The 122,640-nt window shown below is 44.2% G+C and overlaps 3 protein-coding genes across 6 annotated transcripts in view; 1 reads left to right on the top strand and 2 right to left on the bottom strand.

The window, feature by feature from the left end:
- The window catches only part of LOC128897706 (transcription cofactor HES-6-like), a 2,248-nt gene extending 575 nt beyond the window's left edge, over positions 1-1,673 (bottom strand). The window contains 4 exon segments of the mRNA XM_054166954.1: positions 1-1,174; positions 1,262-1,348; positions 1,496-1,633; positions 1,635-1,673. The exon segment at positions 1-1,174 is cut by the window's left edge and continues 575 nt beyond it. Of these exon segments, the coding sequence (XP_054022929.1) occupies positions 572-1,174; positions 1,262-1,348; positions 1,496-1,633; positions 1,635-1,673 (867 nt within the window). The 3' untranslated portion in view covers positions 1-571.
- A 32,940-nt stretch (positions 1,674-34,613) lies between these two features.
- LOC104304085 (transcription cofactor HES-6) lies at positions 34,614-36,871 on the bottom strand. The gene is made up of 4 exons (XM_054166548.1): positions 36,644-36,871; positions 36,071-36,166; positions 35,853-35,931; positions 34,614-35,391 (listed from the first exon to the last, which is right to left on the bottom strand). Exons 1-4 carry the CDS (start codon positions 36,704-36,706, stop codon positions 34,952-34,954), a joined length of 678 nt encoding a protein of 225 aa, XP_054022523.1. The 5' UTR covers positions 36,707-36,871; the 3' UTR covers positions 34,614-34,951.
- On the top strand, positions 36,025-94,355 carry CAB39 (calcium binding protein 39). Of its 4 annotated transcripts, none has more exons than XM_054166547.1 (9): positions 36,025-36,047; positions 73,132-73,288; positions 80,295-80,459; positions 84,273-84,391; positions 90,068-90,236; positions 91,191-91,250; positions 91,885-91,950; positions 92,699-92,842; positions 93,689-94,355. In XM_054166547.1, exons 2-9 carry the CDS (start codon positions 73,175-73,177, stop codon positions 93,875-93,877), a joined length of 1,026 nt encoding a protein of 341 aa, XP_054022522.1. In that variant the 5' UTR covers positions 36,025-36,047; positions 73,132-73,174; the 3' UTR covers positions 93,878-94,355. The 4 variants fall into 4 exon arrangements, with proteins under 4 accessions (XP_054022522.1, XP_054022519.1, XP_054022521.1 ...); XM_054166544.1 differs by lacking the exon at positions 36,025-36,047 and adding an exon at positions 51,794-51,963; XM_054166546.1 differs by lacking the exon at positions 36,025-36,047 and adding an exon at positions 52,189-52,374.
- The last annotated feature ends 28,285 nt before the right edge of the window (positions 94,356-122,640 follow it).

The raw sequence follows: 122,640 nt of genomic DNA on the forward strand, positions 1-122,640 counted from the left end.
CTTTTCCTTCACTGAAGGTGCAACTCTAGACTACTGCGTACAGATGCTAACCACACCAACCCCTTTCAGGGATCTTTGCTATCACTAGAACACTTAAAACTGTGCATGCAGACCCAACTCAAGCTTCTCATGGAGTTAACCATTACAATTTAAAATGCACAAGGGCTTTTTCTTAGAAGAAAAAGGTAGTGATATTCAGGCCACTTATAAGGGCCAAAAGAAAGAGACAGGGTTATAAAATAACTGCTGTGTATCCACCAAGGAGCTTTGCTACTAGAAGCCAACCCACTCCTCCCTTCCCCCATCCCCAACCTCTCATAAAAACAACCCCTGGAGTTACAAAATACCACACACGCACGCACATACACACAGATGAAATGTTAAGCCTTAGCTATTAGCCTGTCAGGGTGTGACAGTATAAGAGTGCCATGGACGCAGGCCCGAGCACAGCGCTGCCAGCCGCACAGAGGCCGGTGGTGCCCCACGCTGCTGGCAGGGCTGCCAGGGAGCGGGGGCCGGCTGTCCTCCCGCTAGGTAGGTAGCTCTGCGTTGACTCCCGCGCGCTGCTCCGTTACCAGGGTCTCCACATGGATTTGGGTAAGCTAGGCGAAGGCAGGCTGTGCGTCTGGGAAGAGTCTAGTCCATCGGTGGAGGTCTGGCCCGGCTCGGCCTCCGCCTCTTCCGAGTCGGAGCAGGTCTCTTCGCTGGGGGAAGGCGAGGGTGCTGAGGCTGGGAGAGCCAGGCAGAGGGAGGAGGCCTCGGCCACCGAGGCCAGCGCCTCGCTGCTGGGCCAGGGGCCGAGGGTGGGATCGGCCAAAACGTCCGCGATCAAGTCCGGGAAGCTGCCTTCGTTGAGGGGCATGGACTCCAGCAGGTGGTTGAGCAGCTCAGCGGCCGTGGTGGCGTCGATGCCGGGACAGCTGGAGACGAAGGTGTGCACCTCGTGCATGCACTGGATGTAGCCGGCGGCGAAGCGCTCGCTGGCTTCGCGATGCAGCCGCCCGCCCTCTGCGCCGCAGGAGACAGAGAGGGGAGCGGGGTGAGGCGCGGCTCGGGCCGGCCTTCCCCCGCCGCCGCCCTGCCGGCACTCACCGAGGGAGCGGCGCTCCAGCACGGCCTGCACCCGCCGCACCGTCAGCTCCAGCACCTCCGCGTTCTCCAGCTTCGCCTGAAACTGACCCGGGGCCCCGCGGCCGTCAGCACGACCCGGCCGCCCGCCCGGCCGCCATCGACCCGCCCGGCCCCCGCCCCGCTGTCTCACCTCGCTGTCGGCCAGCAGCAGCCGCAGCTCCTGCAGACTCTCGTTGATCCGCGCCCGGCGCTTCTTCTCCACAAGCGGCTTCCTCGTCTGCGGGGACGACAGCGCCGTCAGCCCGCCGCCCGCCCGCCCTCCCTCCCTCCCTCCCTCCCTCCTGGCCCCCTCTTTCCCTTCTTCTCCTCCTCCACCTCCCTCCCCCCCCGCCCCCCCGGCGCCGCTGCTACGCCCGCCGCTCACCCTCCTGTCGGCCCTGGCCTCCGTGCCGTCCTCGTCCCCCCGGGGCGAGCGGCCCTTGCTGGGCCGGAAGGAGGGCGCCATGGCGCGACCGGGTAGATTCAGCCAGCGCCTCTCACCTCCAACAGCTCCGCGCCACTCCCCGCCCCGTGCCGTCTTACTTATAGCCTCTCATTTGCATGTCAATGAGCCCATTGGCCGCGACGCGCGGGCAGCCGCCGCAGCGTTGGCCGAATGGACCAATGACAGCCGGGCGCTTTGTCTGCGCCGGGGCGGGGTGCGCGCCTCCAGACTGTGGTTGCCGTCGTCGCCGCACTGCCCGCTGGCATCTGTCCGGCATTGTTGGCCCGGCCCGGTGCAGGCTTGGCTTCGCCACCGGCGCTGGACGGCCCTTCGCTCCCCGGGGCTTGTCACGTCCAGGCAGCAGGGAGGAGGCTGACAATGCACTGGGAAGGGGACTTGCCCTTTGACTGCAGCGCTGGGTTAGGTGGATCACCCCAAAAGTCCCCCGGGCCACCGACCTTCCACTGTTTGTGGGTTCAAAGCTTTGTGAAACTCGTGTCGGGCTGCAAACGTGTTTGAACGTTCGTTGGAGCGTGGCCCTGGGGCTGTGGGTGCAGCAACGCGTGGGCCTGGCAGAAGCTAGGTTGAGCCCCTCGCAGGAAGCCAGCAGGTTCTGAGCGTGCACAGCAGCCAGTGGGGCTTGTCTTTGGGTCTTGTCCCTATCCAAATGGGTGGGGAGATTGTTAAAGTCTGTCTCTTTCGGCCAGGTGGGGTTTGGGGATGTGCCTGAGACAACAGGCAGGTTTGGGGCCATGTAGTACTGTGGCCGGTTTCTCACCATATAGTAAGGCTGTACACCATGGCTGGTTTCAGGCCGTTGCAGCAGGGCTGCATCACACACCATGGCTGTTCTCCAGCAGCCGGCCTGGAGGAGGCCATGCAGCCCTTCCCTAGCCCGAGGTGGGGGGGCTGCTTGCCCACCCGGTGGCCGTGGGGACCCGGGTCCTGAATGCTCGTTGCTGTCCCTGGGTGCATCGTAGCCCTCTGCCTGCCTTTGGCTGAAAGAGCTGTGTAGGCCAGCTTTGTGCGGGTAACTTGATGCTGATGACAGTTGGCAGCTGCAGTTCCCCCAGCAGACTGAGGCAAATAAAAGCATTAGGGCTCGTCCCTGAGGAGAGCGACAGGTGTTCGCTCCCGCTCCTTTGTTTCCCTCCTTTTATTCTCCTCGCTAATGCATGTCATATTTTTACCGCCTGAGGAAATGGGAGACACATCCCCTGCTGGAATCAGCATTGCCACCACAGAGCTGCACACTCGTCTCTATACGTGTCCAGCACAGCTTCTCTCATACTTTTGCATTCTCCTGGTTTATTTCACCACTGAAAAGCCCAGGGATCGCCCCCTGGTTTGGTGATGCTGAGGCTTTCCTTGCTGAGAGGTCCATCAAGAACTGGTGCACCCGGCTTTGTTTCTTCTTGTTGATCTGCAGTTACGTTAGAGTTCGTGCTGGTACCTGTGCTGTTTAATATTTTTATCAATGATATAGACAGTTGGATCAAATGTACCATCCGCCAGTCTGCAGATGATACCAAGCTGAGTGGTGCTCTCAATATACAGAAGGGACAGGATCTCATTCAGAGGGACCTCGACAAGCTGGTGAGGTGGGCACAAGTGAACTGCATGAGGTTCAACAAGAGCAAGTGCAGGGCTCTGCACCTGGGCTGGGACAAGTCTCACTATCAGTACAGGCTGGGGAATGAGACGATATAGGAAGCAGCCATGCGGAAAAGGAGTTGGGGGTGCTGGTGGATGAAAAGCGAGCAGGCAGTGTGCACTTGCTGCCCAGAAGGCCAATGGTGAGACCTCACCTGGCATACTGTGTACAGCTCTGGAGCCCTCAATACAGGAAGGACATAGACCTGATGGAGTGGTTCCAGAGGAGGGCCATGAATGTTATTAGGGGGCTGGAGCACCTCTACTGTGAAGACAGGCTGAGGGAGATGGGGTTGTTCAGCCTGCAGAAGAGAAGGCTTCTGCAAGACCTAATAGTGATCTTCCAGGACCTGATGGGGGCCTACAAGAAGGATGGAGAGAGACCGTTTACAAAGGCCTGTAGGGATAAGACAAGAGGCAATGACTTCACACTAGAGAACAGCAGATTTAGATTGGATGTTAGGAACAAGTTCTTAGCATGAGGATAGTGGAACACTGGAGGAGATTGCTCAGGGAGGTAGTTGAGGCCCCATGCCTGGAGATATTCAAGGTGAGGCTGGACAGGGCTCTGGGCAGCCTGATCTAGTTGAGGATGCCCCTGCTTACTGCAGAGGCAGTTGGCCCTGATGGCCTTTAAAGGTCCCTTCAAACCCAGAGTATTCTGTGATTCTATAATTCTATGACTCCATCCTGCCCAGTCCAGTGGGTATAGGCATGTGCTCTGAGAAAGGCCAGGGTAGCTCTTAGCTAGTCCCACTCTTACTTGACTCTGCTTTTCATTTTCAGTGTTCCATACAAACATCCCTGCTTGCAGTGCATTCATCCATGTCTGAGAGCAAACTGGGATACAGATACTCAGCACTGTCTTCACCTGGCCACCACAGAGGTATGCATCAGGGAGAAAGCTAGCACATGGGACCTCTTGGCTGGAAACCTAAGCTCAGACCACTTTCTTTATGGACAGGAGATTTTATTTTCCTAAGGGTGCTTCTGTTATGTTCATTCTATTGTAAAGCAACAATGCTTGGATTTTGGCAGTTTTCTCTGTAGATGATGTTTCCTTGCACCAGGCAGAAGCAAAGTGGGATGTTATGGGACTAGATGACTAAATCTGTCTGTCCATTTATGCACCTAGTGCACCATGTAACACAATGTGGAAGCTGTCTTATCCTTTTCATGGGCAACATTAACACAAACTAAACAGAAATACTGTCTAGGCCAGGCTAAGTACATCACATTTTTGTCTTTAAGCAGGTTAGAGACACCTGTAAATGTATTTCCTGTGTAGCTTATTTGTAGTTAGCCTAAATGGGAAGGAAAAAAGACAACTGTATGGGTGCCAACTACAACTGAGTAATGAGTGTCATGATTTTGAAGGAGCCATCTTTGTTCTGATCCAAAGCTGGGCATGCAAGATCAGCAGACACATGTAAAACCACATGCACACACACACACACTCTTGTAAAATCTGCAGGAGCACAGTGAATGTATGCAATCACTTGGCAAAAGGTGAACTCCCAGAGTTTGTGAGCTCGTTTTGCCTTCAGAGAGAGCCTAGCTTTTCCTAGCATAACAGAGGTGCTCCAAGAGTGGGTTGTTTTGCTGGTGTGACTTCTGATTTACAGAAGCAGCTTTGCACCACTGTGTCCACAGAGGCAGTCCCCAAATCTGTGAGGCCACTTTACTGCGGTTTGCATAGGTCGTGTTTCAGAGCTAGCTTTGGTTAAAGCTGCTGCAGGGTTAATCGAGGAAAATGTCAAATGATGGAGTTCCTGACTTCACCTCAGTCACAATTCAAATGTATCAGGACTTGTGTGATGAAACGCTGGTGGCTGCTGAACAGCAACTGTTTCTTGCAAGCCTCAGAACTACATGGTTGTGAGCAGTGAGGAGCCATAGGCACAGGGTACGGACTTCTGGATCACGAGGACACTCCAGCAGTGGGCTAGCCAATGTTGGCCAAGAATAGCCTGAGAGAGTTGGCCATGGCTATGGCATCCTATTTCTGTTCTGACTTGGTGAACACTGATGTCAAGGTACTTTATACATTGCAGGCTCTTGCTCCACAGTGTCTCCTTCTGTATTTTCATTGAAAAACTGCTAGTCAAATGAGCAGACAAACACTGAAGCTGTTTGTGCCGGGCATTAAAAATGTATGTGCCACAAATACCAGGGTATTGCTAGGGCTGCCGTTCTGGAGGAGGAAGTCACTGCAGGCTATCTGCTCTAGCCCACAGGGATGATATGACATTTTGGTGCCACTTCGAACAAGTTCCATCACATCAGGTGAAGCGATTCATGATAACCTCATGCATTTTAATGGAAATGTCAACTGCAATGTAGTAAGAGAAAATGTTCCTTAGATAGCCTGTCTAATATCTCAGTGCTTGCCCATGCATGGTGGATCCTGAAGGGGATTGCAGTAAACCCATTGACTCATCTCTATCGTTCTTTTCAGGTTAAACCCATCCTGCTGTCTGTTGATAAGGGAGGTGTCTGGACACTGCTTTGTCCTTAATGGAGGGTGGGAATTTGCCCTCTGTTAGAGCAGGGAGGTCTGTCCTGCCAGGGGCTGGTGCTCCTGCACATGATGCAAATTGCTGTCTAGGAAAGAAGCAGCATAATCTTAGGAAAAATAATGGGATCAGTGCCCTGCTGCATGGATTCTCCTGCAAGTTCATGTGTAGAGTAATGCAGCATGTAACAGGTTTTAATTCTTTGTAGATCATATATGGTCACTAATGCAGCTGTGGTGACAGCAGCAAAGGTAACTGTGGGAGACAACCCTGCAGCTTCAGCCACTTGCCATGTGTTTTGAAGGCCCAGATTAATGGCAATTTCTCTTGGGATGTGGGAGCTTGCAATATAATGCCTCACACTTCTGTGTGAGTGACTGGGGGGAATTGAAAGGTCTCTAGGTCTCAGAACATCCACAGAGACATAATGCAGCTCTGGAAAGTTTTAAGGACTTCTACAGTCAAGTGTGCTGCCATCCACGTTTTGAGTCTAGGGCACCCAGGCTCTATGTGGATAATATAATCAGAGCACGGGATAAAGACATGATGAGCATGGACAAGGCCCATTGGAAATGCTTGAGTAGTTTCTTTCATAAATGGTATAACATCTGTTGTCGTCGGAGGCACAAGTTCCTGTCAAAGAGACACGTCATCCTTATAAATATTAATGGGGCATATAAATGGTGGTGGGTGTGAACTGTGGTGGATGTTAGGTTAATGGGTGAATTGCTCCTTAGGCATCAGTTTGCTGTCATCATACTTATTTCTACACTAACAAATACAAACTGTTTAGGTGACAGAACGAGCAAAGAGCTATCTTCCCCCTCCTTCTCTCCCTGGGGTCCCTTCACAAATGAAATGTGTACAGTAATTAGTCTCCTGCCTTATCTCTGATGAAAATTAGTCCCACTCACAGAACCAAGGTGGAGGGGAGCATGCCTGGAGCTGGGAGAGCTGAGGGCTGTATGTGATAGATGAAGTGAATGAGAGAGGCAGTTTGGAGAAGTTCGCGGCATTCCCCATCAGCTTGATCCTAGCAGCCTGTAGTGCTATTGATTTCCCTTGCTGTTAAAAGCAGACGTTTCAGAGAAAAACTGGGCTGAACATCACTGACCCGCTCTTGGACTTGAATGTGTTACTGCAAATCGTATTTGCTTCCTTGAGCACTGTGTTTCTGTATCCCCTTTCGAAAACCGTGAGGCTTTTCCTATTCTTTTTTTACGTATCAGCAGGTTTGGCAGCAGTGCTTGTGCTCATCAGCTGGGGCACAGAGGAACGCTTCATGCCAGCTACAACACTAATGAGCAGCATTCAAAAGAGGCTTATGTCCACTCACAGAAGAGCCCCAAGACTTCATTTGCTGCCTTTGAAGGGTTGGGTTCCCCTTGGACTGAGAGGATGGGCCCTGCTTTCCGCCATTTCAAAGGTACCTCTGGTGAGATTCAAATGCTGTGCTGAGCTAGCAGAGCCTCTCTCCATGGGTGAGTGATGGATGGGTGTCATGCGTTGGCAGCTCCCCCCAGCAAAACCCTGTGTGCCACTTTCATTGCCTTGTCATTCTTTCCCCTCAACCTGTTGGGCTCCAGTAAAGATATGTCTAAACTCATATATCATTGCAAACTGCTTCAACACCTACTGTTCAGCTTATGGTCTGTTGTCACTGACTGTGGCAGGGCCAAGAGTGTTGTGAGGTTAGAGACACCATCGCTTCATCCCGTGGTGTTTGTGGAAGTTATTTCAGGGAGGTGAGAATAACTATCTGAAACAAATACATGTTTGGAGGTTTTTTTTCAGTTGGATTAAAAAAACCAAATCTGCCTGTGCTGCTTCAGGAAGCCATTGATAGTTTTTCCAGGGAAGCCTCTTGCATTTCATTTCTCTAATACTTTTGCTGTTTGAAAGTTACCCTAATTATGGGGCTGACTTCATCGTAGGCTCTGTCCTATCTTTGTAACAGTGATGTGTGTATCACTGGTCCTCCTCTGCAAGATACTTTTATTAGTTCCTAACTGACTTACAGGCATCCTCATTAAAGTGCTTTTTCTTCAGAGAAAGTGCTGAATCCTTTAAGCATGATCCTGACTAAGGCTGAAGGCTTTTTAAAGTGTATGCCCTTTAGAGAGTGTTTCTTCCAACACAGTGCCTGGCCAGGGTAACTCCCAGGCTGTACCTCTGGCAGTGACGCTCCAAGTTTGTTGAAAGGACACAGGTTTTATTTTAATCAGATTAACATGTACATAACCAGGCTCTGAACCTTGCTCCAGTGCATTTGTGAAATGCTGTAGCAAATGCCTGCTTTCATAAGATCTCACATGTTTGCATTCCCATTGCAAACTATGTATCTGTAGGTGGGGGAAAAGCTCCTGTGCAGTCAGGGGCATGCTTGCAAAATCCTTTTGAGCAAGGAGAGAATATATTTGATGGCCAGTCTTGATTAACACTGATCTTTTCTAAATCAGAATGAGAAATATTTTACAGGCAGAGCCAATGTTTGAGCTACTTGTGGGTGTCAAAAATGGGGTGGAAACAAAAGTCTTCAAAGACATTGCAGACTATGGGTTTTGACATCCTCTATGGATAGGGCCAGTGAATATTACTGGTCTGTCTCTCTGGTTCCCAACAGCTGGATGGATTCCCAAGACTTGTGAATATGATGCAGGAGTATGGCTTGCAGAGATGAGTGTAATTCTTCTGCTTGGACAGTCATTTTTCTTCATGGCTTTTGCTAGTGTCACAGACATTTGCAGGAATACACAAAATGTCTTCCTTCTGTGTTTTGAGCATTAACTTTTGATCACATGGGGCTGCTTAGTGCTTCTATGCACCCCTCAGCACTCATGGGGTGGCGATGGAAGAGACCTTCAGAGGGCTGAAGTGAAGGTGCTGTGCCTTCAGGATCTGTACAAAATGATTGCTGTTCCCATGACCATTCCAGTGCCAACAGGCAGAGAGTATCATAGTCAGCTCTGATGGACAGACACAAATCACATAAGCAAAAAAGCTCAGGAAAGAGCAATGGAATCACAGGATGTCAGGAACATCATGAAAGTTCTTATTTAAGCTATTCAGGGTGACCTTAAAAGAGAAAAAAATGCTAGTTCATGTAAAACTTTTTTTTTTTCCCTAGCAAATTAAAAATGCTTTATTCTGTTTTGGGGGTTGGTTTGTTTTCTTAAGCCCTGGAAAGCAGAAAGGGCAGCACTATCCTCTGCAGCATGCCTTGTTTTATGGAGCATGTTAGGAAGCAGTTCACTTACTTGGTGAATTCAGGATCCAGTTTAACAGGACTCTGAAATGGCTAGTTTGCAGGGGGGGGAAGCCATTTTATTGGCTTCTGGGGATTATTTGATGATCTCTACACTCCAGTAAAATTTTCTTAGCACAGCCATAGCTTCTGTGCCCTTGCAGTTATAGACAAAGCAATCACCAAGTTTGCACACGTGCACAAAACAGGACTTCTGAACAAAGTGGTAGGACTAGATCCACTAGAGGCCGTTGCCCATTGCTGTGTCAAATAAAAATCCCAAAGATATGCAGTCTAAAACTGTAATTAGAGGGCAGCTCTGAAAAACGACTTACCAACCAAAAATGCAGGCAACTTTGGTACACCGTCTGAGCTGCTCTTTGTTTCCTTCCCTCCAGCCCCTTTCAGAGGTGCGGTATGTGGTCTGCTAGGGCTGCCTGAGAGCAGGGGTGACTTGTCCCCAGAGCTGCTGAGCTGTCTGAATCCCAGCAAACTCCTTTGACAACTGTACCATCTAAAGTGCCTATGGATAAAAGTAGGGCAATGGAAGGTTATGAGCCCAGGCATTTAAAGAAATACCTGTCCCTAACTGTTTGGTGAGTAACAAGGAATTCAAAGAGCAAGTTCCTGGGGAGTAAGAACTCTGAGGTCGTGGCTAGTGACTTCTAAGTGCATTTGTCTCACAAGAGACATGTGCTGAAGAAGGTGCAGTAGGTGGCCCTTGCTTCAGGTGGTGCATAAAATGCCCTGGCTTTTAAGGGTAAATAGCACAAATTTTGTTAGGTTTCAGGCCATAGTAGGGAAACTATGGAAGCTTGACTTTCTGCTCTGCTGGCTGTCTACTCTGCTGCCTCCCTTAGTTTTGCTTTTGGAAGCTTTCTGACACAGCTTTGCTGGGCTTCAGGATCTGAGAAGAAATCAACTTGCAGTCTCACGCCTCCATGCTGTGTGCCTGAGATCAAACCATTCACCTGCTAGATGCAAGATCAAGCAGTTGGCCAACATCAAACCCACAGCTGCCTCGTCTTGAGCACAGCCCACTTCCTGTCTCTAACACCCATAATTAGAGACAAGCCCAGAAGGAGAAACTAGACTGATTTCTTGAAGAGCTCATCTGGAGGATCAGGAAGGACAGAGCAGATAGCTTTAGTGCAAGCTCTGAGGCAGGCTTAAGCTGGGTGGAGTCAACCCTCAGGCTTGACCCTAGATGTCAATGTAAACAGATCCTCTGGGGACTTTCATTATGGAAAGCATGGGCAAAACTTCAAGTCCCTACCTGTTAGTGCTTGAAATTCAAACAGCCCAAACTGGGCAGGTAGGGCTAAGATGCCTCCTGCAACTGCCTAGGAAGAGCCTTGGCCTCACCTTGACAAGAATGGAGACCTTGCTCATCCCTGGCTATGGCAGAGACCTGCAGCATGGTGGTTGGATTGCAAGATTGCTGCAGAGTGAGGGCATCAGTGACTGCGGGTGGCAGACTAGCAAAGCTGTACCAAGACAGTGCAGGATTGAATATGTCTCTGCTGGGCAGAGGATCAACAGATCACAACATCCTGTGACAGCGTCCCAGCTTTTCCTCAGAGACATTGATGCTACTTCTTATGGAGCAAGAAGGCAGGCCCTTTGGGCCTGGAGCTGGACTCCACAAGATGAACACCCTTCTCTTCAAGCAGTATGTATGCTTGTCCCACTGGCTACCATCTCTTCCTTCTTGTAGAGAGCAATATGCCCAAGAGGACAGGGGATGACAGGTAGTAGTGGTCAAGAAGGCCAACAGTATCCTGGCCTCTATCAAAACCAGTGTGTCCAGCTTGAGTAGGAAAGTGATTGTGCCCCTGTACTTGGGCCTGGTGAGACCACAGCTTGACTACTGTGTTCAGTTCTGGGCACAGCATAAGAAAGACACTGAGGTCCTGAAGTGTGCCCAGAGAAGAGCAATGAGGCTGGGAAGGGGTTTGGAGGGCATGTCATATGTGGAGTGGCTGAGGGAGCTGGGGTTGTTTAGGCTGGAGAAGGCTAAGGGGAGATCTTGTTGCTTTCTACAACTACCTGAAAGGAGATTGGAGTGAGGATGATGTTGGTCTCTTCTCCCAGGCAGCTAGTGATAAAATGCAAGGAAATGGGTTTAAGTTGTACCAGGGGAAGTTTAGATTGGACATTAGGAAAAACTTCTTTACTGAGAGAGTGATGAGGTGTTGGAACAGGCTGCCCTGGGAGGTAGGGGACTAGACATCCCTGAAGGTGTTCAAGAAGTGTGTAGATGTGGCACTTCAAGATATGGTTTAGTGATCATGGTGGTCAGGTTATAGTTGGACTCAATGGTCTTTAAGTTCTTTTACAACCTTAATGATTCTACGATTCTGTGTTTTCATCTGGTGCTGTGGTTACAGCCTCCATTCTGGTCATCTCACATGTTGTGGAATCCCAGGCTCCTTCAGTTGCTTGCCTTTCTTATTCCCATCTCTCCTGGATGGCTTTCTGCCCTCTGGAGCTGGGTCAGATGGGTGCATGAAGGTTCTAGTCATGCTCTTCTGCTGCTTTTCCTTAGGCAACTGATACTCAGCTAGTCCTCAGTATTCTCTGTTCTGCCAAAAGCTTGTAATGTTTGTTTTGGGAACCTCTTCTGGTGATAAATGTAATCTAAAGGGCAGCCAGAAGAAGCTGTCACAAGTTCCTGTTGGCTGTCATGTGGGTTGTGTTTAGCAGGTACTGTGAGTACCAGAGAGTGTGATTTCCTTCAGTGTCTCCTCACAGCTCTGCTGACACAGTCATGTCTCCAAAACCCTTTCCTGTTTTCTGGGTTTTTCTTTCTTCTAGGAAAAGCTCCTTTGTTATGATGACTATTTCAGGTTTACATGTTAATTTATTTATTGTGGCTTTTAATAGAATATAAGAGTTTAAAAGAGAAGAGTTGAGCTCCAAGAAGCAATTTGAACATCTTCTATCTAAACAATGTTGTCTGAGGGTTAGGTCCCTTGAAACGGAGTTCTAATACATCCATGTACTTAGTAAGAGGCTGCCTGGAAATTGTCATTAAGAGATATTGTATGGGTGTATCTGAAACCCACCTGACCTGAGGCTTCAGATGGGTGGTCATGCCTTTTGGGTCTAGATTCATCTTGTAAGGGTAGGCATGTATAATCCTTGTGAGCAGCACAGCTTCCATCAGGATGATGGCAGTCTTTTGGCAATCCCAGTCCTGCATTAAGCAGGAGACTTGCTTTTGACTTTTCCTTTCAGGCCAGCCAAATGCACCTCTTAGGGCAGTGAAAGCAGGGAGGGGAAGGGATGGGGGGTGGGAGGGGGCTGCGGGCTGTGGGCTAAGAGAGGGGACCTATGGTTTCGGGTCCTGACTCCAAGGGCTGCTTTTATTCTTTTTGTGTTGTGTTTCCCAGAAAAAGGCTTTATGATGTTTGTGTTCAGGCCCAGGAGGGGAGAGAATTGACTAGTTTACTCTAGCCCTGTCTGCTTCTTTGTTGTATCAATAAAGTTATTTGCACAGAATTCGTCTCAAGGAGGAAGTGATCTTGAAAGCTTCTGGTCTGAATCAGAGTTTCCTGATCCTCTTCCAAACTGAGCCACTCCTGGAGGTTTCCCAAGGCTGGAGGGGTCCCACAATGGTGTGTAAGTCCCTGAGGAGAACAGGAAAACATCATTCGGTATTTGTAGCAGATCGCTGTCCAATTGCAGCAGCAGGAGAAGGGCTGACATCCTGGACCTTCATACTCTGCATTTGAGCAACTCATCACTAAATGAAGGAGCAATGTTCAATAATCATATTTCTCTTTATTACAAATTTTTAAAAGCTCTATTTCTGCCCTAGACTGCCCAGTTATTTCAGTGCAACATCTCTTCTGTGCTCCTGCTGGATAGAAATTACTTATGTGAGCGTCCCCAGCATCAGGCTGCTGCTGAGCTCCAAAAACTCTTGAGTGGCAGGTGATAGATGGGACTCTGGATTTGTGGCAATGGCAAGTGCAGTGACATCCAATTCTGGGATCCCAAGGTGAGCAGGGTTGTGAAAACATGGAGGAGGTCCAGTAGGGAACTACCAACATGGCCCTGGACCTGGGGAAGGTGGGCTTATTTAGTCTGGTCAGGAGGTAGTTGAAGGGGATCTAGCAACTTCCCACAACTACTGAAAGAGTAGTTACTGAGTTGGTGGAGACAGGCTCCTCTTGTCAGTGGCAGATAGTAACCCAAGGGCCAGTGGCCACACCATGCCATTTGCAAGGTTCAGATCAGATACTGGGAAACCCTCTCTCCCATGAGGATGGTGCAGCACTGGGCACATTGCCTAGAGAGGTCATGGACTCTTCCTCCTAGTGGCTTTTGAGGCTCAGTTAGACAAAGCTATAGTCCATCTGATTTGCTATTGGAAACGGTTGTGCTGCAAGGAGATTTGGCTAGAGACCTCCATAGGTCCCTTCCAATGAGCTTTTTGCTCATTCTGGTAAGACTGCCAGCACACTATCAGAGTTTTCAAAGACAATTTCTGGTTCTAAATATCTAGTGGTTTTAGTCTGACACAGTAATGCAGATCTAGATGGAAGCTGTCCACTCCAGCTTACTAGGATAAGTAGAATCTCCATATGAAAAATGTACATTCAGGGAGCAGGGTGGATGTGGGAAAGAGTCACTTTTGTTCCCTGACCTGAAGATGAGTTCTTCTAGCAGCCCAAAATGGTTGGAATCCATTTGAACCCACTCTGAACTCAGGAATAGAAGCAAGGCAGTTTTCTGTAGCAGCAGAATGCCTTGTGTGTGTGCAGGAGATCATGGAGTGGTAACGGGCTGCCTCTTTATCACCTGTGTAATACAAGTAGCCAGTGAGAGAGGGGTGGCATGGAGCTGTCTTTAATATATTTTGTAATGAACTATAAGCCTTTAGGAGAAAGCTTTCTTCCATGTTTGTCACCTAGCAATCTTTTCTGGGAGTGATGAAGCTTGATGTCCCACAGTCTCTTTCATGTCCATACTTTGTTCCTCTGCATCCCAGTAATAGGTGAGCTTCTCTTACAGGACCTCTCACCTTGGCCCAGCTGCCCACATTCACAGAATATACAGGATCTTAATTTCCTCATATTTTTTTTTCTTTCTCGGTGTCGTGAAGGGGTAAGTCCCAAAACATGTCCTAACCCAGACAATGGGTTAAGTACCTGTGAATCTGCAAACCTGGACACTTCCCAGGGTCCAGATGGTCCAGGTAAATGTGTAGCATGTGTAATTAACCTTATAACACAGCTGTGAACCATGTGTGCCCCTGGCCATGTTTGGATATGCCCCATCCTATAGGTTCAGCTATCAGGTTTCTCTGTTACCAAAGGGCATTAATTGTCTTTGGACAGTATTTAAAACAGCCAAGATGCTAGGCAATTTACCTTGCTCTCACCCAGAAAGCAACAAGAGCCAAATGCTGTCAGAGCTGCAGCTGAAGAGCCTGCCCTAGCAGGCAAACCACACCTGGGCCTCGTTCTCACTGAGAAAGCAACAAGAGCCAAATGCTGTCAGAGTTGCAGATGAAGAGCCTGCCCTAGCAGGCAAACTACACCTGGGCCTTGCACCTGGACCAAGGCAACCAATACTCTGAGAGCCCTGCACCAAAGGGGGAAGGCCCCTTAGCCCTCTCTGAGCCAAGGAAAGGCTACAGCCTGGTGATGGAGCACATCAGAGAGAAGTCACTTAACCATCTCCAAGCCAAGAAAAGCTCCAACCTGTGAACTGGGCATGAGAGGAGAGAGGCCCCTAAGCCCTTTCTGAGCCAAGAGCTGCTTGAATTATGGTTACAGCATGTGGGAAGATACCGGCCAGAGGAGCAAGCCGTGAGTAGCCAGCTAATTTGCTCCAGAATGCCCCTTGTGGGAAGCCGCAGAGCATGGCACCTTTATTTCCATGTGAAATCGCTGCCTCGGACATTCTCAGATTTGTGCTTAAATCATTCAGCTGCCTTCATATGTGGAATGTAATACCCACAACTGAATAACAGAACCTGTAAATATACTTTGTACGTAAGTTATGGCGGTGTCTTGTCTGAAGATACCACTGCCAGAGATATTAAATATAATATATCTATATCTATTATTACACTTGCTCCTTTGTTAAATTTGGCTCCTAGAAGAGCCAAATGTTTCTAGGGGAGGACAGGCAGGCTGAGGAAGAGAATGAGGCTTGAGGAGAGAAGGAAAGAAGAAAAAAAAGGGAGTCCAGGGAACCCAGCACTTTACCCATGTCCTCTTATCTGCAGATCTTGAACTCAATCATAACAAATACGTCATCATTGCTGAAGTAATAATTAAGTTTGGCATTTTACTGTCAGCATAACTGCATGAACCATCCTCCTTTCTTGCTATGTCTTCAAATACAGCCCATTTTAGAGAGGCTCTGCCAAGTTATTCCCTTTGAGTGCATCTGGAATCAGGTTTTTATAAAGCACCTCAAAGAGAGTAAATACAGAATTCCCAGGGCCTGCCTTGGGGTTTGTATGAATGAGATCAACTGAACAAGCCGAGCGTGAAGCTGTGCATTTGAGCCCTCCTGAGCGGTTGTGTACTTGCTGGCACTGAGCTGGACCCGTGTCCCCTGGCTGCGCTGCAATAGCTGGTGACACTCCAGCTTTTCCAGGAAGGCCTGTAAAATTTTCACATTTCTTTCTGCAAATCCAGGGTGCCAGAAGAGGCTTGTCCTCGCATTCCTTCAGCCTCAGTATGTTTTCACAGCATGACCTTGTCTTCAGGGAGTTGAAAAGAAAGGGCCCCTGGCCCTGCAGGGTGCTGCTGAGGGTGTCTCAGGAGGTGGCATGAGAGGCACCCCCCAGGAGAGCCCTCTTGCCCCTCTGCTGCTTGGAGGCTATTCTGGGATGTAATTTGTCTGGACAGACAGACAATTCCCCTTGCCAGGAGAAGCTGTAGCTCAGTGGGGGGCCTTTTTGGCAAATGTTGCACAGCTCTAATTAGCCTTTGGTTGGCCTCCAGCCCTTGTTTGTTTGTTTGTTTTTCCTGCATTGAGTCATCTTATTTGTAAGATACAGCAATATGTCCCAAGCTGCCTGTTTCAGATGTTACCCATGTTGTTGCTGATATAACCATCTCATAGAGAAGGATCATTCTCATCTTCCTCATGAATGCCTCTCCCCTTTTGAAATCCTTAAGGAAAAAAAGCTGTGTTTGCAATACAGATTTCTCTGCTCCCCCTTTTGCCTCAGGCATTGGTATTTGAAACACATGGAGGAGCTGGGGTCCAAAGAGAACATCAGCTGCTCTGTCTTCCTGCCCTACATGCTGGGATTATGAAGAAGGGGGACATTCTGCTCTTCTTTCTTCTGGGCCTCAGACACCTATGAATGATTGCTTGACAGCCAGCCAAGGAAAGTGACAGTGTCTGGAAGGAAGTCATGCATACCACCAGGTCTTTGGGGTAGAGGCAAGAGCAATCTCTTCCAGGTTACATCCTCTAGAGACTCAAGGGCATCTGTGCATGGTGTTTCCAAAAGGTCTGGTGGTCTAAACCTGTTCTCACTGCAGCAGCAGGGAGGTGAGGCTTAGAAGAGCATGCAGTGCTCTCCTGCTGCTGGCTGCCCTGGTTTGCTCTAGTCAGTACTCCAGCACACTAGCTTGCTTTGTGTGACGCAGAAGCCTAGAATACCAGGTTGGAAGGGATCTCAAGGATCATCTACTCCAACCTTTCTTGGGAAAAGCCTGGTCTAGATAAGATGGTCCAAGACTCTGTCCATCTGAATCTTAAAAGGCATCCAAGACACAGGACCTGGAGGGATTTGTCTTGTTTGCTACAAGCTCTCAAAAATGTTTGTACCAGCCACATCTTGCATCTTATGGGAACTCTCTGGGGATCACACCAAATAGGTGAACTTTAGAAGTGTGATGTGAGTTCATTGCTACCCTGATGATCTGATTGTCTGACCCTTTGCTTGCAAGTGTACCAGTGATACTTGTGAAACCATATGCTCTGTGCAGGCTCCATTACTGCTGGATTGTTTTGTTAGAGCACTAAAATTGGATGTCTCGTCTTCTGTCTCACAGCAGCCGTCTCTTTTGTTGGGTGGTTTGTCAGCTGCTGTCTGACGTCTATCCTGCCCTTCCTTCCCCTCTACAGTGGCAGTCACACCTCTGTGTATACGATGCCATTGATAAATTCCAGTCTGTCTCAAGCAGGAGGCATGGTCCCGTAACAGCCCTTTTGAAGGTCTGCCGTGAACGCTCCCTGCCAGCTGGTTTGGGGATATGTTCTGTATTAATGCTCCTTGATCTATCTGCTGGTTTTGACACTGCTGACCAGCATGTCCTTGTGGAACCCTCTGCGCAGATGGTGCGTCTGGCTGGGGTGCTTCAGGTTGATTCAGATTGTATCTTGGGGAGAGCTGCTCATTTGCACATTCCATTCCTTCCAGCAGGTTTCTGCTGTGTGGCTCTCTGAGGGGACCCTCCCATTTTAGTGCCTATTGATCCATTTTGGCTAAGCTGATTAAGCATGCACTTGCTTCTGGCTGCCTTCAGGCTCTCCCCACACTCCCTGTTCCTTTCCCCAGCCTGTCACTCTAGCAGGGCAGGGGCATATTTGCAGATTTTTTTGAGGATATGTCACAATGCAAGTAATGTTGGTCTTGGTGGATCTGTGCCCTAAGAAATCTAAGCAATACCTGTCTTAGGAAGGGAGGGATCTGAGTGTCTCCCCTGTGTAAGTTGCTCCAGATCTGTACACCTGGCTGCTAATATCTCTGCTACTATCTCCACCACAGTGCCAAACCTGAGTGGTGCTGTGAGCTGGTGACTGATTTGCTATGCCAGACCCTGCCTCTGCTGTTGAAAATCCTCAAGGGATGTTAGATTTGAGGGTCACTGTCTGATAGAGTCCCAAATACTCAGGATGTATGGTTGCTCATTTATCATCTGCTTGTTGGCACAGTGTGGAGGAAATTTAGCTCTCTGAGGTATTTGGATGCCATTGTCTGATTTGCTGTGCACTTCAGTGGTGTAACTTCACAAGGACTGACGGACTAGCATACACCTTTGATCTTCAGATACGTGTAAGAGCTGTGGCCAGAGAAAACAGCCCTTTTCTGAATGCAGCAAACAGAAGTTACTTGTCTCTGAGTAAGCCTGCTTTACTTATGGGACTTTTCTCCTTCAGTTTGTAAATACTGTCTTGTAAATACTTCCATAGACTGGAAAAACAAAGTGGGGAAAGACACAGAGCAGACAGCTGGCACATGAAGGAATGACCCAGCCCTTTGGTTGCCCTACCCACTGGAGTGCCCATTGCTGCTGGACTTTTCCTTCTTGAGTGACAGCCCACAATATTCTGTTATATATGTCCTCTTCCCTTGTTCTTTCTTTCTTCCAGAGTCGGGGATGAGGTGGAGAGGGCTTGTGTTCAGAAAGGCTGGGTTGCTGAACTCCATCTGGAAGACAGAGCTCCACAACTTGCCCTATTTGCAGCCAGCACCTCACTTGGATTTCGGCAGAGGAGCCAGCCGCTAACAGGACTTAGCCAGGTTGGTATATTCTTACCATCTCCAGCACTCACCTACAAATCCACCTGCTCCCCAAAGGTGACAAAAGCTGCCAGTTGTCCCACCTTGCGCTATGCAAACCCTCGTGACTCAGGGCTGCAATGTCAGGATGAAACGCCAGAGGTTTCACCGTTATGGGTTACACATTGTACCTGAACTTTATCACGAGCGAGGTGATCCTAGCCCCATCTGTTGTTACAGTCCCCACCCGGAACTCACCACACAAGAGACGACAGTGTAATAAAAAAAACAACCAGTGAGCTGGTTACTGGGCTTGGCTTTGGCGTAGGAGTGTTTGGCCTGTTGCCACACTCTCACTGGGGCTCTGCTGTGAATCCAGCTGGGCCATGGAGTGAGCAGGTGGGTCTGGGTGCTGTGCGGCCTTTGCTCTCCAGGGATGAAGGAATAGGTGGCCAGGTGGAAACAAAGAGAGTCTGTTTGGGTGCCCATTGCAGGAGATGCTGCAGCAGGAGTTCAGCCCCTCAAACAGCAGAAAATCCTACACTGTAATGGTTCCATTTCCATGGATGCTTGGTGGTTTCTCCTTTTTGAGATCATAAACCAGAATGGCATCTGCACAGAATCCACCCAGCCAGCCCATGGCAGCCAGCTCCCGCTCTGTATGGAGATACCAGCCAGGCCATGTATGCTTATACTGCCTCAGAGCAGCTCACCTGGGCTGAAATTTGGCTTTGCAGCAAAGCTGGAAGCTGTGGGTTTGTTTCCTAGAGCTCATTTAGGGGGGATTTCAGGGTTCACAAGGCTTTGGCAAATAACACAATGACTTGAAGGTGAGAAGGAAGAGCTGTAGCATTCAGAGAAGAAAATACTTGTGGACATCAGTGTTTTGGTAGCTCCTTCCCAGACAATCTGGTAAAAACCACTCTTTGTCCACCCTTCTTTTTCAGAGCCCAGCAATCACTTCAAGTGTTCGCCCAGGCTGCCAAGAAATTTTGGGTTATTCTACACTGGGTACATTTTGCCTTGCAAGCTATCTGGGATGCAGAGGGCAGGCAGCAGCTGCTGTGCTGTGGTGTTGCACAAACACAAGGCAGGTGCTCACTGGCATCTTGTCTCTCATATGCCGACTGTAACTGCAGGAGCTGCCACATTTCCACCAGCTGGGCGAGTCGCCAGTGTATTCTTGTGGAGATCGTGTTCCCGTAAATATAAGTTGTCACACTGCTCTGAAACACCTTCCCTCTCAGGATGTTCCCCACCAGTTACCTCTGTGGGTGTGCCCATTGCTGCTGATTTCAGGTACTAGCAGGGAGGTGTTGTGAATCCTGCCCAGCCCATGCCAAGGCTTTCATGTGAACACAGGGAGCTGTCCTTCAGGGCTTTGCAGCTGGTTTACCCCTCTGATCTCAGTTTGGAAAGGGTTGCCAATGGTCAGTACTCTGGCAGGCTCTGGCTGCCTCTGAAATTTCTGACTCTTATGCTTTGGGCTTGGGATGTGAGGTCCCTCAGAGCGGGCGGTTCCCAGGTGGAGCACAACCCATACAAGGAATTCTTTGCTGGTGGCCACCAAGTTTTTCTCACAAGTGTGATGTGCACTTATTATTTTTGATCTCCCCAAGCAGATTTGGTGATCAGCCATGACAAAATTACATGCAAAAGGAAGAGACCAGTGCAGAGTTTTTCCTCCTCTGGCCTGCCTGTGTTATGTCTTCTCCAGAAGATGCTTCACATTCTTTTTTTTGCAAATCTGTGTTTTTATAACACAAAGAAACCACCCAGAAGGCAAGTAAGGGCTCCCCATAGACTGAGTACTTGTAGGCAGATGGGGAATCATGGATATGGTGAAGGGGTTGGTTGTGCAGACCTTGGACCCAATGAGAATCCCAAATCCCTCTGAGGAGGAGTGAGGTGCCAAAACTCAACTCTGAAAACTGCTTTTCTTCCTATGAATGGGCACTGCTGATGAGAACTGAGAGGAGCTTGCAGGCTCTGGGCAGATGAGGCGAGATATGCTTCTGTTTGGGTGCAGATCTGAAAAGGAGGATAACATGGTGAGAGCATAAGGCGTGATAAAATTGCTGGAGGAAATGGTCCCCAGGAGTCAAAATGAGAGTTCCTGCATGCTGCAGGCATCGAAGCAGCCCTGGGTGAAGGTGGGAGCCTGATCCAGCCCCTATGCTGTGGCCAGAATCCACATGCCTCTGGTTTTCTTATTCATGCCTTAATCTTCTCATTCCCTTGGGGAAGCTCCTAAAAGTAATTGTAGAAGCTTTGGCAAAGTGATGGGAGCACAAGGCAAGCATGGGGGAGATACCTGCATTGTCTGCCCTGTCAATACTGCAGCTGCCCCAGGCAGAGCTGTCCCCTTCCCAGGGGTACCTGTGCAGTGACCTTGTGTCTGTACTCATCCATCTCCTCCCTCTTAGCTATGTTGACTGATCAGGAAACCTCCTCTGCAGAGAGTAGAGACCATGGAAATCCAATACAGGCCCTCACCACATCAAATGTCCTCACTGATGGGCTGCTAGAGGTGGAGGGGCACCTCTGAAGAGATGCTGCTGCAGAGACCAATGCTGTGGCTGAGTCACCCTGAGATGGTGAAGCACCCCAGAGGTAGGCTCTTCTGGAGAATGTCTCCTTTGGTTTGAGGCTGCATCATCACTTGGAAAATGAGATTAGGGCAAATACTTTTTTATATCCCCTGACAAGAGCACCAAGCTGCTGGGTATTTGATAGGTCAGAGTGAATGGTCTCACAGCTCTCTGCCTGGCACAGCAATGGGCAGCTAAGCCAGGGCTTAGTATCCGGAAATGCCTCGCAGCATAGCAGTCTTTGAAGGCAAATGTGACCCTTCGATTGACAGCCCTAAATCTATCTGGACTTAAAATAGGAACCTCAGCATTAGCTCTTTGAAATTCAAGTCTTTGTCGTCTTAATTTTTTGCCCCTGCTTAATTCACAAATGGAAACCATAAAAAAAATTAATTTGAAGGGGATGGGGGGAGGGCTTATGGGGATCGTGATGATGTACTGTGGGATAATAGCTCTGTGCTCTCCTCTTTGCTCATTCCACAGGCCATCAGAGACAGGATGCTGTGTTTGTTGGCCTCCTGCTCTCATAGAATGATCTGGATAGAAATGGACCTTTAAAGCTTTTCTAGTTTGGTCCCTCTGGAGTGAGCAAGAACATCTTCAACTAAATCAGGTTCCTCAGAGCCCCTTCCAACCTCACCTTGAATATTTCCAGGGATGGGGCAACTGCCACCTCTCTGGGCAAACTGTGCCAGTGTCTCACCTATGTTATTGTAAAAATATTTTCCTTCTATCTAGTCTAAATCCCTCCTCTTCTAGTTTAAAACCATCACCCCTTGTTCTGTTGCAACAGGCCCTGCTTTCCCCATCTTTCTTACAGGCCCCTTTAACTACTGAAAGGTTGCCGTAGGTTCTTCTTGGAGCCTTCTCTTCTCCAGGCTGAACGTCTCCAACTCTCTCAGCCTGTACTCACAGCAGAGGGGCTCCAGCTCTCTGATATTTTTTATGACCTCCTTTGTACCTGCTCCAGCAGGTCCATGTCCTTCTTATACCAAGGACTCCAGATCTGAACCCAGCACTGCAGATGGGGTCTCAGCAGAGTAGAGGAGCGGAGTCCCCTCCCTGAGCCGCTACCCACACTGCTGGGCATCAGCCCAGGATACAGTGGGCTTCTAGAATGCTAGCACACATTGGCAGCTCATGTCCAGTGATTCTTCTGCTCTTGTATCCTAACAGGTATTTCAGGCATTGGTGCAAAGAGGGGAAATTCCTGTCTCTAACCTGACTGTTAGACACCAAATGTACCTGCACACATACATCCCACAACTCAGAGAGTCTCCAGGCCAGAGGCCAAATACATCGGTCCCAGAGCTCTCCTCTGATTCTGTCTTCCTCCATTTCCAGCTCCATACAGTATTTTTGATTGCTTACATCAGACAAAACTGAGGTAATACATCTGCACGTCACCTCAGAGATGGGAGTTTTTCAGTGGCCATTGGAATAGTCCCTTGGACCTGCTTTGCAGAGGACCCGTGCATCAAACAGCCTCACACTGTCAAGTCTGATCAGTGCAGGATGTTGCTCACAAAGGTTCGTTTGTTTGATTTTAATTACACCGCTTCACTGCAAAATCCTTACCAGTTATACCAGCATAAAACCACTGGGTAAACAAAGCTGATTTTGCTTGTCTGATGTGTTGATTCCACTGGTGGATTTTGCTGTGGTGGGGAGTTTTGTCAGTGTAGCTGTACCGGCAAGACTGGTTAAGTGCAGGTGAGAGGAACTGGATGTATATCAATTGATTGGCAGCCAATACTGCATATCTCCCTATTCAGTCACTGCTGGCTCAGTGATAGAGTGAGGGTGTTTGCTTCCTAAGCCAGCATTTAATGTGTTGTGGGTAAAACATGGCCAATCCATGCTCATATCTGGAAGCAGGAATGTGTGATGGGCTTCCCATCATTGGGAGCAGAGTATTCATCAGACATCTCTCTGTACATTTGTGTGGACCCACACTCATACTATCATACTTTGAGGTCAAGGGTTTCCCTTGAGAGTACCCCAGAGCCAGACATTTCAGCACCCAAAGTCTGAGCTCTCTATAAAACCTGGGTGCCTGTGCATGCAGGGAGCTCTCAGACAGCATTGTGCCAGGGCCTCTTGCCGTGTCCTGGAGTTCCACAAGGGCTGTCTGCAGGTGAGCCTTTTAGCTAACCATTTTTGTACCTTGACTTGTATTCAAGCTCTTTGAGATTCTGGGGAGCCCCAGGGAATGCAACATCTCCTTTTAATCTACACACACCATGATCTGTCACTAGGAATGGTTGAGGCAAAACAACCTTTTGAAAAGAATTTTTTGGAGTTGGGGAGAGGGAGATGCTAAAGAGGAGCTGATTGGTTTGGGAGTGCTGGAGGAGGAGTGGAGCATGGCAATAATTAGCACTTCAATCCTTTTTTCTGAGAATGGTGGTTCTCCTGCTCTCACACCTGTGAAGTGTTCCTTCAGAAAAGGCAAGGCCCCTTCTTCACAGCAAACCAGCTGCTTCATCCTGCCTGTGCATGTAGTAGATCTTTGGAAGCCTGAAATGAAATCTGCCCTGTCTTCCCACCTATACCAGCTGTCTATGCTGTGCTTGAGGGACACACCAGGTGCTCGTCTCTGACTCCTTCAGAATACCTGGGAAGCCAGAATGCACCAAAAAATGCAATGGCAGGCACATGGCAGTGTGTGCAGAGTGATTTGCTGCTCACCTCATGCTCCATTTGTTTCTCTCTGTTCACTCTGCTCTGCTGCTGTGGCTTTCACCGCTGCTTTGGGCTGGTGGTTCTGCCCTTGGTTTTCTTGACTTTATTGTGAAAAAATATAGGGAGGCTCTTGGAAAGGCAATTGTTTTGTGTACTATCTTTAGTCTCCTCATCTTTTTCTGTCTCCTGATCTTTCTGTTTCACAAGTAGTCTGACGGGTATGTGGTTTTGTGTGAGTACCTGCGTAGGCACCAACATGCATGCCAATAGATACACACAAACATAGGGACATACATGGTGGGCCAAAAAAGTTGTGTTAGTTGTTCATTTTAAGGGACATTGCAGGAACTCAACATGTGTTACCTTCATGTATTTATTGAGAGGGACTTTTCAATGTATTTGAAGCAATTGTAATAGGTGGCAGGAGCATAGCAGTGGTGAGCCCAGAGCCCTGGCATAGCTGACCACCCACCAGGTCAGCCGTGCACCACGCAGCAGTGCAGACACCCCAGGACTTGATTTGGTAATGGATATTTCTTGGCTCTGAGACAACCAGAATCCACTTGTCCTCATCCCTTTGCCTCTTTGTGAAGAGGCAACAAGGCTGAAAAGGATATTGTCAGCACTATGAAAGCACAGCTGGGACAAGAACATCTTGCCTTTGAGGAGGCAGATGTTGTCCGTCCTGCTGTGGTTCATGTCCCAGCTGTGGAATGACTCAGAACCTCTGGCAGGGGATGGCAGAGACATGCAGGCACTCTAGTGACCCTGCTATTTCTCTAAAACATACAGCTTGTTCCTGCTCTCCTGGTTGGTGCTTTTTCTCTGGTGAAGCATTGGACCAGGCTGCCTAGGGAGGTGGTAGAGTTGTCATCCCTGGTGGTGTTCAAGAAGCTGTAGAAGTGGCACTTCAGGACATGGTTTAGTGGTCATGGTAGTTGGGTTATGGTTGGGCTCAATGGTCGTATACGTCTTTTCCAGCCTTAGTGATTCTGTGATTTCCTCTGCCTGATGAAAGCCACTAAATCCAGTATTTCCCATTTCAGGCAGAATCACTTGTAAATGGAGAATTCTCTTCTCCAAAGCTGGTCTTTCTGAGGAGGACCTCACAGCCCGCATTTGCTTGCTGCTTTTCCAATGTTGGCTTAAGTTTCCTGTCTTCTCTCAGCCATGTGAGTGGTTGCAGAGGTGCATGGTATGGAGCTTGAACCCCTGTTAGCAATGGGATCTTGCCTGACTGAGGACAGGCAGGTGCAACCCAAAAGCATCTCAAGACTGTTAGGCCAGTGGCCCTTTAGGTGGAAGGGTGTGCCCTTGGCAGGCAGATCCCTTCCCACTTAGACTTGCTCCCTGGTCCCCAGCAGTACTGCAGGCAGCTGGAGCAGCGCCTACCCCATGTTTAGGGAAGGAGAACTGTCTGCATGCTGGGCGAGGCCTCTCTGATCTGCGTGCCAGGAGATGGATATAGACAGAGAGAGCTGGATGAAAGGTGAAAGGGTGTGTAAAATCCCCCCTGAGGGGCTGTGATTAAAGCTGTGAAACCAAACGTTTATGGAAACGGTTTAGGCTCCATCTAGTGCAGTCATATTTCCCTCCAAAACCAGTGGGAGTTGAGTGATCGTAGGCTCCAACTCTACTGACGTTGCATTTTGGAGCAGTTGTGTGGTTTTGAGGCAAGCTTCCTACTTATTCTCACTCTCTGTTCACCATATCAGTTGTCAGCACAGTTTTTGTGCATACAAACTGGGTTCATTTTGGTGGAAACTAGATCAGAAGTTCTGTTCTAAGCTTGCACCAGATGTTCTTCAGCAGTGGAGGAGGATGTGGTGGTGAGAAACAGCAGCTGGTCCTTTGGGTAGCTGTGAACCACATGCATGTCAAGGGGTTTGGTCCAGGTGACTAAGTCTAGCTGAAAGCAAGATCCTTGAGCAGCACACAAGATAGGTGCAGGAGGTTCAATAAAAAACTGATTCATCCAACTGATCTCCCCTGTCACACACAATTATTTGCTGCTGTAGACACTTCGTTTGAGTTTGTGACCTTGAGCCCTTAGTGAGTAGTGGCCTCAAGTGGGTGTTGAAGTTTAGCTCTCCAGGGACTGTAAGTCATCACAGTTGCACCCCACATCTACAACTGAAGTGTGGCCTGCACTGAAGTGTTTGTAGGCTCACTCTGCCAGGATGAGGGGTAAGTGTTCCCCCTTTGCAGTAGAGTCAGTATGGGCCACCAGGAAGAACACAGGCTGGTCTTTGTACATTAAGTGTTTCAGGAATGGCCAGATGGTTTTCTTCCTTCACCTCTTCTACTAAGACCATCAGGAGGACACATGATGGGGTTTCTCTGGGGTTGCTGTGGTCTGGAAAGTAACTGCAGCCATCCCAGGATCCTTTGGGAATGCCTCTGCTACCTTATTCTGTTGTAAAAACCCCTCTGCTGGAGATCAGGGTATGGGAGGCCATGGGTTTCTTTGTTGGAAGTGTTTTGTTGGGAGGCAAGATGTGCCAGCCTGCCTTACTGCTACAGTGCTGCTGGCTAACATGCTCAGCTTCCAGGCACTGTGCTCTGGCTGCACTGTGTCAAGGAATGGCCCCAGGAGCACCTCCAAGCTCAGCACCTTTGGGCTCTGTCCTTCTGCTACCACTGACCTGGCTATGGCAGTGTAACCAGATGATGCGTGCTCACAGCAGTGGCAGTTTCCCTGCAGCTGTCAGAGGATTAGCTGCAGCAGACAACAGCTCTTTTTAGCTTTTGTACCAGGGCTTCCCAGCTCCTTCTTGCCCAGGTGCAGGTATCACCTCAAACCACACAATCCTGAAGGAGGCACCAGTGCTGGAGTGACCAGGCACCACCTCCAGCAGGAAGGGGCAGAGATACTGAGCAGAACCTGCTACTCTGATATGGAAATCACCTCCCAGTCTGTTGGTAAGGGGTCAGGGATGGAAAAAATTCCTCATGAAAGAAACAGAGGGCCACTCTGCAACAAGGCAGCTCCCAGCCACAAATTTATCTTCCCAAGAACAGCTTCATGCTTTCCTGTTGCCTTTGTGTCAGCTGTGGGAGGACAAGCTAAACCTGATATGGAGGGGGATGTGCACTTCATCTTGTGAGGTGGGCACTATCGATCAGGTAGCAAGACCTAGGTTGACCATAGCATTACCAACACAAGGGCAAAATGGTAGGAGAGCAGCTGGGTGGCAGAAATCTGGTGAGGAGCATGGGCCAGACAAGGGTGAGAGCAGTGGGAAAGCTGGACCTGGCACTGCCTACACTGCAGAGAAGGCTCCAGTGGTAGCAAGGGTATGCTTGTACAGAGGGACTTGGAAGAGGCAAGGATTTGGGAAGACACTGGAAAAAGTGATTCATATGAGGGTTGGCGAGCTGCTTTTCAAGTCCTGCCTCGTCTCTTTTTTCTGGGCAATCCCTGGCATTTTGCTAGCACTTTTCATCTGGAGATCTCCAAGATTAATACAATCATCATCCCCAAGTAGGAGACTGGAAAAAAATCAGGTGCTGAGCAGGTGAAGGTGAGAGTTGGGCTCAGAACAAGATCAACTGTCTTGTGGAGCCACACTTAGTTGCTGCTTCATACTACATTGCTGTAACTCATCTGCTCTGAAAAGCCATGGGGCAATCGACACCAAGTGTCACCAAACAGTGGCTGAGATGAGTTGTGCTGGCAGGCTCAGAGTTTTCCTCTAGTGTCTCAAGTCTGCGTTGGAAAGTGCTCTCTGTTCACGGATTCTCACGGACAAGGGAGGACAAAACCTTAGACTTCTTGTAATAGGTATGTGCTCATGAATGCGGTGTCAAACTATGGGAAACACCAGGAGGCATTGCTCTGCTTTTTCCCAGAGGATTCTGACAGCAAGGTACCTGGTTTGGAGAACCTGTCTGTCCAGGTATTGCTTTCATTGTCTTCAATGGTCTGGACCCTTCTTCTATCATGCCTACCAAAACAGTATCTCAGCACTTTTCAGGAGTGCATGATGTGATGTGATTGCTATCCCATGTGGATTGCTTCTTCTCACAGTGGGAAGAGTGTGTATCTTAAAGTACTTGGCTTTGCACTTTAATGTAGGGTAACTAGGGTAGGGCATGGGGCACAGCCATTTGAGGTTATGTGGTTGCTCCTGAGTGGTTCTTCCCACAGCCCCAGAGGGCCCCAGGAAAGTCCCAGCTCCTACACAGGTATGTTATGCCCTTTCTGTGGGTGCTCATTTGTCTTGAGGAGCTCAGCCATGGCTCTCCTGCCTTACTTCACTGTCCTACCTAACATCTGCTCTTCTGAACTGTGTGGAAATGCTTATTTCTTTCTTTTTCTCTTCTCAGACCATAGGAGGTAGAAAGAAACAGCTTGAGCATTGGGACATGGTGTGACCATGTGGAGAGGTTACTGGGGGAAAGCTAAGCAGATGGCTAAACTCAGTACTGCATGTGGCTCATGTCATGCCCCGACTTGTAGCTGTGTGCATGTGAAGGGCTTCCTTCTAGCTTTACAGTTTTTTCAACTGAAAAACATTTTTACTGCAGCATCCTGGAGCAAAGAGTGAGTGACATACAAGCAGGAAGGTGCTTCCAGCAGTTTTTGCTCTATTCCCTTTGGCATCCACTGTGCTATGGGAATGTATCTCCTGGTGAGCACTGGAGCTTTGGAAAACACCAGCATCTTGGCTAAGAGGCGAGGGAACTGTTTTGTGCTGTCTCAGGGATCAGTGATGGCTGGGCCTCTGACAGATAGCCATCTGTTGGGTCTCCAGATCATCCAGTTAGGATGCTGCGCAAAGCTCAGCTGCCGGTGGGTGGGCTGTGAAAGTGAGCAGGGTCCTGACTGAGCCTGTGTGGGACAGTGAAGTGGACACCATGGCAGAGCTGTGTAAATGCCTCCATGGTTGATGACCTTATCTCACACAGCTGACCAAGGCTCGTGCTTTTAGACACACAGGGTGTGCCACAAGAGTGTGGGAGCTGCCGGGCATGTCCGTATCAAGCAAGGACAGAAGTGAAGAGGCAAGTGCTTCATTAGATGGTTATGAAAGGCAGCAAACCATCTCTTTACAGGACAGAACAGCGTTTCTGATGAGGTAGCAAGGCCAGCCTCTGGATTTTTCCTCCCTGCAAACGAACTTAGGGCCAAGCATTCCAGGCCTGTTCCACAGAGAACATTTCAGGGCTGTGTAACTAAAAAAAAAATGTTGTGTTGTCACCCACAGGAATGAGAAATTCTACAGCAGATTTCCACTGTTTGGGTATGCTCCAGGATGAGGGATGCTGGGCAGGAGCAGATAGAGGAAAAGATTTTAGGAAACTCTTAGACAAGGAAAGAATAGCTCAGCAGTGGTTTTTCCATCCTTCCTTTTATCCCAGCAAAGCTGTTCCTTGCTGAGCAGCTTTTCCACATCTATGAAGCTGGTCCTCCCATTTCCCCTCAGTGAGAAGTGGTGTCCTTCAGGGGTCTGTACTGGGATCTGTGCTGTTTAATAATTTTATCAATGATATAGACGCTGGGCTCAAGTGCACCCTCAGCAAGTTTGTGGATGACACCAAGCTGAGTGGTGCTGTCAATATACAAAGAGGGACAGGATGTCATCCAGAGGGACCAGGGCAAGCTGGGGAGGTGGGCACAGGTGAACCTCATGAGGTTCAACAAGAGCAAGTACAGGGTACTGCACCTGTGCTGGAACAATCCTCACTATCAGTACAAGCTGGGGAATGAGGTAATAGGAAGCAGCTATGCAGAAAAGGACTTTGTGGTGCTGATGGACAAGAAGCTGGACATGAGCACGCAGCGTGTGCTTGCTGCCCAGAAGGCAAATGGCATCCTGAGCTGCATCAAAAGATGTATGGCCAGCAGATCCAGAGAGGTGATTCTGCCACTTTGCTCTGGTGAGACTTTACAGTATCACAGTAGTATCACAGTATAACTAAGGTTGGAAGGATCATCAAGTCCAACCTGTCCCGACAGACCTCACGACTAGACCATGGCACCAAGTGCCACGTCCAATCTCCCCTTGAACACCTCCAGGGACGGTGACTCCACCACCTCCCTGGGCAGCACATTCCAATGATGAACGACTCACTCAGTGAAGAACTTTCTCCTCACCTCGAGTCTAAACCTCCCCTGGCACAGCTTGAGACTGTGTCCCCTTGTTCTGGTGCTGGTTGCTGGCGTACTGTGTACAGCTCTGGAGACCTCATTACAGGAGGGACATGGACCTGATGGAGTGGTTCCAGAGGAGGGCCACAAAAATGATCAGGGGGGTTAGAACACTCTACTATGAAGACAGGCTGAGGGAGCTGGGTTTGTTCAGCCTGGAGAAGAGAAGGCTTCTGGGAGACCTAAGAGTGATCTTCCAGTACCTGAAGGGGGCCTACAAGAGGGCTGACAAAGGGGCTGTTTGCAAAGGCCTGTAGGGATAGGACAAGGGAAGATTTTTTTAAATTAGAGAACAGTAGATTTAGGTTGGATGTTAGGAACAAGTTCTTTACCGTGAGGGTGATGGAATACTGGAACAGGTTGCCCAGGGAGGTAGTTGAGGCCCTGTCCTTGGAGATATTCTAGGTGAGGCTCAACTGTGCTCTGGACAACCTGATCTAATGGAGGATGTCCCTGCTTACTGGCAGAGGAGTTGGACTAGATGACCTTTGAAGGTCCCTTTGAATCCAAACCATTCTATGATTCCTCTGGCTGTCTTGGGAAGGAGTCTCTGGAAAGAAGATGGTGTTCCCAGCTCTCCTTGAGGTGTTTGCTGTTTGACAGAACAGAAAGAACAGTCCACCAGCCCCCAAGAGTAGCCTCTTGGAGCTCTTTCTACAGGACCAAATCTCTCTGTGGTAGCAGATGTGGGATCAACAGAAGAAGACAATTTGCTTGGTGGTCTTAGCCATGGAAAATTTGAAACTGCTTTAACACACTTTTTAATTCTAAATGGGATTGGATTTGAGACATGTAGGGCAGTGACCATGGGAGAGTCAGAAGCAAAACAAGTTCCCAGGCCCTGTGAGGTCTGTGGTGATGCCTCAGGCAGTAAGCCACATTTTCACCCGGGCTGTAATTTATAAATGAAACATCTCAGAGGTGCAGATCAGATCCAGGCCTGGCTTCAGCTTCTGTTATGTTATTCATGAGTATGTGAAAGCTCTGAAAAATGTGACAGACTTTGGGTTAGATTCTCAACAAAACATTACTTCTCATGAGATGAAATATGAGCGTGTTCCTGTTAAGACAGGAATGTACACACTGGAAGCTGTGAGATAATGGCATATATAAAAGGAAAGTGAAGTTGTTGGTGTTGGTGGGTTTGTTTTTCACTTCCTTCCCAAGAGGAGGACTTTGGAAGTGAACTACAAGCACTTGCAGCACAGTAGTGTGGTTCAAATCAGTCTGAAAATATTTAGCTGCAGAATTGCTTTTGCATGGAATTTTGCAAGGTCGCTTGTGTGTGTGTAGGATTAAGAGCCCCTCCACAGCTGGTGAGGTCACACTGGCAGCTTGAAGTTCCCCTCTTTGCCAAACTGAGGCCTCAATGAAGAGGTCAACTGAAAATTTGAGTTGTGTTCCCTTTTTAAGCATTGTGCTCAGCTTTCGTTAATGATCTGCAGGGCCTCAGCACCACTCCTAAATCCATAAAGCATTTTGGCTTGGTTGCTGTGGGTGACTATAGGACTGCATAGGTCAGAAAGAGGTTGCTCCAGTGCCCTTGGGGTGGGAGGGGAGGAGTAAGGGAGCAGGCAGGGTTACTCAGAGGCCCTGAGGGTTGTGTGTGTCTGGGGGAGAAGATGGCGTGGCAGAAGTTCTCTTATACTCATGAGCCTCTGTGCTTTCCTATTGGGAAGGATTTGATCCCATTTTCTGAGAACTAAGTGGGAGTTCAGCTGTTTGTATCCATGAGAGCTGGTCTGGAAGTAGAAGTGATATAAAGGGAGCTGCTATGCACGTGGCTATTTTGTCTACCCAGGCTGGTGTTTTTGTATAAATCTGTAATTGCTTTGTGTTAGACACAGAGGTGTCCTGAGCCTTGGGACCAGCCTTCCTCACATCTTTGTGTATGTAGCAACTGGCTGCTGCCTTTTAATGATTCAGTTGGAAGAGCACTTTTGCAAGGGACAAACAAAGTCCAAATCTGCACCAGGCTGTCCTAGCCCTGTGTGTGCTGAGTGAGATGTGATGCATCTTGTGACCACTTCTAGCAAACAGGCCTCTCTGGCCATTCCCAAACTGAGGAATCTGGTCTGGGTGCTTGTCTTGGCTGTTTCCAGCCTGGTTATGAAGTCCTGGGTGTGCAGCAGCATCCCTGCTGTCTGCATCTCCAAAACCCTAGTGCCTTGGGCATACAGTCCCAAGTGGGAATGATGGTGCAGTCTTGAAGGTGCCTCTTCCACGTGCTGGGCGACCAAGCACTGGGCTGTGCTGTAGCAAGACACAGCTGCTGGTACCTGCTGCAGATGTGAAATAGCAGCTGTATGGATCCTGCTGTTGTGTCTGGAGTGTGTATGATGGTGCAGCTTCAAACGCTGACTTCTGAGGACAGTATCTACTCTATATGGGCCAGCTGGCTGGGAGAGCTTCTCACGGCTTCCTTTGTCTTGGGGACAAGGTGATAGTAGCTGGCTATTTATTTCTTTTTTTCAGTTGTCAGTTGAGAGGTATTGAAGAGCAAAGTATTGTTCCTGCACAGTCCTGGCTTTGGTAAACCTGGGTGGATTTGAAGTAAATATGGAGCTCCTTTGTCAGAAACAACTCATAGCTGAAATTAATGTATATGAAGTGCTATGAGTAATCTTCTGCCTTTCTGAAGAAGCATTTTCCTTGTTGAAAGCTAGTGACTTCACAACCAGTTTCTGCAGTGCACACTGGATATGTGACAGAGAGATCATACGAAAAGTCACCATCAGTTTGAAATAAAAGCAGTGAAAAATGAGTGTCTTGCACTGAAAATGTTCCTGTAGCTTGTTGGCCAAACAATTCAGTCTCACTTTTCTATTTATAAATCTCTCTTGCCAGCCCATGAAGTGACCCTTCTCTCCACACCCATGACAGAAAAAACCTTACTGATTAGAAACAGGAAATAATAAAACTCACTAACCACAAAGTATTTTCTAATATGCCAAGTAAACAAGCAGAGATGGTAAGAAATAGAGAAACACAGAATTCCCACTGATCTCTTCTCAGCACCAAAACCATAACTGATCATTACAGTCACTGGGGATTTGCAGCTTGTAGGAGGACAGGATGGTTTTAAGATGATGTCAAACTGCAGTAAAATATTTCCACCACAGCTTCTCCTAGCACCACAATAAGGTGGCCACAAGTGCCATGAGATGTGTAACTGACACCATCTAGAAGTCAAATGATACTTCAGCCCCATCTTGGGTAGGGAGAAGCTCTTCTTGCCTGCCCCACTAGTGTGAAGAACCCAGTGCTGGGCAATGGAGGTTCCACTGGTGGGATGGGGGCTTTACCTAAGCCAAGTAACATGTATGATAGTAAACTAGGGAGGTCTTTAAAACTTTCCTCTTCCAGAACTTAGTGGTTTACTTTGCCTGAGTGTTTTCCCTGCCCATGAGTATTCTGTGCACTCTGTTGCAGCTGTTTGGCCCCAGCTCCCACCCTCATCTGAATTTTTGTGGTAGAATAATTTGGATAATTTGTCTATTGGTGGTCAGTCTGGAGATTCCCATCAGTGAAGGGGAAAGTTCGAATTTTTGGGCAGAGGGTGGAAACTGAGTCTGTGGTAAGATCTAGACAGTTCTGTGTCTTTACCTGACTTCTGACTCCATGGCTGAAGAAACCTGCCTTGCATCAGCACAGCCATGTGCAGGCCAGTTGTTTCTCCTACCGCCCTTATGCCACTGCCCCTAATGGCCTTTCAAGAGGGACAGATAAAAGGGACTTTACAGAAAAAGGTGCTAAACCTAGAGGTGATGGTTTTCACTCCTTCCCCACATCATCAAATAGATCTCACTGCATAATGAGCCCTCTGAACTACGGGTCCATTAATTAGTATGCGGTGTTTGTTTAAGAGCTCCTTGCTTTTTTGTTAAAGTGAGGAACTTTTAACTGCCTTTGAGATGAAAAAGTGGGACCAAATGTTGCCAACAAGCGGAGCAGGTTTGTTTCAGTCTCTTTGGTCCACTTTGCAGGGAGCTTTATCTTCTGCCATTTAGATTTTTCTCTGCAAGTCTCTCATAGGTAAAATCTAAGGCATTGATACAGGCTGATAAACCCAACTCCTGATTTCTTTAATGACTAAGTCTTACTCTGATCCAGGTGATTCTGTCAGGGGGGGAAGAGGGGGGAGGTTGTACAAAGCATCAAAGGCAAAACCCAAAACATCTCTTAACCATGTGCAGGGGGGAAAAACATGTTTGTGAGAGAAGAAAACAAAAGCAGATCTCCAAGTCATGTTTATTCAGAGCAGACAGGACAAGGCTGGGAGTAGTTCAGTCATTATCTTCCAAAAAGTTTATTTAGAACCTTAAGTTATGAAAACGAATAATAAAGCCTAAATACAACTATAGGCAGCACATACATATATACATGCAGCTAACTAGTTTAACAAGATGTCCAGGTGACTGGGAACAGCATAGCTGCAGTGATCAATCCAGAGAGCCTTTCTAAACAGTCTTAAAAGTCCAAGTCTCTCCCTTTCTCTGTTTTGTGTTGGGAGCAGTTTTGGTTGTTTGTGTGTGTGTGTTTGTGGTTTTTGTTTTGTTGTGGTTTGTGTTTTGTTTTCCTCATTACTGCAGCATTTTCACAGGAATCAGAACTGGAATCTCCTAGAGCTGCTCAGAAACAATGACAATAATAACAATAAAAAGCAGAAGAAACTGAATGTTTACCCCTGTATCCAGTGATGTGATCTCAGTATTTACTTGAGTTCTGAGAGGTAAGCATAATGCCAGAAAGGGTCATTGCTTGTTGCCTTGTACTTTTATTAAGAGGAAGCTAATTATTTTGTCAGTGTAAGAAAGCTATATAATTACTATCCACTAAAGAGTATGAGAGGACTCTATACAATAATTTAGATGTATTAAATAAATAGAAAATAATGGCAGCCTTCTACAATGCAGGCTACACGTAGGTTTACTTCGGCTTGAAGTACCCTGGTCTTTAGTACACCTACAGGAACAGACTTGCTCCACAAGTGTTTTAAAGCAGCATATCTATAAGATACAAACATAAGAGTGTCTAAGGTTAGGATAAACATTTTACAACACACTTTACCATGGTCTCCACATATCTAATGACCCCATTCTGGGGTTGTTATGGGAAAAATTTGGCTGCAGGACCTGTCTGGCAGGCACAGCATCAATCTGGCTGAAAACCGGTGGCACCTGGCAGGAATTTTTTGAAGCCTGCCTGTTCTCCATGGGGTAGAAGCGCTCCGGTGATGGGTTTGTGCCCCGAGTGTTCCCCTTCGGACTCACGGGGCTTTTTGGTGTCAGGAAAGGCTGCTGAGACAGGCTTGAAGACTTTAATGCTGTTTTGCAGGTATCTTCACCAGACCTGGGTAAGGATTTCAGCAGGTGGTTTAAGAGGCGTGCCCCGAGGGTCTTGTCCATCCACTCACAGGTGAGGAGGAGGTTGTGCACCTCATGCATGCACTGGATGTACCCTGTGCTGTACCTCTGCTGGGCTTCCAGGCCTACTTTGGAGTCGGCTGCATTGGAGAGGAGAAAATACAAGTTGGTGAGCATGTAAAAGCTGCATGGTGTGCTTCTGCTTAAAGCATTCACCATGTTTCCCATGTGCACTCATGGGAGGGTCATTGCTGAAGCCAACTGGAGTTTACTATAATGTGAATCATTTGTGGGAAGCAAGGGGATGGTGATGCACGGTGTGAGCCACCCAGGCAGGCAGCCCGTGTGTCTTCCTGTCCATCCCAGAGAGCAAAGCTGCACTAAAGGAAGAAGGTGGCTCTGGAAGGAAAAAAACCTTCCTGGGTTAACCAGTGCCCAGCTCCATCTCCCCATCTAGTGGAGAAAGCCGAACCCGAGCAGCAGCCCGGAACTCGTCAGATTTGAAAGATGCTTTTGCCAAGCCACCAGCTGATGAAACCTGCTGGCACTCTCCTCCCCCAGCACTGACCGTACTCATAAGGTGAAGGGGCTGGACACTCACCCATTAGCTTGCTGCTCTGGATGTTCTGGAGGTGCTTCACTGTCATTTCAAGGATATCTGCTTTTTCCAGTTTAGACTGCTGATAAGGAGAGTGCTGCAATTAGGGGCAATGAAGGGTTTGTACTGTGCCCAGTTTCTCAAAAGAAGAGACACCACTCCACCCAAACAGATCCCCCACCAGCAAAAGGACAAAAGGCAGCATCAAAATTAGTACTTACATCCAGATGAAATGCGCCCACAACAGTCTCCTTCAGCTGGTCCAAGCAATTATTAATCCTTTCCCTTCTCTTCCTCTCAATGAGGGGTTTCCTTAACTAGCAAGGAAAAGGAGGAAGTAAAATTGTAATTGAATATTTTTTTCCTCCCCTTTTTCTCCTTGCTGCAGTTCAACAAAGGCAGAGAGATTCATCTCCTGCATAAAGCCAGAATGGAGTGACATGATGCTTGGCAGGGACAAGATAGGGATGAAGAGTGTGGTGTCCCCAGCTCTGGTCGCCACACTGGTCACCACTGCGAGTGTCATCTCGCAGTTCTGCCACTTGCACTCATTTTAAACAGAGTTTACTCAAACCAAACAAAGAGCAGCCTTTTGAAGCCAGAGAAAGGAAGCAGAAAAAAACCACCTGCATAGCCTTAATTCGGAGGAAGCATCTTTAGAACATGAGGAAAAATATTGACACCTCTCTCTTTCCTAGAAGCAGTGCCCTGAGCCCCAGCACCCATCGTTCCTGTGCCACGTGTGTGTGCCGCGGTCTTGCACGCGTGGGTACAGCAGCGCGTACGGGACCTACCTTCCTCTCCTCCTTGGTGTTGGCCAGCTTGTGGGTGCTGCCAGTGGTGGCTGTGGCGGTCATTCTAATCCAGCCTGTCTGCTCTGGGCGCTGGGAAGATGTGGATGGGAAGGAGGCGCTCGGGCAGTGGGTCGCTCCCTTTCCCGAAGGGCTCTTGCTGCTCCGCTGCTCCTCTGCTGTATTTATAACCCAGGATTAGCATGTGAAAGGGGACTTTCCTTGGCGGGACTTCTTTTCCCACACGAGGGCTCGAGCCCGGAGGTTTGTGGCCATCAATCAAAGCTGACAGGTCACTGCTTCTTTTCAGTGACCAAGCCGGCCCCCCCAAACGGCGACAGATGTCCAGCCTCCGACGCCGGGCTTTGGAGGGCTCTTTTGTTAGGGAAGAAGGGAAGGAAAATGGGCGAGCTCGGAGCAGCTTGCATGGCTCTTGCTCAATTTGCACAGATTCCCAGGGAGGAAAACAATAGCCGGGAAGCGGTCCTGTTACACCTGGGAAAATGCCTTCTACCCATCTTTTTTCTCTCTATCTCCTTAAAGTGATGCCTATTTTTACCTGCTAACCCAAGCCCTAGACATCTTATGTCTTTGAAGCAGCCTCTTTATTTAATGATAGAATATCCAAGCTAGGAGTTCCTGCTCCCAGGAATTATTATTACGAGGTAATGATGATCAGTTAAAAGCTGTTGACAGCAGATGCTTGTAGGAACATCGTTTCCATTCAGAAATCCTCTTCGCAAAACATGGGAACTGTATTTACCTCCTGGGAACCTGAATTCTCTGTTGCATATGGCTAGGTGTAGAAAATACTGAACTCTAGAATTCTAGGTTTTGGCTGCTGTATAGAATTTAAACTTAGAGGCCATTGCAGACAAAAACAAACCCAGAGATGAGTTAGTTCTGTGGGATTTTTACTTCTTTGATTTTTTTCCACCATGTCACAAGAAGGCTTGGGTACCTTTGGGGGGAAGGGTGTTTTTCTGTCTGCTCTTCTGAAATGCCAGTACAGGAGCAGGAGGGACTTTGGATGAGATTTGGCACAGGATGAGAATGCACTTTTATGCCTCCTCACTTCTGCCTGGTCTGGGGGCGGAGCCCAAAGGTGTTTTTCATGACTGCACTTTTGCTTTCTGACAGCCTCTTTGCTAATGAGCAGGATTTGGCAGTGTCCTGTTGAGTCCCACAGGTGAAGCGCTTTGGGTTGGTGTCGAATGTGTCACCTTATTGAAATGGAGAGGAAGCGGCCGCGGCGGTTCAGAAGCACCCCGAGCTCTCCTGACCCACTGGTGGGGTTCCCAGCAGCTGGTGTAGCTGCTGCAGCTGTGGGTGGGGATGTGCCCCAGCGATAAAGGCGAGGACACCGCGTCCCTTGCTCAAACGCGGCGTGGGTGTGTGTTTGCCTGCGTGTGAATGCAAACATACTTGCAGCATGTCTGTACGCCCTGTTGCTTGGGTGCATCGTGAAACCATGTCCTCAGTCATGGCATCTCACAGGCAGAGTTGTTTGTCTATCAAACATAGAGCTAGGGCGCAGTTACCTAGTTTTATAAGTGCCCTACTTAGCAGAAGCCTGGGGTAGGCTGATGTGGTTTGTGTGCTGGAAGATGAGGGCTTGGAAGGGGAAGGTTAATAAATTGTCCTTTGTGCCAGGTAAAGGAAGCAGGAATGTGCTTCTTATTTCAGATGCATCTGTTGCATGGCAAAAGGATGTCCCATCACCCTGAGTGGGAAACCCCTCTTGTCAGCTCATGAGCAAGGGTTGACCCAGCTGAGCATGGCAGAGGTGTCAGCAAATATAGAATTGCCTAAAAGCTCTGAAAAACTTGGCCAGTACCTGCTAACATCCCTCCCTGGGCAGGCACAGCTACAGGGTGCTGTGTGCCCCCATATTTTGTACTAGTGACCCCAGGGGTGGCCACCCCCAACATCACCAAGAAAGTCTCTCTGGTGTCTGTGGTGGTGGCATCTCCCTCACCCTCCCTTTCCTTCTTGGCCTGGGTTTGCTGCTTTGCCTTACCCTCATTCCTGCTTTACAAGCCCTGCAAGGTGCTTCTGAACTTCTGGGCAAGGGGAATGCTCTGAGAGAGGGTCCCACACAAGCTTCCCCTGCAAAGCAGCTTCCACAAAGCAGGCAGGCAGGGGCAATGCTGGCGGCAAAATGGTGGGCATCAGGGACGGGTGGGTGTAACGGGGAGCCCAGAACAGCACAGTGGCTCCTGGCGCCCAGCCAGGGTCCGTGCCTAGCCCACGCAAGGCAGCTGAGCTCTCAGCCTCGGCAGGGCAAGACCCTTGGCTCGCCTGCTGGCGTCTGCTCCGGGTGAGCTCATTTCAAGGTTCATTTGTAAGACAGCACCGCAGTGAAAAAGAAGTGCAGCTTTTGCTGTAAACAGTTATTTTACACCTCTCAGTCAGGGCAAAGGCCTTTATTTTGGAGGCATGGTGGGTGCAGGCGGGAAAGCTGCCCTGGCTTTGGGGGGAGGCTGACATCTGTGCTGGGGATTGTAGGGACGCAACAGGCCAATGCAAATGAGCATTAGAGAGGGCTTTCTGCAAATTCCCGCTTTCCTTTTGCATTGCCTACTGCCAGGTTTCACTGAAAAGGGGATTCTCCTTCATAAACAAAGCCTCCCTTTTTTTCCTGAGCTTTCCAAAAAGAGAAGGGGAAAAAAAAAAAGAGAGAGAGAGAGAAAGGGGTCAGTGCTGCTTGGAGTTTTCTTTTTTGCTATTTGTCTACATTTCACACCCTGGAGAAAGAAAACAACTTTTAACATCTGTTCCTGCACTTTTTAGAGGGAAAGAAAGGCTCTTGAAAAGGGGAAAAGTGTGGCAGATGTTGGCAGGTTCTCTCCGACGCAGATGTCTTGCTCTGAAGAAAACTTTCTTTGGAGATTGGCTGCCAGGGCTCCTCTTTGACTCAGGACACGCGACTGCCTAGCGAACGAAGGGACGTGGGAAAGCGCCCGTGAACAAAAGGCCTTATTCAAACAAACCTGAGAGCCGTGAACAATCTAATAACCAGCAGAGAAATGGTCAGTGGCCCCCCAGCCCTGCTGGGAAGGGTTTGGGGCAGCCAGGGGCCACAGGACAAGGAGATTTTGCCGTGTCCCCAGGGCTGCGAGCAGGGGTGTCCCCTCCTCACCCCCTGACTTCTCCCTCTGGGGCATCCAGTGTGGTGCTCTGGCTAAGGACCGTCTTTCTTGAGATGCTGAATGGTCTTGGCTGATTTGCAGACTCAACCATCCCATGGGGTCAGGTAGGAGAGGAGATGAAGGACAGGTATCTTCCAGGTGGCTGGGCTGGGATATCCCACATGCACTGGCCAAGGCACTGTCAAACCTCTGCAGTACAAGGCAGAGCAACTACTGGACAGGAAGGATGTGGCAAGACACGGCATCATCGTACACACATTTAATTAAGCTTTTAAGTAAGAGGTTCTGCCAAGGTAACAGTAACTCGATTGATTTAGGACCAGACAAAAGAGTCTTGTGAAACTGCTTCCAAGACAATAAGATTTTTAATTTTTTTTTGTGATAGAAGGCAAAACCATTGAGAGGAGAAAGTATTTTCTGTGAACCTTTTGTTCACCCTCTGCTCCTTCTCTCTAGGTGGTAAAATGAATTAAAGGAAGTTTTTGCTTTGAAAGCAGGTAATATTTTAGTGAGAAGCAGGGAAAAGGGAGAAGAGCTAATAAACTTCCCCTAAAAGGTAACTAATTCTGGTTTGCTGTTGATGCTGAGGAGCTCTGTGATTATTCCTCCAGCTCCTCCAAGTGTTCTGTCACCTCTGTTCTGATTCATTTTCCCTGAGCTCTGGAGAGGGTAGAGCCACTTGTACAGACTGGGCAGCTGTGCTTCTTCCCTGCTTGGGGCTGGAGGGGAAAGCCTGGTGAGATAGAGCTGTGTTGCTTCTTTGGAGGTCAAGTGCTGGAGCGATCAGCTGAAACCCCTGCTGTGGATGTTACCTATGTGTTTCTTTTATCAGCAGAGCCCTCTCTGCTTGGTGGCTGGGAAGCAGGAGCCAGTTCAGGCAAGTTGAGAAGCCCCATGTGCAGGAAGGATTCTGTGTTACCAGAGACCCACATGCCCACCCTAGTTGGTCCATCCAGTGGCTCAGGGTGATGCTGTGAACACCAGCTCAAAACCTGGCAGGACTGGGGTGGCCTCTAAGTCCAACTCAAAGCCCTGGCAAGCTAATTAATGGCCTGGTTAATGTAGCTGAGACTTTTCTATGGATGGATTTGCCATGTAAGAGCAGGAGGGAATATGAGCAGGTGCTCCTGCTCATGGCAGGACCACTCAGAATCACCCCTGCAGTGAGCAAGGACATCTCTAATTAGATCATGTCACTCAAAGCCATGTCCAGCATGACCTGGAATGTTTCCACAGATGGGCACCTACCACCTCTCTGAGCAACCTGGGCCAGTGTTTCACGACCCTCAGTGTAAAAAATTTCCTCCTCCTGTCTAATCTATATCTTTCCACTTGTAGTTTAAAATCATCACACCTTGCCCTGTCACAACAGGCCCTGCTAAAAAGACTTTTCTCATCTTTCTTGTAGGCCCCTTTAAATACCAAAAGGCTGCAATAAGGTGTCCTTGGAGATTTCTCTTCTCCAGTGTTCCATCCCTCCAATCAATTCTGTGGCTTCCTCTTGATCTGTTTTAACATGTCCATGTCCTTCTCTTGTTGAGGGCTCCAAAGCTGGAGTCCCATCCCCTCTCTGGGATAGAGACATATGTAGACTGGATTTATCTCCAGTTAAGCAAATATTTGTCCCTTTTCTAAGGTGTCTCTGCAGGCTGGGTGTGTGTGAGCATGGGTCCCTGGCCCTCAAGAGGCCCTGGTGAACAGGCTGTCAGAGGGGTGGACAGGGTGCTCGAGGTGTCCTGCCCCATCCAGCACTCCCAGTTGTGTGTGGGTTTGCTTTGTCTGCTTTTCTTACTTTTTCCACCCACTGCAATATGGGGTTTGGGAAGCAAGGAGCCAAGTGCCAAGTTTGGGGGCTCCAGAGCAGACAGACAGTGGGCAGGGTGAGGCAGGAGAAGTGGGTGCTGCTGGCATGGGAGCAAGTTGGTCCTGATGTGCAACCTCAGGCCACCCTACACACCCTGCACTCCCTCCTGTGGGGATGGGCTCCAGACCCACCTTGCTGTGAGCAAACACTTGCTAAGGAGAGGCTGTTTTTACAGGGGCTTTAGTCATGCAGTGTAAAGAGGTTTTTGTCTGGGGCTTTCAGAAGGTCAGTTCTGTTTCAAGGCTGAGGTTTAAAAATGAGGGGTAAAATGAGTTTAAATCTAGGGGTTTCTTCATAATTCTAAATCCCAAGCAGCCCATCCTGAAGCCCTGTCTTGCCCAGGGTTGGGTTGTTCTCAGAAAGCTACAGCAAGAGAGAAGTGTGAGGAGCAGCAGGACATACCGGTGTGGTGACTGGGTCTGCTGGGTGCAGGCAGTGCCTGGGCAGGCAGGCTGGCTTCTGGCACCAGGCACGCAAACCACAGCTGCTCAGAGGTTACTCACTGCTGGATTCCCTGGGGGGACCAGAGTTTTGTCTCCAGACTGGCCTCAGCTGGGTTGTTGTACCTGCCATATCCCATCTTGGGCTGGTGCAGCCGTGTCTTCATGGATGGCATCATGTGTCCCATGGCTCAGCCGGAAGAGTACGACACTGGAAAGAAGCTGGGGCACAAAAGCAAATGATGATTTATCTGTGCATGGGGCATGGAAAAGAGCATTTGCAGTTACTTGCTGTGATAAGGAGAGCTGGCTGAGAACACAGTCCCAGTGCAGCAGACACCATTCACGATGGAACACAAGACTGAAGGCACCATCAGAGCTTGCAGCTGGAGAAGGCTGCTCCAGACACTCTTTGCATTGGAAGGTTATATTGGTTAAATTGTTGGGGCTGGGATGAAGCCATCTGGGGTGTACCCTCTCTACCTAGCAGAGAGATGGAAGGTGATGAGTTTTGTGCCAGGGCAAGAGTTGTGAGAGGAAGAGGCAGAGGGGATCTAGGAGATGAGTCTTAAAGTCTATGGTCAATTGGTGGCCTGTTAAGGCAATGCCCTGTGCAATTCACTATGGTGTAGACAGGGCTAGGAGGTTCGCCAATTGGAGGTTCGCGTGCTCCAAAGATATTTACAGGTGGAGAGACAGAACATAGATGGCACTGAACAGTGCCACATGTGGTATTTTCATTATAGGGGAATAGAACTGGACATCTTCTGGAAATCCAGTTGATGTCTCTTGATCCAACTCCTTTACTGACTGCACCAAACCTTGCCAGCTCTAGCTTGGCTTTCTCACTACCAGATGGCTTTACCATCTTCAGGAGTGAACTCCTGGGATAGAAAATAATTACAAGGTTGTTACTATCTGAGTAATTCTCAGCTTTTCTTGCACCCCCCCCCCCATCCATCCTTTGTGTTAAGGATCAGCTGATGCTCCTGACATTACTCAAGCCGTCTCCTGCCTGGCAAGTTAGCAGTGCTCCTGGCCAGAGGAATTCTGCTTCAGAGCCAGAAAGCCGCTGCTTGCAACACACTTCCTAGGCCAAGAGTGCCTTACAGGAAGAACGAAATCTGATAAGCCCTGTGTGTGATGATAGACTGATAAGGGTTTGCCCCTTGCCTGTGCTGAAGTGGTGCTACGAGGGGCAAGAGACAAGCTTGGTGGAGAGTGTGTAGTGCACTTCAAGGGAACATTTCAAAGGGGTTCTTGAACTTTCCTCATGAGGCATCCCAGCAGCTGTTTCATTCAAGAGGGCATCGTTGGGCTTTCTCACACTGTACATGTGATAATACCAGATGACACCAGGTAACAAGCCTCATCCATAATGAGTAAGTGCTTGGTTTATTTAGTAAGCTTCACTTTCCACAGCAGTGTGGGTTTGTGGCTCCCCAAATATTGGAACCTGGGATTCAGCACGCCATAGCCAGCCCCTGCACACCTCGTACCTAGTCCTGGCACATCCCATATATCCAGCTCCTGCTCATACACAATACACTCAGCCCCTGCTCGCCCCATATCTCAATAGCTGCTCACCTGTATCCCAGCCCCTGCAGAGCCTGTTTCTTCTTAGCTTCTCAGTTCCCAAGGCCACAGAAGGATCTAGGTTATGTTTCACCTTTGTGAGACAAATACCTCTTCTGTGACTGTGAGTAAATGTGGCTTGGCCACGTGCCACTAGCAGCTTTCCTTCTGCAGTCCACACGTATACGTGTACTGACACTACATCCTGACCTCCTGACACAAAATACCTTGTCAGCACCAACAAGGTGACGAGGCTTGTCAGTGTTAATGCTCTGCATGTTGTTTTGAGCTGTGGGCAGGTGGGCTGCAGCAGGATGACCAGAGGGCACCAGGCTTAGCAGCAGCATTTCCTGTATGCTGCTTGTTTCTGGTGCTGCAGGGCTGGGATTGCAGCAGCTGAGGAAGTGGGAAAACACTTGCTTGGGTTTTTTGCACTTTCTTGTTCAGCTTTGGCACAGCCCAGCTGCTGCTGCTGCAACAGCAAAGAACACAAGGTTTAGGCTGAGAAGGTGTGAGCTTCAGGGTTTCTTGTCATTGAGAGCCAAGTCCATCCTGAATTGTACATAAAATCACATTCTGCTCTCTAAGCTAATTTTTTTTTTATCTATACTTTTTTAATATTTTCTTTTTTACCAATTAAAGCAAAAAGGGTTATACTGCTTTTTTTTTTTGCTATTTTATAAATACAATCTGGTTCTAACCATCTCTCTCCTCTTTAATTTTTTTTCTCCTTCGTCAAATATACCTTCGAGATTGTCCTTTTTTTATAGGGTTGTGGATTTCTTATTATTCTGGAGGAATCATAGGATGTAGGAATCCCGCTAGTTCTTGAGGCACAGTTGCTCTGTGGAGGAATATCAGAGCCCCAATGGGGAGGAGAGCAGCCAGGAGCTGTGAGAATGTGAGTGATGCTCCATGGGCTGGTTTGTGAATGGGAAAAGCAGAGTTTGCACTTGTTTCACTTTCTCCATAGAGGCATGTAAAAATAACAACAACCCCTCCACTGTCCACTGTCACAAATGTTTTTCTTCTCTTTTAACACTGGGAGCTGTGCCCTGAGTTTGCTCTGTCAAGAAGTGAAAGAGGCCACAATCCGTGTGAGCTCTTCAGGGGTTTTTCCAGAAGAATGCCTATAATCAGCTGGGCATATTGTTGTGTTTTGAAGGTGATGTTCCCTGTTCCTAGTGTGCATGTATACACCTGTGCAGGTAGCAACTCACTTGCATGTGGAAGATTTTCAGGAGATAAAAATTTTGCTGTAGAATGTAAATGGCTTTCAAACACGAATACTGCTGAGCTAGGGAAAAGTGGCTCATCTCTTCCCCAAGCAAGTGTTTAACTTTGCAGGTAAAGACAGGCTTAGCTCTGGAGTGCCCTTCTTGAGAGCCAGGGACCCCATGAGGAGGAGGCACAGAAAAGCTTTGGAGGTTCTCAGGAAAGTTCCCTACACATGTTTGTTGGAGTGGCTCAACACAGCCCTAAGTGTCACAGGGCAATGGCTTCTGTGTTAACTCAGCTCCATAGCAGCTGAACAGCAGCACTTAGCCCATGCCTTCACTGCAGCTGTTTTCTAGTGTAAATGCTAATTAATTAGTTTCTGCAAAGTCCTTTGAAGGGGTAAAGTGCTAAGTAAGTGCATTGTACCATTATTGAGAGGGCCTCGGCTGTAGAGCTTAAGCAGCACTACTCAAATAAAGTTAGTAAGCTTGGTTCATAATGTCTTTAAAATGTAACAGAATAGGGAAAGCCTGAGAGAGAGCCACTAAAAGAAGAAGGAGGATGACCAAATGCCTTCCAGTTCCACTTCCTCACCTGCAGTGCTGGGTCCAGCCCTAGAGTCCTCAACACAGGAGAGAGATGGACCTATTGGAGCAGGGCCAGAGAAGGCCACCAAAAAGATCAGGGAACCTCTGCTGTGAGGGCAGGTTGAGAGAGTTGGGGGTGTTCTGCCTGGAGTCAAGAAAGCTCCAGAGAGGTCTTATTGTGGCCTTTCGGTACTTAAAGGGGGCCTACAGGAAAGATGGGGACAGACTTTTTAACAGGAATTGTTGTGACAGGGCAAGGGGTGATGGTTTTAAACTAGAAGAAAGGAGATTCAGACTAGATAGAAGGATGACATTTTTTACACTGAGGTTGGTGAAACATTAGCACAGAGAGATGGTAGGTGTTCTGTCATTGGAACCATTCCAGGTCAGATTGGGCACGGCTTTGAGCAACCTGCTCTAGTTGAAGATGTCTCTGCTTACTGCAGGGGTTTGGATTAGATGACCTTTAAAGGTCCCTTCCAACTCAAACCATTCAGAGACTACGATTCCCTGGTTTTCAACCATAGTATAGCACCATAACCAAGAAAAACCCTTCCTTCTCCTCCAATAATTTTGTTTCAGAACTGACTTGGTAACAACAGGAGAATAAAAGTACTGCTAAATAATAGAAGAAAAGCAGTCCTTCCAGAAAGATTGTTGGGTAAATTTGGGTTGATAGAGAAAATGCCTGTCTTTTCCCAAAGCCTTGTGAATTTTTGTGTGGCAGCTAGCCCTTGCACGGACACGTGGAGCGAGGCTGGCTCATGGCAGTGATGGTCACTCAGGTATGTTGGGTGACCAGCGGAGCAATACATCACCCATTAAGAGCACCCATGTGTGCTTTCCATCTGGGGAGCACCTGTGTGGATTCCTGCACCTTGGCACTTGTACTTAATACTGCCATTGTTTACAGTACCTGTATTAAAAGGGTGCCAATAGATGGAATACCCTGCTAATTGTTTCACTACTGTTCTCATAGATGTATTTGCTTCCAGTTCTACTGAATTAGCAAAGGTATTTGACTGAGTTGTTACCTTTTTTTCCCCTTTTTTTTTTAACTCAGGAAATATATTCTTCTACAATGCTGTTTTTCAGGGCAACTTCTGTTATTTCCTTTCATGTTTGCCATGTCAATGGGAGTCTGGCTTTGGCTTTAGTAGTAGATTCTTGGTGGAATGGATGCTGCTCTTTATAGATAACTTCCAGTTGTTCCACAGTAATTAGAAGCTTAAAAAGGGTTTGGTTCTGCAGACTGCTGCTCTTATTCCTTTCCAGGAAAGGAATTTAAACCAGATTAATTTTTCCCCCTATAGTTCTTCTGCCAATTGTCTTTCTATTCTGGCAATCTTTGCATGCTACCCTTAGTTCTTGTGATTTCTGTTAATATTTTTAATATAATTTTTAGTTCTGAACTAGGAACTTGAATATAAATCATAGCACCCCCGTGAGGAAGAAAAAACCTGATATGAATGATAATTACATTTACTTATGCTTTCTACTGTAAATAGTAGAATAATAGGGAAGTGTGAATCTGTTTATTGTGTATGAATTGAGTAAACTGAAAAGTAACAAAATGCTTACTTAGAGATGTTTCTTTGAGAATAGCTTTGGGAGTCTGCAGGGAACATCCCCACCAGTAATGGGTGAAACATGATTTAAGGTACAGTCATAAACACTAAGGATTAAATTCAGCCAGTTCAGCTTGGTTCAAAGTCTGGATTCTTGTCCTTCCAAACTTTAAGTAGAAGATATTCCACAGTCATCCCTACTCTAAAGTTCTTGTTCCTTTTCCCTGAAACACTTTGTTAGGGGACAGGAACCTGGGCTCTGGTCTGTCAATCACACCAATACATGCCCATGCCCATTCCCAATGGACACAGAAACTGGATGTTGGTTGTGTTCTTTCCTCTTTGTGCATTTTTTAGGGCAGCTGGCAAGAAGACCCGGATTATTTGTTCAGATGGTCCATGTGATGAGTGTGATGTTTCTACTGAGATGGCCAAAGGAACATCTCCATCCCATCACATGGCCAGGCAGTGACATGCCTGAGGTATAGGCAGTTATTTCTGCCTCTGTGCTCCCTGCTTCTCTTCCCTATGCTGGTCTGGGCTCTGTGCAAATAGGGCTTATCCTGGGCATCCCTTACTTGCACCACTGCTAGTAAAACTCAGTGTGGGGCTTCTTTTGGGAGTGGCATTTACCTTGCCTGGGACTATGCTTGTGTGGGCTTTGAGCAGTGACATCTAAAAGTGTGTAGCAGGCTGGAAGACCTGGGGGGATGCTGTGCAGGACATGATGAGGGGCACTTGGGACCTACTCCAGCAGGGTAGCAGACAAGAAGAGGAAACCTGCTCCAAAGGGAAAGGGCACATGTATCCTACTGCATTACAGCTCTGGAAAAGATAAAGGATAAACCAGGCAAAGAGTTACTTCACCTGCATGAAGTACTGAAGAAGAGGAGAGTGCAGCCAGGGGGATTAAGAAATAAGCCTTACTCCCTGGGGATGGGGTGGGACAGAGATCCTTAGGACTGCTGGAGACCTATTTAAAATCATATTGGAGAGACTGTTGTGTCACTGCTTTCATAAAGAAACCAGCCTGGTGTGTGAGAGATCCTTCAAGTGCGGTGCTCCTGCAGGGACATGTTGGCCCAGACTGGTTTGTGGCTGAGCCATGGGAGCTGTGGTGCTCTTGGCAGCCTCCCTGCCTCCACCCACCCTTGGCCTCAAGGAGAGCTGAAGGAGGCTGTCCTGGAGAGCCAGCTGCTGCCATGCTGGACCCTGCCTCTTGTGTAGGGCACAGCCACGCAGTGTAAGGAAGGAAAGAGGTGAGAGGAAGCACAGAGCTGCTTGAAGGAGGAGTGATTTCAGAGGATGACATGGTGTTTTTCCCTACTTCTGCCATTTGTCAGTGCCAGAGGGTGACTAGAGGAGCTGAAGCTGAGCTGCAGAGCTTCCTGGGCCTCAAACCAGCAGCAAACCCCGCTAGGATCCCATTCAGCTGTCTGTACCTCCTGAGCAAAGCAGCTAAGGACTTACCTTTCTAATGACCTCTATTTCCCAGTGAAGTAATGTGGATTTTAAAATGTTTATTCACTTCTAATTTGCAAGGATTAATTAGTCCACAATGGATGTCTCAGTCTTGGCTCTGAATTAGCGAATTGCTGGTGTACCAAGAGCTCTCTCACGTGTTGAATTTAATTCCTGCTTCCAGGAGCTTAGAAAAATCATGCTTTCTGCCCAGGGATTTCCCTGCAGCATAGTACACGGGGAGGGTAACTGCACTGAACCTATTCCTTGCATGATATTTTTGCAATGGCCACTTGTAAAGTGGTAATGTCTGTCTTTCAGGAGTGGGGGCCAAATCCTTGCACCAGCACTTGCCTTTAATTCCTTCCTCTCTCTGCTCAGTACCTGGATTATTATCTGTTTAAACTTGAAAGTTTTCAGCATAATTACAGGGCACCAATTTAAACTCAGACATACACACCCTTCTCCTGTTGGCTTTGGAAACAATTCTTCCCAGCTCACAAGTGGGATATATGAAGGGCCAGTGTTTCCCTGACTGCATGCTGTGAACCTAGGCAAGTTTGGCAAGAGGTTCCCCAAGGTCCTGTCACCTCATGCAGGCAGCGTGTCCCCCCTGCTTGCTCCAGGCCCAGAGCTGCTTCATCTTTTATATCTTTATAGAAGAGCAAGTACATATTTGAGGTATGAAAGCAATATCCCCTAATAAAATACAAGGCCTTTGACACAGACCCCTCAATGTGCTTTGCTCTGAATTGGAGAGGTATGGATTTGATGCTGATTTTTCTTTGACTGTTTAGTGGATAAGGGCGGGTTGGTTGGTTGGACCCAGAGGTAGAGGTAAACAACTCGATGTAGTAGTGTTTCTCAGTAGTGTTTCTCAGGGGCCTGTACTGCAACCAGTGCTGTTTAATGTCTTCACCAGCAATGCAAACAGCAGCATTGAGTGCACCCTCAGCAAGTCTGCTGATGACACCAAGCTGAGTGGTGCAGTTGACACACCTGAGAGACAGGATCCATCCAGAGGGACCTGGACACACTTGAGAGAGGCCCCATATAACTTTCATTTGGTCCAACAAGGCTAAGCATGTGAGCCTGCACTTGGGTTGGGGCAATACCTAGTATCAGTACAGGCTGGGGGATGAAGATATTGAGAGCAGCCCTGAGGAGAAGGACTTGAGGGGGTACTGGTAGTTGAAAAGCTGGACATGACCTCACACTGTGCACTTGCAGCTCAGAAGGCGGCCAAACCTGTCCTGGGCTGCATCATGGCCAGCAGGGCAGGGGAGGTGATTCTACCTCTCTACTCTGCACTAGTTCAGATATCACTACAGAATTTGCTGTTGCTTTTTCCCCACTCAGTCACCTGCTTGGGGCTAGAGTCAATTCTCACTCTGTTTAACAAGAGCTCACTCAGCTATGAGCACACTCCAGGTGACAGGAGCTTCAACCCATGCATTGTGAGCTCTCCAGCAAGAGTAGTTGTGCCCAGCACAGGACCCTAGCAGGACCTGGACAGCAGCTTTGCTTGCCAGTGCTGCTTGCTTTTTGTATGGCAGACCAGACCACCACGATGTGTGAAGGTCAGAGCAGCCACATGCTGCTGAAAGGAAAGATCACTGCTTCAAGAAGCCCAACCCAATCCCTACCCAGTAATGTGACTGGGAGGTGCAGGGCAGGGATGAGGAGAGGCATAATTAAACAGAAATCGGATAGAAGTTGGCAGCAGGAGCTGTGCAGTGCAGTAGAGCACGAGGAGCATATGGGTGCTCTAGAAAACCAGGCCATCGTGACCCACACTGCTGTGCAACAGTAGTGCACCAGACACACAGGGACAAGCTTTTACCTCATGGCTTGTAAGGAATTAACAATCTGGTCCATAAAAATATATTTTTTTGCTTTAAGATCATGTTGTGTATTGCACTGCACTGATGGACAACATCAACCTGATCTGTGCTGAGAGGTGTGTGGGCTTTTATTAATTCAGGCTAATCTGCATTTGCCATGGAAAGAATAGCAGATGGATATTACCTGCCAGGGACACAGACACAGCCCAAAGCCGTTCTATACCAAAGTGGGAATGAGCAGAAAACTATAATTCACTAGCAACCTGATGTGTGGGGCTGGCTGAAGTCAAAGTCCAATGCACGATGCCGAGTCACAGCCCCAGAGCGGATCCCTGAGGTTAGTGACATGCTAAAAATGAGTGTTCTGGGAGTGCAGAAGGGAGCAAGGGGCCTGCAGGAGGTCAGGGCAGAGAGGGGGGGGGCAGGAATAAGTAATAATATATTAAAATTTTAGAGACACTGAGGTACTGGAGTGTGCCCAAAGATGAGCAAAGAAACTGGTGAAGGGTCTAGAGCACAAGTCTTGTGAGAAGTGGCCACAGGCACTGAAGGGTTGCTGGGCCTGGAGAAAAGGAGGCTGAGGGGACTCTTTCCACAGCTACCTGAGGGGAGTTTGGAGAGAGTTGAGGGTTGGTCTCTTTTCCCATGTAACAACTGACAGCATTAGAGGAAATGTCAAGTTGTGCCAGGGGAGATCTAGGTTGGACATGAGGAAGAATTTGTTCCCTGAAAGCGTTGTCAAGCCCTGAAACAGGCTGCCCAGGGGAGTGGTGGAGTCACTATCCCTGGAAGTGTTCAAAAAGCACGTGGATTGTTGGGCTGAGGTTGACAGGGTTTGGTGGTGACTTGGCAGTGCTGGGTTGAACAGTTGGACTTGATGATCTTAAAGGTATTTTACAACCTAAACGATTCCATGATTGTAATAAATCACAAATCACAACATTTAAATAGCAATTATTAAATAATAACAAGAATATTAAAGCCAAAATACTAATAAAGAACAAAAGAAGTAAGAATAAAAAGTACTCTAACGGTTAAATAATAAGTAATGCAAAGTACGAAATAATACTAAGATCAAAAAAATAATAATAAGGAATGAAAGTAATAAAATTAATACTACTAAATAATACAATAAGCACATTAACAAGAGAAGCAAGAATACATGTTTAGTATTACTAATATATAACCTCTGCGGTGGCGGTGCCGTGGCGGCAGCCCCCAGCCTCGTGGCGGTGCGGCAGCGCTCCCACCACCGCCGCGGGTACAGACGGTACTAGGGCACCCACTGCCCTCTCCGTCGCTGCGCGGGCGCCGCCCTCGGTCCTCCGCTCCGGCAGGGGGCGGTGGCGTGCAGCGGCGTGCGGAAGCGTCGCCGCGCTCCGCCGCCCGCTGCCGCCGCGCTCCGCCGCCGGGCGAGGGAAGGGCCGCTGCGACGCAGCAGAGCGCGGGGCGGGGGGGGGGAGGGGGCCGGGCGAACCGGGGCCGCGCCGCGCCTCTGTCTGCAGCCGCTGGAGCTGCGCCGCCAGCCGCCGGAGCCGGGGCGGTCGGGCCGCCAGGGGCAGGCCCCGCCGGACACGCCGCCGAGGAGGCGCCAGGCCGCGCTCCGTCACCCAGGTATCGAGGCGGCGCGGTGGGGTGTGTGTGTGAGGGAGGCCAGTAGCGGGTCGGACACTGGCCTGGCGGTACGTGAGGTGAAGGAGATGAAGGCTGTCGAAGCCGACGGCATTGTCCACCACTGACCCTGGTACGAGGCCGGGTCGGCCGGGAGGCGGTGCCGCCGCGGACGGTGCGTGTGGGGCGGCCGATCGGGGCAGGGCCAAGCCAGGCCGTGCCCTATGGGCCGCGGAGGCCGCCGGGGAGCGCGGCCTGGCCCAGCCTGCGCTAGCTGCGTTCCTGCTTCGTCTTCCCGCTCGGTGGCGGCCTGCCGGCTTGCTTGGCCTCGCAGGCGGCGCTTCCTCCCCGGAGCTCGGTGGTGGCCTGGGGACGGGGGCAGGTCCCGACAGGTACCAACTTTACTCGCTGGAGGTCTGTGCCATTTGGTTTGGGAAGCGTCTGTGTTTGTGTGTAAAACCTGGGGACAGGCTGAAGGGGAAGGGGACAGAGCAGTGGCTGTGTTTCGCTGGTGCGGCTGCGCCCTTTATCGTGAAGTTCCTCAAATGCCGTACCCGGGTGACGAATTGATAGGCAAAACTGCGAGGGGTTTACCTCAGCCCGCAGAACCGGATCCGTGTCTGGCATGGGAGTCAGCCCGGCATCTCTCGGGCTGGGCGGTGGGAATACTCTGTCCCAGCACAGCGGCGAAGTGAAAAGCAGGTAGGCAGTGGTCAACCGAGTTAGCCTTTTAGTCAGGAGACCACCCACCTAAATCTCTTTGTTATGTTCTTTATTACAGGTATTGATTGGAGGTGTGGGGCAGGCACTAACTTACGCAGCCCTTTCAATGTCCAGGTCTAAGGCCTCTTCCTACAATTGTTACTCATGTTCTTAGTCCTAACACGCCTCTGTGCACAAGTAACTGTATGTGAGGGCTGTCAAGGTTCTACTTTTTTTGCAGACTACCCCCAGAAAGCTAACACAGCATAATCACTGTGTTCCATAAAACAAAGAAAGTTTTTTTCAGTGTTGTTTTCCTTACAAATCTACTATTGGATCTGGGATTTATCCAGTATTTTGCCTCGGGTTATTTTTTTTAGATTTTTTTTTTCTTAAGAAAATGTAATTTTGGGTAAGTGATCATGTAGGTGTATAGGATTTATTTAAAACCTATATGCTGTCTTATGGGAATGGTGTGATTTAATTTGCATGATGAGTCAAAGATTAAATTACATGACCTAGGCTCTTTAGTTTCAGTAAGGCAAATAACAATGCTTGGAAGAATAGTTTAAATGTAGATCAGAAATGAAATTTGATTAGCATCAAAATGCCAAAAGTTTTGTGAATGGAGGGGTTTAAACTTAACCTGTCAGAAATTCTTAATCCAAGACCGCATGTTTTCCTTTCAGTAGCACAGTTTCATCACCAGGAAATGTGTCTTCCTTTATAAGGCAAAGAGCTCATGAAATCATATACTGTTGGAGGAAATCTAACATCCTGAGCTTGCACCTTGGCATCTAAGCTTTTAAATAATAGATTTTTACTATTTAAAACACTGTGTACCTTTTTTTAATACCTATTATCTAAGACCTGTTGATGTGGCACATGCCTTTAACCACAGAGAAAAGCACAATCAACAACTATTCTGTGAATTAGATTAAGCATGGCACTTTTTTGGGGCTCAGGAGTAACTTTATTTATTATTTTTTTCAGTTGTCCTGTGTGAATTGGCAGTTTGTCTGAGCTGTAGGGGTGGCATGATGCCCCATGGTGTTGGGTTGTGGTAGAATTCTGTCGGTCATGGACTTGCTGTTGTAAGAATGTTGTGTTTTACAGTTAGCTTCATGGTGGTCTTGTGCCATGACAAAATACTGAGTCAGCCAGCTAGTATTAAATTGGTTTACATTTACTTGTATTGAAACTGCTGTCTCGGTGGTAGTGCAATATATGGGGTGTTGGGGACTTGCCGTGGTTGGACATAAAAGATGCCTCGGTACAGGAGAAGACTATCTGCCAGTGTTGAGAGCACACAGAATAAAGATCTTGTAATATAAGTTTGAATATATTGGACATGCTGCTTCATGTTTCTACAAGCTGATAGCATTGATTTTTCTCATGTTAAGCTCTCATTTGTGTTGCTTTGGAGTTGTGAAGCTGTGTTCTGTGGGCACTTGATGCATAGTTGTAGGGGGAGAATTTTAAAACAACTGTTTTTTCTAAAGTTATATGTATCCATACAAATAAAGGAGACTAAATAAAAGTACCAGTCAAGTAATACTTTGTGACAATGTGTCTCTGAGAGATAATTCTGTTCTTGGAGTATTATCAAGTGCAGACAAATGTGTATTCCCAGTGGGGTGTGATAGTATTAAGAAAACTCCACCTCTTGGAATTCCTTTTATGAACCATCTATTCAGGAGGGAATGGTATCTGTTTTGCATTCTGTCGTGGAAGCTAATGCTCCAGTCTCTTATTAATTAATGGATGGTAATTGACTGAGACCTTACTGTTGAGCTGCAGATGCTGTACTTCCAAGGTGTTGTTTTTTTTCTTTCTAGCTTTTTTTAACTAAGAATTGTGGACAAATGTCCTTTCTGAATTAATTCTGTATTAAGATTTTGCAGATTTTTTTTTTTTTTAAATGAAATTTCTACAGCCTTAATTTTAATGTAAAATCTTTTTGAAAACTCTGATAGTCTCAGTAATGCCTTTCGAAGCTTTAGACACCTGCTAAAGTGATGTCTCTTTGTACTGCGTGTAGGTTTTTGGAGTGGTAGTCTGATAGTTGGAGCCTAGATGACCTTTTGAATTTTCTTCTGGCTCTGCTTTTCTGTAATTCTGACACTTTATATTATGGCTTAATTACAAGACCAGCCATTAAAGTGTGATTGTCTTTGCCTAATTGGATGCATCTTGCAGCTTTCTATCAAAAATGAGATTTGACTTATCTGCTCCTTCAATATTAATAGTGCCTTGACAACCTACAGCAATTTATATGAATTATGTGCAAATCAAAAATAAAAGTTTAATTTAGAATGTTATGTTTTCCACATCATACAGTTAACAATTTCTAGTAAGGAAACAGTGGGCTGTGTGCACTTTTACCACTTCTTCTTAGCTGCAAGTTGAAGCCAGGGGAGAAAAATCTTTTTAGTTGCTCAGTGAACCTAAGTCATAGTGTTCACTCTAATCATGATTTTGTACCTGTAGATAAGCCTCAAGCAAGATGAAAACTTACTTTTGCTATTAGTACTCAAGATTGTGCTGCTCTAGCAGGAGAATTTTTAAAATGCTACTTCATTAGTTGTGTAATTTAGGGTGTTTATTAGTCTGAAGAGTTTGCAAGTTCAGTTCTCATTCTCTTCTGTCTGAACTCTGTTCTTTCCCTGTGTTTTCTCTCAATATCAAGCTTCTTGCACCACAAGCTATAGAGGTGTGAGCCAGGAGCTAAGTTCTTCAGTTGGGAGGTGAAACTTTACACTGAGATCCCTCCCCCAGCCCCCAAGTGCAAACACAAAGGTTAAATTAGAAGATGAGGCTGTCTTGAATTATTTTAATCAACTTGAGCTAGGCCTTTAAATGCATGCTTTGGGAGTACCTAAGGCTTAACTGGTGTCATGTGAGTTTGGTCTTTCTTTAGCCTGAGCAGATTTATGTGCTTTCATTATTCTACCTTATGACAAAACAGCACATTCATTTGTCCCTATTTAAATACTCTTTAAAAAGGATTGAATTCAGGATTGATCCCACCTGAAAGCACCCAAAATACTCTGTGTTTACAGGAATAACTGTGGTCATTCCTCAGCAGCCTTCATGGCCTGGTTTGGTGTTTTTCTTTCCTTTTTTTTTTTTTTTCCCTCCAGACAACATTAGTTGAAAATGTGGATTGCTTAGGTTTAAATAAACAACTGCAATTAATAAAAATCTGCAGTCTTTGTAACGTCTTTGTCTTGGATATTCTAGCTAATACTTCAGATAGTCAGAAGACACTATAAAACCTACCTGACTGTGGACTTCAGCTACACTAAAAGAAAGGAAATTTTAAGGCTATCCATAAGGTCATAAAATCCTGGGGGGAACCACTGAATGTTGTAGCTAATATTTCTGTTTGTTGTAAACCTGCTTCTTATAAAATACCTACTTGTTTTCTAAAGCTCTGTTTGCTCTAACTCTTCTGCCCCCTTTGCTCAGAATTCATTGCTAAAAAAGTGAAATATGGCAAAATAGTTCAAAATTTGAGGAGTTATAATTGGTACAGAGCTGTCGTGCCTGTGTAACATGTTTTTGGAAGTTCAGAAACCTTTGTGTTTGAATCTCGGAAGTTGCTACTGGGAGTTCCTTTAAAATGTTCAGGTATACTAGTAAGTGTTTCATGGTGAAATAGCGTATCAGTGAAGAATTGTGTGCTGCCTTTGATCTTTGCCCTGTTGTGGTGGTGGTGGTTGTTTTTTTTTAATCACTTTGCATGGATTTTTCTTACAAGAAGAACATAATGAAAAGTGTAACTGCACACCCTGCAAGATGTGAAATGTGACACTTAAAAATAGCTAATATAAAATTTGGCTATAGAGTGAGCTAATGTCAGCTTTTCAAGGAGCTGCATATGCGTGACTGTGAGAGAAGTTCTTACGTTCAGGCATTCACATGTGCAAAATGCCTGTTCTCCTTTGAGATTATCTGTTAAAACAGATGAAAAATGGAGAAGTGTTCCTGAAATGTGGAATGCACGATCCTTTTCTTACTGCTAGAGGTGCTCAGGCTAACAGCTAACATCTGAAGAAATGCCTCGCTGCAAATCTTTTATTAGTCTATTTATGAACTTTTAAGTAACATGTGCTAGCACATAGGAATAGGAAAAGCTCTTGAGCAGAGTTGTGAAAGACCCCTCCAACTTGCAGGCCAGCTCTCCTGTCTGGGCTGCTTTGGATTTTGCTAGGCAGAAGCCAACTGCGCAACTTTTCCTGTTGTTTTGCTCTTTACTCATCTGGCTAGGAGCTCACCTGGGAAGGCTTACCATGGATGAATACCTTTTATTCAAGTATTTGTTCAGAGCCATGCCAGCTTCCCAAGCTCCTCTCTGAGAAGGCTGCCTTCAAAAAATCTGTGGACATTGAATTAGTACTAGTATCTTGTATGGTGTGGTAGATGTGTGTGCTGATAACACCTGTCAGAGCGACCTGCTGCATCCTGCCTCCAAACTGAGTAAGCAGTTTCAAGAGGTTTTGCTACAGTTGTAGAAATAAGGCAAAAATTACTCATGTTGTTATATTTTACTCTGTTACATCTGAAGTATGCCCTTTACTGTTCAGGCAGATGATATTTCTTTTAATATGTCAAAAGAGTTTTTATTTTGTTTTCCTGATGTATTATAATGATTTATCAAATTAACCAGCATATAGCATTTTGACCTTATTGAATATTGTGTATAGACAAAGAAAAAGCAAAAGTTTCTTTTGCTTTGTTCACAGACAAGATTTTAGGAATTAAAATGTGAGAGATTTGATTCTACCTAAATGAGACCTGAGAAATCCAGACATGCACTAAGTGTAACACAGGTGAGCACTGAGAAGTCTCTCCCACACAGTTTTTGAATACATCCTTCTTCTAACCTGTAACACCTGCTATTCAAGTCCAAAGTTTCTTCCAACTGAGCATTGGTAGTGATGGAGAAACCTTACAGGATAATTTAAGGAGATGCCTTGTGGGTGAGAGAGTTAAGACACTGTTCTAGATAAAGACTTTTTATATGCTAGGTACAATATTAGAAAATTATCCAAAATCTGACTTTCTTACACTAATTTAGTACACAAAATTTGATTGCATGACTGGTTTATTTTATTTTTTTTTTCATTGGGAACTTCTGTTCCATCAGTGCACAAGAGAACCCTAAGTGAAGGGACATCCTTCACATGGACTTGTTTCTTCACAGTCTAGTATTTAGTCTTTTGCTTTATTGAATCAAACTTGGTTCTCTGAGGGACAGGAGCATTCAAGACCTTAAGGGTCTTTCATAGGTTCTTAAATACTAATGAAAGTACGGTTCCCTGTTCAGCAGTGTAGTGACTGTTCCCCTTTTTTCAGGTAACAAAGCTTAAGCACAGAGAACTTTCTCCTCTGTGTATGTGATGTGTGGTGTGCTGTCTTGGTGGAGCACTTGGGATCTTACAGTTCTAAAGCTTTTTTTTGAGTGACATCCATTCATGATGTGAGATTCAGTTGCCTAAACAAAGATACCTGGTATTATTTGAGATGCTCGCAGGCACCTGCCCAAGATAGGTCAGAATTTTGTGGTTTTCTGAAGAGGCAGGTGGAGGTGAGCTGTGCTGTTCTAGTGCATTTGCAGTGCATTTGTCATTAAAGTGCCTGTATTGCTGCCTTAGTATTAGTTCTTAGTTTCAGAATCTCATTTTGGGCTCCCAGAGAATGAGTATTTAAGAAGTGACTACATGTTAGGATATGTATTGCCTCATGAGAAAGGAATATTCAGGATAGAATTCTGCTGTCAGAGGCAGTACTTGAGTCTTGACTGAAGGACCTGGGTTTCCTGTCCTCTGCCTTGTTATATGCTTCCCAGCTTTCAAATATGGAAAAGATCCTATGGAAAATTTGTCTTTTCTGTAGTCTGATGTAGTTTCTCAGTGGAATGAATGAAGGTTTTCCTTAAAAAAAAATGCACAATTAGGAAAACTAAAACAATCAGTATAATTAGAAGCCCTCGGAAGTGTTGGATGTTGGACTTGAGGGCCTTGCTGCTTGAACAGCAGAAATTCAGCATGTTTAAGAATAATGGGTCTGAAAGAAAATGCAAGCTCTAGTGACCAGGTCAGACGGTGCTTTTGCAGTGGCTTTGACAGATAGCGATTGACAATGGAGGAAGCTTCTTCAACATATTTTAAAGTTTTCTAAACAAGTGCTCTTGTACACATGCTTATTTAGATTAGTAGTCTCTAAGAAGAGCAGTATATTGACTCATCAGTATTGACTAACAGTTCCTTTTTACATCTATAATTGACATTGAGCAATATTTAAACTCTGCTAACTATGTAATAGGGTGGAGCTGGAGTAAACAGTTTTTCTCTTAGGAACTGCATCCATCATGGAGCATTTTGGGCAGACTCCTGGCATAGTTGTGCAGTCTGACTGGTGAGGGGATTAACATCCTTGTATCTAAAAAAGCCTCTTTATTTCAGAGTTAAGGAGTATTTTCCAAAAAGGTCACAGAAACTTTAGTGTGTTTGTGCATGATGACAAACTTGCAAATGAAGTTCTAAGTTCTGTGAAAGAATTGCATTGGTTTTCTTCATTCCTTTAACTTGGAAAAAACAAACAGCCTCTGTCCACCCCCAGATTTCTGACTGGTGATTGTAGTTACTTCTTTCTACCTGCAGATATACATTTTTATCTGTCTTAAAGAGAAGGGAACTCTGTTTAGTGAGCTTTCATTCTTGTTTGGGAACAAGAACACTCATGTATTTGCATGTGTGCTTACATAGAAATGAAAAATGTTAACAGCCCCATGGTCTCAGATTTGTAGTGTGCATCCACAGGAAGATGAATTATTATTTTCCTTTGAGATTGACCATGAAAGACTTTTTGCTTCCCTTAGGGACTGCTCTGAATAAGGTGTCAGTGTTGCTCCAGCCAAGTTGTTGCAGCAGAGTCTGGAGTAGTTCTGCTCTTCCTTTGGCACTGGCAGTTGCTGTTTGTGTATTTATGCAGGTTGAGGACTTAGTATCAAATCTAGGAAGAAATGTCAAATCTGTGTTTCAGAATTATCCATACTTGAGCTGCTTAGCAAACAAAGAGAAGGACTGTTGGCCAGAAATACAGAATATTTCCTTTCTAAATGGGTTATTTTTAACTTTCAGAATTATTGACAAGCATTGTAAAGTCTTAGTAAGTACAGAGGTGGCCAGAACTTGTGACTTCTGTTTATTATGGTACTTGAACTTGCAGTCCTGTGAATTCATGTCTTGGAGACTTCTACCAAAACTGAAAAAAATGTAGATTTTTCTTCAAATCACTAAAGTACATAACCAAACTAAAGTAATCCTAAAATGGTTTTGACAATGACATTATACTGTTGTAAACTATCAAAGTAATTTTACAATCTCTTATTTAAATAAAATTGGTGTGAAGCTGGTGCACCAATAAACAATTGTAATTGTTTTTGGGTTTTGTTTGTTTTCCACATATCCCTGAGGAAGAGGAGGAGTTGATAGGTTACTGATATAGCTGAAAGACTCCTATGTTGTGCATTATAAATTCTAAGGTACAATGCAAGCATTTTCACCTGAGCTTTGTGTCAGCCCTTTGGAAGATCAGCTGCTTTTGAAGTAATTCTTTGCAGTAGTTAGGGGTTACGTGTGACCATTCTCTGAGTAAACTTGTAGAGAAGATGACTTCTGATGGTGTTCAAGTTTCTCTTGGTAGCATTACACAGTAATTGCATTAGAAGAAAGTTGGGAGCTTTCATTTTACTATTGCAAAACAATTGGGTAGTTCCTTTTCTCAGTCCAACTCTAAGCAGATCAGATAAGGGAACTGTCCTTCAGGGATGCTTCAGTTTTTCCACTGTGTGTGTTTGCTGAATAATAGTTGCCTCTTGTTACAAGCCTCATTTTTTACTTCTCTCTAGACTGGCAGTTCTGAAATGTTTTTTGGTTTGTGGAACTCTAGGCATGTTACAGGAGAGATGCTGACTCCTATATAGAAAATACAAGAATGCTGGTTATCATTTTCATTTTGTGAACCTTAGGGCTGCTCTGCCTTGGAGAATCACATCTGCAACAGCTATTGCTGATTTGAAGTTAATGCAGTTGGGAAATTCTTTGGAAAGGTACCTTTCCACTGTGCTATTCTCCCTGTTTCCCCCTTTTAAATGCAAAAGTGCTCTTTGAAACTTCTGGGCACCTTGTCTTAGTTCAGGCAAGCAGGAATTGCAAGTTATTTTCTTCTTAGTTTTGGCTAGAGTAAAATCAAATGTTAAACTTTTTATGAGGATCTTCTACCTGCCTGTTCCAAGGCTGTTATTTTCTGATTGTGATGGAAGCAGTTTGCTTGCCATGATGGAGTCTGCTCAGAAGGATAACTCGGGTGTCCCCAAAAGGGAAAAACAGATGAAATGGATCACCACAGGCATCTGGCATGTTGATTTTATTCTATTTGTGCAAGTAACTTTCAGTTACTAGAACTCATGGGTAGTGTCAGGAGGGAAAAGGACTTCCACATAGGTTTTGCAGGAATATCTGCCTTTTCAGACTGTGTATGCTGATATATCCTGCAGTATCTCAGATCTTTGGACTGGCATCTTGTGAATCATCAGAAAAACTCTTAGGCATGGCAAGAGCTTGGACACATTTTGGGGGACAGTCTAGATCATTCTCCCTTCTTGATTCTTGTGCTGCAGAGCATTTTGTGAAAAGGAGTTCAAAGGTGAGTTGAAACTCTTCTCCCTCTGCCTCAAGGTATTTGGGAAATAAAATGTCATGCTGTTAGAAGTTCTGGTCCTGGCCTCGTCTCTCCTCGGGGTTTGTGCCATCGATAGTTCTCCTAGCCCTGGTATGCATCATCTCTTCTGCTCTTAAATACATCTTTCTATGCTCTGTGATCTGCCTTGCTCCAAAGGAACACACCTGTCTAGGCAGTTGAAGTGTGATGGGATTTATATATCAGAAATCGAATCCATTAGTGGCTTTGAAGATTTAGACTAAACATGAAAGGGAGGACAGGAGAGACAAGAGGAGGTTTGAGGGAACAGTGTAAAGGACACTTTTTACAGCCACTGTTTTACGACCACTTTAGGTGTATAGTGATCTTGAAATGAGTTATGTGGAATTTCTGTATTGCCACCTCTCTTCTCTTGGGAGAATGCAGAGAATTATCCTTGAAAGTTTTCTTTCGTTTGCTTCTTTTTTAGTATGGCACACAGCTTAGTTGTCGATTCTGCAAGACTTCTAGTTTAGTTGAAAAGGGTGATAATGTAATGAATGAATTTTCTCTTTTCTCTACCTGCAATAGTTTTGCTCAGGCTAAACTTCAACCAGCTACTTCTCATAAGTTTATTTCTTCCAAACACACTGATGTCTTTGTAGCAATGAGATGTACATCTAAATATCACAGATGCATACTGGCCTATAATGGGTTGATTTTTCCTTGTTGTTATTTTTTTGTTTCAAGTAATGAAACTAACTCTTTGAGTGTTCATGTGAAAAGAGAAAAGTTTCTCCTGGCTAACCTCTAATTTTGCCAATCTTTGCACTGTTTTCCCATCTGCCACATTGTCCTTGGTGCAGCGTACTTGAGGAAGCAGGGATTTTCATCGGAGAATAAGCTGGCTGAAGGTTCTGTACTAGGAGATACCTCACACAGCTAGCCTGGGAAAATGGGACGCTTGATTAATGGTGGTACTGATGTTGGTTGCTGTGTGAAGGAAAGAGCACTTTTTATAAAGGTACTTAACCAATAAAGCCTAAGCACAGCTGCAGTTACCATGGTCAGAAGTTTTGTGGCTTTTAGCAATATAAGCACTGGCAGGATTTGCCAGCAGAGCCGTGTCAGTAAACCCTGTGCATTGTCATCAAAACTGTTTTAAGTGTCAGGAACCATGGCAAAAAAAGAAATAGTTTGACACAAAGCATATTCATCAAATGACCTTATGGATCTGCTGAGATATTTTTCAGCCCTCAGTAAGGGATAATTTAAGAAAAAAATTAACAGCCTTCTTCCTTTAAATGAGGATGTAATGAACTTGGAAGGAAAGGATTCACAGTAGTGGTGGGGTCATGATTCTGAGTCGTTTATTGATTGACCTCTCCTGCTTTCTTTGTGACTCAGTACATAACTCCCATAGGTTGTCAGGAACTCCCTTTCACAGAGGAGATATGTAATCATTGGATAACGTGCCAAGTTCTTTTGGTTTCGTGTAGCACGAATCAGCTTGGATTCATGAGAGGTGATCTCAGAATAATTTACATTTTAATCTCTGTGTCATGCTAATGAGATCTCTCAGTAGAGGTAAAAGTGACACCATGGAGGAGTCAGCTGTGGTCTCAGTCACCTCTCAGGTGTTTGAACGATTGACATCTTTTTGCAGTGTGGCTTTCTGTGCCTGCTGATTTTTGGGTTTCAGCTCTAGTTATGTCAAGCTAACGCACAAAAGTGAGCCTAGAGACATTAAGCTATGCTTGACTGTGTGTAAAGAGCTGTTGGAATTGAGGTGAATTGTACAGTAATGTAACATAAATAGTCCTTAATTGTGAACTTTCAAATTGATTAGTCTGGAAGGGAAGCTTTCACAGGTATAATATGTCAAAGCATAGAGTTTATTGTAGTCTGCCAATGACACAGGACAGTACTAATCAGTAGGTAAGGGGGATACACCTTGATAGATCTTCCCAGTTCCTACCTCAGTGTTTTTAGGATGTTCCTGAGCTACATCAGGATCACTGTTTTATAGCCGATTAACTTCCTACTTTAATGTTGTTGTTCCTTAAGTGAACCTTCAAGTTCCTTTGTAGGTTATATTGATTAAACATCTGTTGTTCTCCAGATAAACTTAGGTTCAACATCAGAAGTTTCTACCAAGCCACAGAATTTGGTCTCCAAAGGAAGTAAATTAACCATGGGAAAAATACTGCTAATTAAAAAAAAATTCAAGTAATTTATGACACATTTCTTCTTGAAACTGCATTTGAGTAAATATGTTACCCATTTTAATTGTGATTTTGTTTCCTAGCTTTGTGACTTGTGCTTCCAGAGGCTGGCTTTATTGAGTGTAATGTTTTGTTTGAGAGGATATTCTCAAAAGAAAATTGCACCTTAGAGGATTGCATCTGGAGCAATCCCAGGACCATTCTCAAAGTTTAATTGTTCTCAGCTTCTCTTCAAAACAAAACGTTCAAAAAGTGGACAAGCATTTCCCTGCATGTCTCGTGCTAGTACTTACGATTCTCATCCTCCTTCCTTACGTAACCAATTCATGTTTTAGATAATCTGCTTTTCCACCTTGCATTGCACTGACTTTCTAGGTAAAATGATGCTGATGGTGTGGTGCTAGTGGGGTTTCCTGTCCTTAGCCTGTGTGGTTTTTGATATTCATACAGCTGTCTTCAGTTACTGGAACATGCTAGCTGTAGACCATATTGCACTGTGTGAAGTGAAGTCAGAGACCAAAACGCAGCATGCTTTCCTGCCTCCCCTTTTGCCACTTCACAATAAAGGTTAATCCCTAGATGTATAGTGGAAAGATGATGCAAAAAGGGAGCCTCTGACAAGGAATGGGAATAATATGTACCTAGGAATAGTAACGAGGCAGAGTCTCTTTGCATTTTTGCTTTCAAGAGTGGGTAGGGTGGCATGTACATAATTGCAGAGGTTTTTGTCATGTAACAGATATGCTGGGTTTTGTGATGATGCAGTAAAGGCATCTTAGCCAACGGGACATTGACTAATGCCAGGATCTAAGGAAATTATTAAGGTTGCAACCTGGCCAGAAGTGGGGTATCATCCGACACCTAGTCTTCAGCTTGAAGTAAGTTCTTTTTTGTGTGCAGTGTATTAGGTAGTAGTTACTTTTTGTCATGAAATTTCTGATGATGATTATTATTCTTTAAAAAATAGGTTTACCCAGGAATGGGTGAGGCTTTTACATGCTTGTCTGTATACCATAGTGCAATATAGCAGTAAGACTGTGGAGAAATGGCTGGGTGGGGTAACTCTAAGCAGTACACCAGGGAAAGAAGCTGAGTCATAGGATTCCCTTGAATATGGAGAAAGAGCTGGGATCTCAAATCCTAAGCATTAGTATGAACAAGCTTTTGTGCTTGCACTGGATGTCCGAAGCTCCTTAAAAGCAGCAGCCTTATTTAAACTCAATTTTTACATGTTTCTGCAAAAGCTGTGTATTAAATTGCAAGGGACACGAAAAAAGAACATGCCACAATGTAGAAGGTAGTTTCAGGAGATTGCAGTGTGCTAGGAGAGCCTAATGGCAGCAGCTGTCCTTCTCTTCCCCCAGTATGGTGCAGGTGTCTGCTGGAGAAGTAGGCTCTTGAGGCGGCAGAAGGCTGGGTAAAGTAATTGAATGTCAAGAGAGAAGCCTGCTTAATGAAAGGAATCAGCTGTCATTTGGTGCTAAGAAGCAAGCAGGGCAGTGGACTGCTGGAGACTTAATTGCTTTGAAGTTTTCAGAGAGTGAGAAGCTATCTCACATGTGTTTTTATGCAGAAACTTGTTTTTCAGTTTTCCTTCATTCTGAATCCATTGAATTGATACTCTTTGTTCCCCTGATTGTTCGTCTGTGTTACAGCTGAGAATGTCTTTTCTTTATGACTTTAATTTTCCTCTGAATTAACTTACCATTCTTAGATGGGGGATATTTTTTTCTGTTTTAATGTTTAAGTGGGTCACACCACAGTATTCTGTGATGCAAAGTTGTGAAACTGCTTTTGAATCAGATTAAAGCTTTTGTGTGCTGCAGACGTGATAGAACAAGTTAATAGTGAATTCTAAGGAAGGTGCTAGTGTTCAGTGGTGGGTGGCACATGATAGATATGAGTACAAAAACTTGTATTTGTGAATTAACATTCCTCACAAAATCTCACAACATATCCAAACAGGTCATTGATTGCTTTAGCTGTTGAGCATGTCGAAAGCTTTGCTTGTATGTGAGGCATTTGATGCAGTCTTTTTATTTTAATTTTATAGTTTAATTGAAAGAAAAAAGATACACAGAAGTATTTAGAGGATCACAAAAAAGCCTTAGAGCTAGAATATACTCTTACATTTTACCACTTGGTAGTGTCAGTAATTACCATTTACCACCATAGCCATTCTGTCAATGGCATTCTTAAGCAAGTAAAGCCATAGTTATACTAAATAGTTCATGTTGGAGCCCTGAAACAGATTGAGGTATGGCTTCTGCTCTTTATCAGTCTCATTTTCTCCATAATGAGGTTTTGTGTGTGAGGTTGTATTAATAAAACTACATTACTTAGACATGTGTTTTGGATGAGAGGCTGTCATCTTTCAATTGGTTTAGCTTATCAAAAAGAAAACTGCCAAATTATTTTGCTACAGTGCTGAGGCTCTAGAAATTTGTTTAATCTAGTGGAAAACCACATATCCAGAACCAGGGTACTGAAAGATGTAGTAGACAACAGCATGTGAAGAATACAGAAGAATGTTCTAATGAGGAACATGAGTACTCAATTTAAATAATATACTAAAGGAAATGATGGATGCTGCCACTGTTCAACTATGCTTCTGCAAATAGAAGTGGTAGATCCTTTCAGGAATTTGCAGCGATGAGCTGGCAGCGGCATTTCAGCTGCTTCACAGTGGCACCTGGCTGGTGTTGTGCCATGCCAGCTGCTGAATGTGCCCTGGTGCCACGTGGGGCAGCTGCTGCTCTTCTTACTGATGGTATTTAAAGTACAGTCAGTAACTGAAGTCTGGCTAAATAGTCTGATAACCACTCCAATTCTAAAATCTTGTATGAGAGGGCTGAATAGCTAATAGTGTCTGCTTTTGCCTTTGAAGTACTTGAATATTCTTTTCCCAAGGAGCATGATAGCTTGCATAAAAAACAGATCTTGGATCAAAGGAATGGGTGTCAGTCTCCTCCTGGATGCTGGATGTGTCTGAGAGTGAGGCAGTGCTTTTAAAAATGCATAATTTCTTGATCTATTTCTGTTGGTGTGTTTGTTTTGGTTTTTTTTATCATTCCAACCAAACTTCACATCACTGAATTCTAGCTGAACTAATAGCCACTTGTAACAGCAAGTCCTGATCAAAACTGATTTATGGTGTTTTCAATACTCACTTAATGATCCTTCTTAATCCAAGAGGCATACAGCAGAAGAGCAGGTTCTGAGGGGAAATCAGTTATATCAGGACAAACACATGCTCCTTCATTATTTTGAATACAAATTTGCCTTTCTTTGGGAAGATGTAATATGTTTTGTCAGTAATGGACTGAAGAATTTTCAATTGAATTTCTGTATTTTGCCTTTGTAGATTAAGTTACAGAACCATGTTTAAGTTAATTTCCTGTGTTATTAACACTGTTGAATGTAATGGACCAAGGATGTGATTTCAAGGAAGGAGGTTGCTAGCCTCCTTCTATCTGGAGAATGAGGTGGTGGTCCCTCCTGTCCCTTTCTTGGGCTCCTCCTCGCTTTCTTTGGCTAGCTCTACACAACTGATTGCCCTATACTGGTTTGTCTCAAGAACCTTTCAAATTTATTTTTTTCCCTTATTTTTGTTGGGTTTGTCTTCCAACATTTTAGTGAGTTCATTTGGCATACTGGCAGTCAGACAAGTATCAGACCACTCAAAATAACTGATGGAGGATGATCTTTCCCACTTCAGTGGTACTGTTGATTCAACTCCAGCCTTACTATGAAGTTTCCTCTGTGGTGAGACCATGAGATGAGAGAGCTGATACACTTCTACATGCTGCTCAAATGTGGTAGTTTTCTAACAGCTTAGTGAGTCAAATCAGCTCATGGATGGGTCAGCTGGCCCTTGTGTGGAAGTGAGGAAAGGAGTGAGGTACTGGGAACAGAGGGGGAATGGTACTGTCTTGTCCCCGGTGGCCAGCAGTTGGGTTGGCTCATTAATCTTGGGGAACTTTACATTCATTATTTAGCTGTATTAAAATTATGTTGGCTTTGTTTGTTCTTCAGCAGTTTTCTTATGTGCATGTTAACTAGGGTGTTGTTACACATGCATTTTCACTAGGCTTGGATGTTTTTAGTGCCTGCAGTTACGGCAGGAAGTGGCTGAAAGGTTTTTTCCCCACTTCTTTCCCTCATTAGCAGCTTACTAAAAGCAGTTACCTTAAAGTGTTGGTATGTAAACAAGACAAATAGATTTAGCTGAAGACTTAATACAGTGCAATTAAACTCTGAAGCCTACAATTGAATACACAATAAAATTTGTTGCACCTGGGTATTCCACAAAATTGGGAATGTAGGGGGGGATTGTATGTTATTTAAGTAGCATTTTGCATGGCGGGAGGGGATAAGGCTGATTCTTGAATGGAAATAGTGCACATACTTGAATTCAGTGCGTGCTTTATTTATGGATTATACTTCTATGGCGAGAAAAAAAAAAGTGACAACTTTTTGATGTTTTAGTAATTCATGGTACGTCATCAGCAAAAAGTCTGAGTTTGCTTGTATCACAGTATAACCAAGGTTGGAAGAGACCCCAAGGATCATCAAGTCCAACCTGTCCCAACAGACCCCACAACTAGACCATGGCACCAAGTGCCACGTCCAGTCTCCCCTTGAACACCTCCAGGGACGGTGACTCCACCACCTCCCTGGGCAGCCCATTCCAAAGACTAATGACTCGCTCAGTGAAGAACTTTTTCCTCACCTCGAGTCTAAACCTCCCCTGGCACAGCTTGAGACTGTGTCCCCTTGTTCTGGTGCTGGATGCCTGGGAGAAGAGACCAACCCCTTCCTGGCTACAACCACCTTTCAGGTAGTTGTAGAGGGCAATGAGGTCACCCCTGATCCTTCTCTTCTCCAGGCTAAACAATCCCAGCTCCCTCAGCCTCTCCTCATAGGGCTGTGCTCAAGGCCTCTCCCCAGCCTTGTTGCCCTTCTCTGGACACGTTCAAGTGTCTCGATGTCCTTCTTAAACTGAGGGGCCCAGAACTGGGCACAGGACTCAAGGTGTGGCCTAACCAATGCAGAGTACAGGGGCACAATGACCTCCCTGCTCCTGCTGGCCACACTATTCCTAATACAGGCCAGGATGCCATTGGCCCTCTTGGCCTCCTGGGCACACTGCTGGCTCATGTTTAGGCGGGTGTCAATCATCACCCCAAGGTCCCTCTTTGTTTGGCAGCTCTCCAGCCACTCTGGAGAGCCACTCATAAGCAGCCACTCTGCTTATACAGCTAGTGCTCCTCTACCTTCAGTGTAGCTTTATAAGTCAGCGTTGGTGAGATTTCAGAGCCAATAATTCATCTGTGAAGTGACTGCACATATCACTGCAGTCATGAGAGTTATTGTACTGTTTCTTGTACCAGTATTTTTCTTGAATAGTTACACAGGCATTGCACAATGTGCTATATTTACAAAACTCAACCATACTAACTACGGCAACCCTTCCCTTTTTTTCTATTAAATAATTGGCTTTTAAACTGTTGCATGCATTTCTGTTTGATACATAGGTAGTACATTTTCTGATCCTTCAAATAAGAAAAAAATAACAATTAAAAGACAGAGCATACTCCAGGCTAGTGAATCTGTTCTTTAGAGAAATTAATTTTTTTTATAAAGGGATTTTGCTTGTGATGCTTGTGGTGTTGGGGTTTGGTTTTGGTTTTGTTGTTTTTTCTGTGGTGGTGGTGGTGTTTTGTTTTTCCTCCAAGTGGGCTGCCCTCCCAGAGAGATGTTTTTAAGTTTTGGCTGCTTAGTTCAAAAACAGTCTTGTATATGAAACACATTAGTTTTGAATTGGATATTAATGGATGGTTTGGTCAATGCAGTGAGTAAAACATATAAAGCCATATACATAGTGCAAACTGCATGGACGCATGCTGCATTGACAAAGCTGGAAATGATATACTATCTGAAACAGTGGGGCTACTATCTCTTATCACAAAAGCCCAAATGTCCCAGTGTGTCTGAGTGTGTGTCAGTTGCTCTGTGTCAGTTCAGCTTAAATCTCTGGGTATTTGGCTCTGTGCCATGTTGCTGTTTGACAGCCTGTTTGGATTTATATAACGTCATTTAAGATTTGTAAATGTGGCCATGACACCAGTACTTTTAAGGACCTTAAATTTTGTTAGGTTTGACATGCTTGAGTATTGGTGAAATGAAAATGCTTGCCTAAGGGAACTGAGTTTTGTATAATATCATTCATGGTCTCTTTTGAAAAGTGAATAAAAGCAGTAAGGTTTTTGGGTGGTAAGTTAAAGCAAAGCAGCCCAACAGAGCACAGAGCTGTCCATGTATGTTGCAGTTGAACAGTTCAAAAGTGTTGTGGTCCCTTTCTTAAGTCACAGTCAAAATCTTATTGTGAGTTTGCAAGGCAACCAGGTGCTAGTACTGTGAAGCAGTTATCATTTGACATGATGTAAGGTCTGTTCTTATTTACAGAAAGTGTCACTTGATGTTGTTTCCTTTTTTTCTGGTTCTGCAGATGTGGGTGGTTGCAGTTCTTTCCGATCTCACACAGATGTTGTCATTGTCTATTGTGCATAGAATGCTGCTTGGGTTAGTTTTTCAGGGCTGAAAAGGGAACAGCCTGTCTGTGTTCTTGCAGCATGAAGTACAGCTCTGAGGGACAAAGGGCTGCTCTTGCTTTTTTTTGACAGGATGTGGCACAGGTTCTTAAGTAATAGTTTTTACATCAGCTTTGGGAGGGTCTTCAGTCTTGAGGCCCCAAAGGATGCTTCTGGTGGTGCCACTGCAGACCTTCCTGTAATAAAATTGAAATAGCAGAAACAATGTTTTTATTGCATTTTATGCATTAAATTAAATACATTGAATCACAAGGTCACCTTTAGTAATCAGGCATGTGGATTGCCTTCCACATGGTGCTGGCAGTCTTCCCTGATTTTTCTAAATTATGAGAAATTCATAGAGGAACTTAACCTGGATTGGGAACAAATGTTTAGTATAAATGTATGGTAGTGAACTGTTATTTTCTACTAGATATGCTAGTACATAAAATAAAACTCATTTATGACTTGGGTGTGCAAGTAGATGTAGCTGATCTATGCAGAACCTGGAAGGTTTCATGAATAAGTCAAAATGGTAGACTTTAATTTAAGAATTTAATTTAAGAATTTAAGGAAAAAATTGAGCACTGTATGAAGGGAAATCAAGTTTTAGAGTGGGCACACTATGAGGACAGTTCTTCATCATTGTTCTGTATTTCTATATGTTATATATATAATCCATGTAGTGTTTTAATTCAGAAGTAACGTAATTGTAGTCCAGAACGTGAGTGTGCAGAGATATTTTTTTGTTTTGTTTTGTATACTGCTGTAATACCAGATTTTGTGATTCCATATAATATTTTTGTTCTCTCAACTGTTTTGATTCCTACTGATTTTTATTCTGTTTTAATGTGTAATCCAAGGAATTAAGCCTTGCAACTTTTTGGGCCACTCCTGCTCTGTTACCTGGGTGTAGCTATTTTGCAGAATGAATATGTTGAGTAGTTGGTAAATACTATTATTATCAGGGATTACATGCAACCTTGAAGGATACATCTTTGTTTTCAGGGATCCTCTTAATTTGGCAGAAATAGTAATCAAGGGGAGAGAGAAAGGCAATGTTTCAAATGTGGCTGTGCTGCCCGACATACATCATCACTGTTGTAGGGAAGTTGTACTTATTTTCACACCTGTCTCTGTTTAGGGAAAAAATCCTGTGTGAAAATACTGTAATTTGCATTAAGTAATGTTTTAAAAACCACTGCATTTTCATGAAATAAACAATGGCATAAACATATGTTTCTGATCCCCATCCTGACAAAGTTCAGGCATAAAGTTCTCGTGTCTAAGGAATGGACCTGTGACACTTATCTCTTGGAATGCCAGTCCTGTATTTTTAATTTCACTGTTAAAAGCCCTTTTTTGTGCAGATTATTGAAGGAGAAAGTATTATGAGACAAATATACTAGAAAATAAAAGCAAGGGAAAGTGCTTATGATCTGTGAAGAATGGAAATGGCTGGCAGAAGGTCTTGTTTCAGCCTTCATGCTGGTGCTTTTATCCAAAAGTAATCTGATAAAAATGTACCTGCACTTTGCTTTTTATCTGCTGTGTTAAGTCAGTTGCAGACATAGAATCATAGGGTGGATAAGGTTGGAAAAGACCTCAAAGATCATCAACGTGTAACAGTGAAGGTATCCTCTCTGTAGCTGGTTACCTCAAAACCTATTCATGGATGTTCTCTTGGCTGAAGATCTGAGTGCTTTTGTTCTTCACCTTTAAGGGTTGCCCATGGACCAGCCCAAAAGTTAAAAATCAAAATAACTTGAAACCAGCATCAGTTTGGCATTTTTAATCCTTGATTAAACATTTTGGAGTTCATAGTGAACGAATTGGTATTTCAATCAAGGATCAAAGTGTGGGGTATTAGACAAGAAACTTTTACATATACTGGTTATAATTGACATGTTACTAACTTCATGGCCATTGTATGGAGACAAATTACTAACTTTCAGGGTAATACCCCTTCTTTGTAAGGGACAGTGTAAGCTCTGCTCTGTCAGCTTCAGTTGTCTTTTGTGTCTGGAACAAGTTGCATTGTCAGCATTTTTAATGCAGGATTTCCTGTTCTTTTCTGCCTAGATTAGAGTTATCGGAGTATGCTTTATGGAATTCACTTGTAAGATGTGTATGAGTTTAGTAACAAAAGCTCTTGTATGCTCAGATGTGCTAGTAAAACTCTTTTGTTTTGTACACAAGTGTATGTGTATGTATGTGTAAAAGTGATTATATTGAAATACACAGAATGAATGCCTTTGGATTCAGGAGCCATGTGAGACAAGTTACATACTTTTGAAAAATAAAATAAAAATGGGGTGTTTGGGTTTAATGTCCTTGTTATTGGTGACAACTTTTGTTTCCCATAAAATGAATGGGGATGTGACTGTGCTTCAGTTGAAGTGACAGTAATGCTGATAGTAAAAAAGCCAGGACATACCAGGTGTTGACAGGAATAAACTGCTGTCTGTAGCTTGGTCTGCATTGTGCTTGTAGATCCTGTGCTTTGCAGTCTGCTTTGCATTTGTTCTGGAGTGAATATGGGTAGAAACACGTACTTGGATGGTCATTGCAGAGTCATTGAGACATGACGATTTGTGTCAAAGAACTAAGAAGGCATTTTATTTGACAGCGTTAACTGGAATAATTTATCCTTGTTAGTCTTCACCCATATGTGGCATTTGTACAGCATGTGGCTTTGGCTACAATTAACGTATTCTTTAATTTGTGCCTGTAGCATAAGATGACAATCTTAATGTGAGTTTGTAGATTCTGTATCTTGTCTTTTAAAAGCAGTAAAACAAAAAGTGTTTGTTTGTCATGGCAAGTTCTAGTTCAGCTGTAAAGGATGGTTGGTTATTCCACATATGAATGCCTTTGTTACTGTCTTGATCTTCATGTGTTTCTGTGTTTAACATGCTTTTTTTTTTCACTCCTCTTTCTAGGTGAAGCAGGAGCTGTAGTAGGAAGACTTTGTGGCTTGCAATCATGCCATTCCCCTTTGGCAAGTCCCACAAGTCTCCTGCAGACATAGTGAAGAACCTGAAGGAAAGTATGGCTGTTCTAGAAAAGCAAGATATCTCTGACAAAAAGGCAGAAAAGGTATGGTTGGGACTTTTCAGTTGCTAAACAGTAATTGAAAGGAGGGAAGAAAAGTAAATTTACAGTTGTTGAAACTGAATCAATTGGAAATTATTTTTGTGTTTTATACTGTGATAAAGGATAAATTGTTATGTACCTTTGAACAGGTGTATTTCATGTAGGTTGGCTTTGCATTATTATCTACTGGTAGCTGATACAATTTTGTTTGTAATGGCAGGAGGTGGCATGATTTAATAAGCAGTGTTCTGGTGCTTATGCCCACCATAGTGGCTTTACTACCGTGCAGTAGTTCTGTCTGTGCTCATCCAGGAAAATGTTTTCAGAGCAGAGTGTCTTTGTTCCTGAAACCAAGTAATTTTGTTTCTTCATGGATGTCAGTAGGGGATATGCTTTTAACTTTCTTTGCCTTTTCTTTGAAGATGTGGGCAAGAGCTGACGTGCAGGTGTAGTTTCCTTTAGATAGGATGGTTCGCTTCTTCAGGATCTGTTCTGTTGATGGTCATCTACTTCTCAACTGCTAGTCTTGATAACTTATCTGAAAATTGCCTTCAAGTTCAGCCTGAGTGCAGCTGCATCCTGCCTAGTGACTCATTTAGCAGTGGTATTTACTGTTTAGATTAAATTTCTCATGATAAACTCAGCACAAGGGCATAGATTTCAGTGCTATCAAAAAAAACCCAAACATCAAAACCAGAGCAAAAAACCAAGCAAAGCAAGCATCTCCTCCAGTCTACCAGCTTTTGAAGCAGGTATCCCAACATTAACTGTTCTTGTGCCATTCCTGGCATTCTTAGGGTCACATGTAGGAGTTAGTCACAATCTTTTTCATGTTCTTTAAGCACAGCGTGGCCAGCTTTTCCGAGTCCAGTCTCACCTAAGTTTGGCACTGCTACTTTAAGTGCAGGGTAATCTGGCTCTGAAGTGAATTGCCATCTTTATCCTAATATTCTTTACAGTTGGTATCTTCTACCCCAGTGCCAGCATGCAGTATGTTGCAGGTCTCTTGCAGTGTACCATAGTTTTTCTTCTGATGATTTTCTTTTTTGCTGGAGAGAAAGGTGCTCTGGCCTACGTATAGGCTAGGAAGATTTTCATTTGCCTTTTCTTGGCTTTGTAGCTGGAGATTATTCTGTACTGTTTTCTTCTTGCTAGCCTTTAATCCCATATATCCCTCTTCTTTAAAGACCTTGTTTATGGAAGGCTGCTTCTTTGACAAGAAATAATAGGCTCAGCCTGTAGAGTTATTTATCCTGTATTATACATAAAGCAGCACATTCTGCTTGAAGGAGAAAGCAAGGCACCCCATGTTCACTAGGTTAAATGTGAGGAGGGTTAAATACTGACATTCACAAGACTGAGCTGGGTAATGGTAGTACTGGCCTCTGTCATCACCTAAAGGAGACTAGCTGATGAATCTGAACATTCACAGCACCAATGTCCACATGTCCATACAGAGGTCTTCCATGGAGGTGACTGGGAGTGGCAGTTTGCTGGTTTGATCAAGGAAGTTTTTCACTATCTTGTGGACCAGTTTCTGCATTTTTGAGAGCAAATATCTGATGAAACACTCTAAAGTTGTACCCTCTTCCCATTCAGTCTGTAGAAATGATTGGAGTAACTTTGTTACTCCAGCAGTAAGACAGCAAAGGTTTGAGCAGTAGCCGTTATTAAAAAGGTAGAATGTCTACATGCCCACATCTCAATATTAGGCATCCTTTTATCTTTTACTGCCCCTTTTATTGCTATGATCCTTTCTACAATGTAGCTTTCCAGCTTCCTTTGGAGAAGAATTCCATGCTGATTAAAGGGTGAGTTCTGTGGCTGGTAGCGGAACAGAAATAGAAAAACTCACTGCACATAAAGGACAAAAATTATTACCATTTACGAAAAGGGGAAAAGAGTGCCAGGGTTCTTTTTATATGATCCATTTTATTAGTGATTAGACTCTTATAAAATATGCTCTCTCTGTAATTTCTGCTTCATTGTTGCCATTTCATCCAGGGGTGTGCTGCTGCAGCCTGTCACGTAACAACAATGAGCTTTAAAGGCCAAGCAGTGTGGTACATGCTCAGTATTGGTTACTGTTTGTGGTAAAGACACCCTTTTGGGTGCAGGGAATACTTAATATTCTTACACTGCTTTGTTTCCTAATCTTAAGTGCACACAGATACATATTTTCTTTACTTCTTACTATGTAATTTAAAATGTATACTTAGATTAGAGTAAAAAAAAAAAAATCAGCACATGTTGAAGTGGATGTTTCAACTCTTAATCATTATTTTAAATATTCCTTCCTCTAAATAAAATGAATTGTAAATGCCCTTTTGTTTTGTGCCTTCTGGTTGGTGAGGTTCCAAAGACAAACTACTGCTTTTTTACTGCAGTGTCACATGGAGGTTGGTTTTAATATGTAGTTCCTACCATGCAGTAGCAGCACAATGGTCTTCTGAAATTTCATACTGAGTTTGCTGCTGTGTAGAGTTTGCTCTCTGGCAGTTTCACACTTGGAAATACAGATATGTGAGAAAATAAGACAAATAATTTCCCCTCGAAATTAAAAGTGTAATTAATTATGTTTGAAGAGAATACCTCAGGTTTTTTTCAGTGCTTAGATTGAAATGTAAAACCTTTAATGGTTTTTACTAAAAAACCAAAGGGGATAAGAAAGCTTTTTAAAGCTTGGACATCATATGGTGCTGTATGGCCTTTGTAATCAAAAGGAAGGAGATTCTTTAAAGCAAAAGATGTAAAAGTGGCCACAACACCTCTTGTTCAATTATGAAACATTCTGCCCTATAATACTGAAAAAATTGTGTTATAAATAAAAATCTGAAAAAAGTGAATTCTAGTTGCGTGGTCATTTGCCTTTTTTTTTGTTTCTTGTTTGGCTCTGAATACTGGAGAAAAAATAACCAGGTAATTCTGAAATGTTCTGTAAGTTTGTGGTACCTGCTGAGGAACTGAGCTCTGAAGAGGCTGTGAAAGCCGGACGGGGTCTCTCTGCTGTCAGTCAGCCTCAAGTACTGCATCTCTGCTTGTTGGCTGCAGTCTTTTACTGAGGATAAAGGCGATAGGTTGCTGCCCATTAGGATTTTAGAGAAGAAACTGGAAATGTCCAGTTTATAACTGAAACCTGAAAATTTGTCACGTGTTGTTAGTTTTTCCATTACTTGTGGTTTTTCAGCAAGGGGAGGGGGTGAAGGGAAGAGGAAGGAAAAACTTTGTATAAAGGAGACTTACCCTTGATCTAGCCCATTAGTTAGTCTTTTATTTGCATCTCTTCCTCCTCTTTGTCTGGCATCAGCATTTATTTTTATACTACCACTTGGTTTGTGGCACACATTTACTGTTGTGAAGGTAAATATTTACTCATATAATAAACTTCCACTTCCCTCCCTGTCCTCTGACCTTGAATTAAGCTGCTCATACCAGATCTGGTTCTGGCTTTTGGATAATTGTTTCAGCCATGCTGTTAACCCATGTGGGTTGTCTATTGCAGGCATGATTGACTCCATTCTTTAAGCTACCAGCTCTGTACAGTGGGGCAGCATACTGCATGTATGGGACAATGCAATAATGCATTTTGATTCTTCTGTCCAAATGTAATACATCACGTTCCTGTATAGTTTTCTACTGTTTCCCTAAGAAAAGGCAAGCATTGTTTTATAAAACTCAAATACTCTGGCTCCACAGGTCTAAATGAAGTCTTTGCTATTTGCACTGCTTAGCATTTAGGGAAATAGTAAATTTAGGAAATATCAGTGAAATACCCTAGAGACTGGAATGGCTTGTCACTGTAAAGGCATGCAGCTATTCTGGTGTGTCACTCGTGTGTGACTTCAGGGTGCCTCTTTTTATTTTCAAGTAATATCTTCCTGTCTTTGATAAAAATAGAGAAATAAGAACTTTCTCTGTTTTTCTTTCTTCACATTTTACTTTTGTAGTTTGACTTGTCCTCAAATGCTATCAATTGTCTGGCACCATTCCATTTGAAATGTCACTTGTCACGGAGTTTTTATCTAGAACTCTTGATTGCTCCGTGGTTACTTCTCAGTTTTAAGAATGTATAAAAATGTAGAATATATACTTTTAAATATAAAAAATTTAGAATATACATGTAGAGACTATACTGTATAGAATAAATGTATATGCTGTGTGTATATATAAAATAGAAACTGCTTATATATGGAATTGGAATATGTGAATTTTGTTTATGTACATTTATATATGCATAATTTTTTATATATAAATATATATAAAGTATGTCTCACCATTAATTCCACTTTTGATGACTTTGAACTTCTCTGTGCATTTTGATTTCCAACCCCCCTGAAATTTTTCCCTGCGCCTTCCCTCCCCCCTGTAAGGTAGCACATTAGGCAATTACTTAGATCTCAGTATCTTAGGAAATGTTGCAAGTAGTCTGGAATTTTTTTTAACTAGCTTTTCACTTACCTGTTGATGTTTAGTGTAACATTTTTTGGTGTTGCTTCCCAAAATTCCATTCTGCATCTGAAATGGCAAAAGTTGCTCTGCATGTCATATGTTTGGAATATATTTGAGAGTTCATGAAATTTAGAAGAACAGAGAGATTCTAGAAAAGTTTGTAAGAGTTTATTTCTAGTCATTTTGATGTTGATTTTTACAGTTGAAGAGAAGGGAATACATAAATGTTGTATTTTATGGCATTGTAGTGCATGAAAAGACCTTGATGGGTATAATACTTTCAGAAGTATTCAGTGGTAGTCTCCAGAAATGATAGCTCGGCCTAAGTTGAAGTGATAGCAGCAAGTCTGTCTTCATGTTGAATATGTTTTGACATTGTTACAAGTTGCCTTGAGGGTTTATGGAGTGTCCATCCATGGAGCTGTTTAGATCATGGCTGGCCATGAATTTGATCAGCCTGATAGGACTTTGAGATTGGCCTTGCCTGAGCAAGTGGTTAGACCCTGATGATCTCCTTAGATATTTTCCAACCTCAGCTGTTTTGTGTTTCTGTGTCTTTAACCATTACTTCTCAATAAAGCCATTTTTCATTCTGAGTTTGAGTGAAGCACATTCAGATGTGCAGATGGTCTTGACAGTTGTGATGAGCATGAGAAATTTAAGCCCTGGTGCTCTTCTTGGAGTATTGAGTTATATGTTCATGTTAGGCCAGAAGATTTTATCTCAAAGCACTTGGTCTTTGGAAACATTGTATTTTTATCTGTCTTGTTTGTAAGCATTTCCTTTACTCCAGAATCTTTCTCGGGATGGTGGTGACAGAGAGTGGAGCCTTCAAGTGTGATTATTAAAGTTTTTGAGAGTTGTTCTGTTTTCTGAGGTTTTGATATGAAATTTCTCCACTGGCACTCTTTTTATTTGTAGGCATGGCCTCAGTATTTCCACTATCTTATTTAAAAAAAGTAGCTAGTTGATCCTCTGCCTTTCTTCCTCTTTCATCTCATTTCTAAATCACTGTGCAGGGACAAACTGCAATAGAAATTTTATTGCTGCTTCCTCTTTTCTTGGTAGCCACACATCAAAGGCATCTCTTTGTATTTACACTTTTGACAGATGTTGCTGTCCTTTTCCTAGTAAAGAGAGATTTCTTTTGAATTTCAAACAGATAAGACAGTGGTGTGGCGTAACTACTACAGCATGGCCTTCTCATTTTACGTCTTCAAGAGCTGTCATGAATCTAAGCAGTCTTATTGAGCACCTGCTTCTTCCTGTCTTACTAACAGCGCACAGAAGATCCTTTGGAATTTCAATTAAGGAGGAGCCAACTGGGACTAGGAACTGCAGTTAGAAAGTGGAAAGTTGTGGAGGAGCTAAAAATGATACAGAGCCTCCTTAAAGGTCAGGGAATCCTTACTTGCATACCTAGCAAGGCTGGAATGGCTTTGGCTGGGATAGTGCATGGGTCATGCTGATCTCAAGCCTCTCGAGCACATGAGAAACCTTTTTACATACCCTTTTTAAGATGGACAACATCCAGAAAGTGATTATTTTTTCATCTCCTTAATTTTCCATGTGCTACCAACCATAAATATTTTACATTAAAGTGTATGCATACCTTGTTGTCAGGTTCATCTAATTACTAAAAATTAGCACACTTCCAAACGACTCATACTTCTTAGGCACGTGATGCACTAATCCAGTATAATTAAACCAGCTATTTGTGATGACCATTTTCAGCATTCTGCCTTTAAGCTATGTAAGCCTATGTATTGAAAGGAGTAGTTCTTCTTCATGATAACTGCTTCCCCTGCTGAATGGCTAAATGCTGTTCCAGCCCATCATAGGAACTTAGGAATTCTTTAGGCTGGCTTCCCTGAGTGAGCAGTCAGACCAGTGAGAACTTCAAATGGGAAGCATCTTAGACTTCTGTTTGTCTCCTTTATTGCTGTGTTCTGAGCACACCTCTTTCTGGTTTGCCAGTTTGTTCTGATATACTGAGAGAACCTGAAAATTAAAGGAAACTCTGAGATTTTGTTTGTTGGAAAGGAAAAACTGCATCCCCACTGGCTGGAATGGGAATGTAGTATTTAACAATCCTTGATGAGTGTAAAATCTCTAGGAGGGATACATTTGGTCTCTTTGAGCAGCTACTAGACAGGACTATGTCTCTATATCATACTTTCCAATTTGATCCTGCCTACCTCTGTGTTACAGAATGGGAATTTTGTTTGGTTCTTTTTATCCCATTGCTCCTCTTTAGGAGATTTTTGAATGTTGAAGTTTAAGGGGAGTAAAAAGGAAGAGGCTTTTGCTTTTGTTAACTTGTCAAATAAATTGTGTGTGTCTTGCCTTCTTAACTCTGCTGCTTGTATGTTCCTAAGAAAAAAAAGAAAGAAAGTTTTATTTGCAGAAAGTTTATTGTTTTCTTTAACAGATTGTTATTTCCTGATTACTTTTTCATTTCCCTTAGTGGATGTTTGCAGATGTTAAGAATAATAGAATGTGCAGTTACAAAGACTAATGACATTGTGCTCTAACTGTATTATTTTCCCATTTTCTTTAGGCCACTGAGGAGGTCTCAAAAAACCTTGTTGCCATGAAGGAAATCTTGTATGGCACAAATGAAAAAGAACCACAGACAGAAGCTGTGGCACAACTTGCTCAAGAGCTGTACAACAGTGGTCTTCTTAGTACCCTAGTAGCCGACTTGCAGCTAATTGATTTTGAGGTACGAAGTTTGACATTTCTTATTATATACAGTAAAATAAACACATGTGAATTCCTACCACTAAAATTGGTTAAGACATCTTTTGATTGGGGCAAAACTATTAGAAGGAGAATTTGTTGTCCTAAGCTACCTAGAAAATTAATCAAATACAGACTGTGCAATCTGTGAATGTAGGCACATAAAATACAGAAATTGAGGTAGGTAAATCTGTAATCCTGGAAATACAGTTCTACTAAAATTATAGCAATAACTCTTAATTGTTGTGTACATAAGGTTAACATCTTATCTTGTGTTCAGCTATGGTATTACCACTGTAATACTACAGTGCATGGCTATATTCTCATCTCTTCAAATTGCTTAGAAAAGTAAGAGAATTACTGTAACATTTATGAAGTACTTCAAATACTTAATTTAAAGATGTTTTATTAACCATCCAGTATTTAGAAAGAGAACTCTCTCTCTAAATACAACCTTTTTTGTGTTTTCCTCATTTGCTAAATTTTCTGTTTCTTAAAAAGGTCACCAAACCCAAGATTTTGTTGGCTTCAGTATAGCAATACTTATTTATATTCAAATATGTCTCTATGCAGACCTCTGTCTGGCATTTGTCACTATGTGACGTGGAATAATTGAACTTCCCGGTGCCATAGTAAAAAAAAATTTAGTTGTAAGAAATTGCAGTACAGTTGGATTTTCCCTAGTTTATGGTTGTCTAGGAAAGGAGCCAAACCCTATGTATTTCCACAGCCTTGACCATAAAGAACATCTTGCTTAAGGTTACTTAAAACCCTGATTATTCCTAAACAAATTGTTGACAATGCAAACAGCAGTTTAAAGTCCTATTGTACTATGACATTCCCCAAAACAATGGCTTTCTTCCCTGTTCTTTCTTCTCCCCCCTCCACCCCACCCATTACTGCCTCTGATTTTTGTTTAATTTTAATACAGTGGTATTTTTTCCCTACCCACACAACTGTTTATACCAAATATAAATCATTCAGGTTGTTAAATAAGCAAGGAGACCTGGGAAAGCAGAGAGGGAATGCTGAAATGTGATGGCTTTTAATTGCTGAAGAAAGGAAATCATGAAACGTCATCTGGATTCTGCTGACCTCCAGATTCTTATCAGCTTGGTATTTACACAGCCCAATTATTAACGAAGGAAACCTTCATTATCTCCTAGTAATGAAGAATGATAATTATTTGTACAGGCTTACTCTCATTAAAGAAAACTCTTCATTTTATTCTAAAGGGACTTGAAAATATTGTGACTAGTTTCCTGCTTGTAGGCTTTGTGTTGCTTCATTACATGAGGATATGACCATTCCCCCTTGAGAGTGAGCAAGTCATTCACACTGCTTTCTAGGGTGGACCACTTCTGCTTATTAAGGATGGGATCTGGCAGACTGTCCAGCCATTGTTACATAGAATGAATGTGAACACACCTGTTCTCAAAACATGTGCTAGCTTCTCAGCTCCTACAATGTCAATCAGATGTTCACTTTGATATCCCATATCTCCATAGTTGGGGGTTTACTGCACTTAAGATTATTTCTCCATTGCTGATGAAGATATGAACTTGATTTCCTATTGGCTCTTCAACTTGAAGAGCAAGAGTAGGTCTAGCATTTATTCCTTTTGGTGTCCCACTATAGCTTGAGGTCATTAAACAATGAGCTAAACATGGTTTGTTGTTGTGGTGGTGGGGTTTTTTTTGTTTGTTGTTTTTGTGTTGGTTTTGTGTGTGTGAAGAACTTCACGTTCATTCCTGTAGGAGGCTTCCTTATAGAACAGCAAAAAACAACTAATTAATTGACAGGAACTCTGAGTCACCCAGATGCTTTTTAATCTGAATGTTACGGTGAAAAAACCCCAGAAAATTAACAGAGGAAAACCAGAAAAAATGTGTTATAATGATAAACTGACTGTCCAGACCTTGCTATGTGTAAAGGCTTGTTTAAAGTTACATCCTTATCTGGACTCTTGCTTTCCAAGTAAAGCAGACAACACAACCATCTCCTTATGACTCTTACAAACTTAGCAATTATCTCCCTGCTGATTTGCACTAGCATATCAGTGAGAGAGATGGCATTCCTTGTGGAACTGTAGGTTTTGTTATTTTGGTTTTTTTAAATGAAGAAAAATCCCTCAAAGAAACAAAAATGCCTTTTGCTCAGAAGACAATAGTAGCCCAGTGTCCCTCTCACCTCTCGCAATCGTGACTATTGGCACAGGGTTCAGGGGCGCTGCTCTTGTTAGGCCATGAGATCACTTAGTAATGCATCCTTCTAACAATCCCCAGCTTTGGTATTACTGCGTGCCACCGTCGGTTCCATTCTGAGCATAATAAGGAAATGCTGTTCTTGCTGGGGAATCCAAAGCAAATTGTGAGATCCAGCGCAACGCTGGCAATGTTAGTGAATGAGAGTTGATGACTATATTATGTGGAGTTTGAGTAAAGCAATTTCTGGAAACACTGCTCTACTCATTGCAGAACAAAGAGTTCTGGTGTGACTTTGGGCTGGCTTTCAATGGAATTGTAATTGAGAAAACAAGCATTTACAAACAAACTCTTATATCCTGAAAACAACACTAACAGAACTATCTGTGGCAGTTCACAAACATGCCATTTGTAAAACTACAGTCCTCCTACATCTGGGTAAACATTTAACTTATCCTTACGCAGTTTTTCTTGATGTTGATTAGAAAACTGTAATTGGGAATAATTGCAGTTGTTTTAAAAGTCTTGCTCATTATATGTGCCCTGCATTTTACTCAAAAGCTTGCTGATATTACTGAGGGCATTTATATAGTAGAGCTAGAGATGGCCAAGAAATACGTACGTATGGTCTTTGTGTGTAACACACAGAGAACCTTTAGGTGGAGCTGCTTGTCAGGCCTTTATTTGCAAGTCCAGGCTCTGTACATGCTTGCCTAGGCTTTTTCGGGTTAGAGCTAATAACAGAGTGTCCTGAAGTTCTTTGTAGCAGTCCAAAATGGAAAGTTAATTGCAGGAATCTGGCTTTTACATGGTGCATGTGAATGACAGTGAAAAGTGCTTATAAGCAGCTTTTTGTTAGATGTCCCTACCAGTTTGTGTCTCCAGCTATGGTCTGGCAGAAGTAAATAAGGGATGTATGTGTATATACCTGTATATGTATAAATTAATCAAAAAACATTTCTACCTCGTTTTATACGGTCTGCTGCTGTCTTTTTGTGGTTTTCTTGTGTATAATTTGTGCTGAATTCCAGCATCCTGGTCTTTTAAGTATTTCTTTTATGTACTCAAAAGTGTGAGACTTCCATTTTAGGCCAGTGGATGATTTGTATTTGTAGTTTTTAGTTTATTTAACTTCCATAAGTTACTCTTTTAATTTGGATATTAATGCTGCTGTCAGAAATGCTTTGCATGCACTTACTGTGTTGCTCAACAAGGAGGGAGGATAATAGAGTATTGAAGAAACATACTTCCAGGCAAGAGCACAGTTAAAAACTGGTATGTTATTAGCAAAAACAAGTGTAAAACAAGCCCAGGAGATTGAGGCTACATGTAAGTATCTGATGAAGCATCAACTGGCCTTCTTAATGTACATCACCCATGATGTGGCTGCAACACGATGTAGCATTTTGAGTCCTTGGCATATTCGAACTGGGTATAGAGAAACAGAGTATTTGATCTATTTAAGATGAGAGTACAGAGACTGACCAGAAGTGACATGGTATGAATGAGTGAGGTGATAATTATGTTTAATTATTAACCTGGCTAGTGGACTTCAATATTCTGTGTTTAACTGCTGCTCATGTTTTTGACAGGGCAAAAAAGACGTTGCGCAAATTTTCAACAACATTCTCAGACGGCAAATTGGTACACGAACTCCCACAGTAGAATACATCTGCACTCAACAGAATATACTGTTCATGCTATTAAAAGGGTATGTACACTCTGAAGTACAAATATGGTTTTACATGAAGTAAGAAGCTTTTTAAGTCATGGAGAAGCATTGAGTTCTGAAATGGTTTTTTTCTTCCTTTGCATTATGCTTTTTGTGTGTGTGTGGTTTGGGTTTTTTTGTGTTTTTTTTCGGTCTTAGGGCCTATGCTTCCCCTAAGTCAAGGAAAACTGGAGTAGTGTCACACCAAAAGAACACCTTTGTATGAAATATGAATAGAAATTGAGAACTCTTACTAATCTAAAATATACTTACTGGGGTAATGCAAACAATTTCAGTATACTATTTGATTCTGTTTAAACTTACTCATTTCCCAACAGTTGAACCCTGGGGTTTTTTGTTTGTTTTAATCAATGTCATCTCCAATTGCTGTCCTATGCCCTAGTCTTAGTTTTGTCTTAGAATTTTTATTCATAGTGATTTATATTCCTGTAGTGACACAAATGCACCAACTTAAACCTGACCAAAGAAAGAATGATTTGGGGCATGTGGTGCATGCCAGACTTCTGTTTCTTCTTCTATTCTTGTATTATCTGCTGTGCTGGATACTGGAGATTTGTGCAATACTGAATATGTGGTTGCATATGTAGAGCTGTGAATCTTGAATGTGAAAGCAGAAAGGTGTTAATGTTTTAACTGCCACCGTGAACTTCTGGAGGGCAAACTTTGGCCTATTCAGCAGACTGATTGACAAAGTCCCTTGGGAGGCCACCCTGAAGGATATAGGAATCCAGGAAGGCTGGACATACTTCAAGAGGGAAGTCTTAAAGGCACAGCAGCAGGCTGGACCTCAAGAACAAAAGGAGAGTCTATGGCCTTTGGAATAGGGGACAGATCTCTCATCAGGACTATAAAGACGTAGTGAAGCTATGCAGGGAGAAAATTAGGAGAGCCAAAGCACAACTAGAGCTCAACCTAGCTACAGCCATTAAAGATAATTAAAAAATGTTTCTATAAATTCATCAACAACAAAAGGAGAACTGGAAGAAATCTCCATCCTTTGTTGGATGCAGAGGCAAACAGTGACTAAGGATGGGGAGAAGGCTGAGGTGCTCAGTGCCTATTTTGCTTCTGTCTTTAGCACTGGATCCAGCAGTTCCCTGGACACCCAGCCTCATGTACTAGGAGTCAGGGAGGGGAATCAGAATGAGGTCATCACAATAAAAGAGGAAGTGGTCAGTGATCTGGTACACTGCTTAGATGCATGCAAGTCTATGGATCTGGGTGGGCTACACCCAAGGGTACTGAGGGAGTTGGCAGATGTGCTGGCCAAGCCACTTTCCATTATTTACCTGAAGTCCTGGCTAACTGGGGAGGACTGGAGAGTAGCAAATGTTAACACCTATCTACAAGAAAGGAACAAAGGAGGATCTGGGACACTATAGACCTGTCAATCTGACCTCAGTACCAGGGAAGGCCATGGAGGGGATCATCTCAAGTGCCATTACACACCATATAGAGGACAACCAGGGGATGAGGCCCAGTCAGCACAGGTTTATGAAGGGCAGGTCCTGCCTGACCAGCCTGATTTCCTTCTATGGCAGGGCAACCTGACTGTTGGGTGAGGGAAAGGCTGTGCATATTGTCTACCTAGACTTCTGAAAAGCCTTTGACACCATATCCCACAGAATTCTTGCGGACAAACTGGCTGCTTGTGACTCAGATGAGCACACACTCTGCTGGATAAAGCACTGGCTGGGTGAAGGGGCCCAAAGAGTGGCAGTCAGTGGAGCTAAATCCAGCTGGTGGCCGATCACAAGTGGTGTTCCTCAGGGCTCAGTGTTGGCACCACTTCTGTTTAACATCTTTATTGATGGCCTTGATGAAGACATAGAGTGTGTCATCAATAATTTGCAGATTACACCAAGTTTGGTGGCAGGGTTGATCTGTATGAGGGTAGGGAGGGACTTGGATAGATTGGATACATGGATACATTAATGGTATGAGCTTCAAGAAGGTCAAGTGCCAGGTCCTGCACTTGGGTCACAGCAACCCCAAGCAATGCTACAGGCTTGGGGAAGTGTGGCTGGAAAGCTGTCTGGCAGAAAGCGACCTGGGGGTTCTAATTGACAAGAGGCTGAATATGAGCCAGCAGTGTGCCCAGGTAGCCAAGAAAGCCAATGGCATCCTGGCTTGTATCAGAAATGTTGTGTCCAGCAGGAGTAGGGAGGGGATTGCCCCCTTGTACTCAGCTCTGGTGAGGCCATACCTTGAGTATTGTGTCCAGTTTTGGGCACCTCAATACAGGAGTGATGTGGAGGTGCTGGGGTGAGCACAGAGGAGGGCAACAAAGCTGGTAAAGGGCCTTGTGACCGTTTGAGGCTGTGCCTTTAAGGAAGGGGCACACTGGCTAAATGTTTATAAAATATTTTGGTATTCTAAAGGAATCTCATTGGTAGGATTGTGGGAGGTGAGATTGTTGGGCCCGGCAGGGCCAGGACTTTCTCTCAGTCTTCCTTTCTTCGCTGTCCCTTTCAGCTGGACTGCTTCTGGGCTTCTGGCCAACTAAGAGATAAGAACTAACTCTCCTGTACCAGGCCTCTGTTTTTTACCCTGTCCTGCTAACCGTCCTTGTCTCTTTTCTACCTCTTTGGGGGGAGAAGGGAGGTAGGGGGGTGAAGGGGGTGCAGGGGGAAGCCCCCTGTTGGGGGTCTGGTTTCGGGTTGAGTTCATTTGCTGTATATTCCTGTATATATTGTAAAATCCCTGTATTTGTGGTGTTACATGTAATCTGCTTCCTATACATGCTTGTAAATACATAGTCTGCTTTTCCTAATTGCTGAGTTAGCCACGGTTTCTTTCTCAGTGGTGGGGGGCAAAGCAGAGCCTTTCCTTTCAACCCACCACATTCCTGGAGAAGAAATGTTATGAAGAGTGACTGAGGGAGCGGGGGCTGTTTGGTTTGGAAAAGAGGAGGGTGAGGGGAGGCCTCATTGCTGTCTGTAACTACCTGAAAGGACATTGTAGAGAGGCTGGTGCTGGTCATGAAAATTTTCATGGAAAGAGTGGTCAGACATTGGAAGGTGCTGCCCAGGGAGGTGGTTGAGTCACCAACCCTGGATGTGTTTAAGGGTCATTTGGACCTGGTGTTTGGGGATATGGTTTAGGGGTGAACCTTGTAGAGTAGGTTTATTGATTGGACTTGGTGATCCTGAGGGTCTTTTCCTATCTGAATGTTTCTGTGATTCTCTGTTAGCAAGATTTTAAAAACCATTTGAGATTGTGCTCTCTCCATTTGAAAAGAATTGCTCAGGTTTTTAATAACATGAAATAAGAAAGCTCTGAAAATTCCAGTTCCATTTTAAAACAGCATCTGTTTCAAGTACTGGTTTTGTAATTTGTGTTGAAGCTGCTGCATAAGCTGCCTGGAGTGGATGAGTACTCACTCCACTGACTGGAACAGCTACAAGATGTATGAAAGGGCCATGCTTCTCTGTGAGATACTTGCCTGTGTATTGTTAGTAGCATTGAGACACAAGAACAAGCAAATGTATTTTTACCATTTAAACAGGAAGCTTTACAGTGTTTTTCCTTTTCCTTTCTCCTTGTTCCTAGCAGTCATCAGCGATGCTGACTAACCTGCCACATACCTGGCATATTAGGTATTTTTTTAATTGTAACAGCTTTACATTTACTTAATATTGGACATTTGTATAAGCCACTGGAAAACAGATCATACAAGAAATTTTCTGTATGGAGAAAGCATCTTTTAGTTTCATCCTGACTCCAAAGGTTTATCACCAGAAGCAATATGGAATATTTGCTTAATTCATATGAGTGTAAAATCTATACTTGCCTGCCAGAAGTACTCTGGTTTTTATTTCCCCTGCGTTGTGGCCCTGATTTTGGGGGAAAGATGGATTAAAATGTTAGAGGGACAAAATGATTATTAGTTGTAGCATAACACAAAAGAAAGTATGGATTCACAGTTCTTCAAAATAATTTCCAAAAGAAGGCAAAGACATTTCGGGTGCAGATAGGAGAAACTGCTTTCTCAGCATGGCCTCATTGATACGCAACTGAATGAGCGCTATAGCATATTTGTCCTATGTTTTAGTCTACATTGTCACTCTTCAGAGAGCATTACTCTGCCAGGGATTGTTGCAACACTCATTCAGGGTGTTTGACATGGTCAGTTAGCTTTAGTGACTTAAATGTAACATCTTTTATCCAGCTGAGTTAAATCTATGTAAATTTGAATGACAGGAGGAGCTGAAAAATGTTCAGTAGATTTCAAATCTTCAGGACCGGTTAAATGGAAAAGTATTGCAGGGTTATAACATGAAAACTAATAAAAAGGTTTTGTACAGTAATACAGATGATGCTTAGTATGCACAAATGATACTTTGTGCTTGTATTATCCTGGTGAATTTAAATCACCTTCCAAAAATGACCTTCCACCTTTGTAGGATTCTTTAGGTGAGAGGCAGGAAGGTATTTAAGAGGCTTTGCTCATGAGCTGGCTAGGCAACAACAAACACAACTTTTCTGTCCACTGGAATAGCTTATATTACAGCATGCTGAGAGTTCTTGACTTGGAAGGGCAGTTCCGTCTTCATCCAGGGTCCTACTATTTGCTGGCTTTGGGAAACAAGGTACTACTAGCAAGTACAAAGGTGTGTTTCTATCGAATGTGTCTTAACAGCTGCTGTTGGTATATGCTTAAATCAGCTGAGAGAATTCTGTAGTATTTGAGGAGGAAATACTGCCAAGGAAGTGTAGCAGCAGTTTCTAAATGAAGCCATCAGGGATACTGTCATCATTCCCATCAAAGCAATGATGGACATGTTCCAGGGCACTTGTAGGAGGGTGAAGATACATTGCTAGAGGCAGTGCTCAGGCACAGAGGAGATGTTCGATACTGTCCTTACAATCAGAGGACACTGTTGCCAGCAACCAGTACCAGAACAAGAGGACACAGTCTCAGGCTGCACCAGGGGAGGTTTAGGCTGGAGGTTAGGAGGAAGTTTTACACAGAGAGAGTGATTGCCCATTGGAATGGGCTGCCCAAGGAGGTGGTGGAGTCACCATCACTGGAGGTGTTCAGGAGGAGTCTTGATAGGGTGTTTGGTCGCATGGTTTAGTTGATTGGGTGGTGTTGGATGATAGGTTGGACACGATGATCTTGAAGGTCTCTTCCAACCTGGTCTGGTCTAGTCTGGTCTAGTCTAGTCTATTCTAACCTTGAAGCTTGTGATGTATAGACTAACTGGTGATGCTGGAAAATGGTATAATGAAAGAGAAGGCACAAATTTGTGTCCAATGTTGTTAACCCTTTAAGTTCTTATCATGGAGAGCTTTATGTAACTGCTGTCATGCTTAAGCAGCTTCCCAGGCAGAAATCACTTGCTCCATTTCCAGGTGTCTGCAGTCCCAACAATATGAACAAAACATCGTGATTCTGAGTATGAAGGAAACACTTTATTTCTCAGTTTTGAGTCATTTGTATTTGACAGTGGCTGTAATGTGACCTTTACCTGGCAATGATTTCAGTAACATTTCACAGATATACTTAAAAGTGGTGTTTAATGCAGAAATAAGTGCCTTGAACTTGCTGCAGTTTTGTTATGAGTGGTGTGGTGTTCCAGTGCTGGCATGTGAAAGTATTTATAAAGAATCTTTGGGTTTTGTTTTCTTGTTTATTTGTCTTTTTATTAGGTACGAATCTCCAGAAATTGCTCTAAATTGTGGAATAATGCTTAGAGAATGCATCAGGCACGAGCCCCTCGCAAAAATAATCTTGTGGTCAGAACAATTCTATGATTTCTTCAGATATGTGGAAATGTCAACATTTGATATTGCTTCAGATGCATTTGCCACATTCAAGGTAATTGACATACAACGTGGGAATTACAGTTTCTGTCGTTTTCAGTTATATGAACTCATAGGGATGTGTGTTACAGTCTTGGGCCAAGCAAGCCTAGGGATAGGAGAAAAAACACATGTGATGCAAATGAATAAGCTGGATGCTGTTCTTCCTTATTTCTCAGAATGCAAGCTATACCTTTAACTATATATTCTTGTTCCAAGTAACTTCTATTCTGGAAAGCGGGAGGTAAAATACCATGCATTAACTGAAAACATGCATTTCTATGCCAGGGGCTTTTAAATCTGTCTCCAGTTCCTCAAGTGAGCAAACTCCTTTTCATTCTGGTGTGAACCTGAATGTATTTAATAGTGACACTTTGCCTAGGTGAATTTTCTGTTGCCCTAAGCCAGTCAGCTATAGGAGTGTAATCATAATACTGATGTGTATTAAGCAGTGGGTCTTAACCTTGGTTATGTATAGTTCTGTGCAGAGCACAGCCTTTATGCATAAATTATCTTCTTCAGTGATAATTCCACAGGCTGCTGACCTGTGTGAATTAACATAACGCATTGCCGAACTTTCATGAGTGATGAAGATCCTTAGCAATGCCTGGGTAACTGCATTCATGTCCTAATGTCTCTGTTTAATGGATAGGCTCAAGGTAAGGAGGAAGTTCTTCATGGAGAGAGTTGTTAGCCATTGGAATGGGCTGCCCAGGGAAGTGGTAGAGTCACCATCCCTGGAAGCGTTCAAAAAGGGATTGGACGTGGCACTTGAAGCCATAGTTTAGTAGTCATGAAGTCTTGGGTGACAGGTTGGACTTGACGATCTTTGAGGTCTTTTCCAACCTTACTGAGTCTATGATAAAATTTTCTGTCTAGTGTCTTAGCCGTGCTCACAGCTTAATGACAATGTATATGTACTGTTTAAATATTTCAGTGAACATACTGGGTTTATGCCTTTTTTTTACAGGATTTGCTTACAAGACACAAGTTGCTAAGCGCTGAATTTTTGGAACAACATTACGATAGGGTGAGCAGATTCAATTTAACATTCAGGATTCTCTGGTGTTGTGTACTGTATTTGAAGAAATCCATATCTTCATTACGTGCTTAGTTTTGTTTGGGGAAATTTTCACACACTATTAAAACACTTGAACTTGCTGTAATTTCTGCCAAGCAGTAAAATTAAGCTCCAAAATTTACCATTGAATCCAGAGGGTGGTAAAACAAGGTGGCAGAAATGTAGTTCTGTGGGAGTTGATTTGATTTGATTTTCCCACTAGAGGGAGCCCTTTCCTCGTAGCTGTCTGTAGTCTGCGTTAACCCGGGTCAACCAAAGAACGCGAGATAGCCTTCCTCCACCTGCTGGGGACTCCCGAAATTTAGTGCCATGAGCTATTATAGCTGAGGAAATGATGAGATAACCACTTCCACCCCATAACAATCTAAACAGTAAAGCCTCCTTAAAAGGCTAAATAGATATTTTTTTAAAAGCATGTACACTGTTTCAACAGTAGTGAGGTAGAGGAACCTACAGAGATTTCAGGTTTTGTTTACATTTTTGTTATGGATTTGCATCTCCTCCAGTTTGTTGTAATCATTTGGAAGAAGAGTGTGTATGACACTTGGAAAGATCCTAACCCTGCTCTTTATTGTGTGTTTAGTTCTTCAGTGAATATGAGAAGTTACTTCATTCAGAAAATTACGTGACAAAGAGACAGTCACTTAAGGTAAGGCAGTTTGATTTTCTTCTTAAATGCATAGAGAATTCCTTCAATTGAAAGATGGCTTGATTTTAATTGAAACAGCTTCAGTAACTGCTTGGATAGTGTTTATTTAAATTTTTTAATGTTTTCATTCTTGATATCAGCTGCTTTTCTTTAGTCCAGTCCTCCCATTATTTAGTGCCCAGCACACCCCGAGTCATTTCTGCCTGTGCAGAACTAGCTATATGCAACTATGGGGGGGTTTAGTGGGTGGTTTTTTTGTTGTTGTTTAGCTTTTTGTTCTAATTTTTACTGTCAACAAATCCAGACACATTAAAGTAATTTAAGAGAGGTTCACATTATGTGACTAGAGCAATAATGAATGGAAATATGGTACATAACTTGTTGCAAGGGTGGTCCTCGTGGGGAATATCCTTTTACTCGCTTTTGGACGAGCAAAGTAGCAAAAGAAGTGTAAATATTTCTTATTTGAAGTACTGATTTAATTTTTTTGAATGATGTCTTTATTGGTGAGAGATGCCTTCTTTATAAATGAAAAAAATAATGAAAACATGGGGGGTGGGGTGGGAAAGACTGAAAGACTTCTCGTTCAAATCCAGTTCATAACAAGGGGGAAACAAAAGACCTTTTTCTGCTTCTTGAGAAAAACAATAGAGAAAAATGCACCCTGCACTTAGGAATTGAGGGCATTTGAATTGAGAAAATAAATTCTGAAAAACATTCTGAAAGATTTTCTTATGTCCACTTTTAGCTTCTGGGTGAATTGTTATTGGATCGACACAACTTCACAATTATGACAAAGTACATCAGTAAACCTGAAAATCTCAAGCTAATGATGAACCTTCTACGAGACAAGAGTCGTAACATTCAATTCGAGGCCTTTCATGTGTTTAAGGTATGTTTTAAACCCCCTGCAATAAAACAAACAACAAGGGAACCCCACAGAGGAACCTGACATAAGTTAGCTACTTAGCTGAGCCTAAATGGAGTTTGTCTTAAAGTTTGTTAAGCAGTTAGAGAGCTAATGTTTGTCTTTGTTATGCCGGTCTTTACAAATAGCTCTCTTTGTGTCTTCACAAAACGTTTCACAAACCACTTTGGATTGCCAGTGTAAATTTCTCTTAGAAAATGTTGGAATTAGGAAAGATGAAGTGCAGTAAGATAAAGAGGAATGCACGATTTCATGTGAAATCCTGAAGCACCCTGAAGTTCAAAAGTGTTTTGGTTGTGCTGCATGATCTATGAAACATGGTAGTATTTTAGTCGGGTCACCAAAATTTCAAAGCCTAAATTGTAATTCACACATTATGGAAGATACCATCTGACTTTGCAGCAGCAGACAAGCAAATGGCTAAGGGCATGAAGATAGAACCTTATATATGAAATTCCAATGAACTTTATGGCATACATTTGATCCTGTATGTAACACGAAACCATGGACTTAATACAGAATTTAACTGTCAGGTGTCTTCAGTGGTTTCTACAGAGGGTATTGTGGCTGGGAAACTGCTACAAATTTAATTTTCCTTGGTAGTGGTGTTAAGGATCTATTAGGAAAAATTATGAGAAGTAATTTGAGTTTAAAATTTGCATGGACTCCATTGTTTTTTCTGTGGAAATACTGGCACATGGAGTGACTGAAACATCACTTGAAGTTACTGTCATCGCTCTTTTATTCATGAGATTTAACTTACCCTTCTGTTTCCTACTGTTATGCTAACTGCCTTTTATTTTCTTGCAGGTGTTTGTAGCCAATCCTAACAAGACACAGCCTATATTAGACATCCTTCTAAAGAACCAGACCAAACTTATTGAGTTCCTCAGCAAGTTTCAGAATGACAGGACCGAGGATGAACAGTTTAATGATGAGAAGACCTATTTAGTTAAACAGATCAGGGATTTGAAGAGACCAGCACAGCAAGAAGCTTAATCTCCAATAAACCCTTAAAATATTAAACCCAAATTCAGCATTTGCTGTTAGATATTCAGCATCAGGCACTCTTACCGATTCATGAGGAACATTACTGCTAATCTGCTGTTCAGTGAACGGTTTTTGTTTTTCTCTTTTCTTTTTTAGTTCAAGTTGAAAAACATAGCTGCTGCTTTCTTGCACAATGTGGACTTTCTTGATATTTGTGTCATTTCAGAATTCAAAGACACTGCTTGTTTTAGGAGTCCTGAAAAGAAAGATTCTAGGTTCGTGAACGCAAACATATAGATACTAGTTTGGTTTAGGAGAGAAGGTGTTAATGTAGTTAAGTAACAGGTTGCATGCTTGCAAATCTGAATAAATCTGTATGTTTGCACTTACCTTGTTTGAGATATGAGCACAATGTGACCTGTGCATACCTGGCACCATAGTATAAGATTATATGCCTTGATTTAAAAAAAAAAAAAAGTTTAAAAAAAAATAAATAAAAGTGCAGTGCTTTATTTGTAATCAAAGGGGAAATGTATCTAAGATGTGAGCTTATTGGGATAAAAGTTGTCTTGCAAATAAACTGATATTGAAACTTAGCAACTTCAAAAGAGTGAAATCTCAAGGTTCCTAAGGAAAATGTACATATGCCTTTCACTGCTTTATAGATATTTTTTTTTTTGGACATCTGATTTTTCTGAGAATTGACTTGTAAACTTGGAAATATGTTCTAAGGGGTTTTGTTAATTTTACTTTAAAGGTGTTTCAGACAGTAGACCTAGCAGTGACATTTTGCATTTCATTTCAACAATGCTTGCTGGTTTCTTTTGTATATAACTCCTAGGCTGCTCATTTCTTTAAAATATGATTTAATTTGTACAGCAGAGGAATGTTATTGTATTAGTCTGTAACTATTACCTAATATTGAGTTTTGCAAAATGAATGCTCATATGTAATTGAATACTTCAGATCACATGGAAATGCTGATTTAATAATCTCAAGTACTGCAGCATTAAAAGGAAAACAAACCCACCAAACAAATTTTTTTGTATTTGCTTATGTAATGGGGTGCTATCAATTAGGGTAGGCTGAAGTAGAGAACTGGAACCCTCTATGCTATGTTCTTACTGGATAATGTTGGCCTTACTCAATTAAACTAGCATTGTGCTCACCAGCTCTGCAAATGGCAAAGTTTATGCTAAATTAACATCGATTCCTCTTTCTTCTGGGGAACCTGCAGTGCATCATTTTTTCCTTACAGTTAATAACTCAGTAACAGTAGTTGTGTGAGTGATGTAACTCCCTCTGACTTCAAGAAACAATTTCATAGACGTCCTAGCCTAACAAAATTAAATCATTTTGTTGATTTTGCTCTTTAATGCTGCAAACTATCAGTATTTATAAAAACAAAAACCAACAGATTTTGCACCATGTTTTTGTTACTGTGACCATACAAAAGGAATCTACTAAATATAACTAAATGATGTTATTGAAATTGTATCTATCCATCGTATAGTAACGCTGAGATCGCAACCGGGCAAACTTACCGATTGGAGTCTGAGAGTTCAAATTATGCATGGCTGAATCTGATTGTGGATGCTATAGAAAATGTTTGTTGCTTCCTGTCCTCTTCCTGATTAAAATGTTTCACAATCAGCAAAGTGAAACTCCTAAGTGATGCTTAAGCTGATTTGAAAGCCTTCACAAGGGAAGTCATATAGCTCCAGAAAATTGAGCATTTTCACTCAGTCGCTTAAAACTTCTCTTAACATTATAATTGGTCTTTTAAAGGTTCTTAATGTGTCCTTTGCAAACCGATTCTTTTGCCTACAGGAAAGGAAATGGCATACTCTTACTGAGGATCCCAGGCAGGCAGAATTGGCCATGAGATGGTATTATAGTACTAACAATCTATTATGTTTTGGTTTATCATAGCTGAGTGGAGGAAAACATTATTTGCCAAGTTACTCACCATAACATGTAAGGCTTCCTCTTTAGAAAAATGTAGATGTGCTAAAGATTTATATATGTAAAGAAGTGAAAACACTTGGACTGGGACAGAGGTTACTCTCTATTAGGCCTTGGTAAAAATGGCTGTGGTGACTTTTTTAATATGTGGAAACATTTGAATGTTGGCTTTCGAAAAGGAGTTGTATTTAAATTAAAGCTCATTTGACGTGCTCTTCGTATTAAAAAAAACTCTTGTTCTGGCAGTGGTTTCTTCTCTGCTCGAAGGCTTAAGGGTGTTTCTAAAAGTTATTTAAATGTCAGCAGTTTTTGGTTTGGCTTTCTTTTTTTAATGAGAGATGTATACAGTTGTAATTCTTCTGCGGTAGCATTTAATTTCTCCTGAGGAAAATGCATTTCTTACCCCCCAAAAAAATCTGGCTGGCCCCATAATTTAAATTGAAATAAAATTTTGAAGAAAATTGTGTGCTCTCTACTGTGTCACTGAAGAAGATCAGGTTTTTTTGTGGTTGTGTATCTGTGCTCCTTCATTGCCATAGAGGGGGTCAGCTTTCTCAAATCGCGAAAACCTCTGGTTGCAAAAGCATTTTAAAGGAATTAAGACAAAGTGCTGTAATATATATGAATTGTTGGTAGCCTCTCTTGCCTATTTGTAACACTGTTGGTTCTGTTCTGTTTTTTGCATGATCAGGGGCAAAGCAAGGAGATGCTATTGTCTGCATCATGTCTAGAAAGAGGACTTGGAAGTGAATCCTCAATAATATTGGACGCTTCCCTTCTCTCTGCATTTCAGGAGCTAACAGTGTGTGCAGTTGGTAATTCTTCTCTTAGGATATCCTGTTTGAAGCTGTCTGCCTCTGTTTTTAACAGGCAATATGCCAAGTTACATGAAATGGCAAGTGTCAAGAGATTATGCTACCTTTACAGGAAAAAAAAAGCATGAAATGTTCATGAGCTTTTGATGCAGAGTTCTTCAGATGGGTTTGATTACAAAAATTATGGAAAAAATCTGATTTCCTGCCAGGAACATACTTGCCTTGCAGACAAAAGTAGTTGGTCTTTTATAGCCCCCACCAGAGACTACACCTGTTTGAGCCTTTATATGAAATGTTAGTATTTTTCTCCCTCACTGACAGTAAGATCACAAGTTACAAGGTGAAGGGTAATTTATAATCAAACAAATCACAAATTTTCCTTGAAAGGAGGAGTGCTCAAGCTGGGAGCTTGAACAGGGTGTTTGGATGAAGTGGCCCTGGTGGGTGGGGGCATGGGAAATCCAAGTAGATGTTGCACTGACTACTTAAAATCTGTTTTCCCCCAGAGGTGATCAAGAAGGACCTGCCTTACAAGCTGCTATCTCTAGGAAGCGGAGTCAGAGTTGCCCTGGGAGCTCACAGCAGCAGGTATGGACAGAACTGCTTTCGGTAAGAGCCAAGTCATTCCTAGCAGACAGCTTCATTGGTTTTCCTTTTGCTGCTATCCTTTTGTCCCTCCTTTTCATTCTAGACCTGTGCTGGCTGCTTTGTTGAATGATTGCCCTGCCCATACCGTTTTTCCTTTCATGGCTGTTCACTTGAACTGGTGCCATCTGTTCAGTGCAGCACCTCTATTTGCTGCCACTGTTTTAGTTATTTGTCATGATACATCTGTACTGTGTTCTCTAAAGGTTTTGTCTCCGTAGGCTGGTTTAAGTGCTGTTTGTTTTAGCTTTTCAGCATATCGTAGTTCAAGTTGATGGTTGGTATCACAGGAAAAAGAAGCCCCTTGTTTTGCCTGATAGCTCTTTAAATCAGTGTTCAGTGTAGTCTGAGCACACTGAACTTGTGAAGAGTTGTTTCTAGTGTATGTAATCTGTGTTTGCCAAGTGTACCTGTGTAGATCCAGTTTATATCTCACATGACTGGAGCAGGTCAAGATGTCAAGAAGATCAAAATAAGGAAAGCTCTTGAAGGGAGGGAGGAGAGGGAAGCTTCCATTTATTGCATTATTTGAAGGAAATGGACTGTTTTGTAAGAGAAAATAACTGTGTACTGAGTTATCAAAATCTCAGTGCTATTGTTGGCTGTGTAAGTGTGTTGCATTTGCAACAAAATACACAGGCAGACTCTTTTTAGAGGACTCGTACTGGAGATTCTGGTTTGTACAACAGAAGTAAGGATCGTTTGTTTTCTTGCCCAGAAGTGCCCTGGCTAGATCTTGCTTTCTGTTGCTTTTTATGAATGGACCCTTCACACTAAAAATGTCCCTACCATCTATTGCAGGAGAGTCTCCCAGTTGTGTGTGGTGGGGCTGCGTGTAACTCCAGCATAGAGGTGACCCTGGCACAATTGCCTTGTGCAATCCTAAGAAAGGATTGATCAAGAGGCCATGTTTGGAGTGAAGAAAGATAACCAATATTCAATAATATATAGATACAGTTTAGACATGTTTTAGAAGGAGTAGATCTGTTTGGAAAAAAACAAGTGATAAAGGTGTGTATGCTACTTACTATGTCTGTTTACTATTGACTATTAAGATAAATGTGCCCAAAATTAAATCAGCATTAGGTGCTTTTCCATTTCTTCCCCATCAGATTCCTTGTACCTATCCTGTTACAGTTCTTGTTCATTCCTCTTGTGGTGACCTTTGGGAATTGCTTCACATCCCACTATGAAGAAACTCAGGGTGATGAAAATGTGAGTGTTGCTTAACAGGGATCTGCTGTTATAACAGATGTTGAACTTAATTTAATATTGCTTGGTGTTATTTAGAGAGGAGTAAGTTTGCATTTAATTTGAGAAATAAAAACACATAACCCTCTCCCCTACCCCCCAAAAAAAACACCAAAAATAGAGGCTATGTAGATTTTTCAAGGCTGTTTTAAGAATGTTGTGTATTCCAACATCAATAAACCTTTGTACCAATAACTTGGGTCATCTAAATAAGGCATGCAGTATGCGTAGTATGATGTTTACTGAGGTGTGTGCAAGCCAAGTGTTCCACCTTAACACTTTAATAGCTTTTACAGATTGTATGGAATTAAAAGAAAATGTGTCACTAGAGAAATCATACTGTGTCACTAGAGAAATCATACTGTGTCACTAGAGAAATCATACTGTGTCACAGGCTTCTAGGCATCTAGAGAGGTTGGGAAATAGTCTGCAGAGGGGCGCAAAGGTTCACCTGGCTGTAAAACTTAGCTAGCCGTAGCTACGTTTCCTCATCATTTTCCATCGCTGTAATTGCAGAGTGCTGGGTCATGCCAGATAACATCTAGTGACAGGAAAACAGCATTTAAGGATTTACAATAATGTTATACTTTTACATAAACATTTTTGCTCTAGAAAATATCTCTTGAAGAAGCAGAACCACCTCACAAACAAAAGCAGTGTCTTGGCAGCAGTAGGTTTGTGTAATGCTTCTTCAGACTGTTGGAACAAGAGGGAAATCCTTTAGGCTTAACTTTGTGATGGTGTTTGAGGAGCATGGACATAAAGATTAAGGCTGAAACTTACTTGTAAGTCGTATCAGAGCAGTGTTCTAGGGAAAAAAATGGCACAGATAAAGCTAATAACATAGGAACAGTTGTAGACCTCCAGAGAAGTCTAAAATGAGTTCATTGGAGGCTGTGAATAACTTGTAAATGTCTCATTTAATGCAAAAGGTTACATGATTTGCCCTACCTACGTTGTAGGCTGTCAAAGTGTAATATATGTAATATGGTATGCACTATACAGACTGTAGTTGGGCTTCAGTTTACCCAGAAATGGGTATGTTACAAAGAAAAAGGGTGAAAGAGCCATGATGGACAGTTGATTCTGGGTGTTATTTGAGAAGCTGGAGTGCAGCTCTTCAATTTGTAAAGCCAGTCTTCCCTTCTCTTGGGTATTTGCCCATTTTGGGTGAAACCTGCTTGTGGAAGCTGGGGGGAGGCATGGTGACAAAAATGGAATTATAAAAATAAGAGGGATGTTATAGATGTCATCATTGTATCCCTCACAAGGGAAAATCAGATGTCTCATTCCATAGTGCTGCTGTACCATGTTCAAACATTTCCCCCTGAAATCTTTGATACAAGAATAAACCAAAACCCAGCATGGGATGATTTATATTTTTGTACAGAAACTTTTAAAAGAGCATCAGATTGTACCTTGCTTTCTTTTAGCTGAAGGTTTCTTCTGAGCTGTGCTTTTTCTTTTAGCCTCAACTGGTGCAACTCAAATTTCCCTTGACTACACATTGCACTTCTGGTAATTAGTCACCCATGAGAGTGTGCACAGGTGGTGTTGCAGTTTGCAGTATGTTCTGGTATCAGGGTCATGAGGGAAAATGCAAGTAGGCTAAATTAATGAGTACAATGAGTTGACAATTTTGGACATCCCAGTTGCAAAAAGAAAGTCCTTCTCTACTAAGATAGGCAAAATCTGATGATTGCTAATAATGGTATTCATAGTTATGTTGGCTGATGGCTCTTCAGAATGAGCAGTAAACTGCAGTCTAGCTTTGAAATGCATCTGCTGGGCAGGTAATCCCCATGTGCCAAATGTTACTCTGTGGTTTGTGGTTTCAGCTCGTTTTCCCTGACATAGAGGCTCTGCAGCCAGCTTCTGAACAGGAGGGAGTTGGCATTGCTAGCAGTACAGCTGCCTCTTGCTATGGAGTCAGCTTTTTTGCAGGCTCCTGGCTGACCTGGCTGTTGGCTCATCCCACAAGCTGCTTTCACACTAGAAAAAGATCTCCAAGAAAAAAAGAACATGTAGCAAGGCAGGGCAGGGAAGCAAATGTCAGAAAAGATCCAGCTTTGCAGCAGAGCTGTCAGGCTTCTTGTCGCACGGCGCTGCAGTGTGACCAGCAGTTCTGTGTCTTTGACTTCAGTAACTGTGTTTAGTCAGCTGCTGGAGCTGAACTGTTTGTGGTCAGGGGTATGATGGTTTGTAAATCTTCTTTATCTCTTGTGATGTTTCCAGTTCTTGCTACTGAACTTCAAAGTTCATAAAGGGTATAGTCTGTGGCTCTATTAGGTTTGTTGTTGTTGTTAGTTAAGCCTTCTCTTGTTGAGTCTGATTTGTCACTTCTTTCCACCCTTACCCTTCTCTTCCAATTTCTGCTGTTGGTTTTTCCAGGCCTTTTCTAAGGGGAATTTTTTGGATATTTGGGGAAATACTCTGTAATAGCACAGTCTCACGCAGGAAGTATAGTTCTATGCCTGTTCTCCAATTCTGAAGTTTATCATCCCAGGATCATTGCTGCAGGCAGTACATGGTTTCCTGTAGGTCACTATTTGTGTATCAGTAGAAAACAACAAATAGGTAAAGTTGAGAATAGATTACAAGTACAGCACACACGGAGCTCACAACCCTGTGTGCCACGAGTTTTGATGGTGATGGGAGGGATGGGAGCAGCCCTGGTATGGTTGACATGGGGGTTGGTTGACCAGATGATGTTAGGAAGCCAGGTGCTGTCAACACCCACACACAGCTGTGTGGGGCAATAAATATCTGGAGCTGATAACAGATGTATAAAACAGCCAGTGTTACACTTCTGCTCTCTAAATGCTGTCTGGTTTGTAAAATTTCGTATTTGGGCTCCTGGTGTTCATGGTGGGCTCTGTCAGTGAGTGAGCTTTGGAAGTCTTTCCTGTCATTTGTGTGTTGTAGGTAGATAGCTGGGTCAGTCTCCTCTTGGTCTCAAGTTGGTTATTACTGCAGGTGAATTTTGGACTCCAAATGTCCAATGGCATCTGTATCATCCTGTGACTAAACAAGCAGTCTGTGCTGAATCTTCTGAACTCAGCAAAAGGGATCAGATCTTTGATTTCCTATTCTATCATTCCATTAGTCCTATAAAGACTGTTTCTGCTGCAGCAGTTTGATATGCTGTGCTGCTATGAGAAGTGACAGTTCTAAGGACTGATCTGTGGCCCTTGTGCTCAGGTTTGACTGACCCTTGCGATTTGCATGGAGCATCAATATCTCAACCAGACCATTTCTCTCCACTGCTGCCTGCCTTACTTATTAGCACTCTCTGGATAAGAATAGGCAATTGCAAATCAAACAGTGCTGAAAAGTACACCAAAGGGGTAAATGACCTCAAAACATTGCAGAGACAATGGCTTCATGGGCTGGCATGACTGACTGGCCTGCAGCCTCTCCTGGAGAGCACTGGGTGATGATATCTGTCTCACTGTTATTTGTTGCTTGAGTGAAACTACATTTTGTGCCAGCATTTCTACACCTCTCCAGCCTTATCCTCTGGCATAGTTCAGAGCTGTTGGAAGGATTCTGGGAATAATGCTACCAGGAGCTCTCTGCTGGAGTGAGATCCTTCAGCCTGTAGATGAGGAACCTCTGGATATGTGTGGTCTGCTTCTAAGAGATCTGCAATGTCTACAGGTTTGCATTCATTATACAGGGAGGTTTTGCTTTATTTAGAGGGGAAAAAGAAAATTGTCCACAGATCAAGGGTCAAGAATGCTATGACAACCAGAAGATGGTTTCAATTTAATTCTCCTTATCTTACAGTGTGGTCTTTAACTTAAAGAGGTAGAAGGTAAGTGAGAAGGAAGATATCTTTACACAGAATACTGGCAGTTCTGATTGGAGTTTCTCTACCCCTGAAAGAACACCCTGGTGACAAAGTGGGTAGCCCTCTGTACATTTTCACCTCCACAGCAGTGGAGAGGGCACAGAAACACTTCCAGGGCCAGACACCAGTTATTCCTGTTGACAACAATTTTATGCCTTGGATCTGGCTTCCTTTATATTGTTGTGCATATTGTGGCCTAATCCAGAACCCACTGAAATATAAAAGATGATTACTGGTGGCTTGGAGCACTTCAGATATGGCCTCTAGGACAGTTAAAGTCTCAAGGCATTCCTGATCAGTACTCAATGGACAGAGGAAGGCCTCCTTTAGCCAAGTACAAGAGATCAGGTGTTTTTGTTTATAATGCAAAAAGGAAGAAATGAAAATAAGCCTTGGCAGCATTCCCAGCTGTAGGAGAAACTTTTGCTCCCTGAACAAAGGACTGAGGGGAGTCTACTTTTCAATGTATTTGTCTCCCTTTCATATTCCCAGTGAGAGGCTTATGGGGAAGCAGCATGGAAATGGCTGCTGTGGCTCCACATGTGTGCATTGCCTGTTTTACTGGTGCCAAGCAGAGTTTGTGCATCCATGGGGTGAAGGCAGAAAGTACAGTATGTGGAATGGGGAGGAGGAGACTGATACAACTATTCCCAGGGTTAGTGTGGAGTGGCAGCAGCCAGCAGGTTTGTTATTCTGGAGTGGGAGTCAGGATACAAGGAATGAGGGAGCGAGGATGGACATGGGATAGATGAGTATGCACTTTTCTCCAGTGGAGGAGGTGGTTCCAGCAGGGGGAAAAGGACATGGAGATAAAAATGCTAGCTCAGGAAGGCATCTGGGAAGTGCCACCTCCCTCACTGGAACACTTGCATCTGGGTCTGTATCGTGCAGGTGGAGATCTCTGCATGGGGCTGCTGTAACTTTATACTCCACTCTAAACAGGGAGGATTATTGAGTACCCTTCCTGCCCTGCACAGCAGCACCTGAGACACCCGTGGCCGTGGCTGCAGCAATGAGACAGTCGCACATGGCTGTCTGAAACTTGTAATCACAGCCCTCACTTTCTCTGAGTGTGGGCTCTCTGGCTGGACTGTCTCCATCTGAAAGTCTCCAGAAGTGATGTGGATCTCTAGGGCCTTGCACAGTTTGGTTAATCTAAGTCAATTAAAAATGAAATGCTATGTTTTGATCCTTTATAAACCAGCCTTTTACATTTTTTTGGCAGAAACAAACTTTTCCCCTCATGGAAAATTTTGATTTTCTCAGAAACAGAATTCTGTTTCAGAAGGTCTCTCATGGAAAATTCCCAACCATCTCCAGTTCTAAAACTTGATGCCAGAAAACATCTAGCAAGCATTAGCAGAGGGTGACTTGGGGTGTGATGTATCATTAGTCCTAACAAGGGCAACACAGTCACAGGAATTTGAGAACTTGAAGCAGGCATTCAGTATCCCCAACTCAGCATGCAGTAGGCAATCCACCAAAACCACATGTTGAACAGGGAAAAATAATTTTTCAGTTTTGAAAGCTCAGTTCTACCCCAAGAAAAAAAAAGTCAAACTGTCATCAGATGATCTGTATCTGCTTTCCCTTCCTGACTTCCAAATTCAAACTGTTTGCTTTACAAATAAGAAGCAGCTCTTTTGGGGCAGATAATTTCACTAACAACCAATCTGAAAAAGGTTTTCTCTTCCAATAAGAAGGATGCTGGTGAGAAAATTACCTGGCATGTTTACAGGCAAAACGGACTTAAATCTTGAAGTTGGTTATGTTGATGCACAAGAAAAAAGCCTTCAGTCCTTTTCCCACAGGTTTGCTGCTGCTTTTCTACTCAGAAGAGAGACCAGCTGACTGAGAAAGTAACTTTCCCTTCAGCAGAAAGGATTCAAGCCTGTCTCAAAAGGTAACTTTAAGCCTATTTATGGAAGCATTGCCCAATCCAGCACTTATCCTGGGGAAAAAAATGGACTTCAGGACAGGAAACGTGGCTTGGCAGTGCAAGACAATACCATGCTGGGAAGAGAAAAGGAGAGGGAAAGGCAGGTGAAGTGCTTCAAGATGTATTAATGCTTAAGTGTCTTTCCACAGTGTATTGATGTGCCTCATTTTTTGTGTGGATTGTACAGGTTCATCTTTTAGGGCTGAGCTCACAGCCTGTGATCAAGCGTCTCAAACTTGTGCCCCACACATGGCCTTCAGTGTATGTTAAGCCAATCCAGACACTGGAGTACTTTTCCTTCTCTGGCTTCAGAGCAACATGCTGGCTTGGATACAAACTCAGCAAAAGGAGCAGCTCTGGTTTAGCTTTGGTAGGTGGTGCCATGGGCCAGCACTCAGTTTGCAGCAGCAGCCCAGCACTGCTCCGTCAGCACAGCAATGTAACAGGGGTATAAGTGAGCTTAATACATTTCTTGGAGCCTGAGAACAGATCAAGCCACTAGGTGGTCACTGCTGCTCACTGAGGTCCCAATAGCACAGGAGATCTTGCTGGGTAAATAAATGGATTTCTTCTTTTCTTTAGGAGAGACTTCTCCAGACACATCTAAAGAGATGATCTACCGAACAGACTGCAATAATTATCCAGCCACAGACCCGTCAATATAACTTGCTGTCAAATGCATTTTATTCAGCACTAATTTAAGTGTGAAGGACAGGTTTCCTCTGCCCAAAGATAGCTGTGAATTTTTGGAGGGTGTTATTTTGTTTTAAAGCTAAACCAGTAGTAATTTAAAGATCTTTATCTTTTGCCTTTTTAAGAATACTTGTTGCTGCCAAACTGAAATTGGTTCAGTTTGGTTTTTGAGTCTTCAAATCTGTTTACTTTAATCTGCAGCCTTGAGAATCCAATACAAGATGGACATTAACTGAGTGTCCTTACCAATATGCTTGCTCCTGACTTGTACATGCCTTTGATGCTTTTGCCTCAGAGCCTTCTACTCAAGGCAAGACTTGAATTTTTAATGTAAAAGAGAAGCAGGAGCAAAAAAATCCTTTTAGAATAAGAACTGAACTTCTGAAAAAAAAGCCCTTTCATGTCCTCTGTGCATTATAAAAAGGGGAAAAAAAGAGTAGTGCGGAGGTTCTGTACCCCATTCCTTTGAAGGTCTCCTTTCATGATTTGTTCAAGCAGTTCTATCCTGCTTGAGTTTTTTCTAGTGCAAGCCTTCCCCACAAGGAAAAAGATGAACAGCATTTCTCTTGTTTGTCATTATGTAAAATACTAAACTTTATACTAGTCTTTCAGCTGCCATCGTGAGCTGCTCTTGCACTTTAAAATAACAGACAAAATCCTGGTGGCTTTTCCTATTGTTGCATCTTGGGTTTGAGAGTCAGCAATGGGCTGACAACATTTATGACCCACTTGGTTTCTCAGAATTAGAAGCACTCAGCATTCCACTGTTCCTGCAGGAAAGACCAACCAAACACTTTAATGACGGAAGTCTTGGTTCTGAAGAGTTGAGTGTGGCTGCAACCTCGTAACGGCAAGATTTCCACCTGAGTAGCTGTAGGCAGTTCTGAAATGTTCAATTAGCCTCTTATCTCTTCTAAATATATAAATTATGTATTTTAAAAAGGTAGAAAGTAATAGGAAGTGAAGTCATGCAAGGTGCTAAGCAAACCCCGTATGTTCCTTTTTATCTTGTATCTTTGCACTGAGTGCAGTATTGTATAATGTCAGAAGTGCTGGATAGTTACTCTAGCACAATGATGCATTTCAATTAAAGTCACTCTTTAAAGTTCAGTTATTCATTAAAGGTATCCAGCTGTCCAGAAAGGCATGCTGTATACAATCCTCTGACCAGGGCTGCTTGGGATATGAACTAGAAAACATTATTTCCTGTTGCACGCACAGAAAAAGCCATGGAGAGTTTCTTGGGTGGCTAACTGCTTAGAAATACACTGCTCACTTTGGCTAGTTCAGCGACAGCTTTGAGGTCATGCTATTCAGTCTGATATCAAGCAAATTGGGGTGAGTGTGTCCTTTGGTTACTCCCACAGAACCCAGACTTTGCTGCTGTTGGCTCTGTCAGCTGGGGCAGAGCTGCAGCTCCCTCCCAGACAGCTCCAGCCTCTCCTTTGGGGTGGGAGCCCTGGAGTGTTCCTGGTTAGTGGCTCACCTCTGAAGGGTGTTTTCATCAGGGAAGCAGATACAGAAGCTTTGCAAAATTCAAGCTGCATTTATCCACAACAAAGCATGTACAGTTCTCCTCAAACAATAAAACATTTATTCATTTCCACACTCTTATTTTTTGTTTTCCATTGCTCAAGTATTCTCTGTGTTTAGGTTGACTCTTTCAGGGCTCAGTAGCCCTCTGCCAGTAGAGGTCTTCTTTCTTGAAACACAGAGGCCTTGTTTTCTCCTAGGATCTTTTGTCCTTGTTTAATGTCAGTGTAAAATACCCTTTGCTGTAAAAGTGTGTTTCTTATTTTTCTTGTCTGTCTAAGGTTCCTTTCTCTCTGAATTTTGTCTTTTATTTTCTCAGATCTAGCACTATGATCTTGTTTTCTTTGGTCATATTATCCCATCGTCAGCCAGTGAGAGAGAGAGACAAGAAAACTGGCTTTATGAGGATCAGCTATTCTTTTGTTCTCCAGAACTTTGAATGGCTTGGCTTCCAATGGTCTTTGCTTTACCTGGATAACCAGGTAAAGACACCATGGTCTTGACTCAGCATAAGGAATGTGGGGCAGTAAGCAGTGAAAGAAAGTCAAAAGATAAGGAGGCAAACACTTAGGTTTCAAACAAGTAAATTTGATTTCAAGAAGTTTCCCTGCTACTGAAGTGTTAGTGAAGCTGTCACAAGTCTACTTGTGAAAATTTAAGTGACAGCACGAAGTCTGCATGTGCTTCAACAAGGGTAAGGCCTTGAAAAGGTGTATGGCATTGTTTTGGTTCTGTCAAGACAATGTAATCTACTATCTTGGGAAGTGTCATCAAAGAAATGCTGTCTTTGGGGGTTGCAAGTATCTGTATCTGCTGGGCAAGGAAAGTAAGTGATGATTAAAGGTCAGAGTGCTCTGTTGATAAGAGAGATGTATTGAAAGGGCAAAAGAACCACAGACGACTTCTGCGTCATTACCGCAGGTGCTGTATGAAGTCAAGAGAACAGCTGAACAAAGCAAACCACAAAGCATTAAAGATACTTAAAGCAAAATGGGGAAATAATGACTCATCCTCTTTTAATAGAGTGGAGGGAATGCATTTTCTGCCTCAGTTAATTTCTCAGTGAAGGCAGCCTTTAACATAAGGGGGCGAAAAAAGTGCATTTCATTCCCTTTAACCCAATCAACCAAAACCTCTAGACTATGGAGTTACCAGTTATGTACTAATGTTACCAAAAAATCAGTGGTTTTCAGTACTCTTGGGTTTAGTCTTTGTAATCAATTTTATCTGTTGCCTGGTTGTAAACAGACACATCTGTAGTCATGAGCATTCCTCAGGTATCCAGGAGTAAACAACATTAGTGAAACCACATAGTTGAGGGCATGTCCTCAACTGACACCCAGATTCCCTGTGACTTATATCACCAGTCTGATGACCTCATGCAGCTCTCTTAGTCTGTCACCCAGCTCATGGTTTAGGGCAAGCTGGTTTAGTTGATTAGGTGGTGTTGGATTGGTTGATGGGTTGGATGCGATGATCTTGAAGGTCTCTTCCAACCTGGTGTATTCTATTCTATTCGTGAACTGCTCTGTTGTGTTGTACTGTGCAGACTTGATGCATGGCATTAAATGGATAGAAAGCACAGGTTTATTTGGGGTGGATCATCCCTATTTAATAGGTAATGTATTGATTTGGGAATTGATTTTATTGGATTTGGGGTTCCATGGTGAAATTTTGACGTCCCAAAAGGAAAGCTTATTAGGGGAAAACCTTTCCAATGCATTTTCCAAGAGATTCCTGCTGTTTTGTGCAGATTTGTACTTAAGACCCTCTAGTATATTTAGTGACCTCTTTGTCCATCAAAAGCTTTTCTTAAGAGCTTTCATGCAAGGTCTGTTGCTACTTGTTAATCTGATAGTAAGTCAGGATGCACATCGGGTGCTGAAGTTGCCTGACTTTTACACAGGTAATGCCCTTTGAAACCATTCTCCTTAACAAGGCAGGCTGTCAGGAAAGCTCACTCCTCATGGAGACTCTCCATATGGTCTGTTACTATCCATCTGTTGGTATGAAGACAAGCATCTTGCAAGAAATGGAAGTCTGATAATGTGCACAGTGTGAGAGTGTGTGTAGGGATAGGTGCATGTTGACATCATTAGTGCTTTGTCACCTAGGTGATGAATCTTGCTGCTATAGTAACCTGGAGGCTACATCACTCATCAAATACGAATTTTAACAAACAGGACTGTTACAAGGTGTTTGTATCTCATGTGTTCTGTAACTGTCTGTTGCCCTTTCAAAATATTTACAAGTAGTGTAAAACAAGACATTTAAGTAAATGTTTTATTCCCCTGTTTTTTTTCTTGGAATCCTGTCCTGGAAAAGAAATGCTGTTTGTGCTCAAGTATCAAGCTTGGATAGAGAGTCTTGAAGACAAGTAATGCTATTGCTTACTGCCTTTTGAACTCTTTGCCTCTTTGGACTGTCCCTTGCTGGGGAAGCTGATACTTTGGCTTGTCAGGATAAGTTTGAGGCAAATCTATATACAGTCCTTAAGCATCCACATGGGTGTTTCATATACTTGGCTGTCATAGAATGGCTTAGGGTGGAGGAGACCTTGGAGATCATCTACTCCAAGTTCCCTTCCATGGGCAGGGATGCCTCTCAGCTAGACTTGGCTGCTCAACGCCTCATCCAGCCTGGGCTTGAACACCCCCAAGACAGAGACATCCCCAACCTCCTTGGGCAACTTATTCCAGAGTCTTGCTGCCCTCATACTGAAGAACTTCTTCCTAAGATCTGGTCTAAACCTAGTCTCCCTCAGCTTCAAACCATTCCTCCTCATCCTGTTGCTACACACTGTTATGAAAAGTCCCTCTCCAGCCTTCCTCTAGGATCCCTTCAGGTATTGGAAGGCAGCTATAAGGTCCCCCCCAGTCTTCTCTAGGCTGAACAACAGCTCCCTTAGCCTATCCTCACAGCAGAGGCATTCCGCCTTTGGATCATCTTTGTGGCCTGCCGCTGGCCTCTCTTCAACAGCTCTGTGTTCTTATTATGGGGCGGTAGAGTTTCACAAGAGCAGAGTGAAGGGGAAGAATCCCCTCTCTTGACCTGATGGTCATGCTCCTTTTGATGCAGCTAGCATACAGTTTGCCTTCTGGGCTGATAAATGGTTCATACGTGATGCAGGGATACCAGCAGCTGTGTGCTGTTCCAGAGTGATGTCTGGAGCATGGATATTGTGTGCATGGCTTGTGTTAGATAATGGGACCCTGTAACTTCTCTTTTGTGACCCAGAAAATAAGCAATTTTAATACATGAGGTGCATTCAGCTCGTTAACAGCACAGTATGCTCATTAGGGGATGCAGCCTTGTATGCTTCTGGGTAGAAGATTTTCTCAGACACCAGCATGTTTTGGTGTGTCCCATGAGGATCTGTGAAAGATGGTTCAGAATTACACAAGAGCACAGAGTGAGAGATCAGCTCATCAGACTGTTGGGGTTTGATAGGTATATAAAACTCGGCTGTGTGTTTTTAGGTACGTCACAGTACATGCCTCCCATCACTCACCGTGCATCATCTTTTTCACTTGGGCAATAAAGTCAGTAGGAGATTTTGTAAATTCTTGTATGGTGGTACTTAATGCAAGAGAGGTTCCTCTTGGCAGAGCAGAATGGGAGAAGAGGAACGTGTCCTGCTGACTCGCAGGGGGACAGACTGGTATATCCACAGTCTGACCTGGCTGACTAGATGACTGTCTGCTGTATGGAAAATTTTACAGGGAATGAATAAAAATCTGGAAAAACACTAATGAAATCAAAACTGGGAGTGGTTAAAAACGAGGCTGCCAAACATCTTGCCCCACTTACAGAGGGCACTCTAAGCTTAGCATGAAGATGGAGCAGTGCCAGCGTGTGCACCTCAGGACTTCACCAAGACAAGTCTAATGTAAATGGGCAGCTATAGAATACAGCAGCCCATTCATCAGAAACAAATCTGTGGAAATACCCCAGAGGGGAACCCCAGGCATGCTTGAAACATCCAAGAGAGTGTTCTGAGAGTACCTTACAGTACTGAAGCTTTGCTTGCTCCTGGCACAGCCAGCTGCATGGCTGTTGATGCAGCTGTGTTACATATTTTCAAGAAGCCTGAAAAGGATATATTTTCATGGCACTCCAGCTGTATATTTTCATGGTATTTATTTGAGTATGGTCTGCAGTTCTGGGCCCCTCAATTTGAGAAAGATACTGAGGTGCTGGAGTGGGTCCACCAGTGACAAGACAGGTGAGGGGGATGGAGGGAAAGTCTTGAGAGGCTGAAGGAGCTGGGGTTGTTTAGCCTGGAAAAGAGGAGACTCCAAGGGGGGCCTTACCACACTCTACAATTACCTGAAGGGAGGCAGTAGTAAGGTGGGGGTTCTCTTTTCCAGGCAACTTATGCCAAGATAGGAGGGCATGGCCTGAAGTTGTGCCAGGGGAGGTTTAGGTTGGATGTTGGGAAGCACTTCCTCACAGAACGGGTAATTAGAGACTAGAAAGGACTGCTCAGAGAGGTGGTAGAGTTGTCATCCTTGGAGGTGTTTAGGGAAAGATTGGATGTGGCACTTAGTGACATAGTCTAGTTGATGTGATGGTGTTAGGTCATAGGCTGGACTTGATGATCTCATAGGTCTATTCCAGCCTCAATAATGCTGTGATATAAACCTGAGAATATTGCCTCTGGGCATTAACAAGACTCTTTAAATGCTCTGCTGACCAGACAGGGACTAGCTGTGTCTACAGGATCTGCTAGCCAATTTGTTTCTTATATGTAGGATTAAAGCACAATACACATTATTTGGAATAGAGATAACTGGTGGGGAGGGATACAATTTAATAGGCCTTGAATATAGAAACAGGGGAATGGAGGTTGCTATTGGAGGATGCTCTGTACATAAAGCCATCTGGATTTGCTATGTCTATGATAGGGCAAGATCGCAGCATAGTTTGGCCACCTATTTGCAATCTGGGGCATCTCCTTGTAGTTTGGGTTGCCCTCATACCTGGGAAGAAAGGTGTCAAGCTGACATAGGGGAACAAGGAGAGAGTATAGAGAGCTTGCTTTAGCTGTGTGATTGTTGAGGCCATGTAATAAGCTGGATTAAAGCTAATTGAGTTACACTTTTTACTGCTTGCCCACTGGTGCTTGGCTTCTAGTTGTGGTGGAGTCCAGTTGATCCCATGAACAGTCTTTTCAAGTCAGTGAGCAGCTGCCCTCTGTTAGGCTAGTTTTCAAAGAAGCAATAATAAACAGTGAGGTGTGTGTGTGAGAAGGGTTTCATAGAGCTTGTTCTTCTAAGTGTCTCACCATTAAATATTTTTTCTTACTCCATCCCTTAGGAAGCTGACTCTGGGAGAAAGAGTTTGCCTATGACTGGTAGGCTGGGTGAAGATGAAAGCCCTGGAAAAATACTCTTCATAACTGAATTCTGCAAAGGGCCCCTACCTCAATCCCTGTTCTGCAAAGTGCTGCTGCCATGTTTTATGAAGCTGAAGCCCTGTCATATGAAAATAGGAGTGAGGAGAATCATATAATCATAGAACTGTTTTGGTTGGAAAAGACCTTTGAGATCAAGTCACACCCTACTGAGTTTGGTGCTAAACCATGTCTCTTAGCACCACATCTGCTGCTTTTCAGCACCTCCTGGTGGTAATTCAGCCACCTCCCTGGGGAGCCTGTTCCAGTGTTTGAGAACCCTTTCAGTGAAGCAGTTTCTTGCAATACCCAGTTTAAACCTCCCCGGTGCAGCTTTATGCCATTTCTTCTCATCCTATCATTTATTACTAGAGAGAAGAAATCAACACCTGCCTTGCTCCAACCTGCTCTCAGGTAGTTGTAGAGAGCAACAGGGCCTCCCCTCAGACTCTTCCTCTCCAGGTTAAACAGTCTTAGTTCCTCAGCTGCTCTTCAGAAGGCTTGTGCTGTGGACTCACCAGCCTTGTTGCCCTTTTCTTGATCTCCTCCAGGAATTCAATGTCTTTCTCCTCCAGGAATTCAATGTCTTTCTCCTCCAGGAATTCAATGTCTGTCTTGTAGTGAGGATCCAAAAACTGAACCCAGTACTCAAGGTGTGGCCTCACCAGTGCTGAGTACAGGGGGAAAACCACTTCCCTGGTCCTGCAGGCCACACTGTTTCTGATACAGGCCAGGATGGTGTTTGCCGCCTTGGCCACCTAAGCACACTGCTGGCTCATGTGCAGCAGCTGATCAACACCCCCAGGTCTTTCTCTGCTGGGCAGCTTTCCATTCACTCTTCCTCAGCCTGTAGTGTTGCATGGGGTTGTTGTCACCAAAGTACAAGAGCTGGCATTTGGCCTTGTTGAATCTCGTACAATAGCTTCAGCCCTTTTTTCCCCAAAAGAAAGCCAGCTGCTTTCTCTCAGGCCCTTGGAGGATGAACCCAATTTTCATGTTATCAGCTGAATTTGGGTTCTTCCCCTTCTTAAATTTGTCGAGGATATTTAATAGTAATAAGTGAAGAGGGAGCAAATACAATAGGTGGGAATTGGTAATGCTTCTAACCCTGTAGTGAATTGCTTATATTTTTCTAGGACTGAAGCAATGAAAAGCAGAAGGCTGCTTGACTGGGTGTTTCCCTTCAGCTTCTTTAATCACAGTCTCACAGTATCACTAAGGTTGGAAGAGACCTCAAAGATCATTGAGTCCAACCTGTCACCACAGACCTCATGACCTCATTGGCCACGTCCAATCCCCTCTTGAACACCTCCAGGGATGGTGACTCCACCACCTCCCTGGGCAGCACATTCCAATGATGAATGACTCTCTCAGTGAAGAACTTTCTCCTCACCTTGAGCCTGAACTTCCCCTGGCGCAGCTTGAGACTGTGTCCCCTTGTTCTGGTGCTGGTTGCCTGGGAGAAGAGACCAACCCCTTCCTGGCTACAACCTCCCTTCAGGTAGTTGTAGAGAGCAATGAGGTCACCACTGAGCCTCCTCTTCTCCAGGCTAAACAATCCCAGCTCCCTCAGCCTCTCCTCATAGGGCTTGTGCTCAAGGCCTCTCCCCAGCCTTGTTGCCCTTCTCTGGACACGTTCAAGTGTCTCGATGTCCTTCTTAAACTGAGGGGCCCAGAACTGGACCCAGTACTCAAGGTGTGGCCTAACCAATGCAGAGTCCAGGGGCACAATGACCTCCCTGCTGCTGCTGGCCACACTATTCCTAATACAGGCCAGGATGCCATTGGCCCTCTTGGCCTCCTGGGCACACTGCTGGCTCATGTTTAGGCGGGTGTCAATCAGCACCCCCAGGTCCCTCTCTGTTTGGCAGCTCTCCAGCCACTCTGACCCCAGCCTGTAGCTCTGCATGGGGTTGCCGTGGCCAAAGTGCAGCACCCGGCACTTGGACTTGTCGAATGCCATCCCATTGGACTCCACCCATCTGTCCAGTCAGTCAGTGCTTGAATGTGTTTCAGCTTGTGAGTGCAAGGGGAAGTGGACAGAAGATTCTTGTCACTTATGGCTAAGAATAAACTGTGATACCAATTCTCTTCTAAATAATTGTCCTCTCTGAGTTGAGTAGCATCTCATGGGCAGATCTGCCTACAAAGCAGTTTTATTTGTTCACCAGAGAAGCTGGTGGTTGAATGAGCCAAGCCAGCCAAATTGGTAGCAGCAATTGAGGATGGAGGTGGAGCTGATTGGGCCATGCCTGTTGCTCTGTATAGGTATCAGGTCAGTGAAAGAGGCTTAGAAGTCAACTATCCTAAATACAGATGCTTACACTCAGGGTTTGAACAAAAATTAATTTTGATGAAGCTGGTCTTAGATGTCATCTTGGTTCCCTTGTCACTGGGACCTTCTGAATAGTGGCATGGTAATTACTAGATGTGGTTGAATCTGCTTGCTTTGGCCTTTATTTAATTTGGACTGCAAAGCAGAGGATCCTTAAGTAGCAAAGGCTAGATCAATTTTCTGCCAATTGCTGACTCTGAGCCTGCTTGAATTTGTATAATATGTGCTGATGCTATAAATAAAAGCAGTTCTGTCTCTTGTACTGAAAACTTTGTCAGCCATGCAATACTGAGATTTTGTTAGGTATTAATTAAGTTATGGGTATATACAGGGTGCCATGTGTTGCTAGGAGGGATGGCAGATTCTTCCCATGTGACCCAATTTGCAGTAGGTTTGGGTATGACAAAAAAGGTGTTTAAACAAAGGGATTGTTCCCTTAGTCACTGCCCAAAAGTAGGCTTAAAGCAGGAAGTCCAAGCAGTTGTTTGGCTTGAGTTCTTGGTGACACATTTTTGTCTGCATGTTGTCTTAACATTATGGCCATGGTTTCACTCAACCCCCACCCCTGCCCCGCTTTTGGTGGGTATTTTCAGTACTGTGTACAAAGGCAAGGCACCAAAAAGAACTACCAAACCTAAGGAACCAGGGCAAGAAGTAGGCTGCCTACTCTGCAAATATTTTGGGCAGCAACCAGGCACCAGGCAAAAATTTCAATAAAGGCAGAAGGGGCGAAAAGGAAGAGAAGAGATTCAGGCTCTTTCTTACGCAGTCCTACAGCCAGTTAGCATTGATGTCTGTATCTCCTAAGAATTACTAGTATTACTATGATGTCTTCATCCCTCTTGAGTTCAAAGTAATGGTGGTTTTCTCATCATGTGACATAAAACCTTGAGATGTTCATCAAGATCTGCTAACTGAAGAGAGAGCAGACTCATTTAGAAGATGTGGCTGTCATGAAACACCACAGCAATTATCTCTGTGCTTTGAAAACCAGTTCTTCAACAGTCAGACTCCTAGAAGGGGGGGACATTTTCTTTCCTCCTTCCCAACATAAAATCTGCTGGAGAGCTGGAACTGGTGTTCAGTGTCACGCTCCTTTCTCTTCCCTTCCTTCCTCTTGCCAGAAGGCATTTTGTTCAGGCTGAGTGTCCTCACTCACTGTTAGCAAGCCTTTCAGACGAGGAAGGCTGAGACATGTTGATTCTATGATAAGGAAGAGGTGGGGTGGCCTTTGCTCACAGTGTGTTACTTGTGTGATGGATGAGCATGAGCTGGTGAAAACTAGAGCCTACTGGTGTAAGTTAATAACCCCTCCTTGAAATTACCCAGATTTTCTGTAGCTAAAGTATGCTTGTGCTCAGAACTGTAATTGCAGGCACGTGTTCTTGGAGCCAGACACCTGACACCATAGAAACTGGAGTCAGTGGTTCTTCACTCTGCACATCTAAGACTATGCTGCATCTGCACTAAGTAAATTTGTGTGAGGAGACTGTTGGTAAAACACCGCCTTGGCAGAGCTCATGACAAGGGAACACTTGCCTTCTGTTCAGAAGATAGTTTTTGCAAGGCCTAATGAGTTCACCTTATGGTGAGGGGGGGTATCAGTCAGCCTCCCAAAATCCCTTCCCACTCTTGGTTTGCGAGTTCCTGGCAGGAAGCATTCGTTCAGTTTGTTGCTTCCAGAGATGTGTGCCCTGGACAATTAGCCTCTGTCAGCATCAGACAAACAAAATATTACAAGGTTGGTGGCAGATAGAGCATAAAGTCCAATTCTTGGTTACAGCACTAAAAATGAGGGGACAGAAGGGAAAGCAAGAGTTCAGATTTCATCTGCTCTTGCAGTTCAGGGTTTCTCTTTGGGACACTGGGAGCTGGGGAAAGATGCAATTAAACTCTGTGGGGCTGACCTCCTACCTGCCTTCTCCCACAACTTCATAAATCTAGTCCCATGCATTTTATCATTTTAAACCAGCACCTCCCTTACATTCTCTTTTTCCTACCTTTGTTCCTAATTTGTATTTTAACACTTGCATTCATATGCCCAGAGCCCAGAGAGTGGTGGTGAATGGTGCCACGTCCAGCTGGCAGCCAGTCACTAGTGGTGTGCCCCAGGGATCAGTGCTGGGCCCTGTGCTCTTTAACATCTTTAGTGATGATCTGGATGAGGGCATTGAGTCCATCATCAGTAAATTTGCTGACGACACCAAGCTGGGGGCAGGAGTTTATCTGCTGGAGGGTAGAGAGGCTCTGCAGAGGGACCTCGACAGGCTGGGCAGATGGGCAGAGTCCCACGGCATGAGATTGAACACATCCAAGTGCCGGGTTCTGCACATTGGCCACAGCAACCCCATGCAGAGCTACAGGCTGGGGTCAGAGTGGCTGGAGAGCAGTCAGGCTGAGAGGGATCTGGGGGTGCTGGTTGATGGTAGGCTGAACATGAGCCTGCAGTGTGCCCAGGCAGCTAAGAGGGCCAATGGCATCCTGGCCTGCATCAGGACCAGTGTGGCCAGCAGGAGCAGGGAGGTCATTCTGCCCCTGTACACTGCACTGGTTAGGCCGCACCTCGAGTACTGTGTCCAGTTCTGGGCCCCTCAGTTTAGGAAGGAGGTTGACTTGCTGGAACGAGTCCAGAGAAGAGCAACAAAGTTGGTGAGGGGTTTGGAACGTAAGCCCTACGAGGAGAGGCTGAGGGAGCTGGGGTTGCTTAGCCTGGAGAAGAGGAGACTCTCTACAACTACCTGAAGGGAGGTTGTAGACAGACGGATGTTGGTCTCTTCTCCCAGGCAGCCAGTACCAGAACAAGAGGACACAGTCTCAGGCTGCGCCAGGGGAGGTTCAGGCTGGATGTTAGGAAAAAGTTCTATACAGAGAGAGTGATTGCCCATTGGAATGGGCTGCCTGGGGAGGTGGTGGAGTCGCCATCACTGGAGGTTTTCAGGAGAAGACTTGATGGGGTGCTTGGTGCCGTGGGTTAGTTGTTTGGGTGGTGTTGGATTGGTTGATGGGTTGGACGCGATGATCTTGAAGGTCTCTTCCAACCTGGTTTATTCTATGTATTCTATGTATATTCTATGTAAAGGTGCCACCCTTCCCACTAACTGGGTTTTCCTGTCTTTTAGGCTGGTAGCCCCTTCTTTTTCACTAGTGCTTTCCCACCATTTGAATGCCCTTCTGCTGTTCATAGCCTTATAAAGTTCTCTGTGCAGTTTTCCAAAGTATTTTGATTTATGGGACTTCTAACATGTTCCCAGTTAACTGTGGATATCTCTGTAGAAAAACTCCCTCTAAATGATAAGAACTGTACAACAGGTCTGGTAACTTGGTTGTCTCTGGTATGCTCCCTGCTTGTCCTATGGCATAAAGATCTGAGTGTTTTAGGATGCTGTCTCCAAGCCACTTTTTCCTTCCCTTTCTCATCACTTTCACCATATTAATGGGGTTTAGTGCCGCAGCAGGCAACCAACAAGTGTCCTGAATCTGGTTTAAAACAGTCCTGCTACCAGTGGTTAACTGGTAGCAGGCTGAACATGAGCCTGCAGTGTGCCCAGGCAGCTAAGAGGGCCAATGGCATCCTGGCCTGCATCAGGAACAGTGTGGCCAGCAGGAGCAGGGAGGTCATTCTGCCCCTGTACACTGCACTGGTTAGGCCGCACCTCGAGTCCTGTGTCCAGTTCTGGGCCACTCAGTTTAGGAAGGAGGTTGACTTGCCTGGAGTGTGTCCAGAGAAGGGCAACAAGGTTGGTGAGGGGCTTGGAACATAAGCCCTATGAGGAGAGACTGAGGGAGCTGGGGTTGCTTAGCCTGGAGAAGAGGAGACTCAGGGGTGACCTTATTGCTCTCTACAACTACCTGAAGGGAGGTTGTAGTGAGGCAGAGGTTGGTCTCTTCTCCCAGGCAACCAGAACCAGAACAAGAGGACACAGTCTCAGGCTGCATCAGGGGAGGTTTAGGCTGGAGGTTAGGAGGAAGTTTTACACAGAGAGAGTGATTGCCCATTGGAATGGGCTGCCCGAGGAGGTGGTGGGGTCACCGTCGCTGGGGGTGTTCAGGGCGAGGCTTGACAGGATGCTTGGTTCCATGGTTTAGTTGATTAGGTGGTGTTGGATGATAGGTTGGACATGATGATCTTGAAGGTCTCTTCCAACCTGGTTTGTTCTATTCTATTCTAACTTTGGGGTTCAGGTCAAATCGGTTGTGTCTGATGTGTGTCTGCTTTTTGAAACGTGGATACTTTTCGGGTGTTTAATGCTGACTGAAGGGTGCCAAGTGTTCGCCTTTTGTACATCAGCATTTATAAAAGAGAGAGAACTCAGCTACCTGGAGCTCACTAGTTTCCAGGAGGGGAACTAACCCCGTCTAATTCTTACTACTCGGAGAAAATTACTCTCTTGTTATTTTTGAAGTACATAATGGTAATAGATTTCCATTTACCCTCCTAGGTGGCCCAGGGCTTCCTGCTGCTTCCTAACCATCAGTTTTGTTTCAAAGAAGAGGGAAAAAAAGGAACAAAAGTCTTGATTCATAATAGCCGTAGCCAGGATCGGCGTATTACGCAGGCTGGTGTGGTGAGGAAATTCTGAGCTGCAGATGAACGCTGGAACTTTCCATGGAAGCTACTCTACCTTTGGCTACAGGTAATTGCTTTGCTTCGTGCAATTATTGGGGTAATTAGAAGTAGATTATACAAGGAATAGTAAAACCATCAGTGCATCCTACACATTTGTGGTCTGTTCCTTTAAGAGTGATTTTGATCCCTCCCCACCCCTTTTTATTTTATCCCAGTCTGGGCCTTGCTTTCTACCCAACTGATCAGTATGGCATGGGAATGGAAAATGAAAGTGTGCTTACAGCATATTACTGAGTTCTGCTCATTTTTACAACACACTGTCCGGTACAAGCCCTTATTGGAACTGCAGTGGAAAAGCAGAATGATTTAAAGATTCTAAAATTCACATTTTCTCCCAGCCTGATAGAATGAGGGACTATTAATACACCAGGCAGGCTTCTGAAATAGATGCAGATCAGTGAATGGCAAATGCATTTTGGTTGGCTAAGAATATATTAAGGCAGTTATCCTCTGCTCTTCTTTTAATAGTCTGAGGGTTTTTTTTGACATAAAGAGGCACCTTTTTGAAAGGTGAGAAGTAGCAAGGTAGCAACAGTTTCTCTGATAAAGGTTTATAAAATTCCCACTGATCCATTGCTTGAGAAGTATTGCCATGAGGTTGGTGAGGCACTGGAACAGGTTGCTCAGAGAAGCTGTGGATGTATCCTCCCTGAGAGTGTTCAAGGCCAAGTTGGATAGGGCCTTGAGCAACCTGGTCTGGTAGGAGGTGTCTCTGCCCATGGCTGGTGGGGTTACAACTAGATGATCTTTAAGGTCCTTCCCAGCCCAAACCATTCCATGATTCTGTGGTTTTGTGGCAAGAGCTATCACGCTGCTGTGCTTAATGAAAAATCAGTCAAGTAAACTGTTCCTGCGATTCGACTTAGTTGCAGGCAAGAGATGGAGACACTGTTGTAAAAAATGATGAAACTATCAGGTGGCTTTAATGAAGTCAGTAAGATGGCAGTTTTAAACTGTAGAAAAGATACTAGATTTGAGCAAGCTGGCCCATAAGCAGCGTGTCACTTCTCCCCCGCAAGGGGGGAGACACGTTTTTGTAAGCTGAGAAGCGCTCAGTTCGTTGTCAGTGTTTATCCTCCGAGCCTCAGACTGAAGGGCCTGTAGCTGCAGGAGATTTCTCACTGAGAACATCTTTCAGCCTGAAACTCGGCGTATGATGAGTAGGGTGGTTTCTCTTAATGCTTGCAAAGCCATTTATCCAGACATGTAATTGAAATCAGGAGATGCCTCAGAATGACATGCTTGTGACTGAAACTTCATTCTGAGACACTAAATAAGAGGCTTAAAGTTTTAGACCTTTAGTGTTGACCCATTTTGTAATCATTTTGATGTTTTCCTGTACATTTTTAAAACACTTGGTTTGGCTTCATCATTACACAGAACAACTCTCCTTCCTTACCAGTCCTTCAAATACTTTTTTTTTTCGTGGCACAGTAAAATTAATATGAGTATTCCAGTTGTATTCACAAATGACTGCAAACTGCAGGACTGTTTGAAGCAATGGTGTGTATCTTCAGTTTAAAAAAAAAGAAATAGTTTTTTGAGGGCTGGTTCATGTTTTCCAGGGTGATGTTAAGCTATGCCTGGGCAGGAGTTGCAGAATTAGTGTCCAGGAATGGCAGTGGGCTCTCAGGTGGGGCTTCCCGAGGGAGAACAGCCAGACTGGTCTGAGCAGGCTGCCTCTGAGCAGTGAATTGGGGCCTCCCTTCCACTCTGATGGAAGTCTCACATACTTGATCAGTACCACTTTCCACTTGAAACAGGAATTTGTTTGCACTCCAGAGAAGACTTGGTTTGATCCAGGAATTGACTGGCCAGCACCTGACTTGCATGGAAAGGGCAGAGCCACTGTCACTGCTGCCTGATGCTCTGCTGCTGGATGGGCAGGGTGTGATGCTGCCTTTTGGTCTATTTGCCTCTGCAAAATTCAGTAGACTAGATCTGTCAGGAGCCCTGATGAGTATCAGGAGCCTCATGCTTGTGGGTCTCAGTACTTCTCACAAGTGACCTAAATATCAGAAGAGGATCCTTTGCTCTTCTGACTGCAAACTTGTCCCAGCAGTCCCACAAACTTGATTGATTTGGCATGGGGGGTGGTGGAGGCTCATTTGCCACAAATGGAAAGAACAAAACAAAACTTTCCACATCTGCCTTTAAACTAAGGAGATTCATGTCAAGTTTTTGCTCCAATTTATCAGATGTATGGAGAGATTTCATACCATTTTTCCCCAGCTGCCCTCCTGCTTTTAAATTTCTTCTCTATGATGAGAGCTGCCCAGTGGAGCACTGGACTGGTGACAAAGGAGATGAGTGTTTCTTTGCACAGAGAGCTGCACAGGAGGAAGAGTAGTCAAATGGCCTCAGAAAAGGCAGGGCCATATCTATGCCCAAGAGTGGCAGAGAGCAGGATAACCTGCTGGTTTGAGAGCACCAGGGTGCAGGCATTTCTGACTCTTAGCTTCTGTTCTGGACACCTCCTTGCTTAAAAGCTACATGTCATTTAGGATACACATTGCTTAGTTAGCAGTTGGATCATAGCTTTTATCTTGGAAGGGCCTGATAGTATCTCTTGTTCTGCACGTTGAGTGTGAGATGTTTGGCTCTGACTGTAAGCACTCCTGACACCAGTAACTCAGGACCATCTTGTCTCAGTTTGAGTTCCTGAAATTAGGGACCATTTGAGAAATGCTGCCCCTTATCTCTGTGTGAGATGGAACTTGCAGTGCCCATGTCATTTCTACCCACATGATGGGATGCTGGGAGGCCTGAACAGCTCTAAACATTGAACAATAGCAAGACAGCACTATGAGCAATTGTTGTTGTGAGTCAGTGCTGAATCCCTGCCAAGGATGCCTTTTGCAAACAAAATTTAGTACTAATTTATCAATGGGTTAGTTCATAACATGATGTAAAGCACTCAGTACATAACGAATCCTTCTGGATCGAAGGAAAATGCTCATAATGACATTATAATAAATAAATACTATGTTTAAGTGGCCCAAATCAATGTAAGGGTATTGTTGTGTTTCTCCACTGAGTTTGCTGCTTGCCTTCCTACCCATGGCTGGCAGAGAGGGTTTTGTTAGTGGTTTTTTCCATTATGCTGTCTTAACAAAACTGTCAACGTGTTCTTTGTGCAAGTGCTTCAGTGAGCTCTGCCTCCAGCCAGGTTAACATCCGTCCTACGGCTCTGCCATTCTGAGCCCCTCGCAGGCAGCTCCCCAGCCAGCACCCAACACCAGAACCTGTGGCACTAAAGCAATCTGCCCAAATTCTCTTCTGTGTGTCACATTCTGTTTCTGTCAGGGTTTTTTCTAGATCATTGTCCCCATGATGAAGGTAATCCATCTGCTCTGCTGCCCAGAGTTGATCCTGGGGGAGAGATCACCCGAGCAATCTTGATGCTGCCACAGATTCTGGACTCAGGCCTTGAAAGACACAGCAGCTGGGTTTCCCAGCTTTCCCCAGAGTAACCCCTGCCCTTCATGTGCGTCTGTGCTCCAGGCTGAGGCATCCTGTTTAGTTTGGTTTGGTTTTTTTGTTTGTTTGGGGGTTTTTTGCATTTCGTGACCTGATTTCAGCAGCACTTGCAGTACTGAGCATTTTGCACTGCAAACAGACAGGGTTTCCTGGGGTGGCTGCTGCACCCTGTGTATCCTTAACCTGTGGCAGCGCATGAGAGCTGCAGCCAAAAGCTGTTCCAGAAGGACCTAATCATGGC

The sequence above is a fragment of the Dryobates pubescens genome, chromosome 13, assembly GCF_014839835.1.
Source record: "Dryobates pubescens isolate bDryPub1 chromosome 13, bDryPub1.pri, whole genome shotgun sequence".
NCBI lineage: Eukaryota > Metazoa > Chordata > Aves > Piciformes > Picidae > Dryobates > Dryobates pubescens.

What these genes read in the sequence shown, in the direction of transcription:
- LOC104304085 (XM_054166548.1), bottom strand. Translation starts at nt 36,706, where the DNA reads ATGACCGCCACAGCCACCACTGGCAGCACCCACAAGCTGGCCAACACC. An exon ending in ACACCAAGGAGGAGAGGAAG is followed by an intron (nt 36,167 to 36,643) that starts GTAGGTCCCGTA and finishes TTTCCTTGCTAG; the next exon opens with TTAAGGAAACCCCTCATTGA. An exon ending in TGGGCGCATTTCATCTGGAT is followed by an intron (nt 35,932 to 36,070) that starts GTAAGTACTAAT and finishes TCTCCTTATCAG; the next exon opens with CAGTCTAAACTGGAAAAAGC.
- CAB39 (XM_054166547.1), top strand. Translation starts at nt 73,175, where the DNA reads ATGCCATTCCCCTTTGGCAAGTCCCACAAGTCTCCTGCAGACATAGTG. An exon ending in CTGACAAAAAGGCAGAAAAG is followed by an intron (nt 73,289 to 80,294) that starts GTATGGTTGGGA and finishes CATTTTCTTTAG; the next exon opens with GCCACTGAGGAGGTCTCAAA. An exon ending in ATGCATTTGCCACATTCAAG is followed by an intron (nt 90,237 to 91,190) that starts GTAATTGACATA and finishes TTTTTTTTACAG; the next exon opens with GATTTGCTTACAAGACACAA.